Source organism: Rhinolophus sinicus, linkage group LG02, assembly GCF_036562045.2.
Source record: "Rhinolophus sinicus isolate RSC01 linkage group LG02, ASM3656204v1, whole genome shotgun sequence".
NCBI classification, from domain to species: domain Eukaryota; kingdom Metazoa; phylum Chordata; class Mammalia; order Chiroptera; family Rhinolophidae; genus Rhinolophus; species Rhinolophus sinicus.
In genome coordinates, this window is record NC_133752.1 from 59751346 (window position 1) to 59868365 (window position 117020).

The following is a 117020-nucleotide window of genomic DNA, read 5'->3' on the forward strand; positions in this document are numbered from 1 at the left end:
TTATACCTTTCATTATATGTTTATATCAGTATTTAGTGGAAAATGTTTTGAGTTCTTTAGGGTTTTTTTTGTTTGTTTTTTTTTACTGTTTACAACAGACTTCTTAATAACAAGGGCAGCTTCTAAATTCAAATAAACCATTTTGCATGTTACAAATATTAATGGGTTAACTAATTATAGGCTAAGATAACGCCATTTGTAGGGTTTTTAATTTTTAGGTCTGCTATATAAATTATAGTTTGTTGCAGGTCTCAAAAATGTTAGGAATTTTTAATTATCTTAGCACTGCTCTCAGTGTACCCGCTCAAAGTAAGAGTGTGTACATTTGAGACACAAATGCAGTGATAAGGTCACCAGTTTTTTTCAGGCCATTGCGGTTTTTAAAGCAGCTTTGCAAGAAGTTCCTTTCCCAATGGAAGATAAGAACTTAGGCTAAGAATCCAGTAATGAATGTGGATTTCCTTCACTTCGCCCCCAGGAATAGGGATGAATGACATTATAAAGAAAAAAATGGGGACTGGTTGTTTTCCAGGTAAATTTGCAAGGCTGGTTTAAATAGCACCAGGACAGAAAGTTACAAAAGGGCTGAACTGCTGTAAAAGCTACAAACATGTAGGTATAGCAATACTTTAATATAGTCAGGTTTCTGTAATGTATTTTATTTACTATTACGGAGAAGCAATAAGGAATATCAAGTAATTCTCTTACTCTTCACAGTAAATCACAACTAACTTAACCCAGTACTGTTGAAAGAATTGGCATTTCCCATTCTGGGTGCTATTGCAAACATTCTGGTACTTTGCGTTTGTGTGCACAACTACCAAACACTGACTTAACAATGCAGCAATCTGAGTTTTGCAACTGGCTGTTAGATTAAGCACTGAGCCACCTGGGTTTAGTTCACTAACTTCAATAAGTAAACTTCAATAAGTTTAGTTAACTAACTTCAATTTACTGCTGGTAGCTCAACTTAATTAAAGTGCTACAAAGGTACTCTTTTGTCTCTTCCATTTGTAATTATCTGGGAGAGTTATACTGTTTTTGTTAGTTTTTGTGGGTCAGTATGTGTGTTATATTTGAAATGTTATATGTGTATTTATCCCTAAAAATATTATGTATTTATGTAATAGATACCTATTATTACCTATTAATGTTATGTAATAGATACCTATTATCTATATGCATACAAATAAAAACCACAAATTTATTTGTATGCATATAGATAATAGGTATCTTTTAAAAGTGTTCCAACTCGATAAAATAGTATACCAGAGAAAAGTAGTGGTGTTTCCTTATATAATCTTAGAAAAAAGCACTATGACAGAGTGAGAAAGATAGTATAATATAAGAGAGAATCACGGTATGAACAATTGATATCATTCCACAAGATACTAAGGCACTGCTCATTTTTGAAATCTATTTTCTCTCTACTTTCAGTTTTGATATTTTCTATTGATCTATTTTCAAGGTCTTATACTTTTTATTCTGCAGTGTCCAATCTCTTCTTAAGCCACTGATGGAAATTGTCTTTTCTAGTATTTTTAATTGACACTTTATAGCTTGTATTTCTTTTCTCAGATTTCCCACCTATTCTTGCATTATGTGCATGTTTTCCTTTAAATTCTTGAACACTTCATAATCACCATTTTCAAAACTGTGTCCTAACTCCAAAATCGGAGTCATTATCAGGATCTATTTCGTGTGTTTTTTTCAATGGTTGAAGAATTTTTATTACAACAGCAGCGTTTTCTTTTTCTGTTTTTTAATTTATTGGGGTGACAATTGTTAGTGAAATTACATAGATTTCAGGTGTACAATTCTGTATTACATCATCTATAAATCCCATTGTGTGTTCACCACCCAGAGTCAGTTCTCCTTCCAGCACCATATATTTGATACCCCTTACCCTCATGTCCCAACCACCACCAACCTTACCTCTGGTAACCACTAAACTATTGTCTGTGTTGAAGAGTTTTTGTTTTTCATTTGTTTATCTTTTTCTTTTGTTGTTTTTGGTTTATATACCACATATCAGTGATATCATATGGTTCTCTGCTTTTTCTGTCTGACTTATTTCGCTTAGCATTATACTCTCAAGTACCATCCACGTTGTAACAAATGTTCTTATATCATCTTTTCTTACCGCCGAGCCGAATAGTATTCCATTGTGTATATATACCACAACTTCTTGATCCATTCATCTATCGAAGGACATTTTGGTTGTTTCCATGTCTTGGCCACCGTAAACAAAGCTGCAATGAACATTGGAGCACAAGTGTCTTTACTGATAAATGTTTTCAGGTTTTTGGAGTAGATACCCTGGAGAGGGATTGCTGGGTCATGTGGTAATGCTGTTCTTTGTTTTTTGAAGAACCTCCACACTGTCTTCCATAATGGCTGCACCAGTCTGCATTCCCACCAACAGTGTATCAGGGAACCTTTTTCTCCACAGCCTCTCCAACACTTGTTACTATTTGTCTTGTTGGTGATTGCCATTCTGACTGGAGTGAGGTGATCTCTCATTGTGGTTTTCATTTGCATTTCTCTGATGATTAGTGATGTTGAGAATGTTTTCAAATGTCTATTTGCCATTTGTATGTCCTCTTTGGAGAAATGTCTCTTCAGGTCATCTGCCCATTTTCAATTGGGTTGTTTGTTTTTTTGTTGTTGAGTTGCATGAGTTCCTTGTATATTTGGGATATTAGCCCCTTATCAGAGGCACTGTTTGCAAAAATCTTCTCCCATTCAGTTGGTTGCCTTTTATTTCTTTCTCTTGCCTGATTGCTCTGGCAAGGACTTCCAACGCTATGTTGAAAAGCAGAAGTGATAGGGGACAGCCCTGTCATGTTCCTGAACGTAGAGCAAAGGGCTTCAGTTTTTCACCATTAATTATGAGATTAGCTGAGGGTTTGTCATATATGGCCTTTATTATGGTAAGGTATTTTCCTTCTATACCTATTTTATTAAGTGTTTTAATCATAAATGGATGTTGTATCTTGTCAAATGCTTTTTCTTCATCAATTGATATAATCATATGATTTTTGTCCTTTATTTTGTTTATGTGATGTATCACATTGATGGATTTGCGGATGTTGAACCATCCTTGTGCTCCAGGGATGAACCCCACTTGGTAATGATGAATAATCTTTTTAATGCATTGTTGTATTCGATTTGCTAGAATTTTGTTTAGGATTTTTGCATCTGTATTTATCAGAGATATTCGTATGTAGTTTTCTTTTTTTGTGTTGTCCTTACCAGGTTTTGGTATCAGGTTAATGTTGGCCACATAAAATAAGTTAGGAAGTACTGTCCCTTCTTCAATTTTTTGGAAGAATTTGAGCAGGATTTGTATTAGATCCTCTTTGAAGGTTTGGTAGAATTCACTAGTGAAGCCATCTGGTCCCAGACTTTTGCTTTTGGGAAGGTTTTGGATGACTGATTCAATTTCATTACTGGTGATCAGTCTGTTTAGATTTTCCAGTTCTTCATGGTTAAGCCTTGGAAGGCTATATGTTTCTAAGAACTTGTCCATTTCTTCCAAGTTATTGAATTTGGTGGCATATAGTCCTTCATAGTATTCTTGGATGATCCTTTGTATTTCTGTGGTGTCCGTGATAACTTCCCCTTTTTCATTTCTGATTTTGTTAATTAGTGTCTTCTCTCTTTTTATCTTAGTGAGTCTAGCCAAGGGTTTGTCAATTTTGTTAATCTTTTCAAAGAACCGGCCTTTTGTCACATTAATTTTTTCTATTGTCATTTTATTCTCTATTTCATTTAGTTCTGCTCTGATTTTTGTTATTTCCTTTCTTCTGCTGACCTTGGGTGTCATCTATTCTTCTTTTTTCTAGTTCTCTAAGGTGTAACATGAGGTTATTTATTTGGGATTTTTCTTGTTTCTTGAGATAGGCCTGTAATGATATAAATTTCCCTCTTAAAACTGCTTTCACTGTATCCCCAAAATTTTGGTAGGATGTATTTTCATTTTCATTTGTTTCTATGTATCTTTTGATCTCTCCTCTAATTTCTTCCTTGACCCAGACGTTCTTTAAAAGTATGTTGTTTAATCTTCATGTATTTGTGGTTTTTCCTCCATGTATTTGTGATATCCAATTTCAAAGCATTGTGATCAGAGAATATGCCTGGTATGATTTCAATCTTCTTACATTTGCTGAGGCTGATTTTATGTCCCAAAATATGGTCTATCCTTGAGAATGTTCCATGTACACTAGAAAAGAATGTAGTCTGATGTTTTAGGATGAAGTGCTCGATATATGTCAATTATGTCCATTTCATCTAATGTGTCATTTAGGGCTGCTATTTCGTTATTTATTTTCTGTTTGGATGATCTATCCATAGCTGTTAATGATGTATTTAAGTCCCCTAGTATAATTGTGTTTTGGTCAATTTCTCCCTTTAGTTCTTTTAGTAGTTGCTTGGTATATTTCAGTGCTCCCTGATTGGGGGAATAAATATTGATGACTATTATGTCTTCTTGTTGCATACTCCCCTTTACCATTATGAAATGTCCATCTTTGTCTCTTGTTACCTTTTTCACCCTGAAGTCTGTTTCATCTGATATCATTATGGCTACACCTGATTTTCTCTGGGTACCATTTGCTTGGAGTGTCAATTTCCACCCTTTCACTTTGAGTCTATGCTTGTCCTTGTAGCTGAGATGTGTCTCTTGGAGACAGCATATGGTTGGGTTTAGTTTTTTGATCCAATCTGCTTCTCTGTGCCTTTTTATTGGTGAGTTCAGTCCACTTACATTTAGGGAGATTATTGATATGTGAGGATTTCCTGCCATTCTATCTTTAGTTTTCTGGGAAGGCTGTGTCTCCATTGTTTCTTTGCCTTTTTGTTGTTGTCTATTATTTCTGTGTGGTGGTATTCTATGATGTTTCCCTCTGTTTCTTCTTTTAGTACAGTATATATTTCAGTTCTGGATTTTTTTTTGAATGGTTACCCTTAAGTTTATGTAAAAAAAAAAGTTTGATATTTAGAGTATTCCATTTTCTTCAGCACACTTACTTTCTCCATTCCCATATTCTGGTTCAGGTCTTTACTCTCCCCTTTTTTATATTTTGGTTGCCACAAATTGTCCCTGTTGATGGTGGTCATATAGCCTCCTTTAGTATTTCTTGTAGTGCAGGTCGTGTATTAGAAAATTCCCTCAACTTCTGTATGTCTGGAAAGGTCTTTATTCCTCCTTCATATCTAAAGGATATCTTTGCTGGGTATATTATTCTTGGCTCATAATTTCTCTCTTTCAGTAGTTTGAATATTTGGTTCCACTCGCTCCTGGCTTGTAGAGTTTCTGCTGAAAAATCTGATGATAATCTAATGGGCTTTCCTTTGTAAGTTACCGTCTTCTTTTCCCTGGCTGCCTTGAGGATTCTTCCTTTGTCGTTGATTTTAGACAGCTTCAGTAAAATGTGCCTTGGAGAAGTCCTATTGGGATTGAGGTAATTAGGTGTTCTATTTGCTTCTTGGATTCGAGGATTCAGTTCTGTCCAACATTTTAGGAAATTCTCATCGACAATTTGTTTGTATATATTCTCTGTTCCCGTCTCTCTTTCTTCTCCTTCTGGTATGCCCATTATTCTTATATTGCTCTTTCTGATGGAGTCAAAGTTCTTGTAGATTTCTTTCATTTCTTTTAAGTCTCTGGTCTCTTTCTTCTTCCATCTGTGTCATCTCCAGGTTTCTATCTCTATGTCACTGATTCTTTCCTCCATCTGGTCAACTCTACTACCTAAGCTGGTTATTTCATTCTTAATTTCTTCTATTGAGTTCTTAATCTCCAGAAATTCTATTTGGTTCTTTTTTAAAATTTCAATCTCTTTCGTAAAATGCTCTTGTTGTTCTTTGATTGTGTTTCTGAGTTCATTAAACTGCCTTTCTGTGTTTTCTTGCATCTCGTTGAGTTTTTTCAGAACTGCAATCTTGAATTCTCTGTCATTTAAGTCACATATTTCTGTATCTTTAAGTGCCTTCTCTGGAGATTTTTCACTTTCTTTCTGAGCTATCTTGTTTCCTTGGTTATTCATGGCAATTACTGATTTATTATTTCTCTTCCTAGACATCTACAGGAGTGGCTTCTGCAACAGGTTGATAGGAAGAGGTCTTTCTTTTGTTTTCCAGTACTTGTTGGTAGAAAGTTTTATTTTCTCTCCGACTGCAGCCTTTTTTTTCTCTCTAACACAGTAGTGCTATGTTTTCTCTGCACTATTCCAGCTTCTCATACAATTGGGGGATTCCCTGGGAGATGGGATTTTCCTCTGTTAATAGTTCGCCTATGTCACAGGGTACAGTGTCCCGATGGGTATGCGGAGAGCTTTTGAAGTTCCAAAGGTCTTCCTGCACCAGATTCAGAGCCGGTATGTTTCAGCAGTTCTGTTTACTCCTGCAGGGATCCACCCAGATAAGTGGGGCCTGGGGCGGGGTGAGTTGTGAGAGGTGGCCCAGAGCAATATCGGCGACCAACACCACAGCTGGTCCTGCTTCCACAGCTCCCTCCCCTTTGCTGGAATTAGTTGTGCTGCGAATCTGTGTCTGCGGTCCACAGTTCTCAGAACAGCAAGTATTCTGCTCTTTTGATTTGACACTGCTACTGTTCTGCTTCTAGCACTGTGCAAGTGGGGGTGGGGCCAGCTCTGGGAGGGTAGGGAGGGGGCGGCTAGTCTCAGTGCCTAAGGCTTCTGTTCTCTGCTCAGCTGTGAGGGCTTAAACCACCTTTTTTAGCCTTCTTCCTTCAGTCTTTTCTCTGAGGTCTCTGCCATGAGCATTGGTTTCAGCTGTGTTATATGCTGCCCCCTCAGCCCTGTGGGCCATAAGCAGAGTCCTAGCAGTCCAAGTTCTTCCCTCTCCCACAGCTGCGGTAGTTCCGGGATGCAGCGAGCTTGGAGCACTGAGCTAGGTCTGCATCCTGAGCCCTCACGGCTCCATCTCCTCACTTCCCTCTTCCCTCCTCCCCGCTCACGCGATTTGCCCACCTGTAGGTGAATTCAGTAGTGAGCCTCTTCGTCTTGCCTGTCTGCTGTGCAGGGAGTCCTTTGTGGAGTTATTGTTGTTCGATTAGTTGTAAATTCCAGGGGAGCTTTACAGAGGCTCACCTCATGCCGCCATTTTGATGACGTCCCAAAAAGAATTTTTTTTTAAGTGGTACATGTGCAATAGATTATCACTAGGCCATAAATAAGAATGAAATCTTACCATTTGAGAAACATGGATGGACTCTCTGGAGGGAATTATACTAAGTTAAATAAATCAGAATGAGAAAGACAAATACCATATGATTTTTACATATAGGTGAAATTTTTAAAAAATAAATGAACAAAGAAAACAGAAACATCTCATAGATACAGAGAACATTTTGATGATTGCCAAATGGGAGGGGGATTGACAGGATAGTTAAAAAAGAGAAGGGATTAAATGTACAAATTGCCAGTTATAACAACACTGGGATATAAGGTACAGCATAGAGAATATAGTCAATTATATTGGAATAACTATGTATGGTATCAGATGGGTACTAGACATACCAGGGTGATCACTTCTAAGTTATATAGATGTCTAATCAGTATGCTTTACACCTGAAACTAATGTAATTTCATATGTGAAATGCAATTGAAAATTATGAACCAAAAGAATATCATTGTATGTGTAAATCTTTTTTTTAATATCAACAAAATAATTTATTTGTAACACAGCCCAGTTCCCATCACTTCAATACATCACAGGAGTAGAAGAGTCACACTGCAAGCATCGTGTAGTCTAAGTTAGAGCTCCATGTCTCCCAATACAGCAAGCCCATCTTCCCCCCGAGAACCAAAAGAATATCATTGTATGTCTCCAGGGACTATTTGGAGACTGTAAATGGAGCAACAAGACCGAAGATGTCTATTTCCCTAATAACAGCCATTTACTATCTACCTGTTTAATTTTTCCATGATGGAGAAATAAACTTTAACTTTGCTTAAGGCACTGAAAACAAACAAACAAAAAAAGGAAGCTATTAAAAATGTATGGGTCACCACTTCATGGACGGTGTAGGTGCCTGACTGCTGCAGTGTACACCTATAGCTGAAGCTGAATAGTGATGGGTATCGACTGTTGTATATATATACATATATATGTGATATATATATATATATGTATATCATCACGGGATGTGGAGTGCAGCTTCGGGAATGGCGTCAGTGGAACTGTGGCTGCTGTGTGCGATGTCAGAGGGGTGGTAGATTGGGGGAGGGGGGTGTGAGGGGTGTAAATATCCAATTATTACATTGTTTTCTACACCTGAAATTAATTTAAAAAATTTATAGGTAAAGTATAATTAGCATCTGGCAAGTATGGTGATTTATTTATCAGTTATCAACAACAGATGGCAGTAAAGTGAAAGTGTTCATTAAAGAATCTGTTACATTGAAGCAACACAGGTTTAATTTCCTGAAGTACTAAAAACAGTATACATTCTATTCCATGTGTCAAACAATACCAGAACCAGGAAGTTTTCTACTAGTCCTGTGTTAGATAATACTGAGACCCAGCAAAAACAGTTTAGTAATCTATTCCAAGACGACAACTAAAATATTGTACTTACTAAAACACTGGCTTGCTCACTAAGGCAAGATTCAAGACCTCACCTTACTGTGCCCAGCAATCCAAAATTATGTCATAAACTTTGTTCAGTTCCAACCAGTTCCCCACTTTACAAAGCCCTCCTCAATATCACCAACGCAGGCCCCAACACCTTAGAATTCTCTTCCAATAACTTCCCTCTTCTGATATAGTAATAAAGCCCTGTCAAGCCCCAATTCTCCTTTCCTGCAATAAGTCAAATCAACTTACCTTTGCTTGATCAAGAGGTTTGTATGGGGTGTTCTGTTTTATTTTGTTTTGTTTTTTGGGGGGTTGTGTGTGTGTGTTTGCGTGTATGAGTGTTCTTTTGAGGAATTAACAGGTGACTTAAGTATTCAAAAGGATCTGACAGAATTCCTTGAAGAAAGTGAAATACAGTCTGTTACTAGTTTTCTTAAATGTATGTCACCCTATGTCCAATATATTTGTTGCTGAATTGATACACTTGTATTCTTGGCAGTTTTCAGGAGGTCTGTTTTGGCATGTGGCTTTCCTGATTATGAAGGCTACATATGATAATATAACGTAATTATTAAATTACATATAATTGCTTTGGTAAAAGAAGTAAAGTGCTCTTGTTAAATCCTCTACATGTACATAAATAAAAACCCTCAATTTATTAACCGCAATTTTTACTGGTGTTTCAAATTCTCACTACCAGTACGCTCCCTAAATTAAGCCTCAGAGGAGACTCTGATCTATTAACCTAAATTGTAATGATGTATATTAATGTTATTTTATATAGAATGGCTAAATATTAGTACAAATTGATTCCATTTCTGATCCTGGCCCACATATTGTAAGAGAACTAAAGCCATTTTGTAATGAATGTGACTAATTTAGCCTGTTAACTATTTATTTTGGGGAATTTTTACTCTCAAAATCTACTCAAAATAAATGAGCTAATGAATAAATATATCAGTGAGTAAAATATTCGATCAATCTATCTATGAACTAACTGGGGTCCATGATAATCTTCAGTTATATTTCTAAATCTGTGGTCTGTTGTGCAAGCTAATATTATACCAGGTGCTTCCTCCTTGATTTCTTACTTACTATATTTGTTTTCAAGCTTAGCCAGTGAGATCAGGCAATTTAGAAGTTTGAAAAAGAATGATATCTTATTGAACTTATACACTACTGAATGATTTATAATATACCACTATTACTAATTCCTGATAGAGGTTTATTTCCATGGAATCTATTACCAGACTACACTGATCTCTGCTCTGTTTTGTGCTGTGAAGTTCCAGATCAAATGCTGGACTGCATTCAGGAATGATAGATATAAGTAGAGGGAGAGAGGTACAGAGGTAGAGGTAGAAATATATCAGAAGGAATCCCTCCAATCTAGCTACTGGTGGAGACTGCTTACAGCTTCAAATTGACTTTAACATTTTCATCTGCTTAGTTTGGTTTCTGAAACAAATTCCTTTCATTAAAAGTGTCACTAGTAAACTGGAAACCACAATAGCTAATATGTATTCAGCACTATGTTCTTTACATTGTTGAAGTGTCACCAGAGGCTCTCAGGGATATCCAAGAGAGGACTCAACCCAGAGCAGCAGTGACTGGATTCTTGTCTACACAGGAGAAAGAATTCAAGAGCAAGACAGATGCATGAAAGTACAGGAAGTTTACTGAAACAAAAGTACACACTTGAGAAGGAAGTGTGGGAGAACTCAGAAAATGAGTGGAAGTCCTGACCAGGGGTATTTATACCTCCATATGCCTGAAATTAATGACATCCCAACAAATTGACATAGTTCATCAGTTTCTTCCCAGTAGGTGGAATCCTCAACTTCCTGCTCTTTCTTCTTTATTTGGCTCCTCCAGAATTACCATGGTGCTAGGTGCATGATGGGAGTCAGTAACCACAATATAAATGAGATTATAATGACATTATAATTAGGTAAAGATAAAATCTCAGTCAAGGGGATTAGCCTTGCTGGATGAAACTGGTTCTCATTCTCCAGCTGCAGATGCCAGATACAGTCACTTGTTACTTGTGTAACCAGTAAGGCGACTCACGTTATATCCTGGAGGGGGTTGTCAATTTCCTAGGCTGCCTATGCTGCCTCATGAGGGCTTTACATATTTAGGCTTTAGATTTTCTTATTATTTGCAGTAGGTATGTTCTATAAAGTTGCCAAAAACATGTAATTAGCAAATGCTGATTCATTGCTCTTAGGGGAAATACAGGAGTAGGTTCCTGCAAGTCTGTCGTCATAACATTTTTGTCAACTGAACACATACCTTTTAAAAATGTGTTTCTGTTTTAAAATACCTATTTAATATATATTATTGATTTATGAACATTACGCTTATAGCCAACAGTACTCATACAACAGAATGAAGCTTAGCTAACACATTTTCTTCCTAAGGTATGTCACAGCCTTTTCATCCTTCTTAGGAACACTAGAAAGCACTGTTGACTATCTTCAGAGGCCATTTTAAACAGTAAAATTACAACAAAAGGCACAAAAATGCAAAAAAAAAAAAAAAAAAGGTGGCCTTAAATAGATCACAGAAAGGACACTTGTTTACAGTATGAAAAGCAACAAGGCAGGCAGGCATCACAGCTGGGAGCATCCCTGTCCAGTGAGTCAAATTTTTTGCTGCTCTGAGCACAACCATGAATGACCATGGAAGTATCACGAACATTGAGTTTGGAGTTACTAATAAATTTTAGTGAGTAGGCAAATTTGAAAATATGGTCTGAGAATAATGAGGATTGACTGTATTAGAGCATTATATTCTCACACCAAGCCAATGAGATAGGAGCTTGGTTTACAGATAAAGACACTGAAGCATGAAGAAGTTAAGTAATTTGTCCAAGTTCACATAGCTGGTGAGTGGCAGAGCAGAGACCATAATTTGATTCCAATTAGTCTGATTATAGTGTCCTCTTCTTTAAGCTGCTACCCACTTCATTTTAAAATAAGTCTGGAGTAATAGATATAATTTCAAAACATATATTTGTATTCAGATTGAAAATGACCTTTCACTACAATATAATGGGGAAGATATTGTCCCTCTTCCTCCCCCAAATTTATATACCTCCCCCCTCATTGGAAGTGTTCCTGAAAACAGAATACATAAGGATCTTGTACTTTCCCCTGCCTCGTACTTCTGTGGTGCCAAGCGTTAAAGGTAGCAATCCTGTTTTCCCCTTTGCACACATACATTCATCTCACAACCTGAATTTCTGATGGCAAACTCTTGTAAGGTTCACATTTAGAGACTAGACTTTGAGCGGTGGGCACACACTGCAGTATACAGATGATGCATTATAAAATTGTATACTTGAAACTTATGCAATATTATTAACCAATGTCACCCAATAAATTTAATTTAAAAAAGAAATTATTCAGATATAAAAAAATATTTAGACTTTCACACTTTGCTTCATTTTTCAAATGGAGGGGAAGTAGTGATTGTAGAATTCACAAAACAGACGTTGATAATTCTAATGTTAACATCCAAAATTTTAGGTTTACTTACTGGTGACTTTTCATCCATTGGGAAGGTAGGAGTAATATGAGATACTGTCCCAAGAAAACTCATCCAGAACTAAGCAATTTCCCATCCTAATGGAAATATTAGATAGAGCAAAGAAATACTACACATAATATAACAGAAAAATCAAATCTAGATGAGAGATATCAGAGATTTTGATTCTGAAAACTGAAAGGAACCTTAGCTGTGAGTTCATGGAACTATTTAATTGTATAGGCAACTAAACATAAAGTTTACACAAAGTGTCATACTTTCTTATAAACAAAATAGATATTTTTACTAGAACTAGGTTTGAAAAATATATATCTGACCACATGATTGACCTTCACTTGATTTTATAAATATATTTAATGAAGTTTCTTTCTGTAGTATATTTAAAATGGCTACGTATTCTTTGCAACATCTCCTATCAAAAGACATGGAGGCTATTGCTCTACGCTTTGAATTTGGGCTTGCCTCATGACCTGTTTGACCTAGAAGTTGGCAGAAGTAATATTGTGTGACTTCTAAACCTAGGCCTATAACTTTCAGGCAAGCTCTTCTAGAATTCTGCTATCATACGATAAAGCCCACCCTTGCCTATTGGAGATCTCATATGAAGTGAGAATCAAAATGTCCTGATAATCTGCCAAACCCCAGACATGTGAGTAAGGCTTACTTGGACAATTCCATCCCAGCCAAGCTGAGAGCGAGCTGTAGCCTAATGAACGATCCCAGGCAAGTCTCAAAGAAGCAACATTTCACTGAGCCCAGTCCAAATTACTGATCCACAGAACCATGAGAAGATAACATGTTTGCTGGTTTAAACCCTAAGTTTTAGGATGGTGGGTTATATAACAATAAATAATAGAAACATTAAATAAAAAACACCATAGAGACATTATTATTTATGAAAACCACAGTGCGTATATATGTAGCTGTTTAAATAAATAAGCCATAAGAACATAAATATAGTAAATCAATGTCCAACTGGAGGGAGGTGTAGAGTATCACAGACTTCCAGGTTACTTTGTACAAGCTATCTGTAAAGGTATGGAAGTAGTGGCAAACAGCCATTGCCCCAACTCTCGTGGATCAACATGCTATGTTGCTGAGATGACCTAGCCTCATCGTGCCTGGAAAAGGAATTATCTATTGGAATTTGCAATGGAACATCCAGCTGGGATGGGTGAATTACTAGAGCTGCCAACCTCCCTCTCCTCAGGGCCAGGTTGGCATGTTCTATTTCCCACTAACACAATCATTTGTCTAGCATCTTTGGTCCTTCCATTTTCCTGGAGAACATTACAACACACATAGAAGTGCTTACTAAACTCACCCAGCAATCCTTCAATGATAACCAACAAAGCCTGTCCTTACTGAACACTGAGATGTCTCTAATGAGAAATAGGATGGCCATGGACATTACTACTGCCTTGCAAAGAGGCACTTGTGCCATTATCCAAACAAAGTGTTGCATGTTCACACCGGATGAGTCTGCCAATGTATTATCTTTATTAAATCACATGGACATCAGTGAGTGCCCTGAGTGCTTTGACCCACAGCCTAGAGGACTTAGTAAATCAATGGTTAAAATCATGGGACTTTTGATGGAAAAAGATGTCACTAATTTGGAGAACTATTATCTTAACCTGTGTTTCCTCTTGCACGTGCCTGTAATTATTGCTGTGGCATCTGCTTCCAGTGCAGCCAGATAGCCAACAAATGAGCCACCTCCATGCTAGTGAAACCCCTTGCTGAATTCTCAGGACACAATGCGGAAGACAGGGGTGTGTGAGATTCTAAGAACTGGTCATGAGGGATGGAGTGTTGGGGAAGATCATCAAGGAGATGTGACCATTTGTTTGACCCATGGGCTGGACCCAGTCAATCGGAAGCTACTCATCCCCTCCCTTATGCTATGCTCCGCTGGCCTTCCCATGCGATGAGCTTCCCAAGGACACAGCCTTTCTGTAGAAATGTGAGGGACTATCTGGATGGCTATGTGACTAGGCCATGTGAAAGCCTCCTGTGTACGTGACTAACCCAAGTTAGGGCCTCTAATCATTTAAGATTTTGCAGGCAGGGGTTGGAAAACTACTCATCTAGTGGCCACCCAAGACAAGCCTCATAAATTCCCTTGCTTATTAAACCTGCCTCCTACCAATCTGGAGTAGTTTGCAGGTTTTTCTTTGGCATTTCACCCACATATGTCCATTTCTGAAGCAGCTCATTCTTGGATCCTGTTTTTCTGAAATTTGATTAAACAGATCTCACTACCATATGAACCAATGAAAGCTCCCCTACTTCTCAATCTTCTCAGTAGAGTTTTTTCATTATCCAAGTGAATCATTAACTGAGGGGATTTTAGAAACTCAGGCGATATTTTAAGGCAAAAGAGTTGTCTCTTAAGTTCCACCCCTTAGTATATGCTAGGAAAAGAACGGAAATGGGAATGGAATTTATTGAGTACCTGTTTTCTCCTAGGCACTTAAAATATATTTTGCTAATTAAGACAACTTTATAAGGAAGGTGACATCATTGCAATTTTACTCAAGAGAAATCCGACGCTTGGGAGTGATTAAATAACTTGCAAGCTTCTAAATACTAAGTAATTGGTAAAGTTAGAATCTAAACTTAGATCTTCCTAGTAGCATGACTCAGGCTCTTTCCACAATAGAGTCAGTAACCTTCTAGGATCCTTCTAGAAAAAAATCTTAAATTCTTGAAGTGCAAGAGTGAAGGGAGAGGAATTTCAGCTCTCTTCCCCCATTATCTCCCACTATTTCACTTCTTCCTCCTCTGTCACCTTCTTGTGTGGAGCCTGAAGCCCGGATTGTACTATTTCTGATCTATTCACCACTCAGTGAAAAGGGCAGTGGTTTCTCCGTCAGGATGGTAAATGAGATCTCAACACCATTATCACCTTCCGTTCCGCTAAGCCTAATTGAGTCCAGTTTCCAGTGGCAGCCCTGTCTTGGCTTCCAGCAGAGGGAAGGCATAACCATCTCTTTTGAAGAATCAAGGAGGCCTACCCACCTGGGTCCCCAACTGAGTTACCCTGTTGACTTTTCTAACTGATCCTGGACATTCTTTGCATTGATACATAGATAATCGTAGTTTTAGTCATGAACTGTTGCTGATCATTCATTGGGTCCAATTTCAATTCTTATGCAGCACCATAGCAATTATACATGTCGTTAAATATTGTCTTGAGTTATTTATTCATATTCAATATTCATAATAAATGCTTTTAATTTCTTATGCCAAATTCTATGTTTTTTTAAGATTCAATTTTTTAAATTAAAGTTTATTGGAGTGACAATTATTAATAAAGTTACATACATTTCAGGTATACAATTCTGTAATACATCATCTATATCTCACATTGTGTGTTCACCACCCAGAGTCAGTTCTTCCATCACCATATATTAAACCCCGTTTACCTTCTTCTACAATCTCCTTCCCCCCTTACCCTCTGGTAACTACAAAACTATTGTCTATGTCTATGAGTTTTTGTTTCTTCATTTGTTTGTCTTGTTCTTTTTTTGTTTTCAGTTCTACATACCACACATCAGTGAAATCATATGGTTCTCTACTTTTTCTGTCTGACTTATTTCACTTAGCATTATAATCTCAAGATCCACCCATGTTGTTGCAAATGGTCTTATCTCATCTTTTCTTAACGCTGAATAGTATTCCATTGTGTATACATACCACAACTTCTTTATCCATTCAACTATTGAAGGACATTTTGGTTGTTTCCATGTCTTGCCCACCATAAATAAAGCTGCAATGAACACCGGAGCACACTTGTATTGATGGATAAATGTTTTCAGATTTTTGGGGTAGATATCCTGGAGAGGGATTGCTGGGTCATGTGGTAATTCTTTTCATAATTTTTTGAGGAACTCCCACACTGCCTTCCATAGAGGCTACACCAGTCTGCATTCCCACCAACATTGTATGAAGGTTCCTTTTTCTCCATAGCCTCTCCAACACTTGTTACTATTTGTCTTGTTGATGATAGCCATTCTAACTGGGGTGAGGTGATATCTCATTGTGGTTTTTATTTGCATTTCCCTGAGTACTAGTGATGTTGAGCATTTTTTCATATGTCTATTTGCCATTTGTATGTCCTCTTTGGAGAAATGTCTCTTCAGGTCCTCTGCCCATTTTTCAATTGAGTTGTTTGTTTTTTTGTTGTTGAGTTGTGTGAGTTCCTTTTATATTTTGGATATTATCCCCTTATCAGAGGTACTGTTTGCAAAAATCTTCTCCCATTCAGTTGGTTTCCTTTCAATTTTGTCGATCCTTTCTTTTGCTTTGCAGAAGCTTTTAAGTTTGATATAGTCCCATTCATTTATTTTAGCTTTTACTTCCCTTGCCTTTGGAGTCAAATTCATAAAATGTTCTTTGAACCCAAGGTCCATAACTTTAGTACCTATGTTTTCTTCTATGTAGTTTATTGTGTCAGGTCTTATGCTTAAGTTTTTGATCCATTTTGAATTAATTTTGGTACATGGTGACAGATAGCAGTCCAGTTTCATTCTTTTGCACGTGGTTATCCAATTCTCCCAGCACCATTTATTGAAGAGGCTGTCTTTTCTCCACTGTATGTTTTTTGCTTCTTTGTCAAAAATTATCTGTCCATATTTATGTGGGCTTATTTCTGGGTTCTCAGTTCCATTCCATTGGTCTATGTGTCTGTTTTTCTGCTAATGCCATGCTGTTTTGATTATTTTTGCCCTGTAGTACAAGCTAAAGTCAGGGAATGTGAGACCTCCAGCATTGTTCTTTTTTCTTAGGATTGCTTTGGCTCTTCGGGGACTTTTCTGGTTCCATACAAATCTGATGATTGTTTTGTTCTATTTCTTTAAAAAATGCCATTGGGATTTTGATGGGATTGCACTAAATCTTTATATTGCTCATTTTTAAATTTCTTTTAAAAATGACTTATAGTTTTCAGCATATAGGTCTTTCACATCCTCAGTTAAGTTTATTCCTAGGTATTTTATTCTTTTTGCTGCAATTGCAAAAGGAATTGTTATTTTTTGTTTTGTTTTGTTTTGTTTTTCTGAGATTTCATTGTTAGTATATAGGAATGCAATGGACTTTTGTACATTGATTTTGTAGCAGGCAAATTTACTGCATTAGTTTATTGTTTCTAACAGCTTTTTGGTGGTCTTTATGGTTTTCTATATATAGCATCATGTCATCTGCAAAAAGTGACAATTTAACATCTTCATTCCCAATGTGGATGCCTTTTATGTCTTTATCATGACTGATTGCTCTGACAAGGATTTCCAACACTATGTTGAAAAGCAGAGGTGACAGGGGAAAGCCCTACCGTGTTCCCGAACATAGAGCAAAGGGCTTCAGTTTTTCACCGTTAATTATGAGATTAGCTGAGGGTTTGTCATATATGGTCTTTATTATGCTAAGGTATTTTCCTTCTATACCTACTTTATCAAGTGTTTTAATCATAAATGGATGTTGTATCTTGTCAAATGCTTTTTCTTCATTAATTGATATAATCATATGATTTTTATCCTTTATTTTGTTTATATTATGTATCACATTGATGGATTTGCGGATGTTGAACCATTCTTGTGCTTTGGGGATGAACCCCACTTGGTCGTGATGAATAATCTTTTTAATGTATTGTGCATTCGATTTGCTAGAATTTTGTTTAAGATTTTTGCATCTGTATTCATCAGAGATACTAGTCTGTAGTTTTCTTTTTTGTGTGTTATCCTTAGTTTGGGTCCAGCCAAAATGAAAAGACTAATGGAACCCTGGCAATTCAGTTGAGACCCCAGGAAGATCTCACCCTAGGAATAAAGACAATGTTCTAGGAGTAAGAACAAAGCTGCAAAATCTAACACCAAATCTCAAGAGGATCAGCTTTGAGATTATAGAACAACATTATAGAACAACAGCAACACCACTTAGGAAAAAATAACATAATGAAAACCTCTACAATATGTCACTTATAATTTTCAGCATCAATTAAAAATTATGAGACATTTAAAGAAGCAGGAGAAAGTGACTAATAATTAAGAAATAAAACATAAAACATTCACTAGACGCAGACCCAAAGATCCAAATATTGGAATTACTACATGAGGGCTAAAAATAACTGATTAATATGTTTTGAAAAGATGGGGGTAAATGGATGAAAAGATGAACTACAACTGAAACAAAATCTAAAAATAAGAAATAAATGTTTATTCCATGAGAGCAAATTAAAAACTTATTGGATGGCATCACAAGCTGAAGACAGAATTAGGAAACTGAAAAACAGGGCAACAGAAAAATATCCAAAATGAAGCAAAGAGGAAAACAACAGGTCAGTGTCACAGAATTATGTGGGGCATGATCAAAAGATCTAATATGAAACAGGAGTTAACAGAGGAGAAAAGAATACATGGAAAAGTAGATGCTTTTCTTTTTGGGGAGAGGAGCAGGCTTAGAATTGTCCCAATCTAATTGAAAGATATTAACCTACAGATTTAAAAAGTTTGGAAAACCTACAACAGAATAAATACAAAGAAACCCACACTTCAGCACATCATGGTCAAATTTCTAAAGAAGACAAAGACAAAATTATAAAAACAGGCAGGGTACAAAGAAACATTACTTTCAGGGGGATAACAATAAGACAAATGGCTGATTTATTAACAGAAACCACAGAAGCCAAAAGACAATGGAATCAACTCTCTAAAGTATTGAAAGCAAAAAACTGCCAACCTAGAATGAACATATACCCAGTGTCTATACTCTTTAAAAAAATGAAAGCAAAATAAAGACATTCGCAGGCAGACAAAGACTGAGAGAATCCATTGTCATCAGACCCACTTTACAATAAACACTTTAAAAGAAGTTTATAAGCAAACAAGGAATAAAAGGGAATTTCCTAAATCTGATAAAAACTATGCATAAAAAAACTTAGCTAACATATTCAGTGGTGAATACTGAATACTTTCCCCTCTGCTTGGAACCAGGATGGAAATGTCTAATATCATCATTTCTATTCAACATTGTACTGTAGGTTCTAATCAGTGCCATGATGCAAAAACAAAAAAAGTAAAAGAATGGTATACATATACAGGAAGTAAACTATTCACAGATAAAATGACTATAATGTAGGAAATTCAAAACCATTATCATCTTCTTGAAAACCAGCCTTATACTACACAAGAGAGGGTGTATGGGACCCAGTCCAGATTTTTATGGACAGTAAATTAAAAAAGAAGTACAGAGATATTATCTAATCTTAAGATGATGAATTCAACAAACACCCAATGGAAAAAAAATGCATACTGGAGTGACATAAGAAACATGGCAGCATAAGGAGTGTTTCTTGAAATCTTCCCTGGAATTTACAATAAATTAAACAGCTATAACTCAACAAAAGATTCCCTGCGCAATACAAAACTTCGTCTGAGAGATCCACACATCGAATCACCCAAAAGTGGGTATATCAGGGAGGAAGGAAAGGGGAAGGGTAGAGATGTGGGATGAGGGCTGCAGGACACAGCCCAGAGCTCTCTGCAGTCTCAGGAGAGGGAAGGATTCAGGCTACAGATGCACTTTCTATGGCCCAGAATCCTGCCTGAGGGATCAGCATATAATACAGTGATCAGAGAAGAGACCTCGGGGCAAAGACCACATACAGAATGGTGAGAACTGCAGTTTAGGCCCTCACTGCCAAGCAGAAAACAAAAACACAGAGCCTGGCCACCTCCCCACACCCTCCCAGTGCTAGAAGCGGGCTCCAAAAGCAACTGTAGCAGTGTCGGATTAAAGAGCAGACTATCTATAGCCCTGAGAACTGGAGAGACAGTCCCTCAGAGGCAGATGCACATTGCTGCTAATTCACTGACAGGGAAGGTGTAAGGGCAAAAAAGCTGTGGGCTGGAATTCCCCATTGCTCAGAGCCACAAACACCAGCTGCGTCTCCCAGCCCACACCACCTCCACCTTTCTAGGTGGATTCCTGCAGGAGCATCTAGGGCTGCAGAGACACACAAGCTCTGCATCAGGCTGCAGGGGAAGTATCGGGGGTTTCAGAGGCTCAGAACCCCATCACCCACCACATTCTCTCACAGAGGCAATATCCTGAGACCCAGGTGACCTGATGATGGAAGAGAAGCCCACCTCTCAAGAAATCTCTCATTGTGTGAGAAGCCGGAACAGTGTAACAGAAAATAAAATGCTGCAGCGACGCCTACTGCAAAGCCAAACAAAGACCTCTTCATATCAACCTGTTGCAGAATCCACTCCTGTAGATGCCCAAGAAGAGAAATAATAACTCATTAATTACCAAGAATAACCAAGGTAAGAAGATAGATAAGAAAGAAAAAGAAAAACTCCAGAAAATTAAATTAAAAACATGGAAATATGTGACTTAAATGACAGAAAATTTAAGATTGCAATTCTGAAAAAAACTCAATGAGATGCAAGAAAACACAGACAGGCAGTTTAATGAACTCAGAAAAAAAATAAAAGGACAAAATAAATATTTTAACAAATAGGTTGAAGTTTTTAAAAAGAGCCAAACAGAAATTCTAGAGATGAAGAACTCTGTAAAACAAATGAAGAATGAAATAGCCAGCTTAGGAAATAGAGCTGACTAGATGGGGGAAAGAATTAGTGATATGGAAGATAGAAACTGGAAATGACACGGATGGAAGAAGAGAGTGACCTGAGAGTTAAAAGAAATGAAACAATTATACAAGAACTTTCTGATTCCATCAGAAAGATCAACATAAGAATAATGAGTACACCAGAAGGAGAAAACAGGGAAAAGGGAACAGAGAATCTATTTAAACAAATAGTTGATGAGAACTTCTCAATGCTATGGAAAGAACTAGGCTCTCAAATCCAAGAAGCAAACAGAACACCTAATTACATCAATCCCAACAGGTCTTCTCTAAGGCATATTATATTGAAGCTGTCAAAAATTAACGACAAAGAAAGAATTCTCAAGGCAGCCAGAGAAAAGAAGGCAGTAATCTATAAAGGAAAGCCACTTAGATTATCATTGAATTTTTCAGCAGAAACTCTATAGGCCAGGAGGAAGTGGAATCAAATATTCAAACTATTGAAAGACAGATTACCAGCCAAGAATAATATATCCAGCAAAGTTAACCTTTGAATACGGAAGTGGAATAAAGACATGTCTAGACATACAGAAGCTGAGGGAATTTTCTAACACATGACCTGCATTACAAGAAATATTGAAGGAGGCTATTCAACCTGAAACAAAAAAGCAAAAGAGTACAAAGCCATGAGTAGTATTACGAACAGACAGACAGAAGCAGGAAATGGCAATCCCTACACCAAATAGGACACTATACACTTAAACATAAAATACAGGGTAAAGAATAAAAGAAAAAAAAACATTACAAAAAAAGAGAGGAAAAAGACAACTTGCTACTGCAACACAGAAATCAACTCACAGCATAAGTAGGGATAATTTGTGAGAACAAAAACATAAAAGGACAGAGAGTAAAGGTCTGAACCAGAAAAGGGGAATGGAGAAGTAAGCATACTGAAGAAAAAGGACTACTGTATATATGAAAACTTCTTTTACATAAACTCAATGGTAAACACTAAAAAAAATAAATAAATAACAGAACTGAAACATATAACGTAAAAAAGAGAAGAAATAGAGGGAAAAATCAAAGCATACCACCACCCTGAAACAATACACAGCAACAAAAAGTCTAAGAATCAGTGGAGACATCATCCACCAGAAAAGATAGAATGATAGGAAATCCTCATATATCAATAATCACCTTAAATGTAAATGGACTGAACTCACCAATAAAAAGGTACAGAGTAACAGATTGGATCAAAAAACTAAACCCAAATATATGCTGCCTCCAAGAGACACATCTCAGCTACAAGGACAAATATAGACTCAAAGTGAAAGGGTGGAAATTGACACTCCAAGTAAATGGTATCCAGAGAAAATCAGGTGTATCTCTACTGATATCAGATGAAACAGACTTCAGGATAAAAAAAGTAACAAGGGACAAAAATGGACATTTCATAATGATAAAGGGGAGTATACAGCAAGAAAACATAACAGTCATCAATATTTATGCCCCCAATCAGGGAGCACCGAAATATTTCAAGCAACTACTAACAAAACTAAAGGGAGAAATTGACAAAAACATCATTATACTAGGGGACCAAAATACATCATTGAAGCTATGGATAGACCATCCAATCAGAAAGTAAATTAAGAAATATCAGTCCTGACACATTGCATGAAATGGACATACTGACATTTATAAAGCACCTCATCCTAGAACATCAGACTATACAATCTTTCCTAGTGTACATGGAACATTCTCAAGGATAGACCATATATTGAGACAGAAAACTAGCCTCAACAAGTTTGAGAAGATTGAAATCATACCAAGCATATTCTCTCATCATAAGACTTTGAAATTGGATATCAACTGCATAAAGAAAGCAGGATAAAACACAAATATGTGGGGATTAAACAACATACTTTTAAGGAATGACTGGGTCAAAGAAGGAATAAAAGGAGAGATCAAAAGATACATGAAAACAAATGAGAATGAAAATACACCCTGTCAAAATTATTGGGATGCAGCGAAAGCAGTAATAAGAGGGAGGGAAAATTATATCATTAGAGGCCTAACTCAAAAAAGAAGAAAAATCCCAGATAAACAACCTCATATTATACCTTAAAGAACTAGAAAAAGAAGGACGAATGCAATCCTAAGTTAGCAGAAGGAACAAAATAAAACTCAGAGCAGAACTAAATGAAATAGAGAACGAAAAAACAACAGAAAAAATTAATGTAACAAAGAGCTGGTTCTTTGAAAAGATTAATCCAATTGACAAACCCTTGGCTAGACTCACTAAGATAAAAAGAAAAAAGACATACAAAAAAATCAGAAACAAAAAAAGGAAAGTTATCACACATGCTACAACAATACAAAGGATAATCCAAGAATAATATAAAAGACTATATGCCATCAAATTCAATTACCTAGAAGAAATAGACAAGTTCTTGGAAACATATAGCCTTCCTATGCTGAATCATGAAGAACTGGAAAATCTAAATAGACTGACCAAGAGTAAAAAAATTGAATCAGTCATCCAAAACCATCCCCGAAACAAAAGTCCAGGACCATATGGCTTCACTAGTGAATTCTTCCAAACATTCAAAGAGGTCTAATACCTGTCCTGCTCAAATTCTTCCAAAAAATTGAAGAGACAATACTCCCAAACTCATTTTATGAGGCCAACATTAACCTGATACCAAAACCTGCTAAGAATAACACAGAAAAAGAAAATTAGAGACCGATATCTCTGATGAATACAGATGCAAAAATCCTGAACAAACTTCTAGCAAATCAAATACAACAAGGCATTAAAAAGATTATACATCACGATCAAGTGGGGTTCATCCCAGGGGCACACGATGGTTCCACATACGTAAATCGATCAAAGTGATACACCACATAAACAAAATAAAGGACAAAAATCATATGGTTATATCAATAAATGCAGAAAAAGCATTTGAAAAGATACAACATCCATCTATGATTAAAACACTTAGTAAAATGGGAATAGAGAGAAAACTCCTTAACATAATAAAAGCCATATATGACAAACTCTTAGCTAATATCATAATTAATGGTGAAAAACTTAAGCCCTTCACTCTACTTTCAGAAACAAGAAATGGCTGTACCCTATCACCACTGCTTTTCAACATAGTACTGGATGTCCTAGCCAGAGTAATCAGGCAAGACAAAGAAATAAAAGGCATCCAAATTGGGAATGAAGATATCACTTTTTGCAGATGACATGATACTATGTAGAGAAGACGCTAAGAAAATTTGCCTTTGTTGGCTGGTGTTAACGTCTGTCTATTAGCTTTTGTCTGTTACTGCATGTGAAGTGATGGCTAGCTTAGGGTTAAGAGAATTCTTGGTTTGAGGTTGAGAGACTTCCCCTTCTGTCTCATTCCCGGCAGGGGAAATAGGAGATGGTGTTGCTTTCTGTCTGTTTCACCTGCATCAGCAGATGAAGTGAAGAAGTAGCTAAGTTATATCAGGATGACATGACAGGCATGTTGCCAAGCTTTGGAAGGCTTAGGGCTGATGGTCCCAGGCGAGAACAGTAGGTATTATTTTCATCAGCCGGAGGTGCAACATTCTTATCATTAACTGCTGAACCCTCCAGAACTGGCTATTCCTTGAGAGGGGAGGCAGGAACACACACTAGGCTCTGGGTTGCATCTAAAGATACATAAGACAGATCTCAGGTGGCATAATTGATTTGATTGATTGCTGTTTCAAGAAATAGCTAGGAGAAGATTCACTGTTTCAGGACTGCTTTTCAGGATTGGATTGTTTCAGACTTGCAGTTTGCAGCATCAGAAGACGCCCTAAGTTCTAGCAACAACAGCAGCAACAGCAATGGCAACAGCAGCAGCATTCTTGGGAACTAACATGCAGCAGTGGGACATGGCTGATTTTCTCTCAGCTGCAGACCTGACAAGGGTTTTCATTCCTGACCTTTCTAGTGTTGTTTTTCCTGTGGTTTGGTGAGCTTTTGGCATCTACTGTAATACTTACTGTCCTATAAAACTTATTACTGCTTTTGGATACTCCTTACTGATGTTATGTGTGTATTTAGCCAAGTGATTTTTGATCAACAGTAAACATATGTTGGGATCTCTTAAACCTGTATGTATGTATATTCCTTTGACATGACATTGTTATGAACGTATAACTAGTCTTAACCATCTTTACCTTCTGTGATTGCCTTGATTGCCTTTGACTTTTACTCCCATGTTTCCACGAAAATAAGACCTAGAGGAACAATCAGCTCTAATGCGACTTTCAGAGCAAAAATTAATATAAGACCCAGTCTAATAAAATATAATATAATACCGGGTCTTTTATTAATTTTTGCTCCAAAAGACGCATTAGAACTTCTTGTCTGGCTAGGTCTTATTTTCGGGGAAACACAGTATTGTGTACTGCTAATTAAGTTGATCAGATATTGCTAAATAAATTGATTAGCCTCACTCTATCGGGTGCTCCTCCTCCTTGTGCCCACTCGTCATTACATGCTATACATAGGAATCCCTAAAGACGCCACCAGAAAGCTATTAGAAACAAGAAATGAATACAGTAAAGTTGCCGGCTACAAAATCAATGTACAAGTATCCACTGTATTCCTAAATACTAACACTGAAATCTCAAAAAAGAAACTCATAGACACAGACAATAGTTTAGTGGTTAGCAGAGGGTAAGGGGGGTGGGAGTTGAGGGTAAAGAGGATCAAATATATGGTGATGGAAGGAGAACTGACTCTGGGTGGTGAACACACAATGGGATTTATAGATGATGTATTACAGAATTGTACACCTGAAATCTATGTAATTTTACTAACAATTGTCACCCCAATAAATTTTAAAAAAAGAAAGAAATTAATGAAAACAATTCTTTTCACAAGGGAATCAAAAAGAATAAAATACCTAGGAATAAACTTAACCAAGGATGTGAAAGACCTATACACTGAAAACTATAAGGCATTTTTAAAGAAATTGAGGAAGACACAAAGAAATGGAAAGACATTCCATGTTAATAGATTGGAGGAATCAACATAGTAAAAATGGCCATATTACCCAAAACAACATACAGATTTAATGCAATCCCCATCAAAATCCCAATGGCATTTTTTAAGAAATAGATAAAAAAAATCATCAGATTTGTATGGAACCACAAAAGAACCCAAATAGCCAAAGCAATCCTAAGAAAAAAGAACAATGCTGGAGGTATCACACTCCCTGACTTCAGCTTGCACTACAGGGCAACAATAATCAAAACAGCAAGATATGGGCAGAAAAACACACACACAGACCAACAGATAGAATTGAAAACCCAGAAATCAACCCACGCAAATATGGACAGATAATTTTTGACAAAGGAGCCAAAAATATACAATGGGGAAAAGACAGCCTCTTCAATAAATGGTGCTGGGAGAATTGGAAAGTCGCGTGTAAAAGAATAAAATTAGACTGTTATCTGTCACTGTGTACCAAAATTAACTCAAAATGGATCAAAGACCTAAACATAAGCCCTGAAATAATAAACTGCATAGAAAAAAACATAGGTACTAAACTTATGGAACTTAAAGTCAAAGAGGATTTTATGAATTAGACCTCAAATGCAAGGAAAGTAAAAGCTAAAATAAATGACTGGAACTATATCAAACTAAAAAGCTTCTGCACAGCAAAAGAAACTGTCAACAAAATAAAGAGGCAACTGAATGGGAGAAGATATTTCCAAACAACTCCTCCAATAAGGGGCCAATACCCAAAATATATAAGGAACTCATACAACTCAACAACAAAAAAGTAAGCAATCCCATTAAAAAATGGTCAGAGGACTTGAAGAGGCATTTCTCCAAAGAGGACATACAAATGGCCAATAGACATATGAAAAAATGCTCAACATCACTAAGAATGCAAATAAAAACCACAATGAGATATCACCTCACCCCAGTCAGAATGGCTATCATCAACAAGACAAATAGTAACAAGTGTTGGAGAGGCTGTGAAGAAAAAGGAATCCTCACACACTGTTGGTGGGAATGCAGATTGTTGCAGCTGCTATGGAAGGCTGTTCCTCAAAAAATTACAAATAGAATTACCACATAGCCCAGCAATCCCTCTCCTGGGTATCTACCCAAAATATCTGAAAACATTTCTCCGTAAAGATATATATGCTCCGATATTCACTGCAGCTTTATTTACAGTGGACAAGACATGGAAACGACCAAAGTGCCCTTCAATAGATGATTGGATAAAGAAGTTGTGGTATATATACACAATGGGATGCTATTCTGTCATAAGAAAAGATGAAATAGTGCCATTTGCAACAACATGGATGGATCTTGAGATTATAATGCTAAGTGAAATAAGTCAGACAGTAAAAGTCAAGAACCATATAATTTCATTGATATATGCTATATAAAACTGAAAACAATAAAGGAACAAGACAAACAAATGAAGAAGCAAAAACTCATAGACATAGACATAGTTTAGTGGTTACCAGAGGGTAGGGGGGGATGGGGGTATTAAATGAGGGTAAAGGGTTTCAAATATATGGTGATGGAAGGAGAACTGATTCTGGGTGGTAAACACACAATGTGATATATTGATGATGTATTACAGAATTCTGCACCTGAAATCTATGTTACTTTACTAACAATTGTCACCACAATAAACTGTAATTTTAAAAAAAGAAAAGAAAGGAGAGGAGAGGAGAGGAGAGGAGAGGAGAGGAGAGGAGAGGAGAGGAGAGGAGAGGAGAGGAGAGGAGAGGAGAGGAGAGGAGAGGAGAGGAGAGGAGAGGAGAGGAAAGAAAAGAAAAAGTTGTTTGGGCTGTTTAGGTTCTCTTCCAACTCCACATGAATTCCAGGATCAATTTTCCACTTAACAATAAAGGCCATTGGGATTTTGATAGGGAATTGCACTGAATATGTACATTTCATTGGGGGTGATTGCCGACTTTACAATATTGTTTTCCAGTGTGAACATGGGAAGTCTTTTCATTTAAGGAAGTCCTCTTAATTGCTTTCAGTAGTATTTTGTAGTTTCACCATACAAGATTTTAACCTCCATGGCTAAATTCATTCCTAAGTATTTGATTCTTTTTGATGCTATTATGAATGGAATTTTTTTCTTTTCAGACTTTTCTTGGCCAGTGTACAGAAATATGCCTAATTTTGTGTGTTCACCTTGTAAGCCTAAACTCTTCTAAATTTATTTATTAGCTCTAATAGTTTTTTGTGAATTCCTTAGGATTTTCTATAGATGAGATCATATCATCTGCAAATAGAGGTAGATTTACTTTTTCCTTTCCAATCTGGATGATTGTTATTCTCTCTCCTGTCTAATTTCTTTGGCTAGAACTCCCAGTACAGTGTGGAGCAGAAATTATAAAAACAGCAATCTGTTTTGTTCCTAGACTTAGGGGTGAAGCTTTCAGTCTTTCATCAATAGATATGATGTTAGCTGTGGGCTTTCATAGATGCCCTTTGTGTGAGAAAACTACCTCTGATACTATATTTATTGATTGTTTTCACAATGACAAGGTGTTGGATTTTCTTAAAGTTTTTATGTATTTACTGAGATGACCATATAATTTCTGCCTTCATTCTATTATGTAGTATACACTATTGATTATTGTATATAAAACCACTCTTGCATATCTGGGACAAATCCTATTTGGAAACGCAGTACAATTTTTTTATATGCTAGTGGAGCTAGTTGACTAGTATTTTTGTTGAAACTTTTTATATGTAAATTCATAAGGGACATTAAATGAACATCACAAGTTCATTTCTTGTGATGTTTCTTTGGATTTGTTGCTAGGCTAATGTTGGCCTTATTAAATTAGTGTACACTTCAGACAGCATTAAAATGTCTCTCAGCACTCAAAAAAAAGAGGCACCTAAGTCTGCTGGAGGTAGATAGGCTATATAAAAGATTGGTGTGTTTCTTGTGGCTTGAAAAATGAATATCAGTTGCCAGTGGTCAAACTGAAAGAGAAGATTGTGGATTAAAAAAAAAGAGTATGCAAAAAATAGTGGTGAGGCATGTTAGAATATATTCTTGTAATGAAATAGTAAAGTCACTGAGTATGATAAGTAGTCTTTCAATGCAGCAGAAAGTATGATGTACAGACTCATCTACAACCAGTGGGTCAAAAAAGAAATCAAAAGAATAATTAAAGAATATCTTGAGAAAAATGAAAATGAAAACACACATACCAAGATTATGGGATGCAGCAAAAGCAGTATTAACAGGAAAGTTTATAATGAAAAATGCCTATGTGAAAACTTAAGAAACAGCTCAAAAAGTCACTTAACTTTATACCTCAAAGACCTCAAAAAAGAACATCTAAGCCTAAAGTTAGCAGAAGGATATAATGAAGATAACACCAGAAATAAATGAAATAGAAAATAGAATAACAATAGAAAAAATCATCATAATTAAAAGTTGGGCTTTTTAAAGATCAAAAAAATTTTGGCAAGCCAAAAGATAGACTAATTATAAAAGAGGGCAGATCAAAAATAAAATCAGAAATGAAAGAGGAGATTACAACTAATGCTAGAGTAATAAAAGGATCATAAAAGACTATCATGGACCATCATACACTAGAAATTGAATAACCTGTAAGAAATTGATATATTCCTAGAAATATAAAACTTACCAAGACTGAATCATGAAGAATGGGATATCTGAGGGGACCTATAACTGGTAAGGTCATTGAATCAGTAATCAAAAACTTCCCAACAATGCAAAGCACAAGACCAGGTAACCTTACGGGAATTTTCTACCAAACATCTAAATTCTAAATGCTAATTCTTCATAATCTCTTCAAAAATCTGAAGAGGAAAGAACACTTTCAAACTCATTTTATGAGGCCAGCATTACCCTGACACCAATGTCAGATAAACACATACAAGAAAAATATAGATTGATATCTCAAATGAGCAAAAATGCAAAAATCATCATTGAGGTACTATCAAAGTTCAATAGCATATTAAAAAGCTTATATACCATAACCAAGTGGGGTATATCTCTGGGATGCAAGAAATGAAAATCATTTAATGTCATACACCACAATAACAGAATAGAAAAAAAAACTATTGATCATCTCAACATATACAGAAAAACCATATGAGAAAATTCAACACCCTTTCGTGATAAAAAAAATCTCAACAAACTAAGAACAGAAGAAAATAATCTGACCATAATGATGGTCACATAGGACAAGCCTACAGCTAACATCATACTCAAAGGTGAAAAACTAAGCATTTCCTCTAAGATCAAGAACAAGCAAAGATACTTATTCTAACCACTTCTACTCAACATTTTGTTGATGTTCTACCCAGATGATTAAAAAATAAAATAAAAGTAAAAATAAAATAAACCCAAATCAGAAAGAATGAAAGAAAATTATCTGTTTGCAGATGACTTGGTCTTAAAGGTAGAGAAACTTAAAGACTCCACCAAAAAATACAAGAACACTCTAACACAGTCAATTTGCAAGATACAAATCAATATACAAAAATCAGCTGTGTTTGTATACAATACATATAAAGGATTTATATCCAGAATTTACACATTATTTAAAATACTCTTACAGTCAATATCAGACAACAAACACCCAATTAAAAAGTAACAAAGTTTGTGAAAAGACATTTCTCAAAGGAAAATATACAAGTCATCAACAAGTACATGTAAAGGTACTTAACATCATTAGGCATCAGAAATGATAAGTCAAAGCCAAAGTGAAATATGACTTCATCCCAATTAGCTTGGCTATAATTATAGGGACAAATAATAATGTGTTGGTATGGATATGGAGAAACTCAAACCATCATATATTGTTAGTAAAAATGGAAAATGGTGTAGCCATTTTGGAAAAGACTACCAATTTCTCAGTGATTAAACAGAGAGACCATATGATGCAGCAGTTCTACTTCTAGGTGTATACCCATGAGAAAGGAAAATACATTCACTCATAATTTACCCATGAATGTTAAAAAAAACATTATTCATAATAGCCAAAAATTAGGGAGGGGAACTGTCTGTCAAATGACACATGAATAAACAAAATGTGGTATATCCATATATCCATATAATACCATATGTAATACCATATATGGTATTATATCCATATAATGGAATATTATCTTGCAATGAAAACAGGTAAGTCCTGAACATGCTACAATACAGATAACACTTTAAAATATTATGTTAAGTGAAAGAAGGCAGTTACTAAAGACTACATCTTCCATGATTCCATTTACAGGAAATACTCTATTTCTGTAGAGACACAAACTCGCTTAATGGTTGGATAGGTCTGGGGAGTCAGAAGTTAGAGATTACCATGTAAAAGGTAAAGGTTTCTATTGGGGTATGAACATATTCTTCATATAATCATCACGGTGGTAGCACAAATCTGTGAATATACTATGAACCATGATTGTACCTTTTAAGTTCATCAACTGAATGGTGTGTGGATTAAATGTCAACAAAGTTTTATTCAAAAAGAAAAATCTCTTGAACCATCATCCAGGAAATTTTGAGTGAGCTGTAAATAGCTTTATCTCTAGTTCTTCAGAAAAAGAGACTACAGACACAATCACCTCTCGCTTTTTATGGTTCTGTACTCATATACACAGATTTCCAAAAAAAGTATACATTTTAAAAGGGAAAAAAACTGTATTAAAATTGTAAACTCAATATATACTGATAACAAAGATGAATACAAGTCATGTTTAACTTCTGCAGTTACAAGAGGTGCTCAAAGTGTTTACCATGAGTGTGATTTTAATATAGTTTTTTCCTTTCTTAAAATGTGTATACATATTTTTGTCACCCTCTGTATATTACATAATTCAGGGGTATGCACAGAAAGGTTAACTCTTAGCTGGGTAATAGCACTTGTAGACATTAAAAACATTGATATAAGAAAGAGATTATCAACTTTATGTGTTTGTCTACTTGCCATAAAAATATTCCGTTTTATATTTACTTTGAGGTGTAGGAAGTTATATTTTAACTTTCTGATTGATTTCTCCTTGGATATAAGCATGAGCAATGACAGCAGGAGAACAGTGATTTGAAAAGAATCATTATATTCCACCAGGATGTCTATGAAGTGGATTTCGGTTCTGCTGCTGCTACAGCTGAGTTCTTACTTTAGCCCAGGGAGTTGTGGAAAGGTGCTGGTGTGGCCCACGGAATACAGCCATTGGCTCAATATGAAGATAATCCTGGATGAACTTGTCCAAAGAGGCCATGAAGTGATTGTTCTGGCATCTTCATCTTCCATCCTTATTGATCCCAACAAACCATCTGCTATTAAATTTGAGGTTTACCCTACATCTTTAACAAAAGATGATTTTTCGACTTTTGTCAAGCGACTGATCAACAAATGGACATATGATCGGAAAAAAGATACACTTTGGACTTATTTTTCACTAACGCAAGAAATATTTGCAGAATTTTCTGAATTTACTGAAAAGCTCTGTAAAGATGCCATTTTAAACAAGAAACTTATGGCAAAATTACAAAAATCAAAGTTTGACATCGTTTTCGCAGATGCTGTGCTACCCTGTGGTGAGCTGCTGGCTGAGATACTTAAAATACCTTTAGTATACAGTCTCCGCTTCTTTCCAGGCAACACAATTGAAAAGTATAGTGGAGGACTTCCAACCCCTCCATCCTATGTACCTATTATTTTGTCAGGATTAAGTGATCAAATGACATTCATGGAGAGGGTACAAAATATGATATATGTGCTCTACTTTGACTTCTGGTTCCAAACATTTAATGAGAAGAAATGGGATCAATTTTACAGCGAAGTACTAGGTAAGTCATGTTTTTAGTTGGTAGCATGAAGTTCTTACTTTTCCAGTGCCTTGAAAGTGTTTGTATAAATATTAAGTCAGGGGAATTTGTCTTTTATAAGGAAAATGATAAAATTATAAAATGATCTTTCAGTGTCACAAGTATTATGGAAATGCTCAAATTATAGGGTCATTGAGGAACTGTTTCCTCTTGTATAGTTTAGTTTAAGAACTAAGCAATTTTGCCCTATTACCTGAAGGATTCCTTCACAATAGAGAGAGATATAGTGGCTTTATCCCAGATCAGGAATCTATAATTTGAGGTTTCTAATGATTTCACCTTCCTTCACTAAGTACGTACAAATCATGAGTTCAAAGACCTAAAATTTTATCAAAAAATGGACATATAAATTACTAAACTATGTTTTTTTGTAAACTGTCCCTTCATTAAAGACAAAATGAGCCAAAATTAAGAGTGTGCAAATCTATTACTGTACTTTATGAAAATTTTCCAGCTGTTATTTAAAAATACTTTTATCAATGAAAAATTACTATTAAGCTAACATGAACTAAATGCAGTTACAGGCCAAGAAATTGAGCCACATTCTTAAAACCTCACACTTTACAAGAAAAATCTGGGATCTAAAAATAGTAGAAACTAGACTAAATTGTAGAAACTAGACTAAGTACTCTAGGGAAAAGTGTTTCCATGGCTATGGTAGGGTTAATTCATTGAGGAATTGAAATCATTATTTACATTTGCATCTGTTAGTTCTGTAGCTTACAGAGTAAACAAATGCATGTTTAATTCTATAGTGTCTTAGGTTAAATCATTTTTTCATGATTGTGAATGTACTGATGTGATTTAGAGATGAAAGATTATACACTTATATATACAAGGTCTCACAACTAATTTTGCGAACTTGTTGCAACGATGTGGCTAAACTTATTTGATATCAGAGGCATTATTCATTATGAATCTGTACCAACTGGACAAACATTAACCAGGGTCTCTATTTGAAAGTGCTGAAAAGGCTGCATGAAAAAGTTAGACTACCTGAACTTTACTCCAACAATTCATGGCTCTTGCATCACTACAATGCACCAGCTCACACACCACTGTCTGTGAGGGAGTTTTTAGCCAGTAAACAAATAACTGTATTGAAACACCTTCCGTATTCACCTGATCTGGCCCCCAAGACGCCTTTCTTTGCCTGAAGATAAGGAAATATTAAAAGGAAGTCATTTTGATGACATTCAGGACATCAAAGGTAATAGAAGACAGCTCTGATGGCCATTCCAGAAGAAGAGTTCCAAAATTGCTTTAAAGGGTGGACTAGGCACTGGCATCAATGCCCAGCTTCCCAAGGGGAGTACTTCGAAGGTGACCATAATGATATTCAGCAATGAGGTATGTAGCACTTTTTCTAGGTTGAGTTCGCAAACTTAATTGTCAGGCCACATATGTTGTTCATATACATATGTATATATGCATGTATATTTCTATTATAAAACAACAGACAATTTAAATATCTTTGACTACATAATTCTAAGCTACTTTTACAAAATTACGTGGTATGTTCACATCACAATGTTCTCATTTCCTCAACCTTTTGTCTGCTTTATTCCCTTCAGGAAGACCCACAACATTATATGAGTTAATAGGGAAAGCTGAAATGTGGCTCATTCGAACCTATTGGGATTTGGAATTTCCCCGCCCACACTTGCCACATTTTGAATTTGTTGGAGGACTGCACTGCAAACCTGCTAAACCCCTTCCTAAGGTAAACCATTCATGTATGTTTTGCTGTTTACTTTGCATTTTCAGTAAGAAAGCATCTGTGTTCTTTATTTAGAATATCTGGTCACAATGAGAAAGAGAGATAAGAATCTGGGTAGAGTGACCTGCCAATTAGAAGCTCATATATTTCTATCTAGAACAAGAATCTGAATTTCATTATCATTACAGAATAAACTGTTGCACTCGGGAGACTTTGGAAATAGTGTCAGCTAAATTAAGGCCTTCATTATTCAACACATAAGAAAGTACCAGCCATTAATTCAAAGAGTATTTTTAAAGTAACTAGCATAATGCAGGAGTGCAGTTTAAAGAACTGGATATGCAGAGAAGCAGTGTAGACACATTTTTTACCCCCACACACCAGATATTCTACTTGGAAAGATATGCATAGAATATAAGCAAGTGACTCAAAGCTGTGTGAAAAGTATTACAATAAGAACAATGCTACTATAATGCTAGAGAACATCCCATGGGAATGGATCCTAGTACCTCAGGACTGATGATGCAATCTGCCGTAAGTGAGCATAAACATCCCACGTCTTTGTCCCCCTGCAACACAAAAATTTGCCATCTATCCATGAATAAAAGTGGGAGTTGGAGGATCCAGCATCAGATAGATGCCAAGAGACCTGGGAAAAGTCTTGCCAACCTATGCATAGGTAATAGGCAGAAAGATTCCAGTACCAGCTGTGATACCTACAGGAGATGGTGAATTGGTTCCAGCCCCTCATGGCTGTAGTCCACGAGCAGCTACAGAACCCTACCTTGGGCAGTGGCCTATGGATTAGAGTGCTTTTGTGGAAGTCCAGAATTCCAGAAGAGAAGTTCCAGCACTCTGTCGGACCACAAAATATATAAGTTTGAATGCGTTCTTGTTTGTAAGAAGAAAGTTTGACTGCGAGCATCACGTAAGCCACCATAATTTAAGGCTAGAAAGAGCCTCATGGTTTCTCCTGTAGGGAAAAGAGACAGCTACTGAGTGGATGCCCCCAGCTTTTCCAGCTATGCAGGATGCTTCCGAAAGGCTTACTTCTCTCTCACAGCATCCACAGTATTAAATTTGGAGCTCAGCGACTGATGAGAAGAAGCAGATCAGGAGAGTGACATACAAGATTTCCAGAGGGCACTACAGAGACATGGTTCCTCCTGACTACATTCTGGACTCGTACAGGAAGGCTGACCACAAACCACAAAGAAAACCTCTCCTGCAGATCCCCTCCACGAGCCTGTGGACACTGACAGCACACTGCATTCCAAACCCGCACCTCCTCCCCTCTGTGGCCAGCTCCCTGTACATGCTGCCAAGGACAGCCACAAGAAGAGCAAGATTTGATAGGAGGCTAGGGAGCATGACCAGAAAGCAGGCCAAGGTTTTCTGGCAAAAGACAAACTACAAACCTGAGCTGCAGCGCCACCTTCAGGAAAACAAAAGGCAGGCAGTCAGCATCTGGCCTGGTGCTTTGCAGGATAGAGAGTAAACATACAGGCTTACTAATTCTTCCACACGAAGGAAGGAGCAAGAAGCACGGAGCAGGTATGTTCCTACAAGGTCTGAGAAAGCCTTAAGTACAGCAAGACTGACAAAAGGCGTTTCCACCCTGAAAGCAGTTAGTAGAGATTGAAGTAGGTGACTGCTAATTCAAAGGCAAAAGCAGCAACACAAAATTCCAAAGAACATGAAAATGCAAGGAAACACGAAATCACCAAATTTTGCGATAATTATCTAGTAACCAAATAAAGACATGGAGATATGCGATTTCACTGATAAAAAATTCAAAATAGCTCTTTTAAGTTAACTCAGTGATCTACAAGAAAACACTGAACCCTTGTGCGATGTTGGTAGAAAAGTAAATTTGGTGCAACCACTATGTAGGAAGATTCTTCTTCAAGAAATAAAAATAGAGCTACCATATGATGCAGCAATCACACTTCTGGGTATATATCCAAGAAAAACAATATATCAAAAATACATCCATAATGCCATGTTTATTGCATTATTCACATTGGACAATAAACAGAAACAACTTACTGTCAACAGATGAGTAAGTAAAGATGTGAAACACACACACATACACACTCACACACAATGAAATATTATTGAGCCATGAGAAAGAAGGAAATCTTGCCATTTGGGACAACTTAGAGGGACCTGAAGGGCATTGTGCTGAGTGAGATAAGTCACACAGCAAAATATAAATAATGTATGATATCACTTATATGTGCAGTCTAAAAAGGGCAAACTCGTAGAAACAGAGAGTGGAATGTTGGTTACCATGGCCTGGTGAAAGGGGGAAAAGGGGAGCTGAGGAAATATTGGTCAAAGGCTAAAACATGCAACTCAAAGATTATAAAATTCTAAACATATAATGCACAGCATAGTGATTACATGTCAACAATACTATTACATACATGTCTTAGAGACTACATCTTAAATGTTCTCACAACAAATACAAAAAGGGATAATCAGGTGACATGATAGAGGTGTTGCATAACTCAAGAATGGAAATCTTATTGCAATATACAAATGAGTCAACACCACACTAACACCTTAAACTCACAGAATGTCATATGTCAATTTCAACTCAATTAAAACAAAAACACTAAACAATGATTAGGGTGAGAGGTAACCATTTTTTAGAAGGGTTAAATCATTATTTCCCAAAGAGAAAGAGAAATAAACAATAGAAAACAGCAGGACTGGACTGAAAAAGAAAAAAAAAGATTAGTATAAAGTTGGAACCAGAAACCCATGAAATTTTTGGCACTTGCATATTTCTTTGGGGACAGGGCAGAGTTTAGAAGTACATTGAGCAACGAGGAACTTTTCAAGTACAGAACGTAATAAAATTTGAAAACAGACAAGTATCGGGAGCCACAAGTCAGAATAATTCTGAAACGATTCCAGGTGACCCTGACTTCACCAGGAACTTTCTACAGTTTGAACTAAGCTACTCAAGGGGGTAACCACAGCTGTAACTCCCCCACTGAGACGCAGGTGCTCCCTGGGGTCTCAGTGAGGGGACGATGAGGACCCCTCACAGCCAGTGACACTCAGAACATTCTACTAGCAAGTCTATTTTGCAATCTGATTTCAGGGCAAAAGCTGTCATATGTAAACTAATCAGAAAAGCAGTCACTCAAATAAGTAACTGTACAAATACATTTCTGGATTATAAATAGGCATCTTGGGGCTATTTCATGGAAATTCCAGACAGTAATACCAGACTCATGAATTACAGTGATTCTTTAGCTTATAAAAGGGATTTAAGGAGAGGGTCCTAAGATGTTGGCATAGGATGACCCTGAACTCACATCCTCCCATGAACACACCAAATATACATCCACATATAGAGCAATTCCTCCTGAAGAATGACTGAGGGTTGATGGAACAGCTTGTGCACAGCACATGAGAGAGAGAGAGACTGCATAGAGAAGGTTGGGGAATCATGAGAACTTTCCAGGCTCTGTGGGAACTCTGTGGGATTGGAGGTGCCAGTGAGTACCAATGCTTATGTTCCCTCTCCACACAGACAGCATGGGCAGTAATGCAGTTCAAATGCTCTAGTCGAGCTGCAAGGCCACCACAGTGTGCCTTAGGCTGCTCACCCCACACCCACGCCAGGCTTACACAGCCGGACTGCCATGGCATCATTATCGCCACGTCCCCTGGGCTGCTCCAAACCAGGCCAGCCCGCCTAACAAGGTGCCCCCAGAGCCATGCACCCTGGTAAACCAAGCCCATGTTCTGCCCCAAGTCTGACTAGCCTTCTGTATAGAGCACACCGGTGCCTCAAGCAACACTTTGGCTCCAGCCAGCCTTCCAATGCCACCCAGCACACACAGCCTACACAGAGATTGTTCCTACACAAGGCCTCTCCATCAAGTTCGAGAGAGGCAGCTGTTCCATCTAATTTATACAAATAAACATAGAAAATAAAACAAATTAGGAGAAAAAAGAAATATGACCAAAATGAAAGTACAAATAAAGAAAACCAGAAAAGAAACAAAATCCTAAAAAACAAAGATAAGTAATTTTTCTGATAAAGTATTCAATGGAATGGTCATAAGGATGCTTGCCAAATATAGTAGAGGAATAGAAGAAAACAGTGAAAACTTTAACAGAGTTAGAAAAAACAAAAACAAGCCAATCAGAGCTGAAGAATACAATAACTGAAGTGAAAAATGTACTAATCAACAGCAGATTAAATAACAGGGAAGAATGGACTAGCAGGTGGGAAGACAGAATAATAGAAATTATACAATCAAAAGAGCAAAAAAATGAATTTTAAAAAACAAGGATAGATTAAGCATCCTCAGGTACAACATAGCGTATTAACATTTGAATTGAAGGTGTCTCAGAATGAAAAGAAAAATGAGAGAGAGAGACCATTTAATGAAATAATGGCTAAAACTTTTCTTAACCTGGGGAAGGAAACAGACCTGGATCCAGGAAGACCAGAGAGTCCCAAACAGATGAACCAAAAGAGATCCACACCAAGACACACTATAATTAAAGTGGCAAAAAATAAAGAATCTTTTTCAAAATTTTTATTACATTTATTGGGGTGGTATTGGTTAGTAAAATAATATGTTTCAAGTATACATTTCTATAATACATCATCTATATATTGCAGTGTGTATTCACCACCCAGAGTGAGTTCACATTCCATCACCATATATTTAACACCCTCTTCCCTCTTCTACTACCCTGTTACCCTCCTTACCTCTGGTAACCACTCAACTGTTGTCCGTATCTACGAGTTTTTGTTTCGTTGTTTGTCTTATGCCTTTGCTGCTTTCAGTTTTATATCCGACATATCAGTGAAATCATATGCTTCTTGAATTTTTTTTCTGACTTACTTCACTTAGCCTGATAATCTCAATATCCATCCATGTTATTGCAAATGGCAGTATTTCATCTTTGCTTATGGTCCAGTACTTTTCCATTGTATATATGTACCACATCTTCTTCATTCCATCATCTATTGAAGGACACTTTGGTTGTTTCCATGTCTTGGCCACCATGAATAATGCTACAATGAACACAAGGGTACCTATATCTTTATGGTTAAATGTTACCTGATTTTGGGGGTAGATACCCAGGAGAGGGATTGCTGGGTTGTATGGTAATTCTATACTTGAGTTTTTGAAGAAACTCCATACTGTTTTCCATAGTGCGTGTACCAATTTGCATTCCCACCAGCAGTGTATGACGATTCCTTTTTTCCCACAACCTCTCCAACACATGTTATTACTTGTCTTAATGACAGCCATCCTAACAGGTGTTAGGTGATAGCTCATTGTGCTTTGATTTGCATTTCCTTAATAGCTAGTAATGTTGAGGATTTTTTCATATATCTGTATGTTTGTATGTAAGCCGTTTGCACGTCTTCTTGGGAGAAGTTTCTGTTTAGCTCTTCTGCCCATTTTTAAATGAATTGTTTATTCTTTTGGTGTTGAGTTGTATGAGTTCTTTATATATTTGGATATTAGCGCCTTATCAGAGGTGTTGTTTGCAAATATCTTCTCTCATTCGGTTGGTTGCCTCTTTGTTTTGTTGATGGTTTAAAGAGAGAATCTTGAAAGCAGCAAGAGAAAAACAACTACTCACATAAAAAGGAAACTTCATGAAGCTATCTGCAGATTTCTCAGGAGAAATGTTATAGAAGGTAGTGCAGAATATATTCAAAGTGCTAAACAAATAGAACCTACAACCTAGAATATTCTACCAGGCAAGGTTCATCCAGAATGGAAGGTGAGATAAAGATTCCCTGACAAGTAAAAGTAAAAGAAGTTCATCACCAATAAAACAGCTTTACAGGAAATGTTAAAGGGCCTTCTTTAAGCTGAACAGAAAGGCCATAACCAGAAATAATATGTAAAATTAAAAAATCTTACTGGATATCAAATATATAATGAACACAGTGGATCAGCCACTTAAAAAGCAAGTATGAAGATTCAAAAGACAAAAGTACCAAATTAACTATAAATACAATAAGTGTTTAGGGTACTACAACAATAAAAAAGATAAAATATGTCAGAAACATAAAACATGGAGGGACAAGTATAAATGTAGCTCTTTGTGAGTGCTTCTGAGCTTCAATGCGTAATAGCAAAATACCAATTATAGATAATAATTGGTATATATGAACCGTGGTAACCACCACCCATAAATCTACAAATAATACCTCAAAAATAAAGAGAATCAAAGAAATACTAAACAAAACCAGCATACCAAGAGGATAGATCAAGAAGACAAGACAGAGAACTACAAAAAAAAAGAAAAAATGTAAAAATGGCAATAAGTACATTCTTATCAATAATTAATTATTTTGAATAAAACTGGACTAAATGATGCAATGAAGAGTCAAAAGATAGCTGAATGGATTTTTAAAAACTGTCTCATCTATATGGTAACTACAAGAGACTCACATACACAGATTGAGAGTGAAAGCGTGAAAAAAGAAATACCATGCAAACAAAAGTGAAAGAAAACCAGGGTAGTAATACTCATACCAGACAAAATAGACTTTAAAACAAAGACTATAAAAAAGACTAAGAAGGGCATTATGTAATGATAAAGAGGACAATGCAAGAAGAGTATATAACAATTGTAAATATCTATGCACCCAAAATAGGAACACCTAAGTATACAAAACAAATATTAACAGACATAAAAGGAGAAACTGACAGTATTGCAATAATAATAGTAAGGGACTTTAACAACCAACTTACATCAATGAATAGATCATCCAGATAGAAAAATTAATAAGGAAACAATGGCCTTACATGACATTAGACCAAATGGATTAGAACATTTCATATAAAAACTGCAGCATATATATCCTTTATAGGGGCACATAGCACATTCTTCAGAACAGATCACATGTTAGGTCACAAAACAAGTCTGAATAAACTCAAAAAGATTTTCTAATAGCAACAGTATAAAATCAGAAGTCAATTACAAAAAGAAAACTGTAATAAACCCAAACACATAGAGACTAAAAAAGCTTCTATTAAACAAACAATGAGTCAAAGATGAAACCAAATGGGACATCAAAATCTACCTGAGACCTAAATGAAAATTAAACCACAACCTTCCAGGATCTATGGGATGCAAAAACAGCAGTTCCAAGAGGGAAATTCATAGTGATACAGGCCTAAGTAGAAAAAATAAAAGGAAGAAGAAAAATCCCAATTCAATAAATTAACATTACATGTAAAAGTCATGAAAAAAATGAAACAAACAAAAGCCTGAAAAAGTGAAAAGAAGGAAATAAATATCAGAGTGAAAATAAACAGACTGAAAATCAAATAGAAATGACCAATGTAAGTAAGAGTTGTTTTTTGAAAAGATAAACAAAATCCATAAAACTTCAGCCAGACCTATCTAGAAAAAAGAGAGAGCCCAAATAAATAAAATCATAACTGACAAAGGAGAAGTTACATCCAACTCCACAGAAAAATAAAGCATCATAACAGAATACTATGCCCAATTTTATGTCAACATACTGGACAACCTAGAACAAATAAATTTCAAGAAACATACAACTTTCCAAGACTGAACCAGGAATAAACAAAAAATCTCAGCAGGTTGATTACTAGCAAGAAAAGTAGTAATTAAAAAAACTCCCAACAAACAAAAGTCCAAGATGATTTCACAGCCGAATTCAACAAACATTTAATTCTACCAAACAATTCATACCTATCCCTCTCAAAACATTTCCAAACAATTGAAGAGGAAATAACACTCCCAAACTCATTGTATGAAGCCAGCCAGCATTATCCTGACAGCAAAACCAGACAAAGACACTATAAAAGAACAAAATTACAGTCCAATATCACTAATGAACATAGATGCAAATATCCTCAACAAAACATTAGCAAATCAAATACAACAATATATTAAAAGGATTATACATCATGCTCAAGTGGAATACTGTGCTCCAGTGATGCAAGAATGGTTCAAATTCCACAAAATAATGTAATACACAACATCAACAAAACCAATGTTAAAAATTACATGATCATACCAATAGACACACAAAAAAAAGCATTGGACAATAATGAAAACGCTCAACCAAGTGGCTATAGAGAGAACATACCTCAACATAATAAAGACCATATATGATAAACTCACAACTAATATCATAGTCAATGGAAGAAAGCTGAAATCTTTTCCTCTAAAATCAGAACAAAAGAAGGATACCCACTATCACCACTTTTTTTCAACAAAGTATTAGAGTTCCTAGCCGTAGCAATCAGGCAAGAAAAAGAAAAAAAAATAATAATAAAACAGCATTCATATTGGAAAAGAATAAAACTGTCATTATTTGCAGATGACATACTATATATAGAAAACCATAAGAACTCCACCAAAGAAACTATTAGAACTAATAAGAGTATTCAATAAACCTGTCAGATATAAAAGTAATGTACTTAAATATGCTGTGTTTCTATACACAAATAATGAACTATCAGAAGAATATAGACCATAATCCATTTTAAAAATGGCTCAAAAAGAACAGACTTAGAAATTAATTTAACCAAGGAGGTGAAAGACTTGCACTTTCAAAACCATGAACAAAACTGAAGACATATAAAGAAATGGAAGGATATACCGTGCTCATAGATTGGAAGGATTAATATTGTTAAAATGTCCATACTGCCCAAAGCAATCTACAGATACATGGCAATCCCCATCAAATTCCAATGGCATTTTTTCTCAGATCCAGGAAAATAACCATAAAATTCATATGACACCTAAAAAGATCCCAAATAGCCAAAGATACCTTGAGAAAGAACAAACCTAGAGGCAATTATGCTAAGGGAAATAAATCAGACAGAGAAAGACAAATATCACATGATACATATGTGTAATCTAAAAAGAACAAAACAAACCAAAAACAGAAACACACTTGTAGATATAAAAAACAAACTGATGGTTGCCAGAGGGGAGAGGGAAGGGGGATGGGGGGGAAAAGAGAAGAGGAATAGGAGATACAAACTTCTAGGTGTAAAACAAATAAGTCCTTGGAATGTAATGGACAGCATAGGGAATACAGTCAGTAATATAATAACTTTGTACAGTGATAGATGATTTACTCAATTTATCACAGATATCTCATGGTACGGTATATAAATGTCAAATCAATATGCTGTATACCTGAAACTAATATAATATATCAACTATACTTTGATAACCTTTGGTAAGTGATGCAGGGGGAGAGCTTGGAAAAATCTGACAAAGGTTTTAAGGTGAGCTTTAAATTATCATAGCTAAGGGAAGAAAGATATAAAACCATCCTAATGATGACAAACTTTTCCTTAGTACTCATAGTCAAAGAAATAAAATACTAATGAGTAAACAAAAACAATTCTCCAGAAAACATGTCAGGAATAAGCACATTTAGTACAACTATAACAGTAAGAATTAAAGGTAACTTAAGATCCTGCGGTGTAGCCTCATTCCAAGAATCTACATTAGGAATTGATAAATCATTAATGAGGAGTCTGGATATAATCTTATCTAAGATCATTTCCTCTTCAATAATGTGTACTGACTCTATTTCATTTCTTCTTATACACACAAGAACATACACATGTTTGCACAAATATACGTAATAGAGGAATTCAAACTAATATCTACTGTATACACCACAGGAACTGAGGGATTGGGTCTATTAAAAACAGCCACTGATAAAAACAGAATGGAGGTTCCTCAAAAAATTAAAAACAGAATTGCCATTTGGTCCAGCAATTCTACTTCTGGGTTTATATCCAAAACAATGACATTAGGATCCTGATGAGATAATTCCACACCTATCTTCATAGCAACACTATTTACAAGAGCCAAAAGATGGAAGCAACCCAAGGGTCCACTGATGGATGAATCAATAAACAAAATATGGTATTTACACACAATGCAATACTGTGTGTTATGTGCTGTTGAGTCAGCTCCAACCCCAGACAACCTTATGAATGATGTCCAGAGAATCCTAGCCTCAACAGCCCTGCTCAGCAACTTTAGACTCAAGCCAATGGTTTCTTTGATGGAGTCAATCCATCTTGTATCTGATATCCCCTCTTTCCTGTAGCCTTCTTTTTTTCCTAGCATCACTGTCTTTTCAAAGAACCCTGCCTTCTCATGAAGTGCCTGAACAGCGACAGTCTCAGTTTTGTCATTTTTATCCCCAGCAATATTTCTGGCTTCCTTTGCTCCATAACACACTTGTCTTTCTTGTGGGTCAGGGAGTCTGTAGAGGAATAACACTCATCCTTAAAACTGAGGAAATTCTAATACATCCCTAAAACTAAGGAAACTCCGCTACAACATAGTGGAATCTTAAGGACATTATGCTAAGTTAATAAGCCACTCACAAAAAGACAAATACTGTATGATTCCACTTATGTAAGGTATGTAGACTACTAAGTTTCATTAAACAAAAAGTAAAATGATAGTTGTAAGAGACAAGTGAATGTGGGAAATGGAGGATTACACTTAAGAATGGTTATATTACTATTGTTTTGCAATCTGTATCTACAACTTTTATTTTACTAATTGGAACTGTATTCATTATTCTGTAATCCTCCATTTCCCACATTCACTAGTCCCTTACAACTGTCATTCTACTTTTTGTTTTATGAAATTTAGTAGTCTACATACCTTACATAAGTATATATATATATATATATATATATATATATATATATATATTACTGAAATGTACACTTAAGAATGGTTAAGATAGTGAACTTTATATTATGCGTATTTTACCACAGTTTTTTTAAAAAAGAAAAATAAACCAGGTAGTATACTAACGATTCCTGATAATTCTTGATTTTCTTTCTTTAGCCGTTTGTAGCACTCCTTTCAATAGTATTCACTGTGCTGATACTCTTTTTGTGATGGACCAAATTCTTTCTCCACAGGAAATGGAAGAGTTTGCCCAGAGCTCCAAGGAAAACGGTATTGTGGTGTTTACTCTGGGGTCAATGGTCAGTAACATGACAGAAGAAAGGGCCAATGTGATTGCATCAGCCCTTGCCCAGATTCCACAAAAGGTTAGATAAAGTACAAAACTCTTTAGTGAGTGTGTTAAACTCTGTAGAGTCGGATTACAGAAATTTTCTTCATGAAAGGTAAACTACTATGATAGCCCCAATTCATCTCAGAGAGCAATTTAAAAACCAAAATATACATGACAGATGCTACAGTAAGAAAGAGGATGTTTTTGATTGACAATAACTTTGGCATTAAAATTGTGATGACAAAGAAGTGCATTTATGAAATACAGCATAAAGTTTGGTATCATAATGGTATTCTAGCTAGGCACACATATCACCAAATTCTGTCCTGTCATTTGTCTCTTTTCCTGGAAGGATTCCTGAATGTACTATAAGTACTACAGAAGTTCTCAGAAAGGAGTTAAATTTTCACAGTAATATTAAACAGGACTTGATAACAGTCAGAAAGCCAACATGCCCTTTAGGCCAGGTCATCTAGGCCTCTCTTACTTCCCCTGAATTTTGGAATAGGCCTATGCCCTGTGTTTTTCAGGGTGCTATTCAGAGAAAGGATGTCTAAGGCTTAGGAAGCTGCATCCAGGTACCCAAAACAGCCATGATGATTTTGATAAAGAAAAAAACTGGCCTGTAAAAAAGAAAGAGAAAACCTCCCTGGTGGGCTGGGCCCTGCTAAAGTCTGAAGCAGGAAGACATGAAACAAAAGATGGAGGTGGGTCCAGCCCTTAAAGTGACCATATGCTTTATAAAATGTGGGCCCACCACAACTCTGCTTCTAACCAATCGGAGTAACTCCCCCGACTGAAGAAGGAGAAATAAATATAAAATGGAGTCAACCAGAAGCAAGTCTGGTATGGGGCAGTTTCAGATGATCCCTTCTACACAAAATATGGTAGGAAATTATTTCTAACGTATAAAATTGCAGTCTCTGGGTATTTGTGAACTACTCTTTAACTTCCTAACAGATGTAGCTTCCTCCGTATCACCCATGCTAGTTTGCTGAGAACCTGAAGTTACATGAACACTCAAAAGCAACAGATGTTAACTATATTTAAACTAGAATCCAGCTTATGAGGATTGCTTGGGAATTCCAAAATCAATACCTAATTTTGTTATCGAGCCTGGAAATGGCTTGGCCAGTTATGATTAATTAACCATATTAATCAATGCTGTCAATGTAGCACATCATGAAGTGTTAACAGTATGGCGAATAAAATTTGGCATCATCATATTTGATCTTTTTCTACTGCTAAACTGTCCTTTATGAAGTGCCAATGTGCTCTTCTATATTTTAAGAATTTTCAATCCTATCTACAGTGATAACTCTATATTGATATAAAAATTACCACTTGAAATTTTTCTTACAAACAGTAAGTTTGTAATGAGTATACTAAAAGAAGCTCAGCATATTTATGAAGCAGAAATTATTTATCATTACAAATTGTTAAAATTCAGAATTACTTCTCACACAGAGCTGATTGCATTGATCTTGTAAATCAAAAGATGTAAAACTCTAATAAAATAACTTATGGAACTAGTGGATATAAGTAAAGCACTTCTCTCATCATTCAAAAAGAAAGAAACAGTTTAATATTAAATCCGGAAGAAAAGAGCTAGTAAAACAATAGTTAAAACAAAATATAAGTTCAAATTATTAATTTGCTACTGTTTTTGCACTAAAATTACATGACTACCTAAAATGTTTTATATGCTTGACATGGTCATTGATAATCGCATTTGTCCTGAATGTAAAACACTGCATTCATACCAACTCAATACAAAAATAAGTACATGTAATGTGAGTATTCCTCCTACATCAGTGTTGTATTCATTTTCATTATCTAACATCTCTTGTCCTTATTTCCTTAGCTGTAATATGTAAGGGAGTTAACTAGATGTCTCTTAATCTATTTAGAATCTAACACGCTATAAATTTGTAGTTTGACTATGGGAATAAGTTATTTTCTTTACCCTAACAGGTTATATGGAAATTTGATGGCAAAAAACCAGATACCTTAGGGGCAAATACTCGGCTCTATAAATGGATCCCCCAGAATGACCTTCTTGGTAAGACTCTGGAAAACACTGAAATGAGAGCCAATCTAACCAGAGTGATAAATAATTCATCAGGAAATAACCATTTATTAAACATTTCTTATTGAAAACCTCAAAAATATAAATTATCTTCCTTATGTATTTCCCAGCCCTAGAGGGAAATCATCAGCTAAAACAGTTGGCATCTTATTATACACATTCAAATTCCTTATGACCAGAAACAAATTGTCTTTATTACATGCATAATTACCTCTCACAGAGGCTATTTCAACACTTTCTGGATTGTCACCCTATCTCTTAGTTCTCTCCTTACACTAATCCTTGAACCCACTGTAAGGGTGACGGGTGTCCCTGAAAAATGACCACTTGTCTTTTATTTCCATTGAGTTTCCCTTTTCCAGAGAAAAATTCAAAACCTCTTTCCAAAGTAATAGCATATTTCATTGTAATGTGTAGCTTTTCCTTCCTCTGACTCCTATACATCATCACTACATTTCCTGCTGTTTGACACCCTACATATCAGACTCAGTGACTTCACTATTTCATTAAGAGGATACATTTTAACATACTCCCCTCCCTCTTTTTTCCCCATGCATTTTTTTATTTTTTTATAATCCACCACAGTCTTTTCAAATTGTTCACCAGGCTATCTTATATTCATTTTTAAGTCTCAAGTCACACACGTATCTTCTATGTATCTTTCATTTACTTTGCCAGCTAACTTATGTGCTTCTTCCTTTGAGTACTGGAAGAAATTTTAGTGCAGTTTTATGTGTATAATAATGTGTTATCTAGAATACACTGCTTCTTTCAGTACTTTATATTGCTCTATTCTCATTTTAGTCTAATACTATAATTAATAATTTGCTGAAATTCACCCAATCCTAGGTCATCCAAAAACCAAAGCCTTTATAACTCATGGTGGAACCAACGGCGTCTATGAGGCGATCTACCACGGGATCCCCATGGTGGGCATTCCTTTGTTTGCAGATCAACCTGATAACATCGCTCGCGTAGAAGCCAAAGGAGCAGCTGTCAGTTTGTACTTCAACACAATGTCAAGTACAGATTTGCTCAATGCACTGAAGACAGTCATTAATGACCCCTTGTGAGTATCACAAATTATTTTAAAAGATGTATTTATAGATAGGTGCTTTTGTGAATATGAGTTTGTCATATGCATTTCGTCCCATTTTTAAGAGGTTAATTTTGACAGTAACGTAACTTAACATCTTAAATCTACTTTTATTTTCAACCACACATTGATTTCAAAGTTGCATTTTTAACCCCATATATTTAATGGGTAGCCAACTGGTGCAACAATTTTCTCCTCAAATAATGTCAAGTTCTATATGTGATTGTAAAAGAACACATTTTAAAAAATACGATAGAACCCACAAAAGGAAAGAATGAACTACAAGAAAAATCATAAATTATTTCCGTTCAGTTCCTAAAATTTCTGAAACTATAATCTCTTTACACTCAAAAACTTGATTTTATTATAAACATTTTAACAGATTTTATGAGATATTATTTACATATCATAAAATTTCATAGCTAAAATTATAAAATTCTAATATATGTAATGTTTGCACAGCTATGAAACCATCACCATAAAGTTGTTATCTGGGAAATGTTAACCCTAATTTCTTCCTTGAATTAAAATTGATTGAGGGTATGAAAAAAAAAAAAAAAAAACAGAATATTTTCATCATTCCAAAAAGAAATGTCATATGCCTTAGAAGTCACTTCCCATCCCCCCATGCCCAAACAATCATTAATAAACTTTCTGTCCCTATTAGTCCTTTTGGACATTTCATAATGACAGAATCATATAATATGTGGTCATTTACAACTGGCTTCTTTCACATAGCATAATGTTTCTGAGTTTCTTATCTGTTGTACCTTTGCACTGCTGAATAACATTCTATGATATGGATAAAGCACATTTTATGTATCCATTTATCAGTCCATGGACACTTTGGTTATTTCCATGTTTGCCTGTTATGAATATTGCTACCTCTGATTTTGTGTGAATATAAGTAAAGATGCCAGTACTTACAACAAATGAAAATAGACTAAATTACTTTTAAAAAATACTGTCAGACAAGATTTTAAAAATTAACAATATATACTATTTTCAAGCCATGCTTAAATAGATGTGACAAGAAGATTATAAGTACAAAGGTAGAAAAAAAGATCTATTTTAACGGTAACCATAAAAAGATGTAGCTATACTAGTATCAGGCACAGTAGATCAGAAACACTAGTAATAATAAAGATGATGATAAATAGGTTAACCTTTCAAAACACTACAAATTCTTAACTGGACACACCTACTTATAAATTCACAAGTAAAAAAGTAAAAGTAGTTTTGAGTATATATGTCTTTCACATTCTTGGTTAAGTTTATTCCTAGGTATTTTATTCTTTTTGTTACAATTGCAAAAGAAATTGTTATTTTTTTTATTTCTTTTTCTGAGATTTCATTGTTAGTATATAGGAAGGCAATGGACTATTGTAAGTTGATTTTTGTAGCCAGCACTTTACTGTGTTCATTTATTGTTTCTAATAGCTTTTTGGTGGAGTCTTTAGGATTTTCTATATATAGCATCATGCCATCTGCAGAAAGTGACAATTTAACTTCTTCATTCCCAATTTGGATGCCTTTTCTTTCTTTTTCTTGCCTGATTGCTCTGGCTAGGATTTCCAATACTATGTTGAACAGCAGAGGTGATAGGGGACAGCCCAGTCGTGTTCCTGAATGTAGAGCAAAGGGTTTCATTTTTTCACCATTAATTATGATCTTAGCTGAGGGTTTGACATATATGGCCTTTATTATGTTGAAGTATTTTCCTTCTATACCTATTTTATTAAGTGTTGACATTTTAAAACGAAATTGAAGAAGATGCAAAGAAATGGGAAGACAGTCCATGTTCATGGATTGGAAGAATCAACATAGTTAAAATGGCCATATTACCCAAAGCAATATATAGATTTAATGCAATCCCCATCAAAATCCCAATGACATTTTTAAAAGAAATAAAACAACAAAAAATCAGATTTGTATGGAACCACAGAAAACCCTGAATAGCTAAAGCAATCCTAAAAAAAAAACAAACAAAAAAAAAAACGAGAACACTGCTAGAGGTATCACACTCCCTGACTTTAGCTTGTACTACAGGGCAACAATAATCAAAACAGCATAGTATTGGCAGATAAACAGACACACAAACCAATAGAATAGAATAGAGCTGAGAACCCAGAAATAAACCCACATAAATATGGACAGACTATTTTTGACAAAGAAGCCAAAAACATGCAATGGAGAAAACACAGCCTCTTCAATAAATGGTACTGGGAGAACTGGAAAGCCATGTGCAAAAGAATGAAACTACACTGCTATCTGTCACAGTGTACCAAATTTAACTCAAAGTGTACCAAAGACCTAAACATAAGACCTAAAACAATAAACTGCATAGAAGAAAACATAGGTACTAAACTTATGGACCTTGGGTTCAAAGAGCATTTTATGAATTTGACCCCAAACGCAAGGGAAGTAAAACCTAAAATAAATGAATGGGACTATATCAAACTAAAAAGCTTCTGCACAGCACAAGAAACCATCGACAAATTAAAGAAGAAACCAACTGAATGGGAAAAGATTTTTGCAAACAACGCCTCCAATAAGGGGCTAATATCCAAAACATAAAAGGAACTCATGCAACTCAACAACAAAAAAACAACCCAATTGGAAAATGGGCAAAGGACCTGAAGAGACATTTCTCCAAAGAGGACATACAAATGAAAAATAGACATATGAAAAAATACACAACATCACTAATAATCAGGGAAATGCAAATAAAAACCACAATGAGATATCACCTCACACAAGTTGGAATGGCTATCATCAACAAGACAAATAGTAACACGTGTTGGAGAGGCTGTGGAGAGAAAGGAACCCTCATGCAATGCTGGTGGGAATGCAGATTGGAGCAGCCACTATGGAAGGCAGTGTGGAGGTTCCTCAAAAAATTACAAATAGAATTGCCATATAATCCAGCAATCCCTCTCCTGTGTATCTACCCAAAAAATCTGAAACCATTTATCCATAAAGACACATGTGCTCCAGTGTTCACTGCAGCTTTATTTACAGTGGCCAAGACATGGAAACAACCAGTGTCCATCGATAGATGAATGGACAAAGAAGTTGTGGTATATATACACAGTGGAATATTATTCAGTAGTAAGAAAAGATGAAATAGGACAATTTGTGACAACATGTGTGGATCTTGAGGTTACAATGTTAAGTGAAATAAGTCAGACAGAAAAAGTAGAGAATTATATGATTTCACTGATATGTGGTATATAAAACTGAAAACAACAAACGAACAAGAAAAACAAATGAAGAAAGAAAAATTCATAGACATAGACAATAGTTTAGTGGTTACCAGAGGGTAAGGGAAGAGGGGGGTGGTAGATGAGTGTAAAGGGGATGAAATAATGTGATGGAAAGAGAACTGAATCTGGCTGGTAAACACACAATTTGATATATAGATGATGTATTACAGAACTGTACACCTAAAATCTATGTAACTTTACAAATATCCCCAATACCTTTAATTAAAAAAAAAAAAGTAAAGGTAGACAAACAGAAAAACCAAAATAAATCTGTAGCCATAATAGTATGTTTTTAAAGAATTTTTTCTATAACATTGAAAAAATGGCAAAATAAATAAGTACATAAAAGATCTGAAACACAATTTTAAAGTGCAACCTATTTGAGATATATACAAGAGTGGAGAACATGTATTTTTTAACAGCATAAGGAATAGTTAATTGAAGTGAACATACCTACTGGGGCAAAACCAAGACTCAGTATTGGAAATTTTATAAATCATAAAGATATTATTTAAAAAAAAATAGATATTATTGTCAGACCAGAATCGATTAAGTCAGGAATTAAGAAAAAAAAAATTAAACAAACCCTAAACTAACTAACTAAATAAATAAATATCTCTAAATTTGGAAAATTAAGCAATATATTTCTAAATAGTTCAGAGTCAATAGAAATCATAATCATACATGAACCTTCTCCTAAGCAATTTCCCTTCTAGGTATATACACAACAGAAATGTGTAAATATGTAAACCAAAAGACACATACAAGAATATTTACAACAGAATTAGTAAAAATGGCCAAAAAAATTTAACAATCCAAATGTCCATTGAACATTATGAAATAATAATCTGTGGTACTGACAGATGATACAGCATTGGATACCATACAGCATTGGAATTAACCAACAACTACTTCAGAAAAGAAAAAAACAAGGACTTATTACTACTTGATTACAATATATAAATGAGAAAAATTAATCTGTGATGCTAATAGTAATTAGAGTAGTTAGTTTGTAGAAGGGATTAGTGACTAAAAGGTCCAAGAAAACGGGGAGCCTCTATTAGTTTGTGGTATCCTGTATCAGTATCTAAGAGTAGGTGCATTATTATATTTACTTCATGACAACGTTCTAGGTAATTATAAAATTTTGAGCTGTTTACATAGGATATGTACATTTTTCTTAGATTTTTATACTTAAAGTCATATTTTAGAAATGTTTTCTTTCCTTTTGTTTTGTTTTCCTTTGTTTTGTTTTGGAGAAGCAGCAAACTAGACTGATTTCTGTCTTTGCCAGGAATTTATATAGCACTGGTTCCCCCTGGGAAATATAATAATTTCACAAGCCAATACAGGAAAACGTTTTCATAAACCAAATAAAGAAATAATACATACCAAATAAATGACCAATTAATCATACTGTTGTTCCAGGCAAGGGGAGATGGAGGAATAAAGCCCAAATTTAATAAGAGTTGTACTTTTTCAGCTGAGTGTGGACCCTTAAAAAGAAGATACTTACTAAGAAGGGCTTCAGGTAGCTAACTGGGCTGAAATTAAAAACAAACAAACAAACGAACAAAAAAAACAACAACAAAAAAAAAACAGAGTCTGGCAGCCATTTCTACAGAAAGGTCTCTTGCATGGGCTGCACATTGGGTAGAGTCTTGTACTAGGCAGCCTCCCTCCTGCACTAAACCGCCTGCCTACACTGTGTTCCTGCCATCTAAGCCAGCCCTTATAAAGCAGTTCCTGGAATAATATTTCAAACAATAGGACTGAGGCTTTCCCAGTCCAATTAGAGCTGGGCAGCTATATCCTATCAGGCATCTTCACTGACCACAGTGACTCCATTCTGACCAATCAAGACAGTGTCTTTTGAACCAATCAAACTGTGAGGATCTGAAGTCTCCATTTGCATTTGGATGGACCAATCAGGGACCATGGGTAGGAACTTCTAACTATTTAAGTCAGCTCCCCTCTAGCTCTGCGAACACACTCTCTCTTTCCAAGGAAGTCAGAAGACTGTTTCCCAGCTAGAGCTGAAACGAAAATACCTCTCCAGAGCAGAGTAGAGGGGAGCAGTTCGGCTCATGGCAGAGTGGAGTTAACAGGAGCAGAGCACAGCTATCTAGCCAGAGAGGGGCCTGGCCTCCGGCCCACTTCATAGCTATGCTGTTTCATAATTGAGCTATAACACTATTGAGCTATTTGCATTGAATACAGTTTTCCTCTTCACTGCACCCCAAATTAGGGATTCCTGTTGGTGTTGAATTGGCACCAATGACCATCAGTTGACAGGAGGCACTGCTGACAGTCAGCAACCAAGACCTGATTTCCATCATCCAGCACTAAAGTAAATGTCCCGTGCTGCTTGAGCAGGCTGCTAGGGCACAAAGATGCCAGTGTTGGCAGGCTGGCTGAGCTCTTTCACAGGGTGGTTCTGAGGTTTAGCACCACTAAGAGGAGCTTTTCAAGACAGGAAGGAATGTCCCAAGGGTCCTGTAGAGTTTAGGTTAGTAGTGAAGAGTCACCTCCCCAAACTGGAACTCTCAAATAGTGCTCACACACTTAGTGGTTATGGTCTAATTGTCCCCTTGTCACAGTTGCTTCTCCACAGGTCCTTACTGATAAGCCCCCAGGGGGGGGGCCCTCTGCTTACCAAAGAACACCAGGTATAGAAGGATGACATCAGGAATGATTTACTTCATTCTTATAGCAAAGCAACTTTGTTTTTGTCTTTGTCATAAACAAGTGCATTAAAACTTCACATATCACAAACAAGTGGATTTGAAATCATACTAAAGCAATATATCCCATGTATTGCAACATCTGGTTAAAAAAAAAAGAAAAATAGAAGAAATGCCTAAGGGGTGCTCTTAGTGTGTCCAGGTAAAGCCTGTCTGAGATGTGACACTGACACCAATGCCTCCATCAGAATTTAGAAGTAGCCTTGGAGTGTTGTAGGAAGACTATTCCAAGTAAGACAAAGTGAGGAGAAAGTGCAAAGGTGCTGAGGTAGGAACACATTTGGCAGCTTCAGTGAACCGCCTAAAGGCCAATGTGCCTACAATAGAGTGTGCATGGGACATAATGGTAGGAAAGAGTTTGCCAGGGGTCTGTTAACTTTCAAAATGCAAAATTCAACACAGTAAATTTTAAGATATAATTAGATTTATTAAACAATTCATGAAGCAGGCTGCATCTGATAAAAAAAATATAAGGACTTTCTGAGGGGTTGTACAAAAAGGAAAGGCTATAAGAAGAACAGTGTGGCAGTGGATTTATTAAAAAAAGAAAAAAAAAAAACAGGATTGTTTTCAGACAAAAATATATTTTTTCCAGGAAAGGAATGGCATAGGTTTCATCACGTAGACTGTCTCTTCTCTACAAGATAAAATCCTTGCCATTGAAAGGGCCCGAGTAAGAGTAGCTCATTATGTTGACCACAAAATTCCAGACTGATTAAGATATTTCTGGAAGAGGTTGGAATTTTGATTAAATCAGGTATTAAAATTTATATGGGTGTCATGGGCTTTTAGCAGGAGTAATAATTTAGGGCCTGTGGTTTTCTCTTTAATACCACGTAGGGTCCTGTAAGACAAACAACAGATTTGGAATTTATTCTAAATGGGATGAGAAGCCACATGGAAATTTTGAGCAGGGGAGTGTCATAATCTGATGTGTTTCAAAAAGATATCATTCTGGCTACTGGGTGGAAAATGACAACACAGTTATGGGACTAGTGAGGAGGTGTTCCTCCCACCATGACACAATTCCTCTTTAAAACTCAAAAGCATCATCATAAACTGCATTTTATCATATGACTTGAGATGCCAGATGGAAATTAGAAACAGGGTAGGGTTATAATCTGATCTGTTTTAAAAAAAAGTATCATTCTGGCTACTGAGTGGAAAGTGATAATACAGTTATGAAGAGAACACTAGAAGCACAGGGACTAGTGAGAGGCGTTCCTCGCACCCTGACACAATTGCTCTTTAAAACTCAAAAGCATCATCCTAAAACTGCATTTGATCATGCAACTTATGATGACGAAAGAAATTTCGAACCTACAGAAAAAAAATTTTTAAGAGTTTATTTGAGCTAATAACTGAGAACCGACTTGAAGAAAAATCTCAACGAATGAGAAAATGTTCCAGAGAATGGCAGTTTGTCAGTCCGTTTTATATATTCGGAATTAAAGGAGAAAACATAAGGAAGGTCACATGAAATCTATTAGTGGTAGATTAGGAGGAGGGAGAAAGCAAAGTGGAGGTAGGAGAGATCACTAGGATTGGATGCAAAGTAAAATGCAGAGATACAAACTTCTTTTGTGCTGGTAGATACAGGATAGCTAACGTGTAACATTTATAGTAAGTAGTCATGGTATGCGGGCAACAAGACAACAATGAGAAATTTGTGGTCATTGGTCTCTGGTGCCTATGGTTGTGCTTCCAAGGCATCTGGAAAAGAAATCACTCTGATAACCAAAAGGTAAGGCATCCTAGGTTTATAAAAACAATAGACAGGCTCCATTAAGGTAAAGATTAACCTTTCACTAGGTCTGGGATGTGACTCCTCACCAGGACTTGCCCAGTCTGATCAGATCATTCCGCATGGTTATTTTTGGTCACTGAGCTAGTCAGGCCTGCTATATAGACCCTTTTTCGTTCACACTTATAGCCATTAGAAAGGTTATTTAATTTGCTCTGCTAAAAAGATTTAAGTTTCCCACCTTATCTTCCTTCTTTACTTTGTAAAATACTTGTCATCACAAAATTCCAATGTAAAAACCAAACCATCTATGAAGACCCAAATAAAAATAACTTCTGCAATTCTGTGACATTATTTTGAAACAAAACCTTTCATTGGAATGATACTATTAAGCAAATTAACCACATTTCAATGTTGGTGTCTTTCTGTTTGTCTTTTAGCTACAAAGAGAATGCTATGAAATTATCAAGAATTCACCATGATCAACCAATGAAACCTTTAGATAAAGCAATCTTCTGGATTGAATTTGTCATGCGCCACAAAGGAGCCAAACACCTGCGGCCAGCCTCCTATGACCTCAACTGGTTCCAGTACCACTCTTTGGATGTGATTGGGTTTCTACTGGCTTGTGTGGCAACTGCTATATTTGTCATCACAAAATGTTGTCTGTTCTGTTGCCAGAAGTTTGCTAAAACAGGAAAGAGAGAGAAGAGAGAGTAATTGTATCTGAGGATTTAGGCTAGTATGCCACACAGATGGGATCCACCAGTATATTCCAGCAAGAAGTTGTGATGTTAGGATCCCTTCCTCCTGTGACAGAACAATGTTTCACAATTTAGCTTGTCAAATTAAAATTTATTTTCAAGTAAGTTACTACCGATTTAAGAGTTGGAAATATGTCATGCCAGAGATACAAACTGGCAAAGAAATTAAGTAAAAATAAAACTATATGGATATATACTAAAATTTATTATTTTAATACAAAAGTCATACCAAAAAAAAAGAAAGAAAAAATAACTAAGCTTAACTGTGTTCAAACATTACACATGGAACATGAACACTAAGAGATCTATACACACATCAATATTATTTTGCAAATATTCAGAATATTTTAATTTCATTTTGGTGCAGAATTCTGTAGTTTCTTCTTTTGCTAAAGAAATTATTCAATGGTTAGAATTATGTAAAAAGATTAACTGTTCCATTTCATTTTGGGAGACCAGTAATGCTCCTTGGTTTTACTGAGCATCCAGACTCAGCATCACTCTTACCTGAAAACATGTCAAGCCATTTACCTTCATCCAGTTTAAGTCAATTCTCATCAAAATGAATGTGGATTTAAAAATATAACTACAACTATAGCTGATTCCTACTATAAAACTGAGTTATTTATGAAAGACTTGGGTTTCAGTACCTAATTATCTTTATCTCACAGCCCTTAAAAATATTCACTTGATTGCTTTCACTATCATCAGCCTTTCATAGTGGATGTAAGGTACCCCCACTTCTAGGTTTGATAATGTAGAATCCATACTCTAAAGAAACTTCTTGAATTTTAATTCTCTTCAATGTGTGTGTACACACATTAGGTTGGTGCACAAGTAATTACATTTGTCCACTTCTTTCAAAATAGGTACAGCATCATTTAGCTACTTACAGATATGGTGAGCAACTCAGTGTCTTTTTAGAACCGAGTCTGAAATAATGATTATTATTCTGTATAACCATACCAGATCGGCATGTCTCATTCCTTCTCCCTTTCCTCAGAAACCTGCTGTCTCCTCCCAACCATTAACCTAATGTGGACACATTAAATCCTTTGGCATGACAAAAATATTGCAATCATCATTTTCTTTTACACCTGGGCACACTATAAATGACCATAATCAATAACAATGCAAAGAATACAAATATTGTGTAAATATTATGAAAATAGGAAAATCAGGTCACAATAATTCTCAAGGCCCTCCTAAAACCTACAAACTAGGATCCAAGGGGTCCAAGTGAGAAAAACATCCCTTCTTTTATTGGTCAAAAGACCATCATCAAAGTCTCACAACAAACATTCTCAAGCATGAGGCATGAATTCATTTTTTTTTTAAAGTTGAAATTTTATGCTGGCGGAATTATAGGAAATTCTGTGGCCAAATTATACCACAGAATTTTCCAAAGAACTCCTCTAGATAATTCAAACAATCTGAGACATGCCCAAGATGGCATGTTAGGTAAATGCTATGCCTACTGCATCCCAGGATCATATCAAAATTACAAATAAATTATAGAACAATCAACCTCAAGATCAAGAATCATCTCAAGACTAGCCAAACAGTAACTCTATAACTAAGGACATAAAAATGAAGTTACATCAGAACTGGTAGGAGGAGTGGAGATGAAAGTGGAACTGAATCTGCATGAACTTTGTAAAAACCACCAGCCACATCTCATGATGCCCAGGGAATCCAACTCACCCACAAGTGCTGCATCGCCATGGGCACTCTCAACACCAGGTCAACCAGCCCAGCCTGTACAACTAAGGAGGCTCTTTCAACTGCTGAGCCTTATGGGCAGCCAGCAGGTGGCAATGAGCTGAGGGCCCTGAGCCTTTTTCTAAGCAGCTTCAGGCACACTACTGGTGGCAGCCAGCCTCAGTTCACAGTAAGGCCACTCCCACATGCTTCCAGCAAAGGCAGCAGCCAAACACATATAGCTCTGGGGCTTCTACTAGATAGACATGGGTTGGTAACAGGCAAGGTTGAAATTGGCCTTCATGGGAGCCCCTCCCAAGAGACACCAGAAAGAATACACCCAGAGGCCAGCTTCAGACCTTTCCAGAGCACTACCTAGATAGCCCCACAGGCATCACACCCAAAGAGGAGTTCTCTACAGGAACAAGCACCAACAGGGGACAAATCCTCCTCTAAGGGGTCAGCCCCCATACAGCAGCTCATACACTTTGTGCATAGCCACTCCTCACAGTCAGTCTGGGAGTCAATCCCACCCACTGATGCACCAAAAGCAATTGAGACTCAACTACAACAGGAGAACATATACAACACATACAAGGGAAACTCCTGGAACCCACACACAGTAGATCAGGAAGAATGCACCATTCAACCACACAGGAAACATACTACATAAGGCCACCATGCAAAGACTGAGAGACATAAGATATCTACCTAATTCATAGAAGCAAATACAGATCAGCAGCCAGAATGAGAAAACAAGGAAATATGCCCCAACCAAAAGAATAGGAGAAACCTCCAGAAATAAAACTAAATGAAATGGAGGCAACCAACCTACCAGAGACAGATTAAAACACTGATTATAAGAATGCTTCAGGAACTTAGTGAAAATTTCAACAGAGATAGAAAGTATATAGAAGGACATAGAAACCATAAAAAAGAACCAGTCAGAAATAAAGAATAATGGAAATGAAGAATACACTAGAAGGAATCAACATCAGGTTAAATGAAGCAGAGGATCAAATTAGCAATTTAGAAGACAAAGTAGCAGAAAACACTCAATCAGAAAAACAATAAAAAATAAAACAAAAATGAAAATAATTAAGATCCTTTTAAGGGACCTGTAGGATGACATCAAGCGTAACAACATTTGTACCTTAGGGTTACCAGAAGGAAAAGAGAGTGAGCAAAGTATTGAGAACCTATTTAAAGAAATAGTGACTGAAAAATTCCTCAATGTGGCAAAGGAAATAGACACACAAGCCCAGGAATCTGGGGTAGCAATACTTATATCAGACAAAATACACTTTAAAATGAAGACTATAATAAACACAAAAAAGGGCATTATGTAATAATAAAGGGATCAATCCAACAAGAGGACATCACCCTAGTAAAAATTTATATACCTAACACAGGAGCACCTAAATATGTAAAGCACATATTGATGAACATAAAGTAAAACAATCATAGTAGGGGACTTTCACACCCCACTGACACCAATAGAAAGATCTTCCAGACAAAAAATCAACAGAGAAACAGCAACCTTAAATGACACACTAAACCAGATGGATTTAATTGATAGTTTTAGAGCACCTCACACAAAGCAGCTGAATATACATTCTTTTCAGATGCAAATGGAACATTTTCCAAAATAGACCATATCTTAGGCCACAAACCAAGTCTCAACAAGTTTAAGAACACTGAAATCATATCAAGCATCTTCTCTAACCACAGTGGTATGAAATTAGAAATTACAAAAAATGAAACAAAACAAACAAACAAACAAAAACTGAAGAACACACAACAATATGGAGACTAAATAACATGTTACTAAATAATGAATGGATCAACAATGAGATCAAGGAAGAAATCAAAAAACATCTTGAGACAAATGGAAATGAATACACACAACCCCAAATCTATGGGACACAGCAAAAACAGTCCTAACAGGAAAATTCATAGCACTGCAGGCCTATCTAAAGAAACAAGAAAAATCTCAAATCAACAGTCTATCTTTACACATAAGGGAACTGGGAAAAGAACAGCAAACAAAGCCCAAAGTGAGTACAAGGCTGGAAATAATAAAGATCAGAGTGGATATAAATGCAATAGAGGCTAAAAAAAAAAAAAAAAAAAATCAGTGAAAAAGACCAATGAAACCAAGACCTAGTTTTTTTGAAAATATAAAAAAATTGACAAACCTGGGGCCAGCCTGGTGGCTCAGGTGGTTGGAGCTCCGTGCTCCTAACTCCGAAGGCTGCCGGTTCGATTCCCACATGGGCCAGTGAGCTCTCAACCACAAGGTTGCCAGTACCCCCTACAATTAGCAACGGCAACTGGATGTGAAGCTGAGCTGTGCCCTCCACAACTAAGACTGAAAGGATAACAACTTGAAGCTGAATGGCACCCTCCACAACTAAGATTGAAAGGACAACAACTTGGAAAAAATCATGGAAAAATACACACTGTTCCCCTTCCCCAATAAAATTAAAAAAAAAAAAAAACCTCTTAAAAAAAAGATACAAAGTATATGTTAAAAAAAAATTTGACAAACCTTTAACCAGACTCATCAAGAAAAAAAGAGAACCCAAATAAATAAAATCTGAAATGAAAGAGAAGTGACAATTGACAACACAGAAATACAAAAAAAATTTAAGAAAATACTATGAGTAACTATACAGCAACAAATTGGACAATCTGGAAGAAACAGATAAATGTCCTGAAGCATACAATCTTCCAAGTCTCAATGAAGAAGAAACAGAAAATCTGAACAGACTGATTACTACCAACAAAATGGAGTTAAATCAGTAATCAACAAGCTCCCAACAAACTAAAGTTTGGACAAGATGGCTTCCCATGTGAATTTTACCAATAATTCAAAAAAGAATTAATACCTATTCTCCTCAAACTATTCCAAAAAATCACAGAGGAGGGAAGACTCCCAAACTCATTTTAAGAGGCCACCATTACCCTGATTCCAAAACCAAACACATTACAAAAAAAGAAAACTATAGGCCGAAATCCCTAATGACATAGATGTAAAAAGCCTAGCAAACCGAATTCAGCAGTACATTAACAAGATAATACACCACAACCAAGTGGGATTCATCCCTGGAATGCAATCTTGGTTCAATATCCGCAAATCAATTAATGTGATACACCACATAAACAAAATAAAAATGAAAATCATATTGTCATATCAATAGATGTGGAAAAGGCATTTGACAAAATCCAGCATCCATTTATAATAATAATAATAAAACAAAACTCTCAGCAAAGTGGGAATAAAAGGACCGTATCTCAACATAATAGAAGCCATATTTGACACACAGCTAATATACTCAATGAGGAAAAGCTAAAGGCATTCCCCTTAAGATCAGGAACAAGACAAGTATGTCCATTGTCACCACTTTTATTCAATATAGTACTGGAAGTTCTAGTCACAGCAATCAGACAAGAAAAAGAAATAAAAGGCATCCAAATGGAAAAGAAAGAACAAAAAATTATCATTATTTGCAGATGACATGACACTATATAGAGAGAACCCCGAAGATTCACCAAAAAACTATTAGAACTGATAAATGAATTTAGTAAAGTAGCAGGATACAAAAATAATAATTCAGAAATTGCTTGCATTTTTATACCCCAATAATGAACTATTAGAAAGAGAAATTAAGAAAACAATCCCATTTACAATTTCATCAAAAAAATAATAAAATACTTAAGAATAAATTGAACCAAGGAAGTAAAAGACCTGTACTCAGAAAATTATAAGACAATGAAGACAGAAATTAAATACAAATTTATTAAATACAAATAAATGGAAACATACCATGTTCATGGACAAGAAAAATTAATATAGTTAAAATGTCCATACTACCCAAAGCAATATATAGATTCAACACGATCCCTATCAAAATACAGATGGCAAATTTCACAGAACTAGAATAATCCTAAAATTTATATGGAACCATAGGAGACCCCAAATACCGTTTTTCCCCGAAAATAAGACCTAGCCAGACAATCAGTTCTAATGCATCTTTTGGAGCAAAAATTAATATAAGAGCTGGTAATATATTATATTATATTATATTATATTATATTATATTATATTATATTATATTGTATTATATTGTAATATAAAGACCCAGTCTTATAGTAAAATAAGACTGGGTCTTATATTAATTTTTGCTTCAAAAGATGCATCAGAGCTGATTGTCTGGTTAGGTCTTATTTTCGGGGAAATACAGTAGCCACAGCAATCCTGAGAAATAAGGGGGTATCACGCTACTTGATATCAAATTATACTACAAGGCTATAGTTATAAAAACAGCGTGGTACTGGCATAAAAACAGTACCACATAGATCAATGGAACCGTATTTGGAACCCAGAAATAAACCCATGCTTATATGGTTGTTTAATCGATGACAAAAGAAGCAAGAATTCACAATGGGGTAAAGACAGTCTGTTTATTAAATGGTGCTGGGAAAACTGGACAGGTCCAGGAAAAAAAAAAAAAATGAAACTGGACCACCTTCTTACACCATATACAAGAATAAACTCAAAATGGATTAAAGACTTAAATGTAAGACCCAAAATCATAAGGTTCCTAGAAGAAAATACAGGAAGTAAACTCTCAGACATTACCCTTAGTGATATTTTTACTGATAATTCTCCTCAAGCAAGGGAAACAAAATAAATAAATAAATAAATAAATAAACAAATGGGATTACCTCAAAGAAAACCATCAACAAAACAAAAAGACATCCTACTGAAAGGGAGAAGATATTTGCCATGCTACATCTGATAAGGGATTAATATCCAAAATTTATTTTAAAAAAACTCAACACCAAAAACTAACAATACAATTACAAAATGGGCAGAGGACTTGAACAGACATTTCTCCAAAGAGGACATACAGATGGCTAATAGGTATATGAAAAGGTACTGAACATCACTAATCATCAGAGAAATGCAAACATACACCACAATGAGATAACACCTCACTCCTGTCAAAATGGCTATCATCAATAAATCAAACAAGTGCTGGCGAGTACGTGGAGAAAAGAAAATCCTCATGCACTGTTGGTGGGATTGCAGATTGGGTCAGCCACTATGGAAAACAGTATTGAGGTTCCTCAAAAAATTAAAAACAGAACTACCTTATGACCCAGCAATTCCACTTCTGGGTGATTGATCCAAAGAAATCCAAAGTAGTATTTTGAAAAAATATATGCACTCCTAGTTTTACTTTAACGCTATTCACAATAGCCAAAATATGAAAACAACAGGAATGCCCATCAATAGACAATTGGATAAAGAAATTGTGGTACATTTATACAATGTAGTATTACTCTGCCATTAGAAAAGAATGAAATCTTACCACTTGCAACAACATGGCTGGACCTAGACGATATTATGCTAAATGGAACAAGTCAGACAGAGAAAGACAAATAGCATATGATCTCACTTATATGTAGTACCTAAAGAACAGAATAAACAAGCAACCAAAACAGAAATAGACTCATAGATACAGAGAACAAGTTGATGGTTGCTAGGTGGGAGGGGGGTTAGGGGATGAGTGAGAAGGGTAAAGGATTAAGAAGTACAAATTGGTAGTCACAGGGATGTGAAATACAGTATGGGGAATATAGTCAGTCATGTAGTAAAGACTATGTAGGGTGTCAGAGGGGTACTGGTCTTATGGGGGGGATCACTTCATAGATTATATAAATGCCTAGCCATTGCACACCTGAAATTAATATAGAATAATATTGAATATCAATTATAATTTTATACACACACACACACACACACACACACCCTGAGGGTGCCAAAAAAATGTATACACATTTTAAGCGATGTTATCTATGTAACAGTAGTAGTTCGCCATAATCAGAAATATCTGGATGCTGACGGTAAACACTTTGAGCACCTCTTGTAATTACCGAAGTCAAAAGTGACTATATATTGAGTATTTCAATTTTAATACAGTTTTTTCCTTTCTTAAAATGTGTATACATTTTTTGGCACTGTGCACGCGCCTGTGTGTATTCATTTATGGGATGTAAAGTATAGCACACGGAATATAGTCAATGGTATTATAATAGCTATGTACGATATCAGATGGGTAGTAGACTTGTTGGGGTAATCACTTTGTGAGCGGTATTAATGTCTAATCATTATGTCGTTTTGAACTTAGTAATAAAAAAACAATTTTACAGAAAAATAGAACTAGTATAATGCGATAGTAAATAATATTGTTAAATCAATAATTTTCCTCAAATCTATCCTGTAATACATGCAACAAATAAAGATTGGTTATCATTCTATAGTATGAAATCTTACAAATCACAAACAAAAAGACAAACAGTCTAAGACAAAAATACATGGAGGATATGAACAGACAATTCACATAAAAATGGACAATAACACAGAAACAATGGCAAAGGCACTGATTTTAGGTAAATGCAAATTGAGTCAACAAATTGTTACCATATAAGGTTTATCAAACAGAAGAATTGATGTGGGGAAAGGTCGCTGTGACTTCCAGGAAGTACTCACCTTGAAGGCTGAAGTTGCCCAGCATGAGGAGGCGCTGAGTTCCCAGAAGCAGAGGCTGGCAGCAGTTCTTTTAGCACAGCAGGAGCCAGAATAGCTGGTTCTGGTGTTGCCCCTGCCACCGAGGCTACCGGTCCCAAGATGAGATTCTGTGCTACAGCCAGCAAGTCATTAGTGCTGCCTGAGCTGGGCCTGCACCCTGCTGTGCCTGGAGATTGGGTCCCGGCTAGTCGTTGGCTTCAGTGTACTCAGCTGCCTAAGGCTCAGCACCTGGCAGTGGCCAGCCAGTATGGCCTGCCTTGGCTTTGTAATTACAACGTTGTAGAAATGAGCAGACCCTCCAGGACAGGGTCTACTGGGCCCCACCTCGCTGCACCACCTCAGTTCCGACAGGAGTGCGTGTGATGCAGGATCTCTGGTCCCACTCCCCGCACAAGAACGCAGGACATGGTGACACCAAAAGGAAACACCAATGGAGCCATGGATAGGGAGTTCATACCACTATATTCTCTCTGGAGGCTGTGTTGGCTCCACAGGATCTGCAATACGTAGTCTGCTTGATAACCCCACTTGCTAGCCATAATCCACCCTCCACTTCTCTGCCAACCAACCAACCCCTTTGCCAGCATAGCCACGGCAGTTATATTAGTGGCTAATGGCTAACTGGTAACAGCTGATGACCACCCAGCCACAGTGGATGGCCATCTGATTACGGCTGATGGCCATCTAATAACCGAGCCAGCACCTTTCCACATGAGGCCAAGAGCCTGGAAACTGCTCTCTGGGGCTCTGTCCCCACAGTGACCAACTGCATGGATGGCAGGGTGCTTGGAGTCATAACTGGGGTCCTCGGTGGCCTGCAGGCACTGGAGGTGTTGAAGATTGCTGCAGGTTTGGGCCCCTCAGACAGTGGCAACCTGTAGCTCTTTGATGCCCACCGAAGACATTTCTGCTGTACTGGGCTGTGGAGCCACGGGCCCAAATGTGCAGCATGTCAGGAGCTGCCCAGTGACTAACTTGCAGAACTGAGAAGACTTCTGTGCTCCTCAGCCACCAATAAGTACCACTCGCTGCAGTTGCTGAGCCCAGAAGAGCGAGTTTCCATCACCAACTCTAAGTGATTTCCGGATTCTGGGTCACACTACCTGTTGCTAGACATCTGGCCTCAAGTGGAGGTGGACAAGTGTTGTTTGCCTCATGCCCTACACATTCCTTTGAAACATTTGGAACCAAGAGATGCGGACAGCCTGCAATTCTTAGGAGAGGCTATCAGGGAAGGGAAGCAGAGCACACGGGAAGGAGCAGGTCTCCCCATTTATGTGATATGTAAATTGGTCAGTGAATCCCAGAAAGCCATGAAGATCCACAATTCTTGACAGCTGTCCAAGAGTTAGACTCTTTAAGAGTCCATCATGTTATGGGGGGCTTCATGGCCTATGCTGCCAAAATTGAGGGTACATTTCCAAAGTTCTGAGGTAGCTGATATAGTCTATCCTGAGAAAGATGTGGACTGCTACATTACCCTAAGAATATTTTGATTTGCAATTTTTTTCAAAAATGTACAGAAGAGCCTAGGATTCTACAATATCTGTGAACAATAAATGAACTCCTTATTATAAGAGGCATTTTTATTATAATTTGTTGGATGATAGCAGTTATTAATAGGTTATAATAGTGTTTCTGACAACTGTCTTGTGTTTTCAGCATTTGGTGTCTTGAACATGTGAGTTATAATAAAAGTAACAGGATTTTGTGTTTTAACCTGCAGATTTTTTGAGTGTCCTGACAGTTGTTTTTCATCTTCCTCAATCAAAAAGCTTTCTAAATCGTCCATTTTATGCTTGGAATTAAGGTGTAGTAAACTGTCTTACCGAACTGATTACAGACGATATACTTAAAGTCAGCTCATTGTTTACTAAGACATTCTTTGGGTCTTAGCTCATTGTTTAATAAGACATTCTTATTTCTACTTCAAATAATAAAATATATTCTACAGAAATGATTAAAATGTAATTTTTTAAAATTATGTGGGAAGTGGTCATTCTATTAAATTTTGTGAAGTAATGTCAAAGTGAGATATTTACAGTTTAGCAAGATAAATCAATCACCTTTACAGTAAGTCAGTTTCTCTTATAAATTGCTGATTTTTTCTTAAAGTTAGCTTTAGGGTCCGCCTTATGTTGTACACATGTAACATTCTCTAAACTGTATACTATAATTTGGCTTGCTTTGGACCTTCAAGTCCAAGTCCCAACCTTCCTTTCTTTCCCTTACCCTTTTTCCCTAAAAAATCTGTTATTTTTATTCTGGGCTTTACTGTATGGCCAGGACCTCAAATACAATATTGATTAATTAAAGCAGAATAGTGAACATTCTTATCCCCTTCCCAATCTCAGGTAGAAAACTTTGACTATTTGACAAATATTGTTTGTTATTGCTTTGCTGATTGAAGAAATTTTCTTCTATTAGAAAAAGAATCTGAGAAAAATATTTTTAGGGAGGATAATGTGAAATAATGTTTTCAAATAAAATCTAAAGATACTGTTTAACCCTGGAATTCTACTCCTACGATCTGTCATGTAAAAACTTACACAGGCATATATTTATGTATACTATGTTCCCTCAGGTACCTAAATACCTATCAGTCAATGAACACACTTACATCCAATGAAAGGTATAAGGTATACAGTAATAACAAAGAATATTAGATTATAGGCAATATTCTTGCATGTTCTCTATGTCACATTGCTAAATAAATAACTTCCAGAAAAAACACAAGTATGATATTCTTCTTTGGAAATAAAGTAAAATATACGCAAATTTGTATAAACAGAGGACATATTCCGGAAGAATATATAGAATTTCCAGTGATGATAATTTAAACGTTTATAAATATCACAACATGGTTTCCACATATGGAATAAAATCTTCATTAGTGAAATAAACATATTGATTCAAGATAACAAGTTCCAACATTTGGATTATCAGTTTGGTGGTGTCATTCAGACTACTTGAATTGACCAAAAATCTGGTATATTATCTATTGTATCAAATTGGGGCACTTTTTTCATATTTAAAAACCTTTCATTTAAAATATCTAGGAGTAAATATATATTACAATATTTATATTACAATATATTAAAAATTTTAATGCATGTGAAAATCTAAACTCACAATTCTTTTTTTTTCAGTTAAAGTTTATTGGGGTAAGGGAGCAGGGGGTGGTACATGAGGGTAAAGGGGATCAAATATACGGTGATGGATACGGATAAACTCACAGTTCTTAATGATTTTACTGTGTTTTGAATGTTAACATTTCATGAATTTTGTAGTGGTTTAGTGACCTCTGCTGGCTTACTTTGCAAGGTATATTTGTGGTGATTTTGAGACATGATTACAAATACTTTGAAAATCCTCCATCTCTCTTCTCCCTTGAACATCTTTCTTCCCCCTTGAACTTTAGCAGACCTTGCAACTGTCTTAACAAAAAGAATTCAGTGGAAGTGATGCAGCTTAACTTCCAAGGCTCTGATAGAAAAGGCAGTACATTCTGTCTCTGTCTCTCTCTCACTCTTTTTCACTCCCTCTCTTTTACTACCACGTTTCCCCAAAAATCAGACCTAACCAGAAAACAAGCCATAGCATGATTTTTCAGGATGCTCGTAATATAAAATAAGCCCTAATGTGTGTTTTGGAGCAAAAATTAATATAAGACCTGGTCTTATTTTGGGGGAAATACGGTAGGGCTTATTTTATATTACGAGCATCCTGAAAAATCATGCTAGGGCTTATTTTCCGGTTAGGTCTTATTTTCGGGGAAACAAGATATCCACTCATTTTGGAACACGGTGCCACACCAGCAATACCCAAGATAAAAGACCAAGTAGTAGAGAGATGACAACAATGTGCCTTAGATTCCCAGTTGTTCCAGCCCCCCAGTTCCCCAGCCCCCCAATGGTTTGAGTCTTCTCAAATCAATCACCAGATGTGTGAGTAAATGACCTTTAGATGATTACAACCTCAGCCACCATATGACTATAACCACCTGAGAAAACCAAGAATCAAGAACCAACCCAAGCAAGAAGAAACTAGTGGAGCCCAGCCAACACCCAGAATTGAGAGAATGATGCTTAATGATGTTCTAAGCTCGTACATTTGAGGGCAGTTTGTTATACAGTGATAGACATCTGGAACAATATTTCTACATTTTTTTACATTATACATTTGTAACAATATTATAGCTATAGATGGCTATAAATAGGTGAAACTATAAATGTTACATTTTGAAAATAATTGCAATCCAGAAAGGTGAGTCACTATAGCATGGTGTTTAATAGCTTGCACTCTGGACCCAGTCCCTGCAAAACCACTACAGAGTTATGTGGAGTTGGGCAAGTTACTTAACTGCTCTATGCCTCAGTTTCCCCACCAGTGAAATGTATTTATACTAATGGTATTAACTACCTCAGGGGTTGTTTAAAGGATGAATGCATTAATATGAGAAAGCTCTAAAAACAGTTGCTGTATATAGTTACTGTATATAGCAAAATTAAATTTGCATTAACTACCGTCATTCACAATCTTAGTCTACACATAAATTACCTAATATATATTTTAAATGTAATATCTTTCAAATGAAAATTTATAAATAACAATATTTCCTATTTCAAATATGTAGGGATTTAATTTATGGTATAATTAATCGGCTTACAAACTAATGACTCTGGTCTAATTCTGGCCAGCCATGTATCATTTTTTCTTAATTAAGGTAAAATTCACTGTTGCCTTACAGCTGCCAAACCGTCTGTTCCCCAGCCCTCTTCCCAGGATTTCACAAGGGAGTGCCTCAGCAAACTGAGGCCCGATGGAGAGATATCAGTCCCTCCCCTTCAATGGATTCCTTGGAGATGTACGGTGTGAAGGAAAGTTCAGGCTGGAACACAATGGGAACTTTCGGAGAGACAGCCAGCAGGCTACATAACACACAGATCTTGAGATTAACAATCATTACCTCTTTAGAAGTTTACCAATAAAAACTACACGTTGGCTCGATTCGGGGTTCAGTCCCTGAGACTGTTCCCCTTGGCCCGTGCTTATACTCTGTTTGTGGCTACTGTCTTTTCCTAACCCTGCGCCGCCCTTCTCCTTCCCCACAACCCGCGTAGTGCTGGACGCGACAATTCACATAATATAACATGTACCATTTTAACCATTTTAAAGTGTGTGATTCCTAGGGCATTTAATACATTCATAATTTTGTGTGATGTCACCACTATCTAGGTCCAGAGCATTTTCATCACTCAAAGAAAACTCATAAAACAATTGCTTTCTATTTCCTTCTCTCCCAGCCCCTGGAAACCACTACAATGCTTTCTATATCTATGGAATACCTATTCTTCATATTTAATATAAATGGAATCAACTGGTGGCCTTTTGTGTCTGATTTCTTTCATTTAGCATGTTTTCAGTACCATCTACATTATGGCATGTACCATTACTTCATTCCTCTTAATGGTGAAATCTACCCTATTGTATAGACATACTACATTTTGGTTTTTCATTAATCGATTGATGGGTATCTGAGTTATATCCATAAGTAGCCTATTGTGAATGCTGCTGCTATGAATATTCACAAGCTTTGGTTTGAATACCTGTCGTTTTATAGTCTCAGCAGCAAGGTATGAAGTTTCTAATTTTTCCACATATGTGCCAAAACTTGTTTTTTCTTTTTCGCTGTCCTAGTGGTTGTAAAGAGATAGCTTACTGTGGTTTTGACTTTCATTTCACTGGTGCCTAATGATATTAAGCACCTTTTTAATATGCTTGTTGACAACTCCCTTGGAGATATGTGTATTCAGAAACTTTTCCCATTTTTTGGTCAATTTCTCACTTTATTTCTGTTAGTAGTTGCTTGGTATATTTCGGTGCTCCCTGATTGTGGGCATAAATATTGATGACTGTTATGTCTTCTTGTTGTATAGTCCCCTTTATCATTATGAAATATCTGTCTTTGTCTCTTGTTACCATTTTTATCCTGAAGTCTGTTTTATCTGATATGAATACACTGGCTTTTCTCTGAATTCCTTTTGCTTGGACTATCAATTTTCACCCTTTCCCTTTCAGTCTATATTTATCTTTGTAGCTGACATGTGTCTCTTGGAGTCAGCATGGGGTTGGGTTTTGTTTTTTGATCCAATGTGCCTTTTTATTAGTGCGTTCAGTCCATTTACATTTAGGGTGATTATTGATAAGTGATGATTTCCTGTCATTCTATCTTTTTATATTTAGGGTAATTGACATTTATATTTAGGGTGATTATTGATAATTGAGGATTTTCTGTCATTCTATCTTTTGTTTTCTGGTGGCTCGGTGTCTTCATTGTTTCTTTGCCTTTTTCTTGCTGTCTGTTATTTCAGGGTGGTGATATTCTACGATTTTTCCCTTTTCCCCTTTTTAACTGTGTTGTTTTGTCTTTCTATTGAATTGTAAGAATTCCTTATATATTCCTGATACAAGTCCTTTATCAGATTTATGATTTGCAAATATATTCTCCAGTTCTGTGGGTTGTCATTTCACTCTCTTCATGGTGTCCTTTAATGCACAATTTTTTTTATTTTTTTCATTAGGTCAAATTAATTATTTCTACTTTGGTTGCCTATGCTTTTATATCCAAGAAACCACTGTCAAATCTAAGGTCAAGAAGATTTACTCCTATGTTTTCTTCTAACAGTTTTACAGTTCATAAAGTTTTTGATTCATATTAAGCTAATTTTTGTACATGATGTGAGTTAAGAATCAACTTTATTTTTTATGACTTACCCTACCTCTTTAACAAAAGACGATGTGGAGGTTTTGTTCACACAGCTGATCTCTAAGTGGATATGTATAAGTCAAAAGATACATTATGGACATATTTTTCACTAATGCAAATCTTTGCAGAATTTTCTAACTCTGGTGAAAAGCTCTGTAAATTTGTCATTTTTAACAAGAAACTTACGACAAAACTACAAGAATCAAGGTTTGATGTCATTTTTGCAGATGCCATGGTACCCTGTGGGAGCTGCTGGCTGAGATACTTAAAATACCTTTAGTATACAGTCTCCGCTTCTTTCCAGGCAACACAATTGAAAAGTAGTGGAGGACTTCCAACCCCTCCATCCTATGTACCTATTGTTTTGTCAGGATTAAGTGATCCAATGACATTCATAGAGAGGGTACGAAATATGATATATATGCTTTACTTTGACTTCTGGTTCCAAACATTTCATAAGAAGTGGGATCAGTTTTACAGCCAAGTACGAGGTAAGTCATGTTTTCAGTTGGTAGCATGAAGTCCTAACTTTTGTAGGACCTCGGGAGGTGTTTGTGTAAATAGTAAGTTAGAGGAATTTGTCTTTTATAAGGGAAATGATAAAATAAAATTATAAAGTGATCTTTCAATCTCACAAATATTATAGAATGCTTAAATTATAAGGTCACTTTGAACCCTGTTGTCAATTACTAATATAGGACATTCCAGGAAGTTGGAGACCACAAATTTAAGCAATCACATACCCATTCTTTTTTGTTTGTTTGTAATAGTCTTTATTTTACAGAGGAGTTTTAGGTCTATAGCAATATTAAGTAGAGATTTACCATATATGCCCTGTCCCATCACATGTGCCTTCTATCATCAACACTCTTACCAGGGAATTACATTTGTTACAATTAATGAAAATATATTGACATATCATCACCATCCAAAGTCCACAGTTCACATAAAGTTTCACTCTTGATATACAGTCTATGATTTTGGACAAATTCATAATGTCATGTATCTACTATTATAGTATTGTACAGAGTAGTTTCACTGCCTGACATGCATAGCTTATTTTCATTGAAATTATTTTGCCATATTACCCAAAGGATCTTTCACAATTGAGAGATAAAGTGGCTCTATTTCAGACTTAGGAAACTGATTAATTACATTCTTTCACTAAGTACTTACAAATCACCTGTTTTAAACGCCTAAAATCTTGTTGAAGGATGGACAATCAAGTTATTAGCTGATTTTTAAAAAACTATGTCTCCATTAAAGACAAAATGAGCCAAAATTAAGGGTGGACACATCTTTTTCCATACTTTATGAAATATTTTCAGCTATTTTCTTCACATACTTTTATTTACTACACAAATATTAATTAAGTTCTTAACATGAACCAAGTGTAATAGTAGCCAAACTCTCTTTTGAGAGTTTCCAAATAACAATAGTGATAATCACAGTTTACTTGGAAAATCTAGGAACAAGGGAATAGCTTGCTAAATTATAGAATCTAGACTGGGTATTCTACGGAAAGTTGCTTTCATGTGAATGTAGGGTTAATTGATTGAGGAGTTGAAATCATTGTTTACATTTGCATTAGTTAGTTTTGAAGCTTTACACAGTAAACAAATACATGTTTAATATAGATTAATAATTTTTATGATGCTGAATATACTGCTGTGACATTAGACATAAAAGTTTACTATACTTTGTATATAAATACAAACACACACACACACACACACACACACATATATAATATTTTCAAACCAAGGCACCTTTAAACATCTTTGTCTACATTATTCCAAGATCCTTTTAGAAAATTACCTGGTATATTCACATTACAATATTCTGATTTTTCTACCTTTTGTTTCCTTTTCCCTTCAGGAAAACCTACTACAATAACTGATAAATAATTAAACCCACTACAATAATAAAAGGGGAAAGCTGAAATGTGGCTCATTCGAAGCTACCAGAATTTTGAATTTCCTCACCCACTCTTGCCACATTTTGAATTTGTTGTAGGACGCCACTGCAAACCTGAGATAAAACCTACTACTGTTTGTTTTGCTTTATTTTGCATTTTCAGTAGGAGTATATCTGTGTTCTTTGTTTAGAATGTTTGATCACAATGTGAGAGATATGAGGAACTGGGTAAAATGAACTGACAATTAAAATTTTAAATATTTCAATACCATTAGAAGAATCTGAATTTCATTATCATTAGAAAATAAAGTATTACACCCGGTAGACTTTAGGAATAGGGTCAGTTAATTAAGTAAATTAAATTATTCAACACATAAGAAACTGTCAACCATTCATTCAAACAATATTCTTAAAGTGACTAGCATAGTCCAGAGATAAGTACTAGAAAGCTAGATATTCAGAGAAATAATGTAGACACAATATCCATCATAGACATGTAACATGCTGCTGGAAAAGATGGAATATAGCAAGTAATTAAAAATTGTGTGAAAAGTTTTATAAAGAAAAACGACAATACTTGAGAACACCCAGCAGGAATCATACAAAGTATTTCATATCATCGATAATTGAGACCTGAAATATGTGCAGTAATAGGAGGAAGGGATAGGGAGAAAGACACAAAAGATAAAGCAGGAAGAATAATGACAGTTCCCAAAAAGTTTAATTCAGTATATCAGGAAGGGGTTGAATAAAGAGGCAGATGATGCTGGGGAAGTTAGAGATTAAGTAATTATAAGTATTTTGAAGCATCTAATAAAAGGATTCAGGAGCCAATAAAAAGGAGAAAAGGGAGTGAAAATCGAGAGAGATGAGATTTCCTTTTAAAAAACCCCCTCAAGTTACAGTCACTAGATTGAATTGCACAGGAGCAAGAGTGGAAAGGCAGACCATACATGAGGTTGTTGTGTGAGTTCAGGCAACACGTGATGGAAAGCTAAACATTAAAAATATGACTACACCTACTCTTACAATATCAACCTCATATTTCTACTCAATAGAAAAAAATTACCTAATCCTCATAAAATATTTAAAATGTGTCTGGCACATATATAGAGTATGAACTATTATCACTATTGTTATTTTTGTTAATATAACTAAGGATATTATTAGTAACCTAATATGTGTCATCCTATCTTGATGATTCCTTATTTAATAAGAACTGGTTTCCAATAGATCAAGATTGCTTTCTATCAAAGTCATAGAGAACATATGAGAACATGTGAAGTACTTAAAAGTAAATGTATACATAATTTGGTGATCAGATGAGCAAGTTGAAATACTAAAAAAAAATTGTAAGGATTTAGGCTCATCACCAGTATTCTAGCTTAAAGGGAACACCATTCCTCAATGATATAAATGTGTGTCCCAATAATATTGGCAACCAAACCCAACGTTCACTTGTCTTCACTACAGCATTTAAACAATTCCTCATTTAAGATCCCAGGGTTTGACACCTAGAGCATAAAAGAGATTTGCTTATTACAGCAGATATTCTCTGCCTGTACAAAATCTCAGTAAAGATTCCTCAGCAAAAATATTTCTCATCATCATAGCTGCCTGTCAAAAATGATGACAGGGAATATGTACAATACAGGAGAGATCCAAGATGGCCAAGTAGACATAAACACTGTGTCTGCTTCCTTCCATGAACAAATTAAAATTACAACTAAGTTATAGAACATTCAATGTAGAGAACCTTCAGAAGTCTAGCTGAACAGAAGTTTTATGACTAAGGATATAAAGAAGCCACATTAAGACTGGTAGGAAGGGTGGAGATGCAGAAAAGGCAAACCCAAAACCTCCATGTGGAGGCTGAGAACCAGGAGGGATAGCTCATCCATGGAGCTTACCCCAGAGGAGCGAGAGACCCCAGCTACACACCAGCCTCCCCAACCCAGAGTACTGGTTCCAGGACGAGGAACCCCCATAACCTCTGGCTGTGAAACAGTGGGGATTTCTACCATTCGGAGAGGGAAGTTAGAGGGAAACCCAGGCGTTCCCTTACATGTCCTGTGCACAGACTCTCTTACTCCCAAGGCACTCACCTTGTGCTCCAGCAGGGGGACAGTGGAGGGTGTCGGAGACATATGGGGACACACTGAGTTGTATGGCTTTGAGTTGAGGGCTGGAGGACAGTCGACGTTTTACTTGTGAGGGGTTCTGGTCCTGTGCAGCTGGCAGGTAGGAGCAATTTTTCCTGTGTTGATCCATCTCCCTATGCTTATGGTCAAATCTGAACCTGATTGGCCTGATGAGCTCCACAGCTCCATTCCGCTGACTCACTGGGACCCCAACCCACCCAACTCTCTCAATGAAGGAGGCACTCTCTCCAAGAGCAGCAAGCCCTGACCATACTGCATTCTTTCTTGGAAAACTATCAGAGTCCTAAAGAACCCAGGCAGGTGGTGACTGGCCTTGGTGTGCTCTCAGACTTCTGCTGAGAAGTTTCAGGCTCATCACCAGCAACAACCCAGAATTTACATTAACCTGATTACCTCAACTCTTCCCACTCTAGTGATTCCTTGAGACCCTGCCTCACCCAACTTGCATACCACACGAGGCATTATCGGTAGCTGAACCTTAAAGGAGTTGACAGGTGGCAGCAGGCCTCAGGGCGTTCTGGCATTTTGTGAAGCAACCCAAGGCCTGGTAGTGGTGGCAGACGTCCTCAGCTCACATGTCCTCTCCCACATGCCTCCAGGGTTAGTGCAGGCAGTGAACAACCAAGGATTGTTTTGTAGCTCTTATTAGGTTGCCCCTAGCTGGCCACAGGCTATGGGTGACCTGGGCCTGCACCAGAGCCCCTCGCAAGAAGCTCCAGAACCAACATATTTGGAAGTTAGCTTCAGATCACAGCAGAGCACTACTCAATTAGCCCCACAAGTGGCATATCAAAAGGGTGGTCTCAATAGGCACCAGAGCCCACTGGAGCAAATCCCATTCATTGGGGTAAGGCCCCCGCACAGCAGCCTGTAAGCTGTGGATGTAGCAAAATCCCCCAGCCAGTCATCCTGAGGGTCAGTAACACCCACTGAGGTGCCAATAGCAATCAAGGCTCAACTATAATGAGGGCACACACAAGGGACACTCCTGGAGCACCCAGTGCAGGTGACCAGAAAGACCGTGCCAATGGGCCCCACAGAGCACCTACTACATAAGGCCACCTGGCTAAAGCTGGGAGATACAGCAGATCTACCTAATACATAGACATAAACAACAATGCAGCCAAAATGAAGAAACAAAGAAATACATCCCAAATGAAAGAACAGGAGAAAACTCCAGAAAAAGATCTAAACAAAATGGAGACAAGCAACCTACCAGAAACAGAGTTCAAAACAATAGTTATAAGGATGCTCAAGGAATTTAGTGAGAACTCCAACAAAGAAAGCAAGCATAAAAAATGTCATAGAAACCATAAAAAGAACCAGTCAGAAGTGAAAAATGCAATAACTGAAATGAAGAATGCACTAGACAGAATCACCATCAGACTGGATAAAGCAGAGGACCGAATCAATGATGTGGAAGACAAGATAGCATAAAACACCTAATTGGGAGAGCAGAAAGAAAAACGAATACAAAAAACGAGGACAGTTTAAGAGACCTCTGGACAACATGAAGCATAACAACATTCACATCATAGGGGTACCAGAAAAAGAAGAGAGAAAAGAAAGCAAGGGATTGAGAACCTATTTGAAGAACTAATCACTGAAACTTTTCCTGACCTGGTGAAGAAAACAGACATCCAAACCCAGAAAGTGCAGAGTCCCAATCAAGATGAACCCAAAAAGGCCCACAAGGCACATTATAATTCGAATGGCAAAGGTTAAAAACAATGAATCCTAAAAGCAGCAAGAGAAAGGCAACTAGTAACTTATAAGGGAACTCCCATAAGGTTGTCAGCTTATTTCTTAATAGAAATTTTGCAGGTCAGAAGGGATTGGCACAAAATGTTCAGTGTAATGAAAAGCAAAGACCGACAACCAAGATTAGTAGACCCAGAAAAGCTATCATTTAGAATTGAAGAACAGATACAGAGCCTCCCAGACAAGAAAAAGCTAAAGGAGTTCATCACCACCAAACCAGCATTAAAAGGAATGTTAGAGGGTCTTCTTTAAGATGGAAAAAAATAATCAAAATTATGAATAAAAAAATGGCAATTACATATCTACTACATATCTATCAACAACTACTTTCAATGTAAATGAATTGAATGCTCCACTCAAAATACATAAGAGGGCTGAATGGACATGGAAACAAGACCCTTACATATGCTGCATTCAAGAGACTCACTTCAGATTGAAAGACACACACAGATGGAGTATAAAGGGATGGGAAAAGATATTTAATGAAAACGGGGGGAAAAAAAGTTGGGGTACCAATACTAATACCAGACAAAACAGACTTTAAAACAAAGCTGTAACAAGAGACAAAAAAGGACCAAGCAATCTCACTTCAGGGTATTTATCTGAATAAACCCAAACGCTACTTCGAGGGAACATGTGCATCCATATGTTCATTACAGCATTGTTTACAAAGGCCAAGATGAGGCAGCCTGGGTGTCTGTCAATGGATGAATGGATAAAGAGGAGGTGATACATATATACAATGGAACATTGCTCAGCCAGGGAAGGGAATGGGTTCTTGCCACCTGCAGTGGCATGGATGGACCTAGAGGGAACTGTGCTGAGTGAAGTATGTGAGACAGTGATGAGACAGATGCAATGTGATTTCACTTATATGTGGACTCTAAAGAACAAAACAAACAAACAAAACAGAAACAAACTCATAGACATAGAGAACATTTTGATGGTTGCCAGATGGGAAGGGGGTTGGGGATGAGTGAAAGAGGGGAAGGGATTAAGAAGTACAAATTGGTTGTTACCTAGTAATCATGGGGATTTAAGATATAGCATAAGGAATATAGTCAATAATATTGTAATAACTATGTATGGTGTCAGATGGGAGGGGGTTGACGGCAGTGTGTAAAAGAGGAAGGGAGTAAGTAGTACAAACTTATAGTTACAAAATAGTCATAGGGATGTAAAGTATAGGGAATATAGTCAATAATATGGTAATAACTGTGTATAGTGCAATAATATGGTAATAACTATGTATATTGCAATTATTGAATATAGTCAATAATATGGTAATAACTATGTATAGTGCAAAACTAGTCAGGAGGATCACTTCTTCAATTATATAAATGTCTAAACAATATGTGTACAGCTGAAATTAATATAAAACAACATTGAAGGCCAACTGTAATTGAAAAATTTTAAAAGGGGTAGGGGAAAGGTGAAGGGGAATAAGAGGTGCAAATTTCCAGGTATAGAAGAAATAAGTCATAGGGATGGTCAATAATATTGTGATAGCGTGGTACGGTGTCAGATGGTTGCTGGACTTATCATGGCGATCACTTCTTTAGGTATATAAATGTTGAATAACTATGGGGTACACCTGAAACTAATACAATATTATATGTTAGCTATATTTTAATAAAATTTTTTTAAAAAGAAGAATTTGGCAAATGGCAACAAGATTCTTAAAAATGCATATAGATTTTGACTTTATAATATACTCATATGATACTATACAGATAAAAATAATCAAGATGTGTAAAAATGTATATAAATTTCACAGAGGATATTCCTGAATGAGAAGTAGGGGTGAATCTTGGATCCTTTTGACTTCTTTTCATACTTTTCCAGATGTTCTATCAATGAACATGTCTCGTTTTTATAAGGATGTCACAAAATGAGAATGACCAGCCTATGTCAATGTCTTAATCTATAAGGAGAGACTGTATTACTATAGTACTGTAGGGAACCATCTTCCACAGCACAGTTGAAGAAAGCTACTGGCAGAGAGGTAATGAGACAAAACATTGAACACCGGTAACTATAATGTTGCTACAGGTTACTGGCGTCCCACAGATTATGAGGATTCACAATGTTAACCATAGAAAAATACAGTGATGTTCATATAAAACTAATGCCATCAAGGTGGAATTATACTTTTGAACAATTATCTGGACAATGCAGAGTTTGCAAGGTGTTAAGTTTGAAAAACTTTTCCTCTTTTCTTTATTCTGTAAACAAACAAATAAACAAAAACAACTTGAAAAAGAAGCTTTACAACGATTAGGATGAGAGGATGAGAAAATATATTGTTTATATTGGACGGACTAGGTCACTGTTTTCCAGAGAGAAAATAACAAATAATGAATTAAAACAGGACGGGGAAAAAATGATGACTACGCAGTTTTGATAAAATATAAAGGAAACTTTTGGCTTGTCTACTTTGTGTTTTTGGTAGAAGAGTACATTGAGCAGAGGAATTACTCTAACCTAGAAAGTAATATATTACGTTGGTGCAAAAGTAATTTCAGTTTAAAAGATTAACATTGCAAAACCGCAACTACTTTTGCACCTACCTTATAAATATGAATTGAATTTGAATTGAGCTACTTAGGAGGGTGACCAGATCTCTGCTGCAGAAAGCCCAGCTGTACCTCTCCCACTGTGGAGCAGGTGATCCCTTGGATGATAAAGCCCCTCATAACCAGTGACACTCAGCACATTCTACTAGGACGTCCATTTTGCAATATGATTTCAGGGCAAAAGCTGTCATGTGTAAACAAGACAGAAGTATGGTCACTCAAATAAATACTATACAATTATAGCATTTCTGAATTATAAAAAGGAATCTTAGGGCTATTTAATGGAAATTCCACACAGGAAAGCCAGACTCATGAATGACAGTCCTGAACCTCCAGCCTTTAAAGATTGATTTATGGGGAGAGTTTTGGAAATACTGACAAAGGTTAAGGTGAGGTCATAATATACTTTTTCTTAGTGTTTATAGTCAGAGAAATAAAATACAAAGACAAAACAAAAATATAATTATCTAAAAAACCAGCTTAGATTAAACACAAGTGATTTAAGTAGAACTATAAAAATAAAGAATTAAAGGTGAGTTAATAGCCTGCTGTTTGGCTGCCTTCCAAGAATCTATGTTAGTAATTAATAACAATTATAAATGAAAAGTTTGCATATAATATTGTCTAAGGGCATTTCCTCCTCAGTACTATATGTACAGACTGTATTTCATTTCTTGCTTTTACACACACAAACACACATTTCACAAATATGCATTATAAAGGAAATATGTAACAGATCAATTGTACGCTCCCAAAGGAAATGGGAGATTAGGTATACTATAAACAGCTACTGATGAAAAAGTAATGGAGTTTCCTCAAAAAGTTAAGTATAGAATTATCGTTTAGTCCAGCAATTCCACTTATAGTTATATATCCAAAACAATGGAAATTAGGATCATGATGAGACATTCATTTGAACACCCACCTTCACAGCAGCACTATTCACAAGAGTCAAAAGGTGGAAACGTGTCAATCAACAGGTGAATCACTAAACAAAATTTGGTATTTATGCACAATGAAATATTCTCAAGCTTAAAATAGAGAATATTCTAACACATGCTACAACATGGATGAAACTTAAGGACATTATGCTAAGTGAAATGGATTACTTACAAAAGATAAATACTGCTAGATATATGACGTATTTAGTCAAATTCATGAAAACAGAAAGTAGAATATCATTTGCCAGAGACTGATGAAAGTGGAAATGGGGAAAAACTCTATAATGGGTATAGTTCCAAATTTGCAAAATGAAAAGTTCTGCAGATTGGTTGTATAACAAAAAGAATATATTTAACATTACTGAACTCTTAGGAAAGTTTAAGATGGCAAATTTTAGGTTATATGTATTTTACTACAATTTTTAAAAAGGCACTACATTAATTCCTGATAATACTTGCTTTTCTCTTGGTAGTTGTTTGTAGCCATCCTTTCAATAGTGTTTGCTGTGCTGTTCTTTTATGAAGCAAATGTTTCTCCACAGGAAATGTAAGAGTTTGCCCAGAGCTCTGAGGAAAATGGTATTGTGGTATTTTCTCTGGGGTCAATGGTCAATAACATGACAGAAGAAAGAGCCAATGTGATTGCATCAGCCCTTGCCCAGATTCCACAAAAGGCGAGACAAAAATACCCTAATAGCTTCAATTTATCTCAGATATCAGTTTAAAACCAAAACACATACAGCAGGAGCTAAAGTGATGCAAGGATGTTTTTGATTGACAATAACTTTGGCATTAAAATTGTGATAACCAAGAAGTGCATTTATGAGATACAGAGTGAAGTTTGGTATCATAATGGTATTCTAGCTAGGTACACATATCACCAAATTCTGTCCTGTCATTTGTCCCTTTTCCTGGAAGGATTCCTGAGTGCATAGCAGATAATACAGAAGTTCTCAGAAAGGAGTTAAATTTTCACAGTAACATTAAACAGAAAGGCAACATGCCCTTTAGGCCAGGTCATCTAGGCCTCTCTTACTTCCCCTGAATTTTGGAATAGGCCTATGCCCTGTGTTTTTCAGGGTGCTATTCAGAGAAAGGATGTCCAAGGCTCACGAAGCTGCATCCAGGTACCCAAACCAGCCATGGCGATTTCGATAAAGAGAAAAACTGGCCCATAAAAAAGAAAGAGAAAACCTCCCTGGTGGGCTGGGCCCTGCTAAAGTCTGAAGCAGGAAGACTTAAAACAAAAGATGGAGGTGGGTCCGTCCCTTAAGGTGGCCACGTGCTTTATAAAATGTGGGCCAAGGAGAAATAAATATAAAATAGAGCATCCAGAAGCAAGGCCGGTATGGGACAGTTTCAGATGCCCCCTTCTCCATGAAATACGGTAAGAAATCATTTTTAATACATACATTTGCAGTCTCTGGGTATTTGTGAACTACTTTTTAACTTCCTAACAGATGTAGCTTTCTCCGTATCACCCATGATAGTTTGCTGAGAACCTGAAGTTACATGAATACTCACACAGCAAATAGATGTAAACCACTTCTAAGCTAGAATCCAGCTTGAGGATTGCTTGGGAATCCCAAAATCTGGACCTAATTTTGGTACCGAGCCTGGAAATGGCGTGGCCAGTTATGATTAATTAACCATATTAATCAATGCTGTCAGTACATTGTAGCACATCATGAAGTGTTAACAGTAGGGTGAATAAAATTTAGCATCATCACATTTGATCTTTTTCCACAGCTATACTTTTCTTTATGAAGTGCCAATGTGCTCCTTTGTACATTTTAAGAATTTTCAATCCTAGCCATAGTGATAACACTATACTTAGGTAAAAATTATCACTTGACATGTTTCTTAGAAGCAGATTAATAATTAGCAAGCTAGAAGAAGCTAAGCATACTTACTTATTAAGTAAAAATTATTTATTAATAAATTGCTAAAATTCACAATTACTTTTCACAAATAGCTTATTGCATTGATTTTGTAAATCAAAAGATGTAAAACTCTAATAAAATAACTTATGGAACTAGCGGACATAAAAAAAGCACTTCCCTCATCACACAAAAAGAAATAAATAAACGGAGACAGTATGCTGAAGAAAACGGAATACTCTAAATATCAAACTTTCTTTTACATAAACTTACTGGTAGCCATTCAAAAAAAAAAATCTAGAGCTGAAATACATACTGTAACAAAAGGAGAAAGAGAAGGAAAAATCACAGAATACCACCACACAGAAATAATAGTCAACAACAACAAAGCAAAGAAACAATGGAGACACAGCCTTACCAGAAAACTAAAGATAGAATGATAGGAAATCCTCACATATCAATAATCACCCTACATGTAAATGGACTGAATTCACCAATAAAAAGGCATAGAGTAGCAGATTGGATTAAAAAAACTAAACCCAACCATATGCTGTCTCCAAGAGACACATCTCAGCTACAAGGACACAGATTTAAAGTGAAAGGGTGAAAATTGACACTCCAAGCAAATGGTATCCAGAGAAAATCAGGTGTAGCCATACTGACATCAGAAGAAACAGACTTCAGGGTAAAAAACGTAACAAGAGACAAAGATGGACATTTCACAATGGTAAAGGGGACTATACAACAAGAAGACATACCAGTCATCAACATTTATGCCCCCAATCAGGGAGCACTGAAATATACCAAGCAACTACTGACAGAACTAAAGGGAGAAACAGACCAAAACACAATTATACTAGGGGACCTAAATACATCATTGACAGCTGTGGATAGATCATCCAAACAGAAAATAAATAAAGAAATAGCAGCCCTAAATGACACATTGGATGAAATGGACATAACTGACATTTATAGAGCACTTCATCCTAAAACATCAGACTATACATTCTATTCTAGTGTACATGGAACATTCCCAAGGATAGACCATATATCAGGACATAAAACTAGCCTCAGCAAATTTAAGAAGACTGAAATCTTATCAAGCATATTCTCTGATCACAAGGCTTTGAAATTGGATATCAACTGCAAAAATGAAGCAGGAAAAAACACAAATACATGGAGATTAAACAACATATCTTAAAGAACGACCAGGTCAAAAAAGAAATAAGAGGAGAGGTCAAAAGATACATAGAAACAAATTAGAATGAAAATACATCCTACCAAAATTTTGGGGATGCAGCAAAAGCAGTTTTAAGAGGGAAATTTATATCATTACAGGCCTATCTCAAGAAACAAGAAAAATCCCAAATAAATAACCCCACGTTACACCTTAAAGAACTGAAAAAGAAGAACAAATGAAACCCAAGGTCAGCAGAAGAAAGGGAATAATAAAAATCAGAGCAGAACTAAATGAAATAGAGAACAAAAAGACTATAGAAAAAATTAATGTGACAAAGAGCTGGTTCTTTGAAAAGATTAACAAAATTGACAAACCCTTGACTAGACTTACTAAGATAAAAAGAGAAAAGACATTAATAAAACCAGAAATGAAAGAGGGGAAGTTATCACGGATGCTACAGAAATATAAAGGATCATCCAAGAATACAATAAAGGAATATATGCCACCAAATTCAATAACCTAGAAGAAAAGGCCAAGTTCTTAGAAACATACAGCCTTTCTGGCCTGAACAGAGAAGAATTGGAAAATCTAACAAGACCGATCACCGGTAATGAAATTGAATCAGTCGTCTAAAACCTTCCCAAAAGCAAAAGTCAGGGACCAGATCTGGCTTCACTAGTGAATTCTACCAAACTTTCCAAGAGGATCTAATACCAATCCTGCTCAAAATCTTCCAAAAAATTGAAGAAGAGACAGTACTCCCTCACTCATTTTATGAGGCCAACATTACCCTGATACCAAAACCTGGTAAGGACAAAACAAAAAAAGAAAACTACAGACCAATATCTCTGATGAATACAGATGCAAAAATCCTAAACAAAATTCTAGCAAATCGAATGCAACAATACATTAACAAGATTATTCATCACGACCAAGTAGGGTTTATCCCAGGGGCACAAGGATGGTTCAACATATGCAAATCCATCAATGTGATATATTGCATAAACAAAGGACAAAAATCATATGATTATATCAATTGATGCAGAAAAAGCATTTGACAAGATACAACATCCATTTATGATTAAACTACTTAATAAAATAGGTACAGAAGGAAAATACCTTAACATAATAAAGGTGATACATGATAAACCCTCAGCTAATCTCGTAATTAACGGTGAAAAACTGAAGCCCTTTGCTCTACGTTCAGGAACAAGACAGGGCTGTCCCCTATCACCTCTGCTTTTCAACATACTGTTGGAAGTCCTCGCCAGAGCAATCAGGCAAGAGAAAGAAATAAAAGGCATCCAAATTGGGAATGAAGAAGCTAAACTGTCACTCTTTGCAGATGACATGATGCTGTATAGAGAAAACCCTAAAGACTCCACCAAAAAGCTATTAGAAACAGTCAACGAATACAGTAAAGTTGCTGGCTACAAAATCAACGTGCAAAAGTCCATTGCATTCTTATACACTAACAATGAAATCTCAGAAAAAGAAATAAAAAAATCAATTCCTTTTGCAATTGCAGCAAAAAGAATAAAATACCTAGGAATAAACTTAACCAAGGATGTGAAGGACCTATATGCTGAAAACTATAAGACATTTTTAAAAGAAACTGAAGAAGACACAAAGAAATGGAAAGACATTCCGTGCTCATGGATTGGAAGAATCAACACAGTTAAAATGACAATATTACCCAAAGCAATATACAGATTTAATGCAGTCCCCATCAAAATCCCAATGACATTTTTTAAAGAAACAGAACAAAAAATCATCAGATTTGTTTGAAACCACAAAAGAGCCCAAATAGCCAAAGCAATCTTAAGAAAAAAGAACAATGCTGGAGGTATCACACTCCCTGACTTTAGCTTGTACTACAGGGCCACAATAATCAAAACACCATGGCATTGGCAGAAAAACAGACACATAGACCAATGGAATAGAATTGAGAACCCAGAAATAAAACCACATAAGTATGGACAGATAATTTTTGACAAAGAAACAAAAAACATACAATGGAGAAAAGATAGCCTCTTCAATAAATGGTGCTGGGAGATTTGGAAATTTATTTGCAAAAGAATGAAACTGGACTGCTATCTGTCACCATGTACCAAAATTAATTCAAACTGGATCAAATACTTAAGCATAAGGCCTGAAACAATAAACTGCATAGAAGAAAACATAGGTACTAAATTTATGGACCTTGGGTTCAAAGAGCATTTTATGAATTTGACCCCAAAGGCAAGGGAAGTAAAACCTAAAATAAATGAATGGGACTATATCAAACTAAAAAGCTTCTGCACAGCAAAAGAAACCATCAACAAAATAAAGAGGGAACCAACAAAACAGGAGAAGATATTTGCAAACAAAGCCTCCGATAAGGAACTAATACCCAAAATATATAAGGAACTCAAACAACTCAAGAACAAGAAAGCAAACAATCCAGTTGAAAAATGGGCAGAGGACTTGGAGAGACATTTCTCCAAAGAGGACATACAAATGGCAAATAGACATATGAAAAAATGCTCAACATCACTAATCATCAGAGAAATGCAAATAAAAACCACAATGAGATATCACCTCACCCCAGTCAGAATGGCTATCATCAACAAGACAAATAGTAACAAGTGTTGGAGAGGCTGTGGAGAAAAAGGAACCCTCATACACTGTTGGTGGGAATGCAGACTGGTGCAGCCACTATGGAAGGCAGTGTGGAGGTTCCTCAAAAAATTACGAATAGAATTACCATATGACCCAGCAATCCCTCTCCTGGGTATCTACCCAAAAAATCTGAAAACATTTATACATAAAGACACATGTGCTCCAATGTTCACTGCAGCTTTATTTACGGTGGCCAAGACATGGAAACAACCAAAATGTCCTTCGATAGACGAATGGATAAAGAAGTTGTGGTATATATACACAATGGAATACCATTCAGCGGTAAGAACAGATGACGTAGGACCATTTGTGACAACATGGATGGATTGAGATTATAATGCTAAGCGAAATAAGTCAGACAGATAAAGCAGAGAACCACATGATTTCACTGATATGTGGTATATAAACCAAAAACAACAAAAGAACAAGACAAACAAATGAAAAACAAAAACTCATAGACACAGACAATAGTGGTTACCAGAGGGTAAGGCGGGGGTGGTAGATGAGGGTAAAGGGGATCAAATATATGGTGATAGAAGGAGAACTGACTCTGGATGGTGAACACACAATGGGATTTATAGATGATATAATACGGAATTGTACACCTGAAATCTATGTAACTTTACTAACAAATGTCACCCTGTTAAACTCTAATTAAAACAAAACTATAATAAAACCGAAAATATATATACATATAGTAAATCTGAAAGAGAGATAGTAAAATAGTTAAAACAAAATATATGTGAAAATTATTAATTTGATACTGTTTTTGCACTAAAATTACATGACTATCTAAGGTATTTTATATGCTTGACATGATCATTGACAATCTCATTTGTCTAACCCCTAAATGTGAAACATCATTGCATTCATACCAATTGAATACAAAAATAAGTACATGTAATTAATGTGAGTATTCTTCCTATATCAGTGTTTTATTCGTTCTCATTATCTAACATCTCTTGTCCTCATTTCCTTAGCTGTAATATGTAAGGGGTTTAACTAGATGTCTCTTAATCTATTTAGAATCTAACACACTAAAATTTGTAGTTACTATTGGAATAAGTTACTCACTTTACCCTAACAGGTTATATGGAAATTTGATGGCAAAAAAAACACACACACACAAAACAACAGATACCTTAGTACCAAATGCTTGGCTCTATAAATGGATCCCCTAGAATGACCTTTTTGGTAAGACTCTGGAAAACACTGAAATGAGAATCAGTCCAACCACAGTGCTAAAAAATTAACCAAGACATTTACTGAACATTTCTTATTGAAAACCTCAAAAATAAAAATTAACGTTGTTACATATAGTTCCCTGGCCTAGGGGAAAAGGATAAGCTATAACAGTTGGCATTTTTTATAGTTAACACTCCTTATGGCCAGAAACAAAGTATCTTCATTTCATGTGTAGTAACCTGTCACAAAGAATATTCCAACACTTTCTGGCTTGTCACTCTCTTAATTATTTCTTTACACCAGTCCTTTTCCCCAGTCTGAGGGTGTATCAGGTGCCACAAAAATAACATCTCTTTTATTACTAGTAACCCTCTATTTTCTATAGAAAAAAATCCAGTTTTTTTTCACGAAGTGGTAACACATTTTATCATAGAGTATACCCTATCCTTTCTCTTATTGCTGTGTCATCACCATCATACTTTAGGAATGATGAAGTATCATATAGGAATGCTGCCTTGAAAGACAAAAGAGCAGACTCAGTGACTTCACTATTCATTGACAGAATATATTCTAATATGCTATGCCCCTACTTTTTCTTTTCTGCCTATACTCTTTTTTTTTTAATCCAGAATATTCTCTTTCCAGAATATTTGTCCACTGGCAACCTATATTCATTTTTCAAGTCACAGGAAACACACCAGTCTTCTACGTAGCCTTCACTACCTCTCCAGCAGACTTAGGTGTCTCTTTGAGTTCTGAAAGACATTTTAATGCAGTCTAAAGTGTATACTAATCTGTTATCTAAATACACTTTCTCTTTCAGAACCTTTATTGCCCAACTCTCATTTTATTCTAAGACTTATAATTAACAATTTGCTGAAATTCACTCAATCCTAGGTCATCCAAAAACCAAAGCCTTTATAACTGATGGTGGAACCAACGGCATCTGAGGCGATCGATCTACCACGGGATCCCCATGGTGGGCATTCCTTTGTTTGCGGAACAATTTGATAACATTGCTCACATGAAGGCCAAGGAAGCAGTTGTCAGATTGGACTTCAACACAATGTCAAGTACAGATTTGCTCAATGCATTGAAGACAGTCATTAATGAGCCTCTGTATCACAATTTTTGGACAGGTTCTTGTCAACAGTGAATATGAATTTCATCCCATTTTCAGAAGCTAATTTTAAAATTATTAACATGATTTAACCCATCTTAAATCTCTTATTTTTAATCAGACACTTATTTCAAAGTTGACTTTTAATACCATTGATTTAATAGGTAACCAACTAGTGCAACAATTTTTTACACAAAAATTGCCAAGTTATATAGGTAATTGTAAAAAGGACACATTTAAAAAATATATGATAGAACCATAGAAAAAAATAATGATGGACAAGAATATTATAAATTATATCAATTCACTATCTAAAATTTCTGAAATTATCTTTTTGCTCAAAATTGATTTTATCATTTATATTTTGTAATAAAATATATAATACCACAAAATTCACTTGTTTAAAGTATAAAATTCAAATACATATGGTAGGTTTACAGAGCTATGAAATCATCACTATAATATAAATTAAGGACATTTTAATCACCCCTAAATGGAAATGTCATGCATTAGAATTCACTTCCAATTACCTCCTCCCCTACACACATACACACTCAAGGAACCATTAATCAACTTTCTATCTCTATAGATTAGCCCTTCTGGATATTTCATATAAATGGAATCATACAACATATAATCTTTTATAATTAATTGGCTTAATTCATGTAGCATAATATTTTTGAATTTCTTTTCTGTTGTAGCTTTGTACTGCTGAATAATATTTTATGATATAAATATAGCATGTTTTATTTATCCATCTATCAGTTCAGGGGCATTTTGGTGTTCTGAAATTTGGCTATAATGAATACTGCATCATATTTCTGTGTGAATATATGTTTTCATTCGTTTTGGGTAGATATCTATAAGTCGATTCTGGGTTATGGTAACTTTATGATTAACTGCTAAACTGATGTCCAAAGAGTTTGCACCATTTTACATTTCTACCAGCTATGTATGAGGGTTCCATTTTCCACATTATCGTGAATACTTGTTATCATCAGTCTTTTTTATTGCAGGCATCCTAGCAGGTATGAAATAGCCTCTCTTTGTGGTCTCGATTAGCATTTCCCTTATAGCCAAAGAAGTTGAGCATCTATTCTTGTGCTTATTGGCCATTCATCTATCTTATTTGGGGAAACGTCTATTTCAATGCTTTGCCAGTTTTTTTATTGGGTTAGTTGTCCTCGTTATTGGATTGTAGAGACTCTTCATATACTATAGAAACAAATACCTATATTTGCAAATATATTTTTTCCCAGTCTAGTTGGTTGATTTCTTGCTCTCCTATCGGTGTTATTTCAAGCAGAAAACGTTTCAATTTTGATACAATTTTAATGATTAAGTTTTTCCACATTGCAAAGGAAAATAACATTGTGAAATTTGTAGTGCCTAGCATTGCGACTATCAGTTGAACATTTATTACTACCCTCAGCATTATTATTATATTAAAATATATTTTACTATATTAAAATATTACATCAATGTAATTATAGTATATTAATATAATTATATTATATTAACATGTTATATTAATATTAAACACCTACGGGATACTTTAAAAAATGAATTATCAAGAACAAAACGATAGTACAATTGAATTACAAAATAATTTTAAAGGATACAAGAAAGTATAAGAAAAAAGGTTTGATAAACAGAAAACATAGGGTAAGGTAATAGACGCAAATGTAAAAATGTCAGTAGTTACAGTAAATCTAAACAGCCTAAATCTTTTAAACACAAAGATTGTCAGGCTGGATTTCAAAAACTAACTATATACTGTTTACAAGATATGCTTAAATAGTAGTGTACAAGAAGATTGTAAGTATAAAGATAGAAAAAAGATCTATTTCAGCAGTAACCATACAAAGATATTGTACTAATATAAAACACAGTAGACAAGAAGCACTACTAAAAATAAAGATATTTCAGAATGATAAATAGGTTAATCGTTCAATAAAATAAAAATTATTCATTAGTAACACCTACTAATAAATCCACCAAATAAACAAAGTAAAATTAGACAAAAAGGAAAAACAAAGTGTACAAATATATAACCATAACAGGACATTTTAAAATACATTTCTCAATGATATAGAAAAAAAATGACACAATAATAGGTACCCAAAATTTTGAAGAACATGTTTAAAATGTAACTTATTTTATCTATCTATGTATAAATAAATATATTCCACAAGCTACATAGAAGCACCCTCCTGGACCCTTTCACTGCTCCCTTCCTCAAATATAAAACAATGGGAAAACATGTATTTCAAGAGCATATTAATTTACTAATGGAATTGGCCATATATGCTTTAGCATAAACCAAGATGCAGTATTTGAAAATATTCATATGATAAAGAGTATCTTGTTTGGCCAGACTAGAATTGTTAGAACCGTAAGAAAAGATAACTAAAAAATCTCTGAATTTGAAAAGTAACCATATATTTCTAAATAATTCAGTGTCAACAAAGAAATCATAATCATAAATTCACCTTCTCATCAAATCTACTTCTAGGTATGTATACTACAAAAATGCATAAATATGTAATCCAAAAGATGTATAGAAGAATGTTTATAACAGCATTAGTAGTAATGGCTAAAAAATTACTAATAGTCAAAATATCCATTGATCATTAAATATAGAGATAATTTGTGGTATTGTCATACATTGAAATACTATATAGTAATTAACCAACAACTGCTATAGAAAAGACAAAAACAAATGAGTATATATTATGATTCTGTTATATAAACAAAAAAACTAATTTATGGTATTAAAAGTCAGGATAATAGTTAATTTGGGGAAAGAACAGTGAAAAGATCCAAGAATGGGGTGCTTCTATGTAGCTTGTGGAATTCTTTATCAATATCTGTACAATAGGTATATTGGTATGTCCATTTCATGGCAATTTTCTTGCTAATTTTTAAATTTTGAGCTGATCCCTAGGATATGTGTTTTTCTTATGTACTTTATACATAAATTGAAGGTATATTTTACTAAATGTATTGTACTTAGAAATTCTAGGAATCAAATAGTAAGAAAAAAAATCAAATAAAAAAGAAATGCCTAGGGTTGCTATCATAGTGTGGGCAGGAAAAGCCTCTCTGAGATGTGACACTGGAAGAGGTAGAAGCAGCCCTGGGATGTTGCAGGGAAGACTGCTCCAGGAGAGGGACAAAGGTGACAGAAAGTGCAAAGATGCTCATGTGAGAAAACATTTGGCAGCTCAATGAATAGCTAAGGGTCAACGTGACTACCACAGAATGTGCACAGGACAAAGTGATAGAAGAGGTTGCCAGGGTACTGTCCATCTAAGGTCCTACTCGTATAGGGCAAATAATAGATTTGGCTTTTATTCTAAATGTGATGAGAAGCCAGATAGAAACTTTGAGCAGAGGAGTGTCATAATCTGATGTTTGAAAAAAAAAAATTATTCTGGCTACTGGGTCGAAAATAGACAGTAGAGTTATGAAGAGTAGAAGCCCAGAGACTGGTGAGGAAGCATTTCTCCCTCCACGACACAATTCCTCTTTAAAAATTCAAGGGCATTATCCTAAATAAGCATTTCTATCATTCAATATATAGCATATAGAATTGCTATCATTTCCTCTGCTAAAAAAGATTTAACTTTTCTACCTATTTTCCATCATCACCGATTTTTCAATCAGCAAATTCCAATTTAGGAATTCGAACTTTCTTGAGACCCAAATAAAAATCTGCTACTACTTCTGTAATTCTAAGGCATGTATTTTAAATCATTTGTTTGACAAAAACCTTTCATGGTTTTGAATTGTTTGAGCAAATTAACTTCCTTTCAATGTTGGTGTCTTTTTGTTTCTCCTTTAGATATAAAAAGAATACTATAAAATTATCAAGAATTCACCATGACCAGTCAATGAAACCTCTAGATCGACCAATCTTCTGGATCAAGTTTGTCATGCACCACAAAGGAACCCAAACACCTGTGGCCAGCCTCCTATGACCTCAACCGGTTCTAGTACCACTCTTTGGATGTGATTGGGTTCTTGCTGGCCTGTGTGGCAACTACTATATTTGTCATCACAAAATGTTGTCTGTTTTGTTGCCAAAGTGTGCTAAAACAGGAAAGAAGGGAAAAAGGGATTAGTTGTATCTGAAGACTGAAGCTGGTATGCCTCACAGATGGGACTCTTCCAGTATATTCCAGCAAGAAGTTGTGATGTAAGGATCCCTTCCTCTTGTGACAGAACAATGTTTCACAATTTAGCTTGAGAGTTCAAAATTTGTTTAAGTGATTTACTACCTGTTTGAGTTAGAAATATTTCATTCCAGAGAGAAAAAACTGGCAAAAAATTAGTAACAAACTATGGGTTTATACTGAAATTTACAGTTCTAATTTATAAGCAATACCAAAAAACAAAAATTGAATGTTTCATATATTGTGTATGGACACAGAAACATTAAAATGTCTACACATAGTACCCATATTATTTTGCAGATACTCAGAATATTTTAACTTTGCTTTGGTGCAGAATTTTGTAGCTTTAACATTTGCTAAGGAAACTGTTCAGGGCTTGGAATTCTGTAAATAGATTCACCCTTCCATTTCATTTTGGGAGACCAATAATGCCCCTTTGCTTTTACTGTACATCCAGCCTCAGCATCATTTGTTACCTAAAAACATGACAAGTTGTTTGTCTTTATCCAGTTTAAGTCATTTCCCAGTGGAATGTTTGCTGAATTAGAATTATAATAGCTGCTACCTGCTTCCTATTATAAAATTGAGCTATTTGTGAAAGTCTTTGATTCCACAAACTAATTCTCTTTTCCTCATGTCCTTTAAAAATATTCACCTGGTTGCTTTCACTCTCATATTCAGTATTTGATAATGAATGTAAAGTCTCAATTACAGATTAAGATAATATAAAACCTGTACTCTAAAGGGACTTAATGGATTTTTCATTCTCTCAAATGTGTGTGTATGTGGGGGGGGTGTATACTTCTTTCAAAACAAGACATAACATCACTTAGCTACTTATAGATATGGGGTGAAATTCAATGTGTTTTTTTAATACAATTTTAAATAATGACTACTATTCTATATAACCATACTAGATCAGCATGTCTCATTCTTTTGTCTCTTTCTTCAGGACACTATTTCCCCATTCCTCCCATAACTCTTACATATAAACATTAAATCCTTTGTTATGACAAAGAACAATATAATCAACATTTTTACTAAAACCTAGGCACACTATGACTGACATAAGCAGTAACAATGAGAAGAACACAAAAATTACACAAATACTATGGGAAATGGGTAAATCAAATCAAAGGAACCTAAAGGCTCTCCTGAAACCTACACATCAGGACAGCACTTTATCGTCAAAGTGGTCCAGAATAGGAAAAGTATTTATTGGTCTTTATTGGTCAAGAAGATTACTATCAAAGTTTTAAAACATTCTCTAGCCAAAGGCATGAAATTTATTTTAAAAACAAATTAAAACTATGATGCTAGGGGAATTACAGAAAAAAATTACTACAGAATTTCTCATACAACTTCTCCAGATAAATGACAGAAAAATTTTAAAAGAAAAATAGAATATAGTACCATAGTATATATTATTATTAAATCATGTATTTATACTTAAATAATTTACCTCAAATCTAGCCTGCAACACAGGTAACAGAAAAGGTATTGGTATTCATTGTATAGTGAGAACTACTACAAATCTCCACCAAAAGTCAAACACTCCAAACACCATCTATGAAAATAGATGAAGGACATGAACAGCAACTTCACAGAAATAAAATGGACAATAACACATAAAAGATAACAAAGGTCACCAGTGCTTCGAGAAACGAAAATTAAGTCATTAAATTATTTTCGTACAGGTAATTTGCCAAACGATTAATCTGGTAAAACTGTTTTTAAGGAAGTACAATGTGGAAATATCCCATGCCTCCATTTCACCACCAGTGAAATGCAGATAAACTAATAGTAATAACTACCTTTTGGGGTTGTTGAAAGGATGAATGTTTTAACATTGTAAAGCACTAAAACTAGTTGCTATATAATGAAAAACATAATTTGCATTATCATTTAAATGCATAGAAAAATTTCCACAATTTTAATCTTCACATGAAGTTACTTAATATATTGTTTCCTCTGTAGCCTTAACCAGGATAGTAGCAGCAATAGCTCTAAAGCAAGGAGGGTATCCCTGAGCCACAGGGTCCAGCTGCTGACCAGAATAGCTCAGGGATCTATAGCGATCTCCATGTTTTTGGGTAAGTACCCCCACCCAGGGCTAGCTTCATCAACTGGAATACTAAAGAATGCACTGCATAAGTCAATTAAAGAATTTACTTCCAGTTTGGACAGATGCTAGCAGCGAATAGGGTTCGGAATGACAGGGTGTCAAGGGAAAACAAGTGTTGCTTATTGCTTGGAGGTTCTAAACAAACCTCCACCCTCATCCTTCCAGCTCTCTCCCATATAAAATGGGAGTGCTACAAGGATGAGTGCAAGGATGAATAAGGCCCCAGGTTATGTAATCTTCTACTATGGACTTTATACCATGAAGGGCCTCTTATAGGATAGTGATTAATTTTGGCAAGAGGATTTGAAGAATCAACTTGAATCTTCAATCTGAATTGGGAAATGAACTGTGGATTCTACCAGTATCAGGTGAAGATTCTGCCCATAAGATAGCAGATGAGGAGCATTTGAGATTATCACTCCCCAGCATATGTTGTTAGTTTGGCTCAAATAAACTCACACAAATTCTCTACTGGTTTGGATGTTTCTTACTTGGTGTAGTATGGCAGGATTCCGAAGAAGCCCACCCAGGACCACCCTGCAGAACTGGAGCCGGTGCTAGGTACAAGCAAGGGCCCCTTGTGCCCCAATGGCTCCCCTTCAACATCAGGGTGTTTCTCGGAATTCGCGCCTCTTTCCTTCAAGTAGCAGGCATGACTTTCTTTGACCTGTTTTTAGAAAACTCTTGAGGTAAATAAGGATGAGAACCTGGGAATGGGTTGCTGCTTTTAATTTTGGCTTTTTAATTTGATTGTTTGCTGAGTCTAAACAAAATATTTGCCGGTTAAATGAGAGACTGTCCTCTTTTTCCAGCTCTGAAAGAGAAAGGACACTTATTTCCTCAACCCCAATAGCCAATGAGGTGATGATATAGTTGTTCAGATCCCCCAATCTAGGGTGGCAGAGATGGGTGCCCAGAGTTGTCCAGTGCAGCAGCACAGCTGATCCTGGAGAAGCTGGCAGGAATCCCAGGGAGAAGGGCCGGGTGCCCTGGAATGGGTGTACCTGGAGAGGGGGGCCCGCGAGAGGGGCCCATACCTTGGAAAGCATCATGGTTTTGGCAGCGTCTGGTAAGCTCTCACTGGCCCTTGCTCGGATATTCTTAGGTGACTAAGAATCTTTGTGGGGTTGCCTGAGGAAAAATTTCCTCTTGGTCAAAGTGGTACTTATAGGGAAAGCCATTCCATTTGGCTCTTCTGGAAATGTGCATGTAAGGGCTAGTTTTCCCTATAAGTTTGTTCAGACTCTACAGACCTCAAAATTAACATAGGAAATGTTAGACTAACAAGCCCCACGACAGTCAGCGTCCCATTTTTAACTAAAATGGCCGAGATGAGGCTCCTTTGATATTTCTAAATTAATTTTTGCATGCACAATTAGAAAAAGCTCGCTATAAAATCAGGCAGAATGAATGAAAGAAAAAAACTTCCAGACAAGAGACTGTCTCAGAAGGTAAAAAGGCCTTCTTCCCTAAGCTAAAATGACACTATGTCAAAATATTTACAAGGAACAAAAAGAGAGAGATAAATTATTTAGATAATTGGATCAACCTATGATGTCCATTTAGGTGTCAACCCCATCTTTGAGATATTAAAAAGGGGTGAGGGGGTGGGAGATGAGGGTAAAAGGGATCAAATACATGGTGATGGAAGGAGAACTGACTCTGGGTGGTGAACTCACATGATATATAGATGATGTATTACAGACGTGTACATTGAAACTTATGCAACTTTGCTAACAATTGTCACCCCAATAAACTTGAATTAAAAAAAAAATGGCTGTGCCTATTTTAAAAGGAGGAAGATCATTGGAACTTGACTTAAGAACAGATATAAATTGTAAAAGTCCTCTAAAACAAAATTAAAACTGTTCTGTTTCTGTCTATGTCTATATATACATGTTGTAAATGTGAGATAATTTCCTACCTCTGGATGGTATTAAAATTAATTTACAGGCAAGCACTTGTAAGAATTGGGTATTCTAAAATTATCAGAAATATAGAAACTAATTCAAATGCTTTTCACGTTTACATTACCTATGATTAATCTTTAGGAAATAAAAGCTAGCTTTAGTTTGTTGGCTTAAGTAAAACAGACATGTCTTTATTTTGCTTGGGCTTTAAAAAAATAAGTCCATATTAATAATTGACTTTTATGTTTATGAAAACTGTTTCTAGAGGTTATAAAATGTCTAAGCTAAAGAATGCTAACTGATTATTTCTTCGTTTTCATTAGACACTGAGATTTTTAAGGGTTAAAATCTCAATATATGTAGGAATAACTTTGTGGTGTTTCTGAAAGGCTCCTGGAACACCTCAAATAATTTCAAATGCATAAATTGTAAAGTAAGTGATGAAAACTTCTAGGGTATATTATATGGGTAAACAATGGTTGTAAATTAAAGGAATATTCAGGGCTATGGGAAACCCAAGACAGCTGCTTGGTTCTTCCCTGCTCCCTGGGTTTTTTTGTTTTTTCTATTCCTTCATGCATCACAGTGTATTTGAGCTGGACATAGGTAAAGGACTCATGAGCTGACATTATTGAAAGGAGACATCTTATTGCCAAGGTTTGACAATCACTTCAAGAAAATGCCAAGTTGGTAACTGCTTCTTTGCACAGCAAGCTCTCAGAAGACAAAGATTTTAGATACTGTTTTTTGGAAAGGACAACAGTTAAAAGACACTCTCCAACCTCAATGGAAGGAAACTTATCAGGTAATTCACTGCAATTGGAAATCTACTCTTGTCTGCAGACATCAAAGACTCCTGGAGGACGAGAAGTCACCAACACCAGAGGTACACAGCTATCCCAAGACATCAACAAGGCCTGTATACCTATGGATTGATAATGAACTCAAAATCCATTTTGTTTGATTGCCTTTACCTGTCTGTTAGAGATATTAGTCATAATATTAGTTACAAGGTCTGACAATGAAGTTTGCAAATTTGTTGCCAACAATGTTGCTAACCCTTTACTGACATCAGAGGGATTATTCATTATGAATTTGTACCAACTGGACAAACAGTTAACCAAGTTTACTATTTGGAAGTGATGAAAAGGCCGCGTAAAAAAGTTAGACAAAAACGACCTGAACTTTTCACCAAAAATTCATGGCTCTTGCATCACAACAATGCACCAGCTCGCATGGCATTGTCTGTGAGGGAGTTTTTAGCCAGTAAACAAATAACTGTATTGGAACAACTTCCCTAATCATTTGATCTGGCCCCCAACGACTTCTTTCTTTACCCAAAGATAAAGGAAATATTGAAAGAAGACATTTTGATGACATTCAGGACATCAAGGGAAATACAATGACAGCTCTGATGGCCATTCCAGAAAAAGAATTTCAAAACTGCTTTGAAGGATGGACTAGGCACTGGCATTGATGCATAGCTTCCCAAGGGGAGTACTTCGAAGGTGACTGTAGTGATATTCAGCAATGAGATATGTAGCACTTTGTCTAGGATGAGTTTGTAAACTTAACTGTTAGTTGTATACTTGTTCCTTGTGTTTTTGTATCTAGTCCAACAATTTATGATTACTGAACATGCATAAAATACTACTATTTTCATGACTTATGTGAATATTATAATAGATGCCAAATAAAAATGAAACAGAAAGAAAAACTCGGATCATGAGAGTTCACAGGATAGAGATGATCCAGTGTTTTTTTCCTGCAATAAAAGCATAAGACCCGACTGCCATCCATCTACCTTCCCTTCCTGTTTTGGGAAAATTTGGCCTCAACTCAGTTTCCATGATTACAGTATTACCCCATCTCCAACGAGATTACATCAATACTGAGACTTCCTAGGAATGAACCTTCCTAGTGCTGTCAAACCGCACTATCTGACCAAAGGTTGGTCATCAATACATCCTTGCATTGATTTATGACCAAAAGCGAGAACTGTAGACAAAAAAGGGATTCTGTAGAAAATAATTTCACAGGGTGATCTGATCATAAAATCCTAACTGGGCAGATAATGGTGGGTAGTGATAGGTTTTAAGCCAACCCTGTCCATTGTTCTTGTGCCTTTAGGTTAACACACTTTTGAAATAAGCCATAAGCACCTTCAAGAGAGCACATATCTTGTTAACTATTCTGCAATCTAATCCCAGCCTTGTTTTTTCCCACCTCCATGCAATCTTCCTTCTGTTTCTTCCTTAATTGCAAACACATAAAAGAAGCTGAAAAACTGTTATTCTCTGGAGCATTTGAGATCTTGCTCCCTGGCAAATGTCATCAGTTTGGCTCAAATAAACTCTTGTGAACATTCTCAAAACAAAACAAAAAAAGATGGCAGCTGATCCAACAGGGACATTGATCAGTCTCCCAGATTCAGCTACTGTACTATCAAAAACAGAATAAAAGATGTTGAAAAGCCATTTAATTCTCCTGCTTGGCCATTCTGGTTGGTAGTTACTGTCAAATTCTAAGATTACTTCCCCCTTTTGGGAGAAGGAAATTCCAGCATGATACTTCCTAGGAAATCTCGGCCTAATAAATGAATAGGGGCAGAAGAACTAAGGAGAAAACTGTGTATTTCTTAAAGGGACAAAGCAAAATGGAATAGGCTCAGAGACATGAACCTGTTGAGGTTTATTTGAAGTCCCCACTATTTGAATTGTTTTATTACTCTAGGGCAAGGGTTGTTTTTAACAGTGGGGTTGAGCATCAAGATAGCACTAGTGTCAATAAGGATAGTTGCCTTACTAATTTGAAGAGAAGCTTTTTTTAAGAGGAAGGATTGGGAAAAGGCTCTGTAGTTCTTTGGAGCCCCATCACTGGGAAATTGGAGGATCTTGGGAAGGCTGGTTAGATAGTTGAGAGCATCTGAAGTGTTTAAGCTATGGCAGTCCCTTTTCCAATGTCCTGGCTATCTGCAATAACGGCAAAAGTTTGGAATCTTTTGTTTTCATATAGGGCCTCTCCTTTGCCAAGGCTGAAAATTAAATATCTTGGCAATCTTACTTGTAGGTGGCTCATGTAGAGTACACGCAAGCTGATTAGCCAAATTCACCAAAGCAGCCTGCACCTAGGTGCTGACAGGGATCTTCCCCTTTGGGACACTGACAGTTCTAGGCACATTCTTAACCACTGGGAGCTACTAAAACAAAGAATGTAGCTTGGACAATCACAAAGGTTTGAGAGACAACCAAGAGCTGCTGCCAGACTGATCGATAAGGGTCATGCCCTAAACAAGATTACTCCATCAATAGTGGGAGAGGTGGCTGTGTTATCTAAATACATAGAAAGCAACACAGAGTCAAAGAAAATGAAAAAAAAAACAAAGGAATATGTTTCAAACAAAAGAACAAGATAAAACTCCAGAAACATACCTTGATGAAACATGTGATTAATCTGATGAAGAATTCTAAATAATGGCCATAAATATGTTTTAACCAAGGTCAGCAAAGCAATGCATGAACAAAATGAGCAACAGAGATAGAAGCTATAGGAAAGTACCAAACAGAAATCAACAGAGCTGAACAATACAATAACTGAACTAAAAAATTCAATACCGGGGTTCAACAACACACTAAATCAGAAGACAAGATCAGTTAACTCAAATACAGGGCAGTGGAACTCGTTCACTCACAGGAACCAAAAGAAAAAATAATAAATAAAAAGAGTGAAGATAGCTTTATGGGACTCACGGCACACCGTCACACTGAACAATACTCACATTATAGGGGTCCCAGAAGAAGTAAGAGGAAAGGGGCTGAAAGCCTATTCATAGAAATAATGGTTGAAAACTTCCCTAACCTGGGGAAAGAAACAGACATCCAAGTCCAGGAAGGCCACAGAGTTGCCATAAGAGGAGTCCAATGAGACCCCAAGGGAGACACTTTATAATTAAATTGTCAAACGTTAAAGTAAAGAATTAAAAGCAGCAAGAGAAAACAATATGTTATGTACAAGGGAACCCCCTTAAAACCTATCAGCAGATTTTTCAGCAGAAACTTTGCAGGCCAGAAGGGAGCTGTATGATATACGCAAAGTGTTGAGTGCAAAAAACTCTCAAACAAGAATATTCTACATGGCAAACTTGTCCTTCAGATTGAAGGACAGATAAAGGATTTTTCAGAAAAGCAAAAGCTGAAGGAATTCATCAAGACTACACCAGCCTCACAGAAAATGTTAAAGGGAGTTCTTCAAGCTGAAATTAATTCTGAATTAGTCTTATGTAGAATGCAATGTTTATTAAAGAATAATATAAATACACTATCTGTTTTCTTCTATTTATAAGTATATTGTTAAATATTCTTATATTCTTTTATATATTCATAAAACCCAAAAATAATCACAATTACTGAATAACAAGAAAGAAGAGTGGGGCCTTTAAAGGGCTGTCCCCCCACCACTACAGCCTTGCAGAGTCACTCCAGGGTTCTGTATTGATGCAGCTTAACATTTAGCCAACTGGCACAGGAAAAATATTTAAAGGGTCCAGATTTAACACCATAAAGCAGAATCTGGAGCTAAGACACAATAAATTAAAAACTGGAACAGCAGACAATACTCCAAATTTCTCATTTGTTAGCATCACAAAGCTTTTCGTACCTTTGGACACTGCATCATTATAAAATTTAGGTAGAGGCATGGCTGTTAAAATGAAGTCTGTGGAAGTGGGGAGTATACAGAGGTTTTGACAAAGTTGAGCTCAGCATAGGCCCATTTGGTCTGTAGCCCCACTGCTGGTAACTTCTCTAATCTCCAAACATATAATCAATCAGAATAGACATACTGGCAGCCTAGATTCTTGGTTTCAGTACCTGTTTCCCCCAAAATAAGACCTAGCCGGATAATCAGCTCGAATGCATCTTTTGGAGCAAAAATTAATGTAAGACCCGGTCTTATACTATATAAGAACCAGTCTTAGTAGTAAAATAAGACCAGGTCCTGTATTAATTTTTGCCCTAAAAGACGCATTCGAGCTGATTGTCCGGCTAGGTCTTATTTTCGGGGAAACACAGTAGTAACTAACTCAGTGTGGGTTAGAGGGAATCTATTCTGTTAGGCCCACGTATAGCCTTCATCTCTGCACCCATCACCAATCTGTTCAAATACTCATCAAAACAACACTAGAATGACCAATTGCTTGGTACCTCTTCTACAGCGTATGTTAATTTTACCCACCCCAAAATATATGGACATGTAGTTCATTGATTTAATTGGCAAATCTCTATAAACTGATTGGCCATCTTTTTGTACGTCTTCATCCAATTCAGGGTTGTTTTGTTTTGTTTCATATACTGCACTCATTTTCTACTGTGGTGTTCTCTACTGACTCTTCTTTAGTGTAGAGAAGTTACAAAGGGTAAATTTATTTGTAAAAAGTCTAGAATCCTGGAGCCACGGATGACAGTGGCTCAAAGTGACTGGCAAGGAAACAAGATCAACAAAACGCCAGACAAACTGGTAAAAATTTATCAGGAATCCTAAGTCAGAGATGAGCTTTGGAGCTGGGTTGATCAATCATAATAAGGATAAGAGTCAGGATGGAATGAAATAAAAATTGGGGCAAACACATTCAATCAGATCACAAATATTGCAATCCATGAAAGGCAAGAAAACAATTTGAAACAAGAAAGCTTTAGAAATACATCAGATAATTAAAAGAGCTCTAATATAAGGTGTTAGCAAGTAACACAGTATTTTAATTGGTTTACTGGAAATTCCTAGAGCCATTCGGTCTAGAAGGCTCAGAAAATTCACTAATTCTTTCTACAGCTGATCTTGTTCATTCTTCTTCTATTCACTCATTCGGTTCCATTTTATTTCATATACTCAATTACATTTCATATAATCAACGAATGTAGGAGAGGTGATCAAGAAATACGGTGAATGTTTAAATTTAAAAAATTACAGTAAAAGACACATTGCCATTAATCCCCCTCAAAATATTCCCCCTCTCTTCAAACACACTCATCCCATCATTTTTGCCACTTTCTGAAGTGGTTCTGGAAGTCCTCTTTTGTGAGTGTCTTCAGTTGAGCTGTCATGGCTGCCTTGATGTCCTGAATCATCTTGACTTTGGGGAATAGCTAGAAGTCAGACGGTGCCAGATCCAGTGAATAAGGTGGATGAGGACCGTGTTTTTGACAGAAATTGTCATACCATTAGTGATGTGTGACACGGAGCCTTTCCATTGTGATCACAAAATATGGTGAATGCTGCTGTCGAGTGCCATCCAAGGGAAAAGCAGGGATCTTCAATACAGGAAGCGGTGCATCAAACAACAGTGTGTGACAAGTTTCAACTTGTTTGGAGTTGTCAGTTGGGTGTGAGCTACGGTTGAGAGAAGGTGTGTTTTAAAGTGTGCCATAAATCATCCTCCATCATGACAATGCTCCGTGTCACACATTGCTTCTGGAGTATGACAATTTCTGTCAAATAAAACATTACAGTGTATCCTCATCCACCTTATTCACCAGATCTGGCACTGTGGGACTTCTGGCTCTTCCCCAAAATCAAAATGATTCAGGACATTGAGGCAGACATGATAGAGCAACTACAGACACTAACAAAAGAGGACTTCCAGAACTGCTTCGGAAAGTGGCAATGATGGGAGATAAGTGTTTTCAAAGAGAGGGGGATTAATGGCAATGTGTCTTTTACTGTAATAAATTTTTTTTATTTAAACATTCACCGTATTGTTTGTTCACAACTTGTGTTTTTTCATTTCTAGAATTTCTAAACGGTCCCTTTTATATTCACTTTTCTCACTCTATTCCAGTCTCACATTAACCGCTTTCATCTCTTGAACACTTTAAACACCATTATTTTAAAATCTCATTCTGATTTTTGTCTCTATCTACAATTCTCAGGTACAAGTCATTCTATTTTGTGTAGCGGGTCATTTCCTAATGTGGTTTTCATCAATTAATGTTCAATAAGTGTTGATTTCTGCAAACATTTCACCAGTTCCATTATAACTTTTTTTTTTTAATCCTAAAATCACTGAACCCTGTAGAATTTTGGTCCCTACTGTTAAGGCCCTTATCGTTTTTTGATTTTTCCCAAAGTCACTTTTTAAATGGGTGCCACAAGCACCTATTCATGGAATTTCCTCTTATGCTAACAATTGGTGGATATCCTTTCTTGGTTTCATACTTGGCTGTGTATGTTGTTCTGTGTTGTCTTTTGTTCAGGATGTGTATGTGATGGAGCAGAAGTGGGAAAGGTTGAGTCATTTATGATCAGCTCAGTCTACTACATTGAATGGAACTCAAGATGAGCATGATATATCTTGTGCCACCAAAAAATAAACACATACACAAAATGATGAAAAATATGTCAAAAGGATATGGGGGCAACTAAAGGGAGTCCCAGTAAGTAAAATCTGGAATAAGTTGAGCAACAAAATTAATGTTATAGATTATAATCCATAGAATAAATTTAAAAATCCATAAATCTATAGTGATAAAGACAAAAATAAATAAATGGAGGAAAGGGGATATTTTTCCTTATGGTAGAATGCCAATTAATAATTATAGAAGAATTTATGGACAGAAATCACCATTAGGCAAACACCATAGTAATATTTGTTTGGGGTAAGAATTATCTATCGATAAATAGTAAAATTAGAGAGCAAAAGCATGATAACAAACAGGGTATTTACACAGTCTCAAAGTATCTCCTCATGAGACACTTAATTTCATTTCAAAATAAAAAAAATCGTAACTTTATACAGGGAAGAAACCTGCAGACATCATCTTAACCAAGGGATCAGTTAGTATCACCACTAATAAGACACATTAATATCATACATCTCCTGAAAATGATGTACTAAGAAGAGCACTTCACTCCTGTAGTATTCTTGCCAAAAATGCGTAATTTGAATTTAATCATAAGGACACATCAAGAAAACCAAAATCAAGGGTCATTCTACAAAATACAGCTCAGTAATTCATCAAAAGTGTCAAAATTAAGCAAACCAACCAAAACAAAAACAAACAAACAAACATAAAAAAACAAAACAAGGGATTTATCCCAGATTAAACGAGACTGAAGAGCTATAACAACAAAATGTAACACATGCTCCTGGCTTGAATCCTGGTACAGAAAAAAATTAGTGAGAGAATAGAAAAGCCTGAGCTAGACCCTTATACTATGTGGTCTGTACACCATACCTACCCTACTACCCCCCAAAAAATTAAAAGTCCTCTTCTAAAGAAATCAAAGTAAATTGTCCAGGGTGGAATAAGGTAACTGGAATTGGTGTAATATCCAAGGAAAGCCTTTTCCATTGTGACATTTATGGGTTCCCTTAGGTAATGTCTAGTAATACATACTCAATATAAAAGACAAGACCAGCCAGTTAACAAGTCCTTCACGACTACAAAGAGATCTTAAATATGAACATCCAAACAAAGATCAGCAAACATTTGGGGAAAGCTAATGAAATGCCAAAGTAAGGACAAAAAATAAAAATAAACACACACAAATCAGAATAAACAGACATACAAGAGAATTTTAGAAAATAAAGTTTAACCTTATTAGCAACCTCAGAGATAGTGAAAAATATTTTATTCATATAATATACGGCGAAATGAGAGAAAAGGGAGGGCTCTTACATATTTCACACCTGTTATGCCCCATCTCATACCTTTTCCACCCAGCCTAAAAATCTTGAATCCTGGCCGGCCCGGTGGCTCAGGCGGTTAGAGCTCCATGCTCCTAACTCCGAAGGCTGCCGGTTCGATTCCCACATCGGTTGAGGGCCAGTGGGCTCTCAACCACAAGGTTGCCAGTTCGATTCCTCAAGTCCCGCAAGGGATGGTGGGCTACGCCCCTTGCAACTAGCAACGGCAACTGGACCTGGAGCTGAGCTGCGCCCTCCACAACTAAGGCTGAAAGGACAACTTGAAGCTGAACGGCACCCTCCACAACTAAGATTGAAAGGACAACAACTTGACTTGGAAAAAAGTCCTGGAAGTACACACTGTTCCCCAATAAAGTCCTGTTCCCCTTCCCCAATAAAAAATATCTAAAAAAAATCTTGAATCCCCGGATTCTAATGTGTTCTGCTTCTGGAATAGGGTAGTGGAGACATTTCTATCAAGACTCCACTGAACTTAAAGTTATGATTACAACATGGTCACTTTGGACTCCTGATATCACTGGGACAGTGGGCAAAGAAAACAGTTACTATCAAGTAGGGACAACTGACCATGACAACATTAAGGGGCTACGATTACAGTTACATGATAGGGAACGAAGGGACTTGTCCAAGACCCAGGAAATGCAGAGTGGTGCTTAAAATTCGCAGGGGTGGTAACTCAGTGCCTAATGATAACTCTAAGAATGTACTTGTAGCAACCATGACCCAAGAAGGGTAAGGTACCTTGGGGATGAAAGCTCATGTCATCCCATCAGACTAGCACTTTAGAAGATACAAACTGCTGGCCCAGAGAGAGGAAAATATGGAATTTGTAATAGAGATGGAAGATGATAAATATTAATTATTCCTTCAGGACCAGTTGCAGTAGTAGGGACAAAAGCCTGTTCTTACTAACTCTCCTGTGTAAAGGCTGAATTTGACCACTATATTGGAAACTCTGACTGACTGGACTTCATAAAGGACACCAAGGGTTAAGAGCATTTCAAAAGGTGGACTCCACTGATCACTTATTTCCTCCCCCATCCCCAGGAATTGCACTGTCAACCAGCTTCCTTGAAGAGATAACCCGAACCCGACGCCATTGCTCTTCTGCTGCACTGCACAATCTTTCAGCCCAGTTTCTCTGATGTTACTGAGTAGGAGATCCGGGACAAGCTGTATTGACTCTCATGACATGAATATCCAATTAGTGCAGAAAGGCAGTATATACAACCCTTGCAATGGGAGATAAAAGCCAGTAAATAACATTCTCTTGTCTACCATTTTTCAGGTGGACTAATCTGAGAAGTGTTCTATGCATAACTTCAGATGGTCCAAGCAGGATAGAGACCAATTATTCACAGCAATCACCAGCTTGATAATGTACCTTGGAACTGGCTTTCCTCCTTCTTTGTGTCACTTACCTTGTCCCACACCCGTTTCATAGGATCAGTTCCAGAATCAAAATACTAACAGGCAAGCCCTTCCCTCACTTTCAGCTTTCTGAGGGGAACTAGGCTAAGACAGACATTCTTAGAAGATAAAAATATAGTTGCTGAAATTAAAATACATGAAATCAAAAGACATGTTGGAACATAATATAAAGGAAATCTCTTAGCATCCGTGTTGTTCAAGAGTCAGTTTTAATACTGTTTACTCCTTTATGTGACACCCATGTGCCTGAATGGATAATATTCCTAGGGTAAATTTTAATTGGATTTTGTTCTCCTAACCCCTCTCCTTCCTCTCTTCTTCTTCTCAATCTCTTACCCTCCTCCTCCTCCTCTCCTTCTTCCTCTTCCTCCTCCTCCTCCCCGCGCCCCCAACCCCCTTGACCACCTGGACTTAGCAGAACAAATCCATTTTTTAATGGTTTAGAGTTTTGTTTTATTGTAGTACATTTTAAATGTAACTTCCTAAGAAAGTTTAAGTGGTTAATGCTATTCACCATATTATTTTTCTCCCCCGCACACACTACCCGCCTTTTAGGCACATAGTAAAAGTGTACGTTTCTGTTGCCTTGACGTTAACTTGCTTTTTCCAGTGAAAGTGCTGCTTTTTCTATGTGACCGTTACAAAAATGTTTTAGACAAAGACAGTTCTGTCAGCTTGGTTTCTGGGATGAGGATAATTTGACACAGAACTCTCAGTATACCTGCAATGGACATGTAACATTAGGGAGAAATAAACTTTTATTGTTTTAGGTTAGGAAGATTTTTGAGTTATATAACCTAGTACATCCTGCCTGATATAGGAAGGATATGAGTTTGTTTGATTCCTAGAATATTTGAAATGATGTTTTCTGTTAATTTGGAGAGAGATGAAATTCTAGATTTAAAAATAATTTTTTTTCTCAGAAATACAAAGATATTGCTGTAACATCCACCAACATTCCTTGTTACTAATGAGAAGACTAATGGCAGTATAATTCCTTTTTATTTTCAGGTAGTCCACCCCCCACCCTAAATCTTTTAAGCTCTTTATATATCCTAGTTTGAAATTTCACAGTAGTGAATATTTTATTCATCTAGCTTGGCTCTCTACTGGTCATTTCTTCTTAAAGATCATATACATTTCTGTACTCTGGAAAACTTAATTACATGGTTCTGCCAATTTTCTCTGTACTTTCTCAGTTCCATTTTCCTTTAGTTCATCTTGGTTGGACCCCTAGATTAATACTCTGATTTTCTTCACCTTTTGTTTTTACATGCTAATAGATTTCCTTTATATTATGTTCCAACATGTCTTTTGATTTCACGTATTTTAATTTCAGCAACTACATTTCCATGCTGCCTTTTCAGCACTTCCAATTAGTAAACTTGGTTAACTGTTTGTCCAGTTGGTAAAAATTCATAATGAATAATCCCTCTGATATCAAAAACGGTTAGCAACATTGGTGCAAACAAGTTCGCAAACTTGTCAGACCTCGTATATACTGTTTGATCTGTTTAACCACATGTATGAATTCTTAGATCTTTGTTGTTTATTTTTCTTTCACCAATGAAGTATTACCATAAAAATCAAGAACTGAACAAGGATGTTTAGTTGTCAGTCTTAACTATTCAGTATTGTACTGGAGGTCCTGACCAGTTCAATAAAAAAATATGTAAAAATACTTATTTGGAACACAGAATTTGTTATCATTTGTGGATAATACAGTGTCTGTTGCAAAAAATCAAACAGAATGAAACATTATCATAGATTAAGTTCTGTAAGATGGCTAAATATAAAATAAATATTAAAAATCAATAGATTGGGCTGGCCCGGTGGCTCAGGCGGTTAGAGCTCCATGCTCCTAACTCCGAAGATTGCCGGTTCGATTCCCACATGGGCCAGTGGGCTCTCAACCACAAGGTTGCCAGTTCAACTCCTTGAGTCCCACAAGGTGGGCTCTGCCCCCTGCAACTAGAAATGGCAACTGGACCTGGATCTGAATGGCACCCTCCACAACTAAGGCTGAAAGGACAACTTGACTTGGGAAAAGAAAAAAAAAAAAGGCCTGGAAGTACACACTGTTCCCCAATAAAGTCCTGTTCCCCTTCCCCAATAAAAAAAATCTTAAAAAAAGAAAAAAGAAAAAATCAATAGATTTCCTAAGTTAGAAAAAAAATCATAAAAATATTGTAAAACTTACTATAATCACAACAGAAACCCTAAAATAAATAAAAATCCTAACAAGAAATGTATAGCACATATAGGAAGAAAAATAATAAAGGTTTACTTAAGAACATAAACAAAAACAAAACAAAAAATGGAAAGACCTACTACGTGTCGAGGTGGGTTACCTCCACATTTAATTTACTCTCTCCAAATAATTCTATGAGCTTAATGGACTTATTTAAAAATCCTAAAAATATTTTTAAAGTCACAACTGTTATACATACTGTTAGTATGAAAAATTAAATGCACAAAAATAAGAGACTGAAAGTGAAGAATATACACTAAAGGACCACAGTTATTAAAACACTGTGACCCAGCATGTGACTCAATTCAAGACAGTGGGATTCAAGGAGATGTTTGTGGAGGGCTGCTGGAATGTTCATCCTCCTTTTTCTGAGACCTTCTGGAAGTTCCATTCCTCAGGTGCTGCTGTGGATGAATATAAGGGCCTGGACTGCTGCAGCCTTGCTGAAGGCTTGAGCATGGCAGAGGAAGGCAGAGACCAGGAAGGGGAAGGAAAAGGAGCTGCAGCCCCCGAATCCCTGAAGCTGGTATTTCCTTGAGACCACTAGCCATGTAAGCTGAGGAATTCCCTTATTTAGTAAGCCAGGTTGCATTGCTTTTTTCCTATTTTCTTGCAGCCCCAAATAGGCCAAACTGATACAGGCAGCAAGGTCCTTAATAAGTACAAAAAATAAATAAAACATTATGGTCCTGGTACAGTTATAAATATGTAGATCAATGAACAGAGTAGAGGCTGAAACAGACCCAGGTGTATATAGAAGGGGCTCTGAAAATTATTCAGATATGATTACTCAATTATAAATGGTGTTGAGACAACTATACGATGAAATTTCCATGCCATATTCTCACACAAAACAAATTTAAGATTGGATTACAGATTTAAATTAAAAAAAAAACTTTAAAAATTAGAAATATACCGAAGAACACTTTTCAGAAACTTGAATGATAATGGCATAAAATCAAAAACCCATAAATTGGGCCGGCCCAGTGGCTCAGGTGGTTAGAGCTCTGTACTCCTGACTCCTAGGGCTGCCGGTTTGATTCCCACAGGGGTCAGTGGGCTCTCAAGCACAAGGTTGCCAGTTCTACTCCTCGACTCCCACAAGGGATGCTGGGCAGTGCCCTCTGCAACTAAAATTGAACACGGCACCTTGAGCTGAGCTGCCGCTGAGCTCCCAGATGGCTCAGTTGGTTGGAGCGCATCCTCTCAACCACAAGGTTGCCGGTTCGACTCCCGCAAAGGATGGTGGGCAGTGCCCCCTGCAACTAAGATTGAACACAGCACCTTGAGCTGAGCTGCCGCTGAGCTCCCGGATGGCTCAGTTGGTTGGAGTGTGTCCTCTCAACCACAAGGTGGCCAGTTCGACTCCCGCAAGGGATGGTGGGCTGCGCACCCTGCAACTAGCAATGGCAACCTGACCTGGAACTGAGCTGCACCCTCCACAACTAAGACTGAAAAGACAACAACGTGAAGCTGAATGGCACCCTCCAACAACTAAGAGTGAAAAGACAACAACTTGACTTGGAAAAAAGTCCTGGAAGTACACACTGTTCCCCAATAAAGAACTGTTCCCTTTCCCCATCAAAAAACAAAAAAAACCTATTTAAAAACAAAACAAAACATGAATTATTTACATATATAACTATATAAGATTCAAACTTTAAACATAAAGGAAGATACCATAAACAAAACAGACAACCTTTTAGTAGAGAACATTGACAACACATATCACAAACCATTAATATGTATATTATTCATATATATAAATAAAGTAAAATTTAAAAAGTGAACTCATAGATATATGAGCAGAGAACAGAAAAAGGCAATTACCAGGATAAGAAATCTAAATAAATGAATTTATGAAAAGACACTCAAATTTATAAATAATTAAGAAAATGCAAAGTAATACAATAATGAATAGTTTTTCTCCTGTTAGACTGATAGGAACTTAAGGGCTCTGTAGTTTTCAGTGCTAATAATATAGTAAATGAAGAAGTCTAATAGACTGTTTAAATAAATTGTACAACTATTTGGAGAATGATTTGACGACACCTATCAGAATATAAAATGACCAACTGTATCATTTCAAGATTCCTATTTTACAAAAGATAGTATAAGTGTTAAAAAATGTGTATGAGAATATTCATTATGGTACGGTTATAAGAGCAACATTTAGGAGTTCTCTAATTGTCCAAGAATAAGTGAATGGATGAACACATTTTGGTAAATCCATACATTAGAAAAGATGAAGCCAAAAAATAAGAAAAGGCAGTTAATATGTACTAACTCAGAAGTATGTTCATGACACATTAAATGAAAGCTATTTGCATAAATATGTATATATTATTTTCTGAAATAATTTGAAAAGAATGTATACAAACAATTATGTAAACATAGAAAAGCCTGGAATAACATGGAACTGGTAATATGTTACTCACAGAAATTAGACTAGATTGGAAAGTGTGACTATCACATTTATGTACTTTTTCTTTAACATTTTTTCAAGGGGCCACGTATTACTGTTATAATTTCGATAACAGTACATTTGTGATTTTTCCCAAGTTTCACTTTACATAAAGAAACCAAACCCCAGAAAATAATTCTAGGCAATCTGGCTCTAACATAGCTTCTGACTTCACTTTCAACTATAGTCCTCTCCCATGTTCCATCATCCCCCTTTGATCTATAACATCTCTAAATTTCATCTAGTTCCCCAGTCCTGCTTCATCATCTGAATTCATACTCACATTCTACTTGAACATGTTTTTTATCTGCATATAAAATTTAATCCCTTTGAAGGCAGTGATTGTCTTTTATATCTATATAACTCCCAAAGTGTATTATTGGAAATGTTTAATACAATTTTATTAAATTTTATTAATGCAAATTTTTAACACTGTATTGAACATACTTTCAAAATCTGTATTAGTTCATGATTTCTCTCTACTTTTAATGGAACCTCTAAGAAGACTGGATATAAATGTTTTTAAAGGAGGTGGTTCAAGATGACAACACAAGAAGATCTTGAATTCGCCTCCTCCCACAGACACACCGAATCTATAGCTACGTGTGGAATAATTTCCTGTGAGAATGACCTGAAAACTAGCTGAGCAACTCCTTCACAATGGGCAAATGAGAATGAGGCCTCATTAAAGCAAGCAGGATAGGCTGAGACTCAATCTTGCTACAATCAGGAGGAAATTCACAAACCTGGAGCTTCATCCCGAAGAGCACATGGTCCAGTCCCCAAATCAGACATCCCAACTTTTAAGACCTGCACAAAACATCTGGCTTTGAAAAGAAAAACTATGACAAGCCAAAAAAATAAAAAAAATAAAAAAGAAAGCCAATGGGGGTTACTTCCACAAGACACAAAGGGATGCAGCAAACAGAGAAAAGGCTCTTAAAGGGTTCACATTGGAGTCATTTACCACAGAGCCCAACACAGCAGCAGCAATTTGAAAAGCACCCAGACCTCATGTGAAAGAGATTCATGTGCTTCTTAAAGCTTCAGCCAGAGGCAGGGACCTGCAGGGATCCTCTCCAGAACGAAGGCTGGAAGGCACCATTTCCACCATCTTTTTTTAGTTTCTCCTCTCTCTTCTCAGTACGTGCCATCTTCATGCTCTCCATCTGCTGTGCTCCAGGGCTCCTACAGGGGAGCTTTTATTGGAGTCTGGTGTCCCAGTATTTACATTTGGTGTCTCAATTTGGGGGGATGCTACCCAGGGGATGCCCCTCAATTTCTTGGCTAAGGAGGCCGGGGGGGCGTGCATCCTGGATTCCATGGGGCTGTAACAAACAGACAGTTCTTGGCAAACTCCTCCTCAACCTCCCCACTGCACCCTGGCACTACACAGATAGCACACAGAAACACACCACCAGTCTTTCTGAAAAGAGGCCTATTTGCTAGTCTAGGATCTTTGGCCTGATGGGTGTGTAGGCTTCTGGTCTGGCACGCTTCTAGAAGTCTATGGAGGTGCTCTCAGGGAATTGTTAGAACTAATACATTTAGTAAAGTAGTAGGATACAAAATCAATATATAAAAATGAGTTTCTATACACTAATAACAAAATATAAAAAAATTAACATTCCCATCTACAACTGCATAAAAAATAAAAAATCTAGTAAAAATTTAACCAAGGAGGTGCAAGACCTGTACACTAAACACTATAATGGATTGATAAAAGAAAATAAAGACAAATAAATGGAAATATATTCCATGCTCATGGATTGGAAGAATATTGTTAAAATATCCATACTACCCAAAGCAATCTTCAGATTCAGTACCATCCCTATCAAAATTCCAATGGCATTTTTCACAGAAATTGGACAAGCAACCCTAAAATTTGTAGGTAACCACAAAAGACCCTGAATAGCCAAAGCAATCTTTAGAAAGAAGAACAAAGCTGAAGGCATCACACATGCCCTGATTTCAAACTATATTATATAGCTATAGTAATCAAAACAGTATGTTATTGGCATAAGAACAGACATATAGATCAATGGAACAAAATATACAGTACAGCAATAAATCCATGTATATAGTCAATTAATTCACAACAATGTAACCAAGAACAAACACTGGGAAAAGGACAGTCTCTTCAATAAATGGTGTTAGGAAAACTGGACAGCTACATGCAAAAAAATGAACCTGGACCACTATCTTACACCAGTAAAATGGATTAAAACCTTGAACTTAAGAGCAGAAAACTATAAAACTCCTAGAAGAAAACACAGACAGTAAGCTCCTTGACACTGGTCTTGGCGATGGTTTTTTGGATCTGACTCTAAAAGCAGAGGCAACAAAAGCAAAAACAAACAAGTGGAAATACATTCAATTTTGCAGAGCAAAGGAAATCTTCAACAAAATGAAACCTACTAAATGGTAGGAAATATTTGCAAATCATGTATCTGATAAGGGGTTAATATCCGAAATATATAAACAACTCATGCAACTCAACAGCAAAAAACAATCCAATTAAAAAATGGGACAGATCTAAACAGACATTTTTCCAAAGAAGCCAACAGGTACATGAAAAAGTGCTCAACGTGTTTAATCATCAGAAAAATGCAAATCAAGACCACAATGTGATATAACCTCACACCTTTTAGAATGGCAATTATGAAAAAGACAAGTATTGTCAAGGATTTAGAAAAAAGGGAACCCTTACACACTATTGGTGGGAATGTATATTGCTATGGAAAACAGTATGGAGGTTCCTCAAAAAATTAAACTCCATACAGTCCAGCAATTCCAATTCTGGGTATTTATCTGAAGAAAATGAAAACACTAATCTGAAAAATATGTATGTATGCACACGCATATTCAGTGAAGCTTTCATATTCATTGAAGCTTTATTTACAACAGCCAAGATATAGAAACACCCTCATCAATGTCTGAATGTATAAAGAAAATGTGATATATACATGATATATGATGGAATATTATTCAGCCATAAAACAATGAAATGTTGCCATTTCCAACATGAATGGAACTTTAGGGCAATATGCTAAATGAGTCAGAGAAAGACAAACACCACATGATCTCACTTATATGTGGAATCTTAAAAAACTCATAAATACAGAGAACAGATTGGTGGTTACTGGGGTGGAGGGTGAGGGGGTGGTCAAGTGGGTGAAGGGAGTCAAAGGTACAAAACTTCTAGTTACTAAAGTAAGACATGGGGATGTAATATACAGCATAGTGACTATAGTTAATAATACTGCACTGCATATATGAAAGTTGCTAACAGTAAATCTTAAAAGTCATCATCACAAGAAAAATCTGTAACTATGTATGCTGACTTACTGTAGTGATCTTTTCAAGATATATAAGAATATTGAATCATTATGTTGTATACCAGAAATAGTTACGTCAATTATGCCTCAATAAAAAAATAAAATTTAAAAAATTAGTGTTTTAAAAAATATTTTGGTTTCCTTTGTTCCTAATCAACATCACATCTGAACTCCTATTTTGCAAGACTACACCAGGAAACACATTCCCAAACACAGAGGAGAAATAAGCTCTTCCTTCCGCCTTTCAGATTGTGAGTTAGTTAAAACAATTTGCCTCAAAGCCTGACTTTACTGCATGCTTGCAATAAATAAGTCTGAAGCACTTACCACAGAGATGAAATGCAAATTATGTGTGACATCATAAAAGTTCTCCCCCTTTCTCTTTTCTTCCCTAACCGGATTTTTACTATGCAGCTCCAATATACTCTAGGCATCAACACTTCGGTCTGATGAGTAAAGCTGCAAATACATCCCTGGCTGTGTGACTTACTGGTGAGCTGAAGCGTACTTTATTAAGATCTATTTGTCTCTATTGATCCTACACCCTCATCCTGTTTTATTCAGATCTACGATCTCTTTCCAATGATTTTCCCCTTTCTGTAACCTCGACTGTACTTAGAGGTTCCTTTGTGTAAAGGCCCAGTGAAAGAAAAGTTCCTCAAAGATTACAAAAAGTTCTATCCTATTTTATTATACAAGATGCTTCTGGCTTTCTCTTCTTGCTTGCTGCATTTCTCTTTAAACCAGTTTCCTGAAGCTGGCAAAATAGTTTAACAGCTCTGAACTTCAAATTCACGTAATTTAGTTCCCTGCGGTGAAAAAATATCTCTTACAGTGACTGTCTCCTAAGAATAAACAAACCTCTTCCAGAAATCCTCAGAAAAACTCCTATGGCATCTCACTGGCCTAAGTGTGGTTAATTGCCCAGTTCGAAGCCAAGTCCTGGCAAAAGGAATACCATGCTTAGAGTGATTTAACAAGTCCGAAGGCAATGGGATAACATGGGTGGATCATGTCCACTCTCTAAGGATGGTGCCAGCTATTCCTGAATCACATGG

General features: G+C 36.1%; 1 protein-coding gene and 2 pseudogenes across 1 annotated transcript; all 3 read left to right on the forward strand.

Annotated features, from left to right (window-relative positions):
* Positions 1 to 31838: 31838 nt before the first annotated feature.
* LOC109436822 (UDP-glucuronosyltransferase 2B31) lies at positions 31839 to 57294 on the forward strand. Its single transcript, XM_019715657.2, has 6 exons — positions 31839 to 32598; positions 34212 to 34360; positions 45310 to 45441; positions 47382 to 47469; positions 48346 to 48565; positions 56787 to 57294. The coding sequence occupies exons 1-6, from the start codon at positions 31875 to 31877 to the stop codon at positions 57064 to 57066; spliced, it is 1593 nt and encodes a 530-aa protein (XP_019571216.2). The 5' UTR covers positions 31839 to 31874; the 3' UTR covers positions 57067 to 57294.
* Positions 57295 to 65511: 8217 nt separating this feature from the next.
* Positions 65512 to 66844, forward strand: LOC109436810 (adenylyltransferase and sulfurtransferase MOCS3; annotated as a pseudogene).
* Positions 66845 to 72251: 5407 nt separating this feature from the next.
* Positions 72252 to 93723, forward strand: LOC109436811 (UDP-glucuronosyltransferase 2B31; annotated as a pseudogene).
* Positions 93724 to 117020: the final 23297 nt, after the last annotated feature.

Bases quoted from the DNA above. Each gene is read 5' to 3' on its own strand.
- LOC109436822 (XM_019715657.2), top strand. From the start codon at position 31,875: ATGTCTATGAAGTGGATTTCGGTTCTGCTGCTGCTACAGCTGAGTTCT. The intron at 34,361-45,309 runs GTAAACCATTCA...CTTTCTCCACAG, and splicing joins CTGCTAAACCCCTTCCTAAG to GAAATGGAAGAGTTTGCCCA. The intron at 47,470-48,345 runs GTAAGACTCTGG...ACCCAATCCTAG, and splicing joins CCCCCAGAATGACCTTCTTG to GTCATCCAAAAACCAAAGCC.